The following is a 144,179-nucleotide window of genomic DNA, read 5'->3' as shown; positions in this document are numbered from 1 at the left end:
ACAAGAGATTCACACAGAATTCCCTTTGCACAAGAAGTAGGATCCCAATACTCTTCTTCTCTAGAACCCTAGCCTCACAAACAAGAGTCTCTCTCAAAATACGGCCAATACCATAACCCTAGGGCTCTCATGAGTCCTATATATAGTCTCAAGACCTTCAGATGATCATAGCCGTCGAAACGCCAACAAAACACCAAAAAGAAACTCATCCGTATGATTTCCCGCGAGCCCGAGTCGACTCGGCTGAAGTCCGAGTCGACTCTGGCACGTCTGAACAACTTCCAGTTTAACTGGCACGATCTCGAGTCGACTCCACTGTATCTCGAGTCGACTCGACGATGCTCCGAGTCGACTCGACTGTAGTTCGAGTCGACTCTGACAGTCCAGACAGAAACATGGTTTTTGCGGCTTTTCTCTTCTCGGGTCGACTCGACAGACCTCGAGTCGACTCGACTGTTCCCGAGTCGACTCGACTGTAGCCCGAGTCGACTCTGACAGTCCGCCAGACGGAACTATGCAGAATTGATTCTCCTTCAATTCTCTTCATCACCAAAGGTCTCCACATACCCCAACACCCAGCTTCATCCTCCCAGCGATCGCGTCCGGCTCCTCCCACCAGCCCGCCTCTCAACCGTGGTCCAAAGAAGGAATCCCGAGCCGGAATCCCAGCGTCCCACGCCTGCTCCATCGATCACGGCTGACGCCAGCTCTTCCGCGATCAAGACTGCAGCTCCTCCGCCTCAGCCAACGTCCCAGCCGTTCGTGAAGCACACCATCCCGTGATCCACTCCTTCCGACTGCAAGCATCCCATCCCTCCGTGGCCCAAAGAACAAAATCCGGCTCCTTCCGTCCGTGATCCAAGCAACCCGGACGATCGCCTCCTCCCAGCGATCCCGTGTCCGTTACCTCCTTGCGCCTGTCCGCCCTCTCCTTCCTTACGTCTGCCATCATTCACATCCGAGTCATCAGGATCCATCACCGGCTGCAAGGGGTGGGGGCGGGAGGAGGGTCGCCGGCGGGTCCAAAGAAGAAGAAGAAGGAAGGAGAGAGCTCGGTGGGGAAGAGAAGAACAGAGCAATCCTCTGTTTTTGGGGAAGAAAAGAGTAAAAAAAAATATTTTATGTTCTAACGGGAGGAAGAGGCTTTTTGTTTTATTTTTTTTATGTTATTTGCAAAAGAGAAGAAACATTAGGTTTTCAATCTCCACTTTTATTTGTAATGAATTTTCTTTTTAGTAAAACTATCATTTCTCTTTCATGCAATCCTTGTTCTAGGCTTAGTTAAATTTCTGTTTTCTTTATGCAACCGTTTATTTTTTCTTTTTATGCAACACATCTAATTTTTCTTTATGCAATTTATGTTCTAGGCTTTCAATCTTACTAAGCACTGTTTTCATCCATGCCAAAGTTTTTCTTTGAATAGTTAAATATTTTATTAAATTTATAAATGCTCCTCGATTCCAAGTATCTGTCTTTTAGTTAATTTCAATTAAAAAAATATTCTCCGGTAGACTAGATCATCCATCAACATGTTGGGAATCCGCCCATGCCGCAGAAAATTCAAAAAAATTCAGATGCAGCGGAAGAGGCATGCACGGGATCAACCGTTCATCGCATGAACGTTGTTTAAAAACCGTTCGTAGATAGATAAGGATTAAAAACTTTTAAATAACATTAGAAGATCAGATCTTCACCTTGTGCGGGTAGATGATCACCGCAAACTGATGATCGTAGTTTTTGGATGAAGGTTCGCTTGAAGCCGTTCAAGTGCCCGGCCTCTACGGGTATCCACACGAAGCAGAAACCGATCCAAACGTTCCAATCTCTCCGGGGTGCTAGCTCCCTTGCAGAGATATATTTTTGATGGCTGATCACCTCCCTTTCAATCAACTCTTGATTGTGCTTGGGAGGAGGAAGAAGAAGGAGGGATCTTGAAGAAGAATCAAAGCACCTTGCAGCCCTTTTCTTTCCCCTGCGTTGGATGAAGCAAAGGAGGAGGGAGGAGGCTGCCGCCAAGCTTTCTTCTTCTCACCTTTTTGCTGATGGCGGCTGAAACCAAGAGGAGAGAAGGGTGGCCACGAGTTGGAGAGGAGGAGGGCTTCACCTATCATTAGGGCACCTCCTTTCAAAGCCTTTTAAAGGCATCTAGGGCTCCTATTTGGTTTAGTCCAAATCATGAATCAATTGGGTTCAATCTATGCTAGTCCTAATCCAATTAGAACTTGAATGAACCATGACTCAATTGAACTCTTCAATCCTAATCTAATTAGGAGTCATCTTGATTCATTGGATTAATAATTAATTGGGACTTAAGAAATCCTAATCCAATTAGGACTTGTTTAATTCTAGTCCTAATCCAATTAGGACTCTAATTTGAATTCGAAGTCCTAATCCGATTAGGACTCTAGGAATCCTACTCCAAGTAGGAATCCAAATTTAATTCAAAACTCCTAATCTAATTAGGATTATAGGAATCCTACTCCAAGTAGGAATCCTAGTCCTACTCCAAATAGGATTCCCAGTCCAAGTAGGAATCCCAGTCCAAGTAGGATTCCTAGTCCTAATCCAATTAGGACTCTACGAATCCTACTCCAAGTAGGACTCTTGTTTTAAGTCCAATTAATCAATTTCCTTTGTTCCTTCTTCAACTTATTATCAATTAAATTGATTACTTGTGATTCCTAATCACGATTCAACCATCGGATCGGTCAATGCCTCTAGTGTGTGTGACCCCATAGGTTCTACTTTGACTGGTAGTGAGATATATTGTGATCTCTATCACAATATCATTGAAAACTCCTTTCAATGGGTTGGAACGATTCCAACTCTACTCATTAGGGTTTATCGATCATCAAGATAATCCCTATGTGTCCCACCATCCACTAGTGACACCTAGCAGTATGTAGTGGCTACCCAGCAGAATAGAATGATGAACCTCTAGGTGCAGTTATCATGTGATACAGTCCTTCTATCATGGATCCCTACAGGACAGAGGTCATGGATAACTCGTCAAACCCCTTCGTCTGTCATATGTCAAGATTTATTCGACTTAAGTTCGAGAGTGGAAAACTCTTTCTCCACTATGCAATCTGCCCCGGCCGAGGTCTTACGAACTCCGTCTTATAAATCACATAGGATCTCTCCTTATCTATCAAGGTCGATAGATTCCTTGTAGATGCATACCCTACTCCTACAGTGAACTTACTGCAGCCAATCTACACTGCATGGACCCATATGGCTAGAGACCATGTATTTGTGCAGTCAAACTACAATAACATCACTGTGAGTAGCCGAAGCATCGCAGGTCAAAGGACCAGTCATACTACTGCAACATCAAGCAAGTCACTGACGAGTGGATAGACATCCAAGTGACTTCTTGTGTTGGTCACGCTCAGTACCCTTGTTCTCTAACAAGCACCTGCACTATTACTTCAGTGTCGCCATACTGTGGACTCGAGTCTCGTCCATCCATAGGGAAAGTAATGTGTGCACTGATCTCATCGGATCGATCACCGTCCTCGTGATGATCCATCGATCAGGAGCGTTTAGAAATTAACCATCAATGATACATGGCTCAAATTCTTAACTCTTAAGAATATGTATCATCATCTTATTAATTCCTTGGACGATTCATAGACACATAAACAATATGAATGAAAAAGATGCCTTTTATTTATTCAATAATGAACAGTCAAGTACAAAATTATGTCCCTAGAATTAATAATGTGTCAGCCAAAATTGGCTTCTAGGGCATACATCTAACACAACATCCTCAAAATAATGTTTTTCTTTTATCATTCAAAAATCAATTTCAAATCCGAGTGAACGTTCTAATTTTTATGCAACTCCAATCTCCTCCCTATGGATCGACCTCTTACAACCACTATTCTTCGAGTAGAAAAGGTAAGAGTAAAATTTATTTAAATTTTGTTTGTCGGTTCTAACAACGATCTGTTTAGCATATTTTTAGGTAAACAGGAATCGGACGAACAGAATTTTGGCGCCGTTGCCGGGAAGGCAAATCAAGAAGCAAGAAGATCACGAAGATCAAATTGAATTTTGGATGCCCGGAGTGAACGCACTCTGGTAGTAAGTTTTTATTTTTATTATTTTAATTATTTTCAGTTAATAATTTCGTAGTTATTAAATTTTGAAATTTGAAATTCAAAAAAAAAATTCAAAAAAAAATTGAAAAAAAATATATATATTTCAAAATTCAAAAATTCAAAAATTTAAATTCAAAATTTGAATTATGAAATTCGAAATTTGAAATTTAAATTTAAAAAAAAATAAAAAATAAAAATAAAAATAAAATAAAATAAAAAATTCAAAAAAAATAAAAAAGAAAAATAAAAAAAAAATCTATATTATTTTTGCTAGTAATTGATAAGGTGCAATCCCCCGAGGTTATCATACCTTTATTGGGGCTCCTCACGGAGTAATCTCCAGAGCTTAGTCAACGGGCATTCGGAGATTGACTGACGCATAAGGATTGTGTTTAGTTTACATTCAAGTTATTGTTAAAAAAAAATAAAAAAAAAATAAAAATAAAAAAAATAAAAAAAAAGTAAAAAAAAATTACTTGCTCATTTAATCAATACAACCTAATGACATTGCATAAACTTTGAAAAAAAACATTGATTATTTGTTGCATTTAGTATTAAGCACTTGCATAAAATAATTTAAGGGCAAAACCCATTAAAAAGATAAGGTCGGGAAGTCATTACCTGTCCTTAGCCCAAAAATCACCACCTTGCATACTTATCCTAAGCCAAATTAAATTAAAATCAAATTAGACGTTGGCCTTAGGATTTTCGAGCTCAATTAGGCTCTTGGAAAGAAGCGGTTGAAAGCCACTCCAGTGAGAATTTAGTAATTGGTGATGTCTAGGAAAGTTTTACAACAGTGAGAACTGTTACGGGTATTGTGGTATCGGTGTATCCCTTCTGGCACCACCACACACCCCGGGACTTTCCTGGTCACTGGTTACTGGATCACTTAACTGGTAAGCTCAAGCTTAATCTGAAAGGAAGATTAGGAGCTGTCTAATCTAGAGAGAATTTCAGGAACTTTTTTAACCTGATAAGTCTCTGTGCAACTAGATTTAAGAAGCTACTAAACCTCACTTAGTTCTAAGACTAATAGGATCAAATTGTTGTGTGGTGTTGGTTGTGGTCAGCTGTGTCTAGCCCTTCTTTTCTTTTAGGATTTCGTTTAGGAATCGAGTCTAATTAAGTTGTGAATAATATATGCATGGTAGAAAATCATTAAGGGGTAAGTTAACACCATTTAACCCAGAGGTTGGAAAAAAGTATCGTCACATCCGACGAATTATTGATCAACCACCAATCTCTACAATGGGTGATCATATTAAAACCCTGAATGAGTTATTCGCTCCTGCATCCGCTAGTCCACCTACAGTGTTGCCAATAAATAACGCAGCCCAATTTAAAATTCGGGCTGCGACAATAAATAAGCTACCCAAATTCCATGGGTTTGAAAGGGAGGCAACCCAACATGTAAATATTATATAAAAATAAAAAAAATTAATAATAATAAAAAATAATAAATTACTAACATGCAGGTTTGGAGGTTTTTGGCCCCAATTGTCACTTTATCCACCCATATCAGGTAACTTCTTCTATGTCCTATTACTGCTTTAAATCTTCTTTAACATTGAGGACAATGTTAGATTTAGGTATGGGGGTGGGAATATTTTTGAAATTTATTTTATGCAAAAAAAAAGGGATTTCAAATTTTTAACTCAAACTCTAATCTTTTTGGCTGTACAAACTAAGAATTGCTTTGACAATAGCTTTGAGTAAGGAATATGATAGCAGCTCTAGTTTGAGTTTTCGTTCCACCTGTCTCCTGCTAACATGATAGAAGATGATTTAGCACCTACACGTAAGCACATGAATAGTGGGGTATGTATATTTGCAACTAATATGAATACTTTTAATCTTGGGGATAATTTAAAGTTATATGTGGATGAACACCCTAATCAAAAAAAAATAAAAAAATAAAAAAAAGAAAAAAAAATAATAATGAGTTTATTTTAAGTCTTCTCACTGAGTAACCGGGCCTCTTGCCTGGCAAGCAGCGAGTGTTCGCGTAAAAAGGTGAGAATGACTGAGATTAAACTCTGAATGACTAATTTGGCCTTGAAGCCTAGTTAACTTGAGTTATTAAGCCTGTTAGGGTGTCTCTACAGCTAGTGCCCTAAGCCATCTGGATCGGGAGTCATTGGTCTAACACTCGCTATATGGGTTAGCTAGAAAGCTTAATAAGGCTAGATATTGCACAAGTCATTCTTCTTAGCATTCAGTCTAAAAAAAAAATATATACAAAATAAATAAATAAATAAATTTGGGGTGTTTATCATCATTTAACTCTAGAAAGTCTTGAAAATTGAGTGATCATATTGGAAGTAAGTGAAAGCCACTCATTTATATGATAATATCTTGCACCTCAGTACATTCTTGACTTATTAGCGGACAGATGGAGAGTAATGGAACTTGAGTTAGAGTCTGCTTAAATATGATAGCAATAAGTCTTTATTGTCCTTGCAATCCTAAGTTCATACAATAATACTTGTTCGAATTTTGAGTTAAACATTAGAAATCCCTGACTAATGAAGTTTGTGGGTAACTTCACTGCAAACCCTCACGAGACAACACTCGTCCACTAGGGTAACCTATGGGTTTAAAGGCTTGTTGCACATGCTAAGTGCAATCGTAATGCTCTACGAAAGTGAGTATTTATCTTAGTTCATGTATATATAATAATTAATACTTTTGCACTCTCATTTCTGCACTAAATTGCTAGAGACTAGCAATAAGCTGGTTGGGGGGTGTGATGAGAGCACAAAAGTGCAATCGTCAGACCATTTTAATTAGTATTATAATTAATCATTAATAATAAAATTAACTAATTAACGTTGTATTTGTGTTTGAGTGCAAGTAATCCAAGAGACCCAATAACATTGGGTTTGAGTCCAATGTCCGACAGCCCAAGCTCAACAAATTCTTCAGCTGCCATACAAGCATGAAATCCTGCGCCATCCATCAGGTCACCTACCAAATCAGTCCCGCATCAAGGCCCCGTGATCATCTCCTTCTCGGCCATCTGCCCAGCCAATCATCAACATCTCAAATAAATCCACTCCGTCCGCATCGTCAACGAGTCCCCCTAGCATCTCACGGATCACGCCATCATCACAGCCGTCCATCTCGTGATCAGATCAAGCTCCCACACATGTGAAGCATCAGCGCCAAACCGCGCCCAGCTTCATCCTCCCAGCGATCGCGTCCGGCTCCTCCCACCAGCCCGCCTCTCAACCGTGGTCCAAAGAAGGAATCCCGAGCCGGAATCCCAGCGTCCCACGCCTGCTCCATCGATCACGGCTGACCCCAGCTCTTCCGCGATCAAGACTGCAGCTCCTCCACCTCAGCCAACGTCCCAGCCGTTCGTGAAGCACACCATCCCGTGATCCACTCCTTCCGACTGCAAGCATCCCATCCCTCCGTGGCCCAAAGAACAAAATCTGGCTCCTTCCGTCCGTGATCCAAGCAACCCGGACGATCGCCTCCTCCCAGCGATCCCATGTCCGTTACCTCCTTCGCGCCCGTCCGCCCTCTCCTTCCTTGCGTCTGCCATCATTCACGTCCGAGTCATCAGGATCCATCACCGGCTGCAAGGGGTGGGGGCGATCTATAAAAGAGGAGAGGAGGCTCGGGGGAGGGGGGTGGCCGGCGGGTCCAAGGAAGAAGAAGAAGGAAGGAGAGAGCTCGGTGGGGAAGAGAAGAACAAAGCAATCCTCAATTTTTGGGGAAGAAAAGAGTAAAAAAAAATATATTTTATGTTCTAACGGGAGGAAGAGGCTTTTTGTTTTATTTTTTTTATGTTATTTGCAAAAGAGAAGAAACATTAGGTTTCCAATCTCTACTTTTATTTGTAATGAATTTTCTTTTTAGTAAATCTATCATTTCTCTTTCATGCAATCCTTGTTCTAAGCTTAGTTAAATTTTTGTTTTCTTTATGCAACCGTTTATTTTTTCTTTTTATGCAACACATCTAATTTTCCTTTATGCAATTTATGTTCTAGGCTTTCAATCTTCCTAAGCACTGTTTTCATCCATGCCAAAGTTTTTCTTTGAATAGTTAAATATTTTATTAAATTTATAAATGCTCCTCGATTCCAAGTATCTGTCTTTTAGTTAATTTCAATTAAAAAAATATTCTCCGGTAGACTAGATCATCCATCAACATCCTCAAAATAATGTTTTCCTTTTATCATTCAAAAATCAATTTCAAATTCGAGTGAACGTTCTAATTTTTATGCAACTCCAATCGCCTCCCTGTGGATCGACCTCTTACAACCACTATTCTTCGAGTAGAAAAGGTAAGAGTAAAATTTATTTAAACTTTGTTTGTCGGTTCTAACAACGATCTGTTTAGCATATTTTTAGGTAAATAGGAATCGGACGAACACTCTGCACCTCGACATATTTTTTCTCAACATAGTCGCGTATGAGGTAGAAGCGCCGCTCTATATGCTTGGACTTCTGATGAGACCTTGGCTCCTTAGCAAGAGCTATGGCGCCATTATTATTGCAGTAGAGTGTTATGGCATCTGATGACATTACATCCAATTTCGCAATGAATTTCTTGAACCAGAAGCCTTCCTTAGCAACTTCAGAAGCGGCGATATATTCAGCTTCCATAGTAGAATCAGCAATGATCGGTTGTTTAGAACTTTTCCAATTCACCGTACCACCATTGCACAAGAACACATATCCAGATGTAGACTTTCTATCATCGATATCAGTCATGAAGTCTGAATCTATGCACCCTTCTACCTTTAACTCTGATGTTCCTCCAAAGATCAAGAATAAATCTTTAGTTCTTCTTAAGTACTTAAGAATATTCTTCACAGCTGTCCAGTGCTCTTCACTTGGATTCGACTGATATCTGCTAGTGACACTCACAGCAAGGGCTATATCAGGTCGTGTACGCAGCATGGCATACATGAGGCTCCCTATTGCTGATGCATAAGGGAGCTTGCTCATGCGTTGAATCTCTTCAGATGTGTTGGGGCTCATCTTCTTGGAGAGATGAATTCCATGCCTAAGGGGTAAGAGACCGCTTTTGGAGTTTTCCATGCTGAACCTTTTCAGCACTTCCTCTATGTATATTTTCGGTGATAGGCCAAGTATCCTTTTAGATCTATCTCTATAGACCTTTATTCCCAAAATATAGGATGCTTCCCCAAGGTCTTTCATGGAGAACTCTTTTGATAACCAGACCTTGACCGAGGTTAGTATGGGAATATCATTCCCTATCAAGAGAATGTCGTCCACGTACAATACGAGAAACACGACAACACTCCCACTAACCTTCTTGTAAACACACGGTTCCTCTTCGTTCTTGATGAAATCGAACATTTTGATTGCATCATTGAAACGAGTGTTCCAACTCCGAGATGCTTGCTTTAGTCCATAAATGGACCTTTGCAGCTTGCAGACCTTATGATCTCCATCACTGGAAGTGAAACCCAAAGGCTGCTCCATATAGATATCTTCATCAAGATATCCATTCAGGAAAGCAGTTTTCACATCCATCTGCCAAATTTCATAATCATGAAATGCTACAATGGCAAGCAATATTCGGATGGATTTCAGCATGGCTACAGGTGAAAAAGTCTCCTGATAGTCAATGCCTTCGCGTTGACTATACCCTTTCGCTACTAGCCTTGCCTTATAGGTCTCTATCTTTCCATCCGAACCTATCTTCTTTTTGTAGATCTATTTGCATCCAATAGGTACAATACCTTCTGGTGGATCCACTAAAGTCCAGACTTGGTTGGAATGCATGGAGTCTAACTCTGACTTCATAGCTTCCAGCCATTTCTCGGAATCAATATCTGATATAGCCTCGTCGTAGGTTTTGGGATCTTGTATATGTTCCCTATCTCCCATGAGGAACATTTCCTTAGTATCCTCTTCAAGCATACCTAAGTATCTATCAGGAGGATGGAAAAACCTACTAGATCTGCGAGGTGGAGGAACAACGTGTACTGGCTCTCTATGAACGGGTTCTATAGGATCCATGACTCGTTGCTTTTCAGAGACTTTCTCTTCAAGCTCAATTTTCCTCCCACTGCCTCTATCAAGGATAAACTGTTTTTCCAAGAAGATGGCATGTCGGCTCACAAACACATTGTGATCCTCTGAGACGTAAAAATTATATCCTAATGACTCTTTAGGATATCCTATAAAATGAGAACTTATGGTCCTAGCCTCTAGCTTGTCCGCCTGTAGTCGCTTGACATGGGCCGGACATCCCCAAATCTTGAGATGATCAAGACTTGGTTTCTTACCATGCCATATCTCATACGGTGTGGTAGGAACGGATTTAGAGGAAACTCTATTCAGTAGATAAATTGCGGTAAGTAAGGCATCTCTCCAAAGAAACATAGGTAAATCAGTGAAGCTCATCATGGATCGGACCATATCTAATAGAGTCTGATTTCTCCTCTCTGATACCCCGTTGAGTTGAGGTGTACCCGGAGGAGTCTATTGTGAGACTATGCCATTCTCCTTGAGATAGTTCCGGAATTCTCCACTAAGGTATTCTCCTCCTCGATCTGATCGAAGAGCCTTAAGGGGTCTTTCAGTTTGTTTTTCTACTTCATTTCTAAACTCCTTGAACTTTTCAAAAAATTCAGATTTATGTCTCATTGATACATATATCCATACCGTGAATAATCATCGGTAAAGGTAATGAAGTACGAATAACGTCCCCTAGCTAGCACATCAAATGGGCCACACACATCTGTGTGTACCAGGGTAAGTATTTCAGTGGTCCTCTCCCCATATCCTACAAAGGGCAATCTAGCCATTTTTTCTTAAAGATAGGACTCGCAAACTGGATATGACTCGGAAGTCAATGAGCCGAGAAGCCTATCTTTATCCATTTTGTTCATTCTATCCTCTGCAATATGGCCAAGCCTGAGGTGCCACAAATACTTTTGGTTTATCTCATCCCTGGATCTCTTGGATCCTTTGGCACTCACTTCTTGCTCAAACACATTTACAAACACATCCATATGCAAATGGTAGAGACTATCAATCATAAAACCACGTGCGACTATTTTATTTCTGAAATAAATAGAACAGCAGTCTTTGTCAAATGTAAAAACATGACCTTTCTGTGCTAGACATGAAACAGAAATCAAATTTCTGCTAGCAGCAGGTATATAATAACAGTCTCTAAGTAATAAACTAAAATCAGATGGTAGTCGCAGAGGGTAGGTGCCCACAGCCACAGCAGCAACTTTTACCCCGTTGCCAACTCGAAGGGTTACCGCACCTTCTGCCAGCCTTCTACTTTCCTTTAGACCCTGCATAGTAGTGCACAAATGAGCACTAGAACCAGAATCTATAATCCAACTAGAAGTAGAGGAAACCATAAGGTTAGTTTCAATTACGAGCAAGTCTACCATACCTTCTGAAGGTGTGTCTGCCTTCTTGTTCTTCAGGCTCTCGAGGTATGAAGGACAGTTCCTCTTCCAGTGGCCATCGACATTACAGTGGAAACATTTTCCTTTGTCATTAGCCTTTTTCTTTTGAACTTCCTTCTTTGGCTTCTTGTCTTTCTTCTGCTTCTTCGCAGGTTTCTTTTTCTTCCAAGTAGACTTTCTCTTGGAACCAGAAGTCAACTCAGCAGCAAGGACATTGCCCCTTGAACCTTTCAAGGCTCCCTCAGCAGTTACCAACATGTTTAACAGTTCAGTCTTAGTGCATTCAATCTTATTCATGTGGTAGTTTACTATAAACTGTCCAAATAAATCAGGAAGGGATTGCAGGATCAGATCTACTTGCAATTCCTTGTGCATGTTCATATCGAGCTTCTCAAGCTCCTCTAAGTCCTTGATCATAGTCAAACCGTGATCATGGACAGACTGCCCCTCGCGCATCTTTGCCTTGAAGAGTCTCTTGGACATTTCAAAACGAGCTGTGCGACTCTGCTCACCATACAACTCTTGCAGGTGTGCCAGTATGTCCCTAGCAGTCTTCATATTCTCATGTTGGCATTGGAGTTCATTGGACATAGATGCCATGATGTAGCACTTAACCTTAATGTCATCGTCTGTCCACTTTTCATGCGTCGCACGCTGATCAGCAATCGGACGTGCTGGTAATGTGGGGATATCATTGTCGAGCACATAGTCTATTTTTTCGCAATTCAGAATAATTTTGAGATTACTAAGCCAGTCTCTGTAATTGGTACCGATCAGTCGGTTGGTCTCAAGAATACGGGTCAAAGGGTTTGAGGTTGACATTGTGACCTGCAGAGAGTAAAGATTCTAGTTAGATTTTGTACTTGATCCTAATTTGTTCTAGGGTCTTTTAGAACAAATGTACCTCCCACTATTTTCTCGAATTCCTCACACTCCCCTAGTAGGACAACGAAAATCCTACGCGACTAGGGTTTCTAGTGGATACTGCGGTCCCATCGATTTACATGCCACCTCACCTAACAGTTATTGGTGACACATAAATGGATGAGTGTACAACTCTTGTACAATGCTTCTTAAGCATGTTGCAGTGCTTCTTGGTCTCTAAGTCATGAAGACCTCACCTAACAGTTATTGGTCTTATTCCTTAGTTAAGTCAGACCCACCTTATAACCGTAGAAATAAAGTTGCCATTGGGTCCTCACCTAACAGTTATTGGTGCCCAACCCCATCTTTATCCCTACAACATTACATGTCTATAGAGAGGTCCAGGCCCCCGATGCAACTTGCCCACTGTGTTCGGCCGAGACAAGTCAACACCAGAAAGACCTTAGCAGCTCTACTATGGTGGAAGACCTATGGACTTAATATTGGTTAATTATGTCTTAGTGTTTGCAACTTGAGCTCTTCATAAGAGGTAATCGAACAATTGGTCAGGTAAGCAGGTGGGAGGCTCCTCTTACTCAGAGAGTAAGGTCCTAATTAAGTAATCACCTGTCATGCTTTCCTAGACACCAATTAGATCAATTAATCTAATATGACTTGCTCATGTTGGTTCACTCTCGACTTGATGGAAGAAGTTTTAGTTTAGGTCTCATTGGAATTGGTCTACTAGATTGCATCATATGTAAATCTATCTACCCCGCTCACATTCACATCACATGCAAACGGCACATCGCAAGCAGTTATAATTGCAGCAATAAATAAAAACTGAATTTAGATAGGTGATGATCATAGATTCTAATTAGGTCATATTACAAGCACATGCACGTCAATCGATCAACTTGTCTTCAACTCTTGAATTGGTCCCGAGCCTCCTTGATTCGATCCCTGATCAACTCTTGATCCAATTGCCATCAACCGCTCATCTCATGTACTGTCTTCGACTTGATCGTTGACGTACATTACATCACAGGAATACAACCAGATATATAATAATAAATTACATCCCTTTTAGGAGGCACGCAGGCCTCTCAAAACATCAAATAAGATGCATGCAAGCATCTGAAAAATTACATGACATTACAGATCACATCGCAGGTCTTTACATTTGATACCAAAAGGGTTTGAATCCTATGATCATCACCATATGCAGCAATTATAATTTTCAGATCCGAAATCTAATTGATTATGTCATGACATGGGTTGCTGATCATGCTAGACATGATTCTAAACTTTGTAATCCCTATTAACAATGCAATAGAATCATCAACTTATCTCATAAAAATCAGCATGCAAAAATCAGCAATCCCTGAAAATCTGCATGCAGAAAATTTTCAGCATGCACATCCTTTTAAATTTTAGATCTAACGTGCCTTTTAATAATTCATCCTTACCTTAATCTACGAAGCCTGGGCTCTGATACCACTGTTGGGAATCCGCCCATGCCGCAGAAAATTAAAAAAATTTCAGATGCAACGAAATTGGCATAAGCGGGATCGACGTTCATCTCATGAACGTTGTTCAAAAACCGTTCGTAGATAGATTAGGATTAAAATTTTTTTAAAAATATTAGGAAGATTAGATCTTCACCTTGTGCAGGTAGATGATCTCCGCAAACTGAAGTTCGTGGTTTAGAAAGAAGGCTCGCTTGAAGCCGCACACATGTCCGACCTCTACGGGTATCCACACGAAGCAGAGGACCAATCCAAACGCTCCAATCTCCCCGAAGTGCTAGCTCTCTTGCAGAGATATATTTTGATGGCTGATCACCTCCCTTTGAATCAACCCTTGATTGTGCTTGGAAGGAGGAAGAAGAAGGATGAAACTTGAAGAAGAATCAAAGTACCTTGCAGCCCTTTTCTTTCCCTTGCGTTGGATGAAGGAAGGGAAGAGGGAGGAGGCCGCCAAGACCTTTCTTCCTTTTCTTTTGCTTGCGGCTGAAGACCAAGGGGAGGAAGAGGGGGAGTACGGCCACAAGGAGGAGGGCTTCAATCCTTTCCCTAGGAGCTGCCCACATCCCCTTTTAAAAGCATGTGGAGCTCCTATAAATTAGGAGCTCCTTGATAACATTCCAAGAGGGGCGCCGGCCCCTCTTGTTTTGCCGCACCAAGGAGGAAAAGGAGGAGGGGCGTACGCCCCTCCTTCTAGGTTAACCTAATCCTCCTCTAAGGAGGATTAAGAAGGCCACTTATGGTTAGGTCCTAATCTAATTAGGCTTAGACCAAGGGTGAACCAATTTTGGGTTTAATTAATGCTAGTCCTAATCCAATTAGAACTTGAATGAACCATGACTCAATTGAACTCTTCAATCCTAACCCAATTAGGAATCATGTTAATTCATTAGATTAATAATTAATTGGGACTTAAGAAATTCTAATCCAATTAGGACTTATTTAATTTAAGTCCTAATCCAATTAGGACTTGACTTTGAATCCGAAGTCCTAATCTAATTAGGACTTCTAGGAATCCTATTCTAAGTAGGAATCCATATTGTATTCAAAATTCTAATCTAATTAGGATTGTAGGGATCCTACTCCAAGTAAGACTCCCAGTCCTAGTCCAAGTAGGATTTCCAGTCCTAATCCAATTAGGACTCCAGGAATCCTACTCCAAGTAGGATTTGTGTTTTAAGTCTAATTAATCAATTCACATTGTTCCTTCTTCAACTGATTATCAATCGAATTGATTTCTCGTGATTCATAATCACATTTCAACCATCAGATCGGTCAATACCTCTAGTGTGTGTGACCCCATAGGTTCTATTCTGACTGGTAGTGAGATATATCGCGATCTCTATCACAATATCATTGAAAACTTCTTTCAATGGGTTGGAACGATTCCAACTCTACTCATTAGAATTTATCGACCATCGAGATATTCCCTGTGAGTCTCACCATCCACCAGTGACACCTAGCAGCATGTAGTGGCTACCCAGCAGAATGGAATGATGAACCTCTAGGTGTAGTTATCGTATGATACAGTCCTTCTATCGTATATCCTTACAGGACGGAGGTCATGGACAACTCATCAAACTCCATCGTATGTCATATGTCAAGATTTATTCGACTTAAGTTCGAGGCGAACAGAGCTGCAGACTGGGTCGCTTCTTATGCTGTGCAGCACTCTAAAGAGATATGTTGGCCACATCAGGGGCTCCCCTTGCATTTGTGTCAGATTGTAGCCCTTGATTCTACTGGCTGCTCCTACACAAGAGTAAGATGAGCAGCCGTTGTACCAAAAAAAAAGAAAAGAAAAGAAATATAAAACATCAAAATCAAAATAGAGTAGGATAAGAATTGAAATGATCATTTGATTCGTATTTGAAATCAAAATCAAAATTCAAAAAAAAAATCAATACTATAGAAGGGTCAAAATCAAGTTTTGAAAAATTAGAGCAATTTCATTCTTTCTAAAATAGAAAAAAAATAAAAATTCTTCTAACCAAATGGCAGGAGTAGGAGTCACTTATTTTCATCACCCCAACCAAACATACCCTAAATATTTTCTCACGATTGCTAATAGTAAATAAATATTTTAATAATATTTGAAAATAAGGAGTCTAAGAGTTCCAAGATCTACTCTTTATATTATATTGAAAATTCTAAGAGTTGAATATATTTATAAAAAGTGAGGTCTTCGTATACCTTGTTTAATTAAAGGAAAAGTTTAATGATAGAGTACGTGTCCTATGCCCTTTCTTCTCCTGTATTTCCCTTTGCCACGTTTCTCAAAAGTCACATGCATGGCAAGTATAGTATACCAAGATGATATAATTGCACCAAGGAAAAAGATTAGATGAAGAAACTTGGCTTGCGCACCCAAAAAAAAAAAAACCTTGGCTTGACTTGATTTGGTCCGGCCCTAATTAAAACCTAATAGGTATAAGTCTTGTTGATATTTCAAGTTAGATTTGTCAAAAGTGAAACAATCATGCATCTCCCGTTTGTGGCATGCCCCCGACCTGAGATCGCAAGCCAAGAGTCGTAATAATCGTCGCATACTTATAGAGAACTCTCTCCATAAACATGCAAATCATCTTAATATAATATCATATACAAGCAACAAAATAAATTTAAATAATCAACATTCAAATACTAGTTTAAATAACAAAATTAAAAGTCTTATAAAACTAATAATATTTCAAAATCTTGCATCAACTCTAAAATAAAATATAGTCTAAATTAAGATGAAAAATTTTTGTCTTTAATCGCTCTCTCATAATAAATCTTCGAGTCAAATTAATTCTTCAAATCTGTAAAAATAGTAAAAAATTGTATAATAAGCTAGACAATCTAGTAAATAATGAATATCTTAACTAGATAATTCATGTAATAACATATAATATAATAGTAAAACACAAATGATCATGAATCAATGTAAAGACATAACTAATTCTGCTTCGAAACATAAATCCATTAAGATTCATATCTTTCAAATATTTATATACATAATCATAAATCTGATTTGAAACAAATCATATTAACAGCTTTAACTATGACCACACTTATACCCTATGGCTAGGCCAAAAATAGAATCACACTTATGCCCTACAGAGTGGGCTAGAATACCGCATTTATACTCTGTGGTAGAGCCAGAAGCAAAATCAATGAGCTCAATAATAATTGAAGTGCCAATACATAGGGGTGGCAAAATATGACCCGACCCGCCAACCCGACCCATGTTCGGCCCGCCATAAACAGGTTCAGATCGTAAACAGGTTACCCGTTTAACTTGTTTATTAATTGGGTCAGATACATATTTTAGTTGTTTGACCTATTTAACCCGTTTATAATTTGATGCAAACAGTATTTTTTTTTCCTTCTTTTTCTTGTGGTCACTGTTCGCAAGCGTTTGTCAGCGATCAAGGTCCTGTGGAATTCCATCTACGGTTGAGTCAAGGTGATGGAATTGCAACTCCCCATCCTCTTTCGTTTCCCCATTTCCCCCTTCCTCTCTAGTCTCTACCCGAAGCTCCATGGCACCCTCCTCCTCCTCCTTAGTCAGCGATCAAGGTCCTAAGGACCCTTGGAAGGCTTGGAAGCCCCCCTCCATATCAGCTCCATGGGACCCTCCTCCTTCTCCTTAGTCAGCAATCAAGGACCCCAGGAAGGCTTGGAAGCTCCCCTCACCATCCTCGGCCCCGACGACCCTCGCAAAGCCCTTGGATGCCGCCGACCTGAAATCGAATGGCGGGGAGGACGCCGGAGATGAAGGGTACCGGGAGTTCGAGTCATTTGACGACCTCCGGGAGGGGGGGGGGAATCCGAGAGCACGAGGGCGGCAGCGGGGGCAAGGGTTAGGGTTTCATGCCCTCCCCTCTCTCCATTCTCCTTCTTCAGTCCTCAAGACCCCGAGCTAGAGATTGTCGTCGTCGAGCCAGAGATCGTCGTCATCGAGCCAGAGATCGTCGCCTTCTTCCAACCGAGAGAGTAGGGCCGGAAATCGTTTTCCAACCGAGAGAGTAGGGCCGGCAGATTTGCGGGTTTGCGGAAGCATGGGAGGAAGAGACTGTAGGGCCGATGGATTAAACGGGTGGAGAAGAAGAATGAGTTCAGTGTTTAATAAATAGGTTGGGTTTAGGTTTATGATTTTTTGACCCGGCCTGTATCTGATCCGACTCGTTTATGTCCGACCTAATTCGATTGCCACCCCTACCAATACATAATCCCCAATTGGTAGGATCTCAAACATAGTTAGACTAAGAGTTCAAATTTGATACATATCAAAGTACTATTACAATATATATATATATATATATATATATATATATATATATATATATATATATATATATATAATCCAATCAAAATATACACACATGATGTAAGATCAGTAAATAATATAACAATAGTCTGAATATTATTACTCCAAATTACAAATTAATTTTTCATTCAAAACACCATATCATAAAATTCTTAAATCATATATAAATCGTTTAACAATTTACTCAACATAAAAATAATAGTATATAAATTAAAAATCTAGAAAAGACAGATTATTACTTACTTTGTGAGCAAAACCAAACTACAGATTCAAATAATTTCAAAAACATCTCTCAGAACCTAAGACTTCAGCGAGCGCTCAACTAAAACCTTCGGTGAGCATAGTGAGCCCAGATCGTTGGAAGGAATTAACAGTAGTCTAGCTGTGGTGATCGGAAAAATCTGTCAGCAGTGAGGCGAAAGGAGGTGTATGGGTCTTTAAATAGAGGCTAGTTTTTCTAGTTTTTGTAGAAAATCAAGATGGAGGAGGAATCTGTTGAAAGTTATTCCTAGGTTCTTCGGTGTTTAGCATGCTGAATTTTTTTTTTTTTGAAAACCATGGCTGAACCTGATCGGGTTGCCTACGTACCCCTTCACAAGGGGAATCAAGCCACACGTAGTTCTTTTAAAGTTTCAAAAATACAACGGAAAAATGAATCAAACAATTTAATTCATGCATGCTTACAAGATCAAATCTAGAAATCTGCACATTAAGAACACATAGGATTATGCAGGAATCGTTTAAACAATTATCCTAAAACTTTTATGCATGATTAACTATCAGATCTGAAACTTAAGAACTCTATTCCAATTAATCTCCGAATATCCATCGAATGGATTCTGGAGATATCTCCGTGAGGAGCCCCAAAAGAGGGTAAAACCTCGGGGAATCGGACCTAAACCTTGACACCATAATAAATGATTAATGCTAGATTAATACCTTTTATGATGGATGAAAGTTGTGAATCTGATTCTTGACTTCGCAGCCACACACACGAATGGCCTCTACGAGAAGTACACGCGAAGTCCTGAAGGATCTTCTTCCGCAACAGTGCTAGCAGCTGCAGAACACTTGAAAGTTGAAATCTGCCCGCCGGGATTCAATCAACTCTTGATCAATCGTCTTGAAGCAGATAGAGATGAGGTTTGTAAGAAAAGTAGAGGACTCAGATCTGATCTTGAATCTTCTAGATATTCACCCTGAAAACCCTATCTAAAATGGAGAAGAAGAGGAGGAGGAGGCGGGTGAGGAAGAAGGCTGCAATGGATATGTTTTCGATGCCCATGTTTGATCCCTTTTAATGGCCTCCGAATTTTTATTCAAAATTCAAAATTTATTTTTAGAAAACCTCCTATAGTTGGCGCATGCAAAGGAATAGGAACAACCCAAATTAGATCTCAACCAAATCTGATTTAAATTCAAATTTAAACACATGTGCAAGAGGGGAGGAATTTGAAATCCATGCAGCAGAATTTTCCTACCTCTTGTCGCATATATTTCATTTGAAATTTGAATTTAAATGATTCAGAGGTTCACACGCCAGCTAGAGAAGTTATTTGATGTATGAAATCATTTAATATATTGCTTAATATTTGAATTCAAATTCAAACAACAAACAATGTTGCCATGTGTCAAGCAATGGGTCCATGCGCCATGCAATAATTTTGATTTATTTAAAATTCATGAAATCCAATTCCATGTCACCACTAATTGCCACATCATCTGAGCCTAATCCTTGGGTTGCACCTAATCAAATTTGGTCAAACCCGGATTAAAACAAAGCAATTTGGTTGAACCCAATCTAATCAGGTCAGACCCTGATTGAGCTCAAATTGAATCCAATTCAATTTTTGGCTCATCCATACTCAATCAAATTGAATTAATTACTTTGTGTTGGACCTAATCTAATTAGGTCAATCCCCAATTAAGAACAAATTAATTTAAAATTAATTTGATCAACTTAAGTCCTTTTTGGTTCTGACCTAATCCAATCAGGTCAAAACCCTGATTGAGTCCAAACTTGAATCCAATTCAATTTGGCTCATCCTTAGCACAATTACTCAATCAAATTGAGTTTATTAGTAATTTAATTACTAATTAATCCTTCAATAATTACTTTAATTATTTTATAAGATAATTTGCCAATCAAAATGACCAAATTACCCCTAAATGATTCTTAATCATTCATCAGCTTTCTTGATCAATCAGGAATCTTCTATGCGTGTGACCTCATAGGTTCGAACCTAAGCCGGTAGTATAGGAACAATTTCCTACACTAATCGATGTGACCATCTAGCAATGGTACCCGATGTCCGGATAGGCCGAATATATGCGAAGCAAATATTCTGGAATCCTGAACTATGGTTACTATATAATTCAATCCCTTTGACTCCTAATGCTAGGATGACTTAGAGCTCACTGTCAACCCTATAATTAGTACATCTATTATGTGATTAACTTTAGATATCCCGTGACTCCTCACTGGGATTACCCTGGCCAAGGTTTTGCTAAATTAATCACAAGACATTATCTCCTGTTTTCAGGAGGGGTCAATTCCATCTTGACTCATAACTGACTACGCAAGTACTTGACTGCACCCAGTGACCTTCCGTCACTGAATTAGAAATTCAGGTAGTCCGGTACCAAAGTACAGTGAGTTGCTTGCTAGTCACACGTTGCGGTCTCAGGTCAGAGGGCCAAACTTATATCCATATCCACTCGAAACATCTCTCGACAGTAGAGCGTTCCGGAATTGGTCACGTTCAGTAAAATGTACTCCTACACTTCACCTGTGTGGCATACCAGTGTCTCCACACTCCTTGGTTAAGAGGACAACCAACGTATATGTCACACAACGATCTAATCTCGATAATGCTGTCGTCCTAGTAACAACATATCATTTGGTCGCGAACAAGTTTAAGGACTCAAAGATAAATTCTCCTTTATCATAACATAAGTCCTAAGGACTTCATCATATAAGAGTTCATTTGAAGATGAAATGATGAATAATGCCAAATAACACTTTATTAATTTGTCAATTCATTTACAAAATTCAATCATCAATATGCTGACAATTGACATTTAGGATACAAATTCCAACAACTCCCACTTAGCCTAATGCCAATCGGCACAGTATCTAATACCCATCTTCGACTTATGTTCGTCGAACTCTTTGATGCCGAGGACTTTGGTAAATGGGTCAGCCAGATTTTTTTGTGTCAATCTTCTGAAGATCAATATCACCTCGATCGATGATCTCTCGAATCAGGTGGTAGCGACATAGAATATGCTTGGTCCGCTGATGTGCTTTGGGTTCTCTTGCTTGAGCTATGGCCCCAGTATTGTCCCAAAATACAGGCACTGGACCATCAATGGAGGGTGTCACTTCAAGCTCGGTGATGAACTTCCGCAACCATACAGCTTCCTTGGCGGCATCAGATGCTGCGATATATTCTGCTTCACATGTAGAATCTGCCACTGTATGCTGCTTGGAACTCTTCCAGCAGATGGCCCTACCCTTAAGAGTGAAGATATATCCTGACACGCTCTTGCTATCATCTTGATCTGACTGAAAACTTGAATCAGTATATCCCTCAAGTTTTAAGTCAAAATCACCATAGACAAGCCACTGATCTTTAGTATTTCTCAAATACTTAAGGATGGTTTTTACAACCTTCTAGGGGTTGCTACCTGGATCAGACTGGTATCTGCTCACTACTCCTAGTGAGTATGCCACGTCTAGTCTAGTACATGTCATGGCATACATTATAGATCCCACTGCCGAAGCATATGGAATTCTATCCATACTCTCTCTTTCTTGAGGGGTTGTCGGACAATCCCTTTTAGAGATGTTAATTTCATGGCCCATCGGAAAATAGCCTTTCTTGGAATTAATCATACTGAACCTCTTCAGTATAGTATCAATGTATATGGATTGGGATAATCCAAGCAATCTTCTAGATCTGTCTCTATAGATCTTCATCCCTAGGATGTAAGATGCTTCTTCCAAATCCTTCATGGCAAATTGAGATGATAGCCAAACCTTTATTCCTTGTAATGCAGGAATGTCATTTCCGATTAAAAGAATGTCATCCACATACAAAATAAGGAATATAATAACTGAACCATTTGCCCATTTATAAATGCAAGGTTCCTCTTCATTCTTAATGAACCCATATGTTTTGATTACCTTATCAAAATGTATATTCCAACTCCGTGAAGCTTGCTTTAATCCATAAATGGATTTTTGAAGCTTGCACACTTTAGACTCATCTGCAGATGTAAAACCTTCAGGTTGTATCATATACACTTCCTCTTCTAAATCTCCATTTAGAAATGCGGTCTTTACATCCATTTGCCAGATTTCATAGTCTAAATGTGCTGCTATCGCAAGCACAATCCGAATGGACTTGAGCATTGCCACAGAAAAAAACGTCTCGTCATAGTCAATACCATAACGTTGACGATAACCCTTGGCAACCAAATGGGCTTTATAGGTCTCTACCTTTCCGTCTGCGCCCCGTTTCCTTTTGAATATCCACTTACACCCTATGGATTTAATTCCTTCGGGTGGGTCAACTAATGTCCAAATATCATTAACCTTCATGGATTCCATTTCGGATTGCATGGCTCCAAGCCATTTATCAGAGTCATACCTCTGCATTGCATCCATATATGTGATTGGATCCTCATCGTTTTCATCAAGTTCGATAGGATCCCCATCCCGGACCAAGAAACCGTAGTATCTGTCCGGCTGACGTGGTACTCTACCCGATCGCCTTAATGGTGCATCTAATATGGGTTCTGGATCTGATCTAATCAAATCCGACTCAACTGGTTCAGTAGATGGTGTCGAATCCTCTACATATTGAACTTCTCTAAGCTCAACATTAGAGCTATTTGTTCCTTCACCAAGAAATTCCTTTTCTAAGAAAATTGCTCTATTCCTTACGAACAACTTTTGTTCTTCAGCAAAGTAGAAGTAATATCCTTTAGTTTCTTTAGGGTAACCAACAAAGAAACATTTGTCAGACTTGGGTTCAAGTTTGTCTGTCTTCAAACGTTTGACGTACGCCGGACACCCCCAAATTCTAAGGTGAGAGAGCATCGGTTTGCGTCCAGTCCACATCTCATGTGGTGTTTTATTTACAGACTTACTTGGAACCTTATTTAGAATATAGCAGGCTGACTCAAGAGCATATCTTCAAAAGGATATGGGCAGATTAGCAAACCTCATCATGGATCGAACCATGTCTAACAGAGTTCGATTTCTCTTTTCTGACATACCATTATATTGTGGTGTACCAGGAGGAGTCCATTGGGAGAGAATCCCATTTTCTTCTAGATATGTCAAAAATTCACTGGAGAGGTATTCACCTCCTCGATCTGATCGAAGAGTTTTAATACTCTTTCCAGTTTGTTTTTCTACTTCATTATGATATAATTTGAACATTTCAAATGATTCAGATTTATGTCTCATTAAATAGACATAACCATACCTAGAAAGGTCGTCTGTAAACGAATGAAATATGAATACCCACCTCTAGATCTGTGCTCATTGGCCCACATACATCAGAATGTACAAGGGTCAATAAATCACTAGCTCGTTCACCTTTTTCGGTAAAAGATGATTTGGTCATTTTACCAAGAAGACATGATTCACAGGTTGTCAATGATTCACAATCATTAACATCAAGGATTCCCTCTTTACTTAACCTATTCATCCTGTTCTTGTTAATATGACCTAGCCTATGATGCCAAAGGTAGATATCCGTGACATTATCTATTCTAGGACGCTTATTGGATTTATACATTACATGAACAGGCTGTGACAAAATGTAAATGCCATTACTTAGAATTCCATTCATTACAACAACACCATTCCAAATGACATTACAATAATCCTTTTTTATTGATATTTCATAACCATTTTTGGCCAAAAGGCCTACAGAAATGATATTCAATAGAAAACTTGGACAATAGTGACAATCACTAAGCACATTTACATAAGAGCTGAATTTAAGTTTAAGAATTCTTAAAGCTAGAACTGGAACTGGTCTTCCATCTCCAACATTCAGGAACCTTTCTCCTTCTTCAAACCTCTTACTGACTTGTAGCCCCTGCAACGAATTGCAAATATTAAAAGGACTACCGGTATCCAATACCCAGGTCGAATTATCACAAATAGAAAAATTGCAAGGTGTTATCATATAAGTACCTTGATTGGCAACTGATTGCCCACTTTTCTTAGGCCGGTTCGGATGGAGGGATGCAATGTAAAGAGGACAGTTCCTCTTCCAATGTCCTTGCTTCTTGCAGAAGAAGCACTCCGCCTTGCTCTGATCAGCCTTTTTATTCTTTTTCTGACTAGGCTGAGCATGGTGCACCTGTTTCTTTTGGATTTTATTTTTTTTTTCCCTTTCTTAAAGGAGCGACCCTTGGATGAACCTCCCACTAAGTTCACCGTCTTCTTAAGAAGTTGGTGATCATTCTCAAACATCTATAGTAACCCCAACAATAAGTGATAATTCACTACAGGTTTCGTCATACGAAAATGAGTGAGAAAAGGATGGTATGATCCAGGCAATGAGTTTAGTATGGCATCCTTCCCCAATTGATCATGAAGGGGAAAGCCAAGAGAGCTTAGACGCTCGATCAACTCAATCATGTACAGTACATGATCAGTTACGGAGGTCCCATCTTTCATTCGGGCGCTGAAGATGGCACAACTAGTTTTGTGCTTCTCAACGTCGTCAGAAACGCCGAATGATTCATTCAACACTTGAATGATATCTTCCGGCTGCGTATTCTCAAAACCCCTACTAAACTCATCACTCATTGCTGCCAACATGATGCATCGAACAGTGATCCGGTCACTGAGCCACTTCTGATAAGTATCTCTGGCCGATCTTGATGCATTAGCAGCGGGCTGCTCAGGTGCTGGATCCGTTATCACATAAAGGATCCTCTCATGCTCTAGCACTATTTTCAGTTTCCTATGCCAATTATTGAAATTTGGACCAGTCAACTTGTTATTGTCCAACAATGAGCGAAGTAACAAATTAGTGGTCATTTCTGCATAAAAAAAAAATTTGGCTATTAGTATATGAATTGACTAAACTCAATAGACTTGAACTTTAGTCTAAAGGTATTCCCACTATTTTATACAAATTGATAGCCTCTACCTCTAATTCGAAAAATTACTCCTAATTCTTTAGTGGGCACTAGAACCTAATAGATCACATATAGGCCCGAGTGTGGCTCGGCCAACCCATATGCACCTATTGGTAGGTTCTTAACCAATTGCTTCACCAAGCAACTTCTAGTGATGATTTTGCCCTAGGTTTTCCGGCAGGCGTGTGGCGCCTCTACCGAATACCCTAGTCAAGTCCAACCATTAAATGATAGGGTTAAGTCTAATCAACTAATAGACGACCAAGCCCGAGTGTGGCTCGGCTCACCTGATCGCCTATTGAAGGTACACTTAACTCATCATATATTGAATGACAATTCCAATGCTTGATAAGTACCAGGCGTGTGGCGCCTCCAATAATTATCAAAATATTGGACCCATTATCACCCAACTTAATGGGAGGCTATGACCTGGTTATCCCCATAACCATTTCATTTTAAGGACCTAATAATTTTAGAGGATTTCATAATTAGGATAGATGAGAAGATCCGGTTAGTCTAATTTCTCCCACTGACTTCACCAAATCAGATTAAACTCAAACCGGTTAAGGAGACACCTAAATCAGTCATACTGATTTTTCTTAAGGTATGGGCTAACTCGAATCATTAAGTGATCCAATCAAAATGTGATTGATCATGTCGGCCAGGTAAGTGAGATCGGTGGAAGGGATATGCCATTAACTCGACAAAGATAAATCAGTGCGAGTAGCTCCCAATTAAAAACCACCGGTCAAAACTGCCAAACTTACCTTAGACACCGACTGATTAATCAATTTTGATTTGATTACTCAAATGACTTGGGCTACACCTCTGAGCCTAAATCAAGTTCCATCTTGGTCTAATCAAAGACATGGAATTGATCAATCTACAACTATTGTATTTAACCTAGAGTTTCCTTGACCTAATCTAGTTACTACTTAATTAGATTTGATCAATTAACTCTAATTAGACCATGTTTGATTCTAACCTTAGGTCTAACCCAATTCTAAGAACTTGATTCAAGCTAACCCATATGCCCAAAGAATTATGCAATGTCAATTAATTGAGTTACAATTCTATTTCATAACACTTAATTCTCAATTAAGTTTAGACTTATGAAAGTTTTGATCATTGCATATTTCCTTTTAATTACATATTAATTACAATCTTTCAGTTCTTAAAACACATTTTCAGATCTGAGTTTTTGTAATTAATCACATGTAATCAGATTTAATTCATGTTTAAGTCATTATGTTTTATGTTCATGCATCACATATACATAACAACATGAATTAATACAAACAACATACATCTTATGTATTTATTTTTTTACTTTTATTTTCAGATCTGATTTGTTCATTAAAATCAGAGATCATATGAATCATAAACTTTATTTAGATTTAATCTAAACAATATTATGATTTCAGATTTATTCATGTTACTAATCCTAACACAAACATGCATCATATGCATCCAAAATTTCAGATCTACTTAATCATGCATAATCAGCAATTAAATCAATCATAAAAAGCACTTTAGATCTAATCTAAACATGTTAATGATTTCAGATTTAATTACAAGAATTAAAACATAAAAGTTTAAACATAAACCTGCCTCTGATACCACTGAAAGTTATTCCTAAGTTCTTCGGTGTTTAGCATGCTGAATTATTTTTTTTTTTTAAAACCATGGCTGAACCTGATCGGGTTGCCTACGTACCCTTTCACAAGGGGAATCAAGCCACACGTAGTTCTTTTAAAGTTTCAAAAATATAGCGGAAAAATGAATCAAACAATTTAATTCATGCATGCTTACAAGATCAAATCTAGAAATCAGCACATTAAGAACACATAGGATTATGCCAGAATCGTTTAAACAATTATGCTAAAACTTTTATGCATGATTAACTATCAGATCTGAAATTTAAGAACTCTATTCCAATTAATCTCCGAATATCCATCGAATGGATTCTGGAGATATCTCCGTGAGGAGCCCCAAAAGAGGGTAAAACCTCGGAGAATCAGACCTAGACCTTGACACCATAATAAATAATTAATGCTAGATTAATACCTTTTATGATGGATGAAAGTTATGAATCTGATTCTTGACTTCGCAGCCACACACACGAATGGCCTCTACGAGAAGTACACGCGAAGTCCTGAAGGATCTTCTTCCGCAACAGTGCTAGCAGCTGCAGAACACTTGAAAGCTGAAATCTGCCCGCCGGGATTCAATCAACTCTTGATCAATCGTCTTGAAGCAGATAGAGATGAGGTTTGTAAGGAAAGTAGAGGACTCAGATCTGATCTTGAATCTTCTACATATTCACCCTAAAAACCCTATCTAAAATGGAGAAGAAGAGGAGGAGGAGGCGGGTGAGGAAGAAGGCTGCAATGGATATGTTTTCGGTGCCCATGTTTGACCCCTTTTAATGACCTCCGAATTTTCATTCAAAATTCGAAATTTATTTTCAGAAAACCTTCTATAGTTGGCGCATGTAAAGGAATAGGAACAACCCAAATCAGATCTCAACCAAATCTGATTTAAATTCAAATTTTAAACACATATGCAAGAGGGGAGGAATTTGAAATCCATGCAGCAGAATTTTTCTACCTCTTGTCGCATATATTTCATTTGAAATTTGAATTTTAATGATTCAGAGGTTCACACGCCAGCTAGGGAAGTTATTTGATGTATGAAATCATTTAATATATTGCTTAATGTTTGAATTCAAATTCAAACAACAAACAATGTTGCCATATGTCAAGCAATGGGTCCATGCGCCATGCAATAATTTTGGTTTATTTAAAATTCATGAAATCCAATTCCATGTCACCACTAATTGCCACATCATCTGAGCCTAATCCTCTTGGGTTGCACCTAATCAAATTTGGTCAAACCCGGATTAAAACAAAGCAATTTGGTTGAACCCAATCTAATCAGGTCAGACCCTGATTGAGCTCAAATTGAATCCAATTCAATTTTTCGCTCATCCAAACTCAATCAAATTAAATTAATTACTTTGTGTTGGACCTAATCCAATTAGATCAATCCCCAATTAAGAACAAATTAATTTAAAATTAATTTGATCAGCTTAAGTCCTTTTTGGTTCTGACCTAATCCAATCAGGTCAAAATCCTGATTGAGCCCAAACTTGAATCCAATTCAATTTGGCTCATCCTTAGCACAATTACTCAATCAAATTGAGTTTATTAGTAATTTAATTACTAATTAATCCTTCAATAATTACTTTAATTATTTTATAAGATAATTTGCCAATCAAATTGACCAAATTACCCCTGAATGATTCTTAATCATTCATCAGCTTTCTTGATCAATCAGGAATCTTCTATGCGTGTGACCTCATAGGTTCGAACCTAAGCCGGTAGTATAGGAACAATTTCCTACACTAATCGATGTGACCATCTAGCAATGGTACCCGACATCCGGATAGGTCGAATATATGCGAAGCAAATATTCTGGAATCCTGAACTATGGTTACTATATAATTCAATCCCTTTGACTCCTAATGCCAGGATGACTTAGAGCTCACTGTCAACCCTATAATTAGTACATCTATTATGTGATTAACTTTAGATATCCCGTGACTCCTCACTGGAATTACCCTGGCCAAGGTTTTGCTAAATTAATCACAAGACATTATCTCCTATTTTCAGGAGGGGTCAATTCCATCTTGACTCACAACTGACTACGCAAGTACTTGACTGCACCCAGTGACCTTCCGTCACTGAATTAGAAATTCAGGTAGTCCGGTACCAAAGTACAGTGAGTTGCTTGCTAGTCACACGTTGCGGTCTCAGGTCAGAGGGCCAAACTTATATCCATATCCACTCGAAACATCTCTCGACAGTAGAGCGTTCCAGAATTGGTCACGTTCAGTAAAATGTACTCCTACACTTCACCTGTGTGGCATACCAGTATCTCCACACTCCTTGGTTAAGAGGACAACCAACGTATATGTCACACAACGACCTAATCTCGATAATGCTGTCGTCCTAGTAACAACATATCATTTGGTCGCAAACAAGTTTAAGGACTCAAAGATAAATCCTCCTTTATCATAACATAAGTCCTAAGGACTTCATCATATAAGAGTTCATTTGAAGATGAAATGATGAATAATGCCAAATAACACTTTATTAATTTGTCAATTCATTTACAAAATTCAATCATTAATATGCTGACAATTGACATTTAGGATACAAATTCCAACATCTGTCTCCTACTTCAAGTCAAATAGGGCTTTATCCTTTTTTTTCATGTCCTACTCCACATCAAACAGGCCTCTATCTCCTTTTTTCGGTCTCCTACTCCAAGTCGAACAGGGCTCTATCCTTTTCTATCTACTACTCCAACTCTTACATCTGGATTGGTCAAACGGACTACGCCAAGTTCTTTATTAGCTGAGCTGGGTGTTATATTTTTCCTTCCTTAAAAGCAATTTGGTCCTTGAATTTTCTTTTACCCGAGTCGTCAAAGAGTTGAAGATGCTTCTCCCATATCAAGTCATAACACTTCTCAAATCAAAGTTAACATATTTGATGAGTTTCAAAATAATTCAATTCACCATGCTTTTGTTGTGCAACTCTAATTTAAACCATCAATATTCTCTGGATTTACTAAATATCTTTAAATGAAAAGACCTAAAAGTATCAAATAGATAGTGTACAATTTTTTTTCTTTATTTAGAAATTCTCGAATAAGATATCTGAATTCTTCAAATAATTTATTATGTAATCAACATGGATTTATATCCCAATATCCCTAGTGTCTACCTATTCACACTCATACTATGTCAAATTTCTTGTCTTAGAATTTATCCACTTATGCTCTAATGCCATTATAATTGTCACGCCCCTGACCCACGATCACAAGCTAGGGATCGCGACAACCACCACATACTCATAGAAAACTCTTCTTACAAGCATGCAAGGCATTTTAACATAATATTTTATACAAGCAGGAGAATAAATATAAATAATTAACATTCAAATTTTAATTTAAATAACCAAATTAAAAGTCTTACAAAATCAATAATATTTCAAACTTTTGTATCAACTCTAAAATAAAATCTAGTCTAAATAAAGATGTTAAAATCTTGTCTCTAATCATTCTCCCATGTTAAATGTCCGAGTCAAACTAATTTTTCAGAACTGTAAAAAAAATAAGAAATTGTGTAATAGGCTAGACAACTCAGTAAGTAATGAATACCTTAACTCGATCATTTATGTAATAACATATGACACAATAGTAAAACACAACTTACCATGAATCAGTGTAAAGACATAACCAATTCTATTTTAAAACAAAAATCTATTAAGATCCATACTTTCAAATATTCATATACGTAATCATAAATCCAATTTAAAGCAAATCATATTCAACTCAATAGCTTTTAACTATAGCCGCACTTATACCTGCAGCGAGGCCAGAAATAGAACCACACTTATACCATGCGAAGTGGGCTAGAATATTATACTTATACTCTATAGATTGGTCGAGAATACCATATTTATATCTTGTGGCAGAGCCAGAAGCAGAATCAATGAGCTCAATAATAATCGAAGTGCCAATGTATAACCCCTAATTGGCAAGGTCTAGAACATTGTCACGATGAGAGCTCAAATCTAATACCTACCAAAAATTCTTTTACAAAATACCTATTGTTGTGGTTCAAATTTGGCCCGAGGGTGACCACGCCGATGGAGTCGAGAGGGGCCGCCGGTAGTCAGAAGGAGAAGACGGGAGCCACCTCCTATGCGACGGCTGTGAACCTGCACAAAGCCTCACTGGTGTTTCCGGTGAGGGCCCTCCGACGATCAAGTTAGAGTAGGGTAAATTTTGTCCACCCAAAAGTCCTTTAGAAGTTATCTGACCGAGCTATTTATAGTCCCGGTGGAGAGGCCCAGGTAGAAGAGGCACTGTCAGCCCTCATAATAAGGGGGCATGGCTTTGAGCCGGATGGCGCGCAGCTTACGCTGGTTGGTGGCATGTAGTACTGCCCGTTCTTGAAAACGGTAGGGTGTTGACAGTCACAGCAAGGTATGGCCGAAGTAGTCAAGGTGCCGTCTAACTATTGAAGACTGGTTATGGAGATGTGGCACGGTAGTTTTGTAATGTACGACCACGTAGGTGGGCGTAGGCACGCACATGGGTGTAGTCGTTGGCGAGGCCGAGCTCGTTGGAAGGTCGCATCATGCGTTTGACGAGGTCGGCTTGACGGGTGCTGAGAGTAGCTTGGCTTTCCGCATTCCGAGGTATGCTCGGTGGAGCATCCCGAGCTCGAAGGTCAGGGGGTACTGCTGAGGTAGGTGATGCAAAAATAAAATTGTTCTCCCAAGTGCAGGAGAATCGCACAAGTAGTAAAATCTCGGGAGTCCGAGGTCGAATCCTCAGGGAACGATCTATAGATTATTAGCGTAATTTTTAGACATAATTTTCAGTTGAATAAATATGTGGATTAAGATTATGTTTTGATTTTCAGAAATTAAAATCGGAGAACAATATAGCAATAAACAAAGTTTAATAAAATAAAGATGGTAGGGATCTGGAATCCCCCTTGACGATATTGCATCCAAGAAATAAACTCTATGGTTCTTGATTAAAAATGAATGGTAGGATAGATCTAATCATGGTATATGTTTCATGAACATATGAACTCAATTTCTAAGCATTCATCGTGCTTTCTACGTCTACGACGAATCAAATACTAAAGCAATCCATATATCAATAATCATAATCCATTAAAAAGCTATCTACGAAATAACTATGCATGGATCAAGAACATATCAATAAATATAAGTCATTCAAAGCAAAAGTTTAGAGTTTACTTCAAAGAGTAATACATCAAAGGTTCCTCCATCTCCCTCCCTAAGAAATCAGCCCTCCATAAAAGACATTAGCCACTTTTCTTATTTTTTTTTCTTTTTTTTCTTTTCGGAAACAGGGTTACAGGGCCTCCCCTGTTTCTTCAATGGGACTCTCCTCTCTGTTTTTTTTCTTTGAACCCGAGAGAGCCGCCTCCTTCTCACCCAGCCGAGAGGTATATTAAGCTCCTTCCAGCCCTCCTTCTTCGCACGCGGTGAAGATCCGTCGGCTGAGAACGCGGGAGAATCGCCACGGATCCTTGGGGCGGACGTGGCGTGGCAGGCTCGGCTGAAGATCCTCGCGGACGGCTGGATGATCGCTGATGCTGAAATCACGGGATGGGAAGATGGATCTTTGCTGGGATGAGGTGCGGACGTGGCGTGCGCTCGTGAGGAACTCGGACGTGGACGCTGCGATGAAGTCGGATGGAGCTGGGACGTGCTGTGAACGTGGAAGCCGAGAATGCTGGGAGATGCTTCACGGACGGTTGGAAGGCGCGTATGGATGAACTCGGAAGCAAACGGATGGGGATACTCTCGAACGGAAGGAGGATTGGAACCGACAGCTGCTAAATCAATGGGAGAAAAACTCGGAAGCTAATCCACACGCGGAAGGCACTCGATCTGATCCGCGGATGTGGGGGGAAACTGCAACTCGGATGCTCTATGGAAGCTGGAACACGTGAGAATGGGGCACGGACGCTGGTGATGATCATGAACGGGAGGAAACGTGGGGTTGCAACGTGAAGGGATGCTGAGATGCGTGGGAGAACTCCAGGGACGGTGGAAGCTGCGGATGCGGCAGATGATGCGGTGGTGACGGCTGGGATGTATGCTCTGGCTTGCGGGAGAGGCGGAAGGAAGCTGAGATCTGGGAGATTCACATGCGGACGGCTGAAGGAGCTGATAGCATGGCCTTGGACGCTTTGGATCACTCACGGGAGAGGAGGATGGGCTGCACGTGGGCTCCATCGGGCTGAGATGCACGGGCTGCTGGGAATTGTTGCAGTGAACTGGATGGCTGAACTTAGACTCCTTCTAGTGTGCAACTGGGGTTGAAACATGCGGTTGCCTGATCACCTGCGGTGATGTTTGGACCCAATGCGCATCTTAGCTTTGATTTATAATCACCTGCACCTCACAAAAATATAATATTAATGCGGCAATTTTATCATTATTTGTTAGCAATAATACTAATTTAAGTGATGTATAGATCGCACTTTTGTGCTCTCATCAGTAGGCGCCCCGAGCTTGGTCGGGACGGGTCGGTGAATACTGGAGGCGCCCTGAGCTTGTTTGAGGGAGTCGGCGATTATCTGAAGTTGGTGGAGCTTTTGGCGGAGTCCCAAAGTCGGACTGGCTCGGGGCCGAAGTGAGAATTCAGCCGATTGGCGTTGATGTTTATTGGGCCGAAACTGGGCGGCCTTTTAGTTGTGGGTTGCACTATCCATTTTGTCCCCCATCATTTGCCCCCCCACTTTCGAGGTCGAGCTGCCCTGCAGCTTGGGCGATGGAAGTAGGCAGACTCCTGATCATACAGTGCTTCAATCACGTAGGCAAAAAAGGATTGCATATCGAGCTGGGTATATCTCGGCGCATTTCATAGCTGGAAGCTCGACGTCAGGCTTAGAAGGTTTGAGCTGCCAGATTTTTCTGAGTAAGGTCTGCCGTAGGAATTTTTCAGTGTTTCACATGGGCATTCCTTTTTGGGGGGTTGCTAGAGTAGGTCGAGGAAGGTTTCGACTATTAATTCCCCATCTCCCGAAGCATTCCGTCCGGCAGAGTGCAAGAAGCCAGCCATTAATGTTACCTTCTTCGAAACATCTCATCTGGCAGAATGCAAGAGGCCAGCCATTAACGTTTCGAGCTCCGGAGTGCCCTCCATAATGATCAGCATTTAGTGGAATGATTCGGGAGGATTTGTTGAGGCCGTCTCATGGCCCGCCATGTGACAAATCCCGGATCGTCGGATCATTTAGGCTACTTGATTGGGACGATGCAGTGGCCTATATAAAGCCTGAAAAGGGGTCCTAGGATCATTGCTTGACCTTCTCTCGTTCCTTGTTCTCTTCCTTCAGTCGCCATTACCGTGGTATCGGAGCTTTCTTCCGGGCATTCTGGGAGCTTTCAGTCAGCTGCTTTATCCTCCCGGTGGGCATTCTCCTTCTCTGTCTGTCCAGCCTTTCTGGCGAGCTTTCGGGTAGGCATTTTATCTCTCCTTTCGGTCGCTCGGAGAGTCTTTCGTCTTCCCCCCTTTCTATAATCTTAAGACCAAAGCAATGGACTCGTCGACAAGGGCATCGATATTTGATGTAGGTTCATTGTGAGCTCAGGCCTCTTCTGAGGTGGGAGAGGTTGAACTCGAGGTGGGCCCGAGTGTTGGGAATTGTGTTCCAAAGCTAATTTTTTAATTGTAAGAAATTGGTATATATATATATATGTTTATTAAAATAAATAAAAATTTATTCTGGCATTTTTCTATTCATCACAAGTGTTACATCTTCAAATTGAACTCCTATATATTATGATGAAGTTCTTAGGACTAATTTAGAGGATAAAGGAGGTTTTATCATTTAGTCCTTAAACCAGTTCGCAACCAAATGATGAGCTGTCAATTGGACGATAGCTATGTCAAGTATAGGTCGTTGTATGCCATTTAGTTGGTTGTCCTCTTAAACCAAGGAGTGTAGAGACACTGTATGGCATACATGTGAGATGTAGGAGTACATCGTCACTGAACAGTGACTCACCTACGTAGCACTCCACTGTCGGGAGTTAGCTAGCAAAGCGTATGGGTATAAGTACCCCTTAGACCTGAGACTGTCACGGTGACTTGCAAGCAACTCACTGTACTTAGGCACTAGATGACCTGAATTTCTAATTCAGGGATCGGAAGGATGCTGGGTGCAGTCAAGTACTCGCGAAGTCTATGTATGAGTCAAGATGGGATTGACTGCTCCAGATTATAGAAGTTGATGTCTCGCTGTATTTCAATTCAGTAAAACTTTGGCCAGGGTAAATCAAGTGATAGGTCACTTGATTTGATTATTTAAAATACACTATGGATGACCGGATCCAGAGTTCGACAATCCACTCTGAGGTCATCTTGAGCATCGATGGTCATAGGGATGAATTATGCAATAACCATACGTCTAGGTTCTTGAATGTTGCTTTGCATATTTGACCTATCCGGACGTCGGGTATCATTGCTAGATGGTTACTTTGATTAGTGCATAGAGTAGGCCATGTACTACCGGCTTAGTGTTCGAACCTATCGGAGTCACGCATATTAGTCAAGCTAAGTAGGAAGGTCTTGACCCAATTTAATTAAGAATTAAATTGTGGGGCATTTGGAATTTGGTTCTGTCTATGTTCAGCTAGCACTGAACATGAGGTACATGCTAAATTTCATGGATGAACAACTAATTAAGTCTGTATTCAGGGTCAATCAAGTTTCATTTAATGTAATTGAACTTCATCAGGACTCAATTGTTGAGATTGAGTTTGATTGGGTCTCAATTAGAGTAATTGGGCTCGATCATGATTTAATTGGGATTTAATTTCGTATTTGTTTTGATCTAAGTTGGACTTGGATCGAGCCGAGACTGGACCCAATTGAACCTTCTATGAGTCGGACTTATGTGGAATTTTTTTTTGGTCAAAAATCATTCAATTGGGCCATCAATTTGGTTTAGAACCAAGTAGGCTAACCCAATTGATTAAACTACTGACCCAATCCCAATTTAAATAACCCATGGACCCGTGGACCGTTAAGCTCCCATAAAGTCATGGACCCTTAAGAAGTGTCTGTGAGCCGCGATGAGAGAAAGCCAGGGAGAAAACAAAGGACTTTCCACCGATGCTTCAAAGCCACGCCTTGTCTCCATCCAGACTCCATTTGGATTGCTGTTTGGACTGGAATGTCCGGTTTTGAACCGACTACATTCCAGTTCAATTTGATTTTTGAAATACGGCAGTTATCGGCATTAATCGCTGTTTTTTCCCCATGGTTGTTTTTGAAACAAACGTTATGAAATTCATTCATATTAGATAACGAATGAATACAATAACGCTCGGCCATTTACGCCTCTTAACTCCTCTCAGCATTGGCCTATTTGTAGGCCACCGTTTCCTCAAAGAAGGACAAGAAGAGAGAATTTTTTTCTTGGGAAGAAAACGTCAAACAGAGAGAGGTAGTCTTGATTCAGTGAAGAAGAAGAAGAGAGAGGAAGAAGTTCTCTCTCTTTGGTGGTACGGAGTCTGGCTCAGATCTGGCGTTCTCTCCTGCCTTCCCTCTTCCTTTGTGATCGGGATCAAACTCAGGCGTCACTGCTCTCGGGCGTGCCGTGAAGAAACGCAAGACAAAAAAAAACAGTGATTTGCTGTTAGGGAAAAGGAAAAGAAAGAGAAGAAAAGAAAAAAGGGAATTTCTTTTCTTCTAGGGTCCCTTTTGCAAAAGATGTTTTGCACGAATATCAAAGTCATCCTACCTTCCTACGAAGCTCGACGTGCGTGCGAAGTAGAGGGCCTGCAGATCCAGGCCTCGCAGAGCTACCTTCAGGGATCCAGATCCAGATCCAAATCCCGCATACCTCATCCAACTTCCGTTGCAGGATCGAGGTATGTTTTACATTTTAGTATGTTTAATATTTATAATTGTTATAAATAATAAACTTTAGTTTATCTAACCTAAATCTTGGTTAATTTAGCTCACATTCTAGTCTATTTGACCTTAACCCTAGTTTATCCAGCCCGAGCTTAGTCCATCTAACCTAAATCTTAATCAATTCAGTCTAAACTCTACCCTATCCAATCGGACATGATCCACACAAAATCGACCATATCTTTTTCAAATGTATCCAATTCAACCCTAGAACATACACAATATTGATCGATCAATATGATCATATCTAATCATGAGCAATCATGCCTAAACATACTCAATCATACTTGATCAAATCCCATCCCACCTGATCCGACCTTTTCTTAAGTCTATATCATGCATTCTACCTTAATTCACCCCTTTTTGAGGGCCAAACATAACACAAGCCTAATTTGCCCCTAATCTTATACTTGTACCAAAATTGAGCTTAATATGAATCCAATATAGGATTGCGTTAAGCTTACATCTTATTAGATTCCTTAATATCCTCATCCCAATATCCATACCTTCTTATCATGTGTGTACTAGAATAAGAAAATATTCGTACTTATAGGGTATGATAAAACAACTCTTAACCTACTATCCCTTTCTTCTTTTAGGACCACTGTCCAAGTGTTATCCCAAAAGATTTCCGCCTCAATGTTCTCCTAAATAACTTGATTCTTTCTTTACTCTTCTTTTTTCAAGTGTCCACCTTCACAAAATCCTCTCGCGCTCCCTTCCTTCCACCTAATTGTAGCTCCCCTAAATATTAAGTTAAGATTCTTTTTCTTTATAACCGACCTTATCAATAGGATGTCAAATTATTAACATACATTAGTTTAATTTTGATGCCTCATATTTGACTCTCATATCTTCCCTAAAGGCCTAAATAACTCTAAATGTTCTCTCTAAATCAAATGATATTCACACCAATGCCATCATTAATCTAAATTACTGGATTCTTTTTTTTCTTCTCCTACAATATCCTAACCATTTATTCACCCTTCATACCACCTATTTCTATAAGGAGAGGAAGATCCAATCAAATTGCTCTTTCCAGCTCTCCTCCTGACTCTTAGGTTAAACTTTTTTTCTAATTTTAACCTTTCTTCATCTCCTCTAATCTTGGCCTTCCAAAAAAAAATATAACCAAATAAACACGCACCCCTTAAATATCCACCATTCACCTCCTTAATCCTCTTCATTTTCTCTCCAGCCAATAGAATCTTGCCATCTCAAATCCATCATAACCAGTAAGTTCTTTTAAGATTTAATCATGACCAACATAACAAACCCCCTCCTTTCTATGCAATCCCACCTCTCTAAAAAAATTCATTCCAAACAAATATACCCTCCTTAAATCTCTACCATCCACCTCCTCAATTCTCCCTACTTGCCTCCAACTAATGAAACCATACCATCTCAAATCTATCATGACCCTTAGATCCCTTAAGATTTAATCATGACCATCAAATCAAACCCCTTACTCTTTTTGCACTCCTAGTTCTCTAAAGAAACATAATCTAAACAAACACACCCTCCTTGAATCTCTACTACACACCTCATTAATCCTCTCTTCTTCCTCTCTAACAAGTTAAACTATGTGTAGATGCCCCTAGTCGTAGAAGAAATAATTTTCTCACATGATGATGGTAAATCTTAATCCAATATAAATTGTGCTCTATTAATATTAGCTGAAACCTAGATCATCTAACCTAAATCCTAGTCCACCTAATCTAAATCCTAATCCACCCAATTTTAACCACAATCCATCTTGAAAAAATCCTAGTAAATAAGAAATTCTAGTAGTGGAACCTAAATCTTGGATCATTTGATCCGAACCCTGGTCTGTCGAGCCTAAACCTAGATCATCTAACCTAAATCCTATCCAAAACAAACTAACACTATCCTATCCAAATGCAAACCAATTTAAACCCCTAATATATCCAATCTTGACCAATCAAGTATGGTCGTGTCCATTCATAACCGATCATGTCAAAATATACACTCAATCATAGTTTATTGAATCTAATCCAGACTAATTCAACTATTTCTTAGACCTATATCATTCATAATATCCTAATTTATCTCTTTTTGAAGGCAAAATATAGCATATAAGCCTAGTTAATACCTAAGTTTTATACTTGCACTAAAATTAAGCTTGACAGAAACCCATATAGGATAGGATTAAGCTTAATGCCATTGGATCCCTTAATATCCTCATGCCGTGACCCATACCCCTTATCATGATTGCATTTGAAGAAAAGTATTATTTTCTTACTTATGGGGATGCGCTATGATAAAATTACTCCTATTTTAACCTACCATCCCTTTCTTCCTTGGGACCACTTGTCAAGTGGCATCCTAAGAGACTTCCACATTGGCCTTCTCTCTATATAATTTGGTCCTTTCTTTGCTCTTCTTTTGTTGTGTCTAATCTCATAAAATTCTCACAAAATGCTCTCATACTCCCTCTTTCACATCTAATCTTAGCTTTGCTGAATGACAAACTTAAGGAATAAGGAATGCCATTAGTGCGACATCTTGAAATACTATCAATATACATCCCTCACCCATAAAAATCAATGGGACACGTTTCTTTACTATGGGCCCAACTTATGAGATATGATTTATTTTATACTATCAAGAAGGGCAAAAGTTCCACTAATGCATATGGTGGACACAAACATAAATGCCCCACTAGAATGAGCCATTCTAGTAAGAGTGGGAATTTTGAAGAATTTTTTTTATATTTTTTGTTAAAAAATATATATTATTTCTGTGCACGACATGTGTGGAATGCTAATCCTGAAAACTATATAAGCACAGGAATAACTATGTGAAAACTTTGATTATTCTCAAAATGCTCTATTCTGCAATACCTCTATAACATAATATTTGAAACTCTTAACTATTCTTAGCATACCTTTTAGTTTTGGAAAATTAATTTTTCTAGAAAGATGGACTCTACTTAACCATACCCAATTCTCTCTAGATGTTCATAATGCCCTTGTTCGAAACATCTGAAGCCTCAATATCATCATGTGGAAACATTTAATTTTCTAAAATAATCCTATTTTCGAAATATCTTGCATTAGATTTCTTAGGGTCTGTTTGGGAGAAACATCCGCTGGATCTAGAGGGCTCGATTGGAGAAGAAAGAGATGACATCGTGGAGAGCCTAAAAGGGTTGCTGTCAGGCCCACCAAGCATGATTCCCTTAGGATAAAAAAGTATTTCTAGAGATATTTTTCTTTCTTTTTTTAATCCCATGGGGCCCCACAATAACCCTCGCTGGCTTTTGTAGGCACCTATTTCATCTTTGGCTTTGCTTCCCCTACCGATCCTACTAGATTCAGTAGGGTTTCTCCCAAATAAGTCCTTAAATTTATCATTTCTCCAATATCTCCCAGTCTCAAAATAATCTCATATAAATGACTTATGAGAGACAATCTGGTCTATCTAAAGTACCTCCTTGGACTTGATCAATTTAGTTGTAAAGTTTTGATTTTTCTACATGGATAGTCTCTCTGATGACCTTAACTAACTCAATTCTCTCTGAACCATTCCAATGCTCTTGCTAATAGTATCTAATCAAGTATGTTCCAATGCTTAGCCCTTTGATTCGACAATCTCTTTTGGCCTCTAGGGAATTAAAACATCGGTTTGAAGATTCTTAAATTTTTTAGATTTACATGGTTCAACATTTTGGGCAAGCTTCTTTTAGGATCCAAGATATGTAAAAAGAGAGGTGGTATTTGAGCTTTTTCTAGCTAGGAGTGTAATTAAGCTGAGGTGAGTCGAGTAGCTAAAGGCTCGAGCTCGACTTAATTTTGACTTGAGATCGATCGAGCCTTAATATTCAAGTTCGAATTTGACTCGATCAAATATAAGCAATACTCGAGATTGATATGACCTATATTCTAGTTATGAAATATATTGATTTCTAAATATCATCACTTGAATCAAAACCAATCCAAAATGATGCTAAACAAATATATAATTTTTTTCTTAATTTTTTAATTTTATAAAATATATTTTTTAATTTTCTTCCATCAGCTACTAGATCTGGTACTTCTAAATGGGATCAGCCCTCCAATCGAACAAAATATGTGCACAGCGCGTGCCGGGACCCTGTAGTTCGGGAACCCTCGACGGTCGGCACTAAACGTATCCAGGCCATCGGGCGACCAGTCCAACTTTAACTCCTGGGACCGTGAAGTCGCTGGCGTCGATGCCGGCGATCGACACGGAGAACTGGAAGTGGGAGAACGCCGCTGCCGGGGCCGTCGCCGGCTTCGCCACCGTTGCAGCCCTCCATCCTCTCGACGTCGTTCGTACGAGGTTCCAAGGTCTCTCTCTCTCAATTTCTCTCGTTTGTTTACTGCTCGAGCTTCAGAAATTTCATTCATTTTTCCGTTCTCAGTAACCGATGGGCGAGTCACTAATTTGCCACTCTACAAGAACACGGCCCACGCCATTTACACCATTGCGCGAACGGAGGTTGGTTTCTCTGCTCCTCCCTTTCTTTTTCTCCTTTCAATTCTTGTATTCAATCACAAATTTAGTTAGCTCCAAGAGCATCTCAAAATAAAACCTTTATTGGTTATTGGCATTTTTTGTTAAAAATTTTTCCTTCAAATTACTAATCTGATAGTCCAGAGAATGATCAGCCGCACGGAAGATAAGGAAGCTGCTATCTGGAAGCCGGATGATTTGATTTGTTTTTCGTCATCCTCTCTGTTTGACTTGTGGTTTTCAATAGCAGCTTGATGATAAATAAGTAAATGAACTATAAACCATTCAAGTCTCATGTGGATGCTCAAGTCTCATGTCTAGTCATGCTAGGGAAAATCCTAATCCAAGCAACTTGTCAATGATAGGCTTCACTGTTGGAATTTGACACTGTATGGAAGGTTAAGTTGGATTAACAACCATATGCTTTTACACCATTTTGTCACCCTAGTAAAAATTAAAAAGGCTGTTTTTCGTACATTAAGATCATTTTGTTGTAGTCTGCACATGTTAAAAAAATATTATTCAGAGGTTCTCTATTGTAATGACTTTTACCTTCATACTTTAATTGACGTGGAATTTTCTGTTGCCAGTGATTTTTGGACCCTTTTTTGGGGTAAAACGGAACTATTATACCATGTGTGCATAGATACATCCACGGAAATCAGAAAATAAAATATTCAAAAATTAAGCCGGAAGATTAGTAACAAAATCCCATAATGTAGTCCCAATATGGTTGGCCACATAAGCCGCCATTCAGTCTGCAGCATTATTAGCTTCTCTACAAATATGTGGTGCATATAGTTCTCCTGCAATCGTGTACAAAAGGATGAGATCTAGCATCTGCTGAAGGCATGCCAGAAAGCCATCGGATAACTTTTTTTTTTTGACCCATTTAAAGATGCTTAGTTTAATGCCAGTTGCATCCAGTGGGCTTTCTTAAATTGCTGCCTCCACAATCATTGGGCTTAGTTACTTGATCCCAAGTAAATGGTTGAATCCTTTGTATTTTTGTGCTTGCCATTGAAATTTTGTCATATGCAATCAGCCTTCTTAAATACATACTTTCAATTTTTGAAGCTTCTATGACATGAACAGGTATAGCTTTATTATTGGATTCATAAATGTCATCTTGCTTCAGATAAGAGGCTTGACTCCCATTTGACTATTTCTTATCTTTCCTTTCCGAGACATAGGTGAAGTTTTTTCTTGTGATGCAGCCATATATAATATAGATAACATGATAACATCACTTTTAGTAGTTTTTTTTTTTATTTTGATGAAGAATAAATTTTACAATTTCATCAACATGCAAAAATAATTTTTTTAAAGATGAAGATGACTATACTGGTCTTTGGCTGATAAAAATCGAAAAATGGACATACAAAAATTTGAGTTTTTGTTGGGATTCAAGAAAGACTTTTAGATGTTTACATTATTCTTGAAGCTTAGATGATAATTAATTTGTGAAACTTCTTTAATACCAAACTTATGGTTCTAATACATTACATTGAATTTATTTTAACATTATACACCCTTGTCTTGAATTTAGTGATAGGGGCTAATCAAGTCTGTTTAGCTTTGATAAAGTAAGTAGGCCGCATCAACTCCAAATTGAAATGTCTATGAACCCAAAACATAGAATTTCAGCCATTCACGACATGCCAAACCTACTCTTTATTTGGTTAGATCAAATTTAAGTTGAGCTGATGATTGATTATCAACCTGGTTGACTGCAATTTTGGCAGAAAATGATCCAAGCTTGATCTTTATGTGAATTAGATCTAAAATCTTAGTTCAAAGTCTAATGCACTTCCATTGGTTTGAACTTTGAACGGCAGATTTGCAGGTTTCTTTTTTAATTCATCAGACCTTTTGATTAGAACCAGGTCTAATGCACTTTTATTTGGTTTGAGCTGGGGTTGATGTTTATACTTGTTGACTAGGTCAATGGGACAAGAAGAAGCCAACTCCTAGCAGATAAGAGTCTAGGGAAGGTCTATAATATTGGATAGAATTGTTTTCATTCCTACTTAAAGATGTTTATTTTTTTTATTGTAAATGGAAAATGTCATTATATATTTACTGCATGCAAAAAAAGGACGAATTTTGGAACTATATTAAAAGTGTTATAGTCAAAGAATATATGATCCCAAGCAAAACTTTAGATACTGGACATAGATATTACAATACTTATACATTGTCAGTGCAGTATTTACAAGTGAAAATTAGCAAGGTTGGATAAACACAAACTTTGAGAAGAACAAAGGTGGGGAAGGACTGAGATAGATTTCTTAAAAATTGACATGTATAACTTTTAACTGTAAATTTAGCAGTTTTAAAAATATTTTTTTTTGTTTCTAATGACCTTTTAAATCAATAATCTATTAAATTGCTTTCTTTGCTATATAAGAGTGTCCGTTGGTTGAATTAAATCCATTTTGTGTTAAGCATTACTTGGATGATAAAATATACAGCCATGATCAGATTCAATTCTGGAATCTTTGATCCATATATACCCATGAGTCAATCCCTATGTGTGGGATTTACAAGGTTTACTTCAGTTTACCGCAAGTCCATGAGTAATTCTCAACTTTGCTAGTTAGATTTTTTCCTCATTTTATTTTATATTTGGTTGTTTGTTGTATTATCTACACTTGTTGATTTACCCCCAAAGTACCCAGACCAAACACTTAAACATGGTATGGGTGTATCGGTTGTGTAAGGATCTGAAAGTCATCTGTTCTCTTTCCCTTTAAGAAGATGGTGCAAAAAGTTTCAAGATTAAATTTTCAGAAATCAGATGAACCACATGGCATCATGCCCTTGAGGACAGGTTTCCCAAAAACAAAAGTTAATCTATTCTTTATAAGAGTGAGGATGAACAAGTAGATTCTCATAATTATTAGTTGGAAGACATTGATGCTAGTTGTGAACCTTGACAATCAGCTTGTAGATATTTTGCTAAAATATCTAAGCTGTTATAGATATAATGGCACGCAGAGATAATGGCACGGAGAGGAGGACTTGGTCAACGACCTCTCTCCCTTTCTTGTGATTAGGTTAGGGATTTCAGCGGAATTTGAAACTAAGAATTGTTATAGATATTATATCTGATGTCTAATATATACTTTTAAATGTTTGAACTAAGCCTGGAGCCTACTAGCCTAGCACAGCTCAATTCCTAATTAGGCATTGAGATCTAGGCCTGACTCAACTTGCGGGACTAAAGTCCTTAAATAGACCCACCCACAACAGGGTTGGCAGATCATGCCTGAAATGCATGAGCCTACAGTATTGAACGAAGAGTTATATCCATGATGCTGGCTAATATGCCAGTGCTTAGAACATCGCGATGCTAGTGTAAGAAGTGTTGGTAGGGCATGAAAGACATGATATGTACCAGTACCACACTGGTTCGAGGGCAGTGTGGCACCGGCATATGAAACTTTAATTCTTGTCGTAACTAGTGGCTGGTTATGCATGCCCTTGTAGGCCATACAAGGGGTCCATCAATTGTCTCTGCCTAGGATTTTTAACAACCATTTGGATTATTTTGGATGTGTTACTTGACACCCATAGGTCATATCACATGTTTGAGTCTCACTCTTTCCTAAAATAGACTGGGCACCTTTTTAATTTTTGTTCATGTGCAAAGATTTTGACTTGTACATTCTGCAATACTTCTTGGAGGATTTAGAATTGTACTAGCCCACAGTAACAATGTATCTAGAAATGTAATAGGGATAAAGAAGGGGCCTTATAACGATAAACATTAGGATTTGGCCTTGTAGTGATTCTTGACTTCATAAACTCTCTAGCGTACATTCCAAAGAATCCATCACTATTTTTTTTCTCACTTATTCATCTTTCACTATAAATAGTATATTGGTTTTGTTTTATTTGTACAGCAACCTGGTTATTACAAATTTTTGTCTTTACTTTAAAGTGTTGGGGCAATAATTCTTGAAGTATAGTGACCCATGAACTCGGTAACTGATAGTCAACTTTAAAGACCACGCAATAGCACGTATCTGGTAGGATAGTGATTGCGGATATCGATCCACAGGGATTGGGGTACAGTTGTTTTCTTAAAAATATTTGAAAAAGGAAATTTGTAAAGACTATTAAACTAGGTAATTTAATAAGAAATGCAATTAAAATGATATCAGTTTGGGAGAACCTAGGGCAAGGAATTCACCACTAACATCAGAACAAGGATTAATTGTATTTTAATTTATTCTTGGATTAACATGCAAATTGGCTACAAGCCTAATAAGCATTTAAATAAAAATTTCACAAAAGTAATTTAGGAACATCCATCTTCGGTTGGCATGAAATGTCTACCCTAAACTAATGTGGCAGGACACTGCATCTTCCCTAAGCATGGGTGATCTTCTATTAACTTAGTGATCATGAAGAACAGTTGTATAAACATCATATTTAAAATCACAGAAATTAAATATGAGATAAAAGAGGATATCCATTAAAAACAATAAGTTCATACAACTCCAAGAATATAAAATTAAATACATAAAACCCGTATCCCTTTGTTAGGGCTGCATCCGGCCCTAGTGCAGAGCTCAGCCTTCCATGGTATGGGGGGTAGCAGCAGCGATGTAGAAAGCCTTCATCACGACTGGGTTCTCCCTCTTTTCTCCCATCGGCTTCCACTCCCTTTTGAACTTCATTATTTTTTTTCTTTGGGAAATCATTCCCAAAATACCCAAACTACTATCTCTCCTTTTATTTCTTCTTCTTCCCGTGGGATTTGGCCTGAGAGAGATGATTCCAAGGAAGAGATGCTTCCTCCTTTTATAGGCTGCAAACTCCTCATCCTCTTTCCTACTTCATGTTGAGATAAGGATGGATCATAGCGGAATGAAGCTTGATCTCTGGACGCTAGGATTTGTTGGATTTGGTTCTGATGCTGGAATGTATTGGATTCGGCCGGGATGGTTCCGAAACAAAGGAATCCGTGAAGCTCGGTATGCTGTGATTGAAATTTATCCCATGGATGTTGGCAGCTGCGAACGGGAGGATAGTTGGATTGAATCAGAAGAGGATATCCAGAAGATAATCTATGGAATAAATCTAGAAACGCTGGGAGGAAAGCTGGAACTCATTGGGTTCATCTCGGTTGGCTGGAATGAACGTGGACTGTTAGCATTCTGTTCTGAAGCAGGGGAATCCGGAAGAAAATTTGATGGCTGGGAGCTTATCCGTGGAGGGGGAAGCGGTTGTTTTGATTCTTGATGAAGAGGAGATGATTTAGGAGTAGGGGATGTGAAGGAATCGGCTAATTAGTTGCCATTTGTTGGGAGTTTTGCTTTTCACGGCTGAAACAGGGGATTTGGTTTGAAGAGAAGATTACGAATGGGATGAGGGCTGGTTGCTTGATCTGCAGACGTGGAAGAAGTTTAGATGAATCTGGAACTTAATTCCGAAGCAAAGAAAGATGTGGAGGACTTTGTTCCGTTTGGGAGGATCTCGGAGGAAGGGGATCACGGAGAAGATGGGAGGAAGTTGGGACTCGTTGGATTTATCAGGCTCTGTTCCTTGGGATAAGGTTGCAAACTGGAACAGGGGAAGAATGAATCACGGACGCGGGGAAGATGAGCTGGGGCGTGATCCACGGAATGGGGAGATGAAGATGAACCGCGGGCTGGGATGCAGGGGATTCGGATAAGATGAAGCTGGCTTCATGCGGATGAAGGATGAGATGAAGATGAATCTATTGGATGCAGGGGATGCCGTGAAATCTGGGACTTGGTTCCGAACGGGAGGATGAGACGGAATGGTTGAATGCGAGTGGATGTGGCTTGGATCAAACGTGGACGTGGAGGGAGCTTGGATGCGGCTAAATGCTGGAATTTGAGGTTGATACGGGACTGTGAACGGCATGCAAACGGGATGGAGATAAGACTTGATTTTTGGAGAAGATATACTCTGGGAATCCGGAAGAAAAGAACATTGTGAGAATCTCGGTTTGGGATGCATGGGATGGCGTTGGAGAAGACTGGGAGAACGTTGGGTTCGGTTGAGGACGTGGAAGTTGAAACAGGGGAGAGAACTCATCCGTGGATGGAGTTGAACCCAGAAGAAGCGGGATGCTGGGGAGCTGAAAGATGAAGCTTGGCTTAGGGAAAGCTGGAAGAGGATAGAACGCGAGCTTATCCCGTGGATCCTGCAGAGGCTCTGTTTGGAATCCGGAAGAAGAGATTCTCGTGGCTGACTCTGTTCTGCTGGAATGGGGTGCACGTAAACAGGAAGATGAGACTTTCGGGAGATGATCTAATCCGTGGGTTCATGGGATTTGGGTTCAGGAATTATCCCAAATGAGTTCGAATCGACCTGCATACATTAGGCTCAATTAATAAATAACTAAATCAAACTCGAATTAATTTATTAAACTGCAATGATGAGGGTAACACATTTTTTAGTTGAATTTACAAAATATGTGAATTAAAATAATGATAAGTGCTATGAATAAGATATTAATTTATGCATTATTTAGCACTTATCAGTAACCTTTTAATCACTAATGATATCGATGACCATAAAATCGGTATATTTGGTACTGAAGTTATCCAGATGCTGGATTCTATTATTTTTCATACTTTCTGGCTGTTTCTTTTTTTCTAATTTTACAGTACTCATTTTCACAGCTTAAGACTGAATGATCTGACTTCAACTATTGTACTTACATTTTTCAAGGGTTTGAGAGGGCTCTATGCAGGATTCTATCCTGCAGTTTTTGGATCTACTCTTTCATGGGGACTGTACTTCTTCTTGTAAGTGATATTAGATCTCATGTTGGATCTTATTTTTCTATATACAAGATGCATCAGATAGGTACACTAAATGCTCATCCACTATATATGACAAACAAATTTTTCATGCTTCAAAAAATTATCGATTGTTACAAGTTAGTCTTTAAACATATAAAATTTGTCATTCACATGTTAAGTTCAAGCTTTGTGGCTTCCCCTTTTTTTATCATCTTATCTCACATTCTGGTCCTATTTTTCTTGTTGAGAATCGACAGTTTTTTTATTTAATTTGGGTTCTGTGTTGGTTTTCTTTCAAATTTTCACCTAACCTGGTTCTTAAGTGTTATTGGTTGATCAAACATGACATTGGGCAACTAATATTGGGGTAGAGAACTAAAGTATGAACTATGAAGAACAAAGTTTAAAATCTGGGATAACTACTCTCTTGGGCCAGAAATTGGATAATCATGATTAGGCCAGACAAAACATCTCCCCAGCCACTTCCAATAGCATAAGCCCAAGTTTTGGCCTAAGTCCATATTGATGTGGTTGTAATTCATGACATCCAGCTTTACAAAATAAAGGCCAACTTGAAGTGGCTTGATGTAATCACTTGATGATGAACCATATGAATCAAGGTTTATATACCATGGGCCTGAGCTGTCTTGGTTTTTCCATGGAATGGGAAGTCCTGCATATTGACATCCGGGGTAGTGGATGTCTTGTCCCGCCCGGTCCATGTCTCGACCTATCCCATCCCAACTGTCATGTTCAAGATCCCAATTTACTCGAAATCCAACATGTGACCACCAAAATCAAACAAATTAAGGTTGAATCATAATCATCCTCAATAAATGCTGATCAAAATAACATGAATATTTAACATCCTTGATAGTACCCACATATTCAAATAAATCCAACGAAAAACCTATTTACAACCTCAAACCTATCATACATAATATTATACCTTCTAGGTACATACTGAGACATCGCTGACATCACTCCAATGATCATTAGATCTAAATGTTAAGTTCAAAATATCAAATCCAGTTCCTCTGATAAGTCCAGTAAAGTTCTCACCAACCACTCTGAAAAATTGCGTCATAAATAAAGTGAGCTACAAAGCTCATCAAGCAACTACCATGATCAAAGAACTTAAAGGTCCAAAGGAAACATGACTTGGAAAAGACATGTGATACAAACATCACTGGAATGTTCGAGTGAAAATTCAATGACATTATTTTGTCGCAAAATGCAACTTTAAAAGAGTCCAAAAGCTTGCATAAAATCAGAAGTTCATTATATATTCAAAATCAGATGGGTGATCATAATCTATTTGCAAAAGCTTTTATATTCTGCATAGTTTCATATTTTTGCACATAGTTTCATTTATGCCTCGTGGCCACATAATTCGTTGCTGTGGACGAGGCCACATAAAATCCCCTCCAGTGGATTGGACGAGGCCACATAAATCCTCATCGATCAACCAGTAAACTGCATGAGGCCACAAAATCTTCCTTGCTAATGTAGATGAGGCCACAAAATTCTTGTGCGCACGTATACTGCTTGGCCAAAGGTCCACATGTCTTCATCGATAATTCAAATGGGGCTGAATACTACCTAGAGATAAAGGGTCCAAACTCCAAAGAAATCCCCACTATAATTCATTTGGGGCCGATAGACCACCTGGCAACTAAAGGTCCAAAGAAATTGGTAATTCAAATGAGGCTACACGTACCAATTAGCCGGTAGTTCAAAGAAATCCTAATCTGTATTTTGAATGAGGCAGATATATCACTTGGCTAGGAGGCCAAATATATCTTTTATGTTTCTTACATTTTTAAGTTACAAAATTTTATATATTCCTTGGAAAACACTAATGTTATACTCCAATGAAACAAATTGTTGTAGAAATTCAAAAGTAGAATTAAGTTTTGCAGTATAACACATGAACATATGTTTCCAAAATATCAATTTGAAATTCTATAAAATCTAGAGTTTCCATACTAAAATCAGAGCACAACTTTGGGTTAATATAGTACCAGATTCATAAGAAAGAATAAGTCAACACCTTCGCAACAACTTATAGGTTTGAATGCCAAAACAACTTTAAAGTGAAAGCCAATTGAAGAATCCAAAATATCGAAGGAAAGACTTAATCTTGATGTTTAGAAGCCTTGAAACAACACACAAACTTCAAATTGATTCAAAATTCAGAAAATAGAAGGTAAATGCTAATCTTTTAGAGTTGACTAGGGTTTTATAGTTTAAAAATGTTACTTAGTTTCGAAGTTAAAATATTTTATTAAGAGACCTAGGCTTTCGAAATAAGAGAAAGCATAACTTGGATTGAAAATACAAAAAGGTTACTTATAAAGGAAGTCATAGCTTTTGAATTAGATCATATAACTTAAAACATTTTGAAGTCCATATATAAGCTTAAAACTGTCTATGGGATCAAACACTAGTTAAATCACAATAGGTTCAAAGACATGTAAAGATTTGCTTAATGTGCTTCTTGCAAGTTCTCATATTTAAATGGTGATCTCCTATTTCCTGCTTTTGGTAGATTTTAATAGCTAGTTCTAGCTTTCTGATAACATGTTGTATCTTGCAGTCACTTTATAACATGTTAATTATGAGTAAGCCAAGTTTACTTGGAAGCCACTATATAGTAATTAGTCAAATGGAGTCTGCCATATAATCAAGCTACCTTTTTAATTTTTTTTACCTTTCTACTTGAATCCCCATAAGTAAATAGGAAAATTTAGATTATTGAAACAAAAATGCTATACTATGAAACTTAGTTCGCCGAACCATGTCGAACTGGCCGGTTCAGGACGTACCGAATTAGACTGGTCAGAGACTAGCATGGTTCAACCTCTCCAATCGAGATGGAGCTAGTTTGGCTATTAAAATTGCTAACCCGATTGGCCCACTTGCTAATTGTATTAAAACACCCCCCTCTCATTTTGTCCACTCGGGAGAATGTTCAAGACAGCGAGAGTGCCCCCAAGACCCCCCCCTCCGGCCGCTCACAATAGTCCAAAAGTGCCGCCGGTACCCCCACTACCCTTGTTCGATGGTTTTCGATAAGTCCCTCCCTCCTTCCCTTGCTCTCTCTCGGGGGAGGGTTAGGGTTTCTCTCCCTCGCTCTCCCTCTTCCTCTCTCCATCCTTCCTTCCTCTCCCTCCCTCTCCCTTCTTTTGGATGGATGACGAGGGCTTTCAAACCTTCTCTCTCGGCCTCTATCTCTTCCCCTCCCTCTCCCTCCATTCCTCCCCCCTCTCTCTCTCCCCCTCTCCCCACTCCCTCCAAAGGACGACAAGGCCTTTTGAGCCCTCTCTCTCTCCCCCTCCGGCTCCGGTTCTCCTTGTTTTGGTACACCTTGAAATGACATGGCATGGATCTGGGTTGCGCCGAACCATCGCCGGCTGGTATGCCTTCTAATACTGGTTCGACGAACGTTGCTATGAAATGCTTAATCAAACCCTTACTTTAAACTGGTTGAAGTTTGAACTTAATAACAACCTCCTAGGCTTGGTTGAACCCAGTGTCTGCTGAACCAACCTGTACCGGTCGGTTCAGCCCGTATCGGACCGGTACAGGGGTAGAAAATGGTTCCGACCCAATTTGGGTCGGAACCGTTCGGTATATGGTTCGTACTGGTGCGAATCGGCTCGGTTCGCACGTACGAGCTCGAACCGGTGCGAATCGAGCCGGTTCGCACTGGTTCGAGGTTTAAAATGAGTGCCTGAAAGTGCCACAGCGTTGGCCAGAGGCACTTTGAAATTGCCACAGCGCTGGCACTTTCAAAAGTGCCACACTGGGGCACTTCAAAAGTGCCGCGCTGTGGCAAAACGTGGCACTTTTCAAAGTGCCACAGTGTCTCAACGGTTGGCTATAAAAGTCGAATAAATGCTAAAGCCAAATCCGTCAGCTTAGGTGAAGGAAAGGCAGAGAGAAATGAGGAGGAAAAGAAGAGAAAGGCAAAGACAAAGGCGTGAAAAAAATTTAAAAGGGTTGGAGAGCGTCGTTTTTCTTGAAGAAAAATTCAGCAAAAACTAAATAAGGTAAAATTTCTTTCCACTACATTGTTTTTTTAATATTTTATTTAAATTGCTTAAAAAAATTAAGTCAAAAATTGCCGAAAAATAGAAAATGATTCAATGATTCCATTTCGTCTTGAATTTTTTATATATTGTCGATATATGAATGATGTTAATGGTGATATTAACTTTTGTTTTTACAGAATTTATATAATTTATAATTTAATTAAAAAATTAAAAAAATTAATTTTTCATTACAAAAAATTAGAAATTGAAAAAAATTAATGTGGTTGTAGGAATGGAGCCATCAAGGAGAGGGCAACCCCAAGAGCGTAATATTGGCTGGGAGCATGGGAAGATGCTCCATGAACGACATCAGTTTCAGTGCAATTATTGCCACAAGTGCTTTAAGGGAGGAGGGGTAACCAGATTAAAGCAGCACTTAGCCGGTAATTCTCGTGAGATATCTGCGTGCTCGGAGTGCCCATCGAACATTCGTCAGCTGATGAGAAAAAACCTCGCTGAGAACAAAGCAACCAAGGAGGGCTGCCAAGCAGAAAGCGGAGGTGGAATGCCAAGCTGTAGAATCACCTTCCTATCACTTGATGGAGTCACAGGAGGTCGAGGGTACAGATGAGGAGGAGGCACAGATCCAGGCTGCCATGTGGGCGAGTCTGGATGATCGGTGGCAGCAGGAGGAGGTGGCGAGGCATCGGGCTCGATTTGGGCCCTCGTTTTTCAAGTCAGGCGCCGGTTCTGGTGAAAGCAGACAAGATCCAGAGTTTCAAAGAACAACCTCAGTTAGAGAGGGTGAGGGCAGAGGACGTAGCCGGATTGCATCTATCCTGGGTGGTTTTGGTGGCCGAAAGAAGTCTTCCGGAGAGATTCCACTAGGTGCGTCAATCCATAATTCTTTTGCTGGTTTACATTCTTAAGGTTTTGTCGACCCTTTAGGACCGCAGCTCGTTGCTACACGATCAGTCAAGCTAAGCGAAGAGAGAAAAGCGGCAGTCCTTCCAATCAAACAAGCGACCAACCAATTCCGCATGCCTTTCCCAGAAGAGATTCGAAGTAGCAAAGGGTAGACACAATATGGAAAAAGGAGAAGAAGAAGGATATATGGCGAGCTATTGGATCCTGGTTCCACTTCAGCCACATTCCAGCGAATGCTGCAGAAAATACATACTACAAGTCTGCCATTTCTGCCATACAATCTGCCGGTCCTGGTGTCGATCCTTCAGGCCCGAAGGACATCTATGGTGAGCTTCTTGACAACAATAAGGAGGAGCTACAGAATTGGATTGGCTCATATAAGAGCAAGTGGCCTACATATGGGCTCACTCTGATGTGAGATGGTTGGACCGGTCCGACAAAGCGGGCCATCATCAACTTTCTGACATACTGTGATACGAAGACCTTCTTCCACAAGTCAGTTGATGCTTCGGATAAGGTGCACAACGCCTCATACATCCTCAGACTTATGGAGGAGGTGATTGATCAGATTGGAGAGGAGAATATCGTGCAGGTCGTCACTGATAACGGGCCACAATATAAGTTGGCCGGGCAGGTCTTGATGGAGCGGCGACCACAAATTTTCTGAACCCCATGTGCTGCACATTGCATCGACCTCATCCTAATGGACATTGGAAAGATCCGTAGGGTGCAACAGATGGTGGAAATAGCCCAACGCATCACCAGGTATATTTATAGCCATACTTGGGTTCTTTCATTAATGAGAAAGTATACAGGGGGATAAATTCTTAGACCAGGAGTTACATGGTTTGCTACGAATTACATTGCACTTGATAGCCTTATCGAGAAAAAAGGAGCCCTACGTCAGATGTTTGTCAGTTCCGAGTGGCAGGAAAGTAGATATGCCCAGGCCGGCACTGAAGGAAGCAGGATGGAAGACTTGATAAGCAGGAAGTCATTCTGGCAGTGGGCCAATGCGATAGTCAAGGCTATCAAACTATTATATGAAGTGCTGTGGGCCGTGGATAGCGAGAGGTACCCGCAGATGGGCTTTTTGTATCACATGATGGAGAAGGCAAAGGCTCAGATCATAAAGGCAGATGTAGCCCATGCCCAGGAGTACATCGACATCATTGAGAGGCGGTGGGGAGCCCAAATGGGTAAGGAACAGGTAAGCGATAATATTGATAATTATACTGATTGATATATTTGTATAATTATACTAAGATGGTGTCATCTATGTGCAACATACTACCTGAATCCCCGATTTCAGTACGAGAGTGGAATTGGTATGGATAATGAACTTCTTCATACTCTGCGTAATGTTATTTATAAGATGGAGCCTGATCTAGAAGTCGCCGCGTCATGTATAGAAGAGGTAACTATGATTTAGTAGCATATGTAAATATATCGGATCTTATATTATTGACATATTACAACAAGCTTTTTTTCACAGACCAAATTATTTAGAGAGGGCAGCCACAGCTTTGGACAGCGACCAGCTGTCGTGAGCAAGACAACTATGAATCCAGGTACAATACAAATCTGCAAGATATTTTTGCAGCTGAATTATCTTCAACTATGAGGCCATCATATATGTAAAATGTAATTATCTTCAATATTTTTGCAGCTGAATGGTGGATTCATTTTGACGGATCCACAAAAAATCTTAAGCGGATAGCTATCCGGATCCTCTCTCAAACGGTCTCCTCGAGTGGCTGTGAGCGCAACTGGTCCACCTGCGCCCTCATCCACAGCAAACAGAGGAACTGTTTGATACAAAATAGCCTCAACGATCTAGTTTATTTGCACTACAATCTACGATTGAGGCTAAAATGTATTCAGGAGGAAGTGGAGCTCAAGTATGTAGATCCCATCTATAGGACTTTTACAGATGATGATGATAATCCTATGCTCGACTGGCTTGCGGCCCCGTAGCAGGAGCCCGAGCTTGATGAGCCAGGATCGTCTCGACGACCAGCCAGCATCATAGCCACCGAGGCTATGGTCGATCCACAACAATGGGCTGAGCGCAACATTCCACGCACTCCTACAGCTGATAGGATGTGGCTAGAGGGGAGTCAGTCACCGCATGACTGGTATGACGCTCCCGTTCAGAGAGATGATCCTCTCATGCGAGGACGAGGACGCTCTAGTACCCAGTCGAGTCGATCAGGAGGGCGTCAATCCCAGCAAACGAGAAAAGGAAAGGAAAGGGCCCCAATGGAGAGTGTCGAGGAGACTTGGACCAGCAGCGATGAAGGATCTGGTGGTGATGGATCTACTAGCCATGGAGGAAGTGGAGGACAGTATGGTACTACTTATGAGACACAGCCGGAGGGAGGTTTTCGATACACCGGTGAGTCTCAGTTTACACATGCTACACAAAATACGGATCATGGTAGGCCGTCTGATATAGGCCGGTCGGATACCATTGCATATCGAAGAAGAGCTCCTCGAGGTCGTTCATGAGGCCAGGATGCAACTGCATATGACCTCCCATGTGGAGTCAGATTCATTGATGTATCAAGTTACGAGTCTTCCTATTATCCGTGACCTCAACCACTCTATGGATATGGTGCATCGGAGTTATCTTCCGGTGGCTACTATCCTGCGCAGCCCAGAGTGTCTTACGGGTCGGATTTTGGTGCCGGCATATTCGGATGGGCCCCTTCACAGCTATATTATCAAGACACCTCTCAGAGCCAGAGCTTCAGCGAGAGATCCGAGAGTTCTTATGACCCGACGCGCATTCCTCGAGGATTGAGCATAAAGACTACAACGCTGCTTGGTTAGAGGGATGGGTTGATCTGCCTCCATATTATGTTGATGATCCAGATATTGACGAGAAGCATCGCCACTCGACCCGATTTTAGATATCCGAGAGTGCTTAAATGTATGTAATTGATTGTATCTTAATTTGAAGATATTTTATGTTCTTCATCTTATTATTTGAATCATTTGGAAGTAATAAGTTACATCATCTAGTTTTAACCTTCAACCTAAACATAAAAACATCAAAAAAAAATTCAAAAGTGAAGGAACTCCAAAAAAAAAAAAAAAAAACGACGATGGGGTCAAAACCAGGCCGAATGTGTCCTATCGGTACAGTATCGGTTCGGCTCAGTTCGGCACCGGTACCGTACCGTTACCAGAGCCGATCGGTACATCGGTACGCTCGGTATCGCAAACCTTGGTTGAACCGATGAATCTCAAAAAAACGCTTCCAATGTAGGGAGTTTTTTATTGACTTTGAATAGATCCAAACATTATGTGAACTCTTGGTCTTGACCTTTTTCATGGTGGGTGCAAGGTGCTTCATACATCAATTTCTGACTTGTGAGAAGCCTGATCATACATTAAATACTTCTGATTACATGCAACCATGGTTTTAAATATAGGTACTGAACCCCGTATCTATGTCCATTGGAGCAATACAATATTGATATGGTACTGATATCGACTATATGCACCAAAGCTAACATATTTCGAAAAAATTAAAAATTATTGGTACTGACCAAGGTTCACCGAACCGGTACCGAGAGCTGTACCGATCAACGCCGGGTACTGTTTGGTACCAGTTTGGTACTGTACCAAACCGGTACAGATAGGGCATACCAGTTCACAAACTGGCACACTCAATTTTTTGGAGTATTTAAGAATATTTAATTGGCAATCACTCTTTTTGAACATTTTCAATTATTTTAAGTCTAATTTGATATTTTGTTAATATTTTTTTGATATTTTTTGATGCTTTTTGATGTTTCTATGATTCCAGTTTAATTTAGATGATGCATCTTATTGCTTTAAAATGATATAAATTATGAAATGAACAATATAAAATATCCTCAAATCAAGTAGTGATGTAAAAATTTTAAAAAATAATACAATCAATTACATACATTTAAAGTCCAACATGCATACTGATATCTAAAATCAGGTCAAGTGGCGATGCCTCTCGTAGATATTCTGATCATCAGCATAGTCAAATGGCACATCAGTCTACTCTTCTAATCAAGCAGCATTGTAGTCTACTCTCAGATCTCTCACTGAAGCTTTGACTCTAAGAGGTGTCCTTTAGCTGATAATAGGACTATGGAGGGATCCATCCGAATATGCTGACAGCAAAATCCGACTTGTAACATACTCCGGGTAGCATAGGATAGTAGCCATCATAAGATGCCTCAGACGCACCATATCCATATTTGTATCTGTATGGGTCATAAGCTACTTGTGGCTGTGGGTAATAAGATTTAATATACAACTCAGAATCTGATACGTCTATGGCTCTTACTTCACGTGTGAGGTCATCTGTAGTTGCATCGTGTCCTCCTAAATGACCTCGAGGAGTCCGTCTCTTATATGCAATCATATCTTTGCGTGCTCTATCAGATCGTGCACTGTGGTCAATATTCTATATAGCATGCGTAAACTGAGACTCATCGGTGAATCAAAGACCATCCTGCGGCTGTCTCATACACAGTGGTCTTCTGTTCTGGTTGGCAGATTCAGGACCACCAGAATTATTATCGTTTTTGCTCTTAGTTTTTGAATCTGAGTGTACTGACTTTGTGAAATCCCGTGGATTGGGCCTGATCCACTTGATTGGCCCAGCCACATTTGGGCCATAGCACGTGCGACACACGTGAGAGCAGTGGGAGGAAGACTCCGGCTGGAGTCTTCTTCCTCCCCGATTGCGATGAGCTAGGGAGTTCATCGCGATTCGGAGACTGGCCGGATAGGGCCGGGGATCAGCTATTTAAGATCCCCTTTCCTTCCCTTCGAATCCACCGAAGTTTGAGCTGCCAATCCCAAGCTTTTTCTCCGACATTCTTCCTCGTTTTGTCGCTAGAAGGGCTGCCAGAACCCTCACCGGACCGAGGTAAGCACTCCCTTCTTCTCCTCTCTCTCCTGATGTTGTAGGATGTTTGGCCTTGAATTGGGACGGCGACTCGCTGGAAAAACGCCGAAATAGAGTGTTTCGGTTTGTTTTCTCTTGCTGCCAGCCCTTGTTCGCCGCCACGGCTGCCGAGGTTGGCCGAGCTTGCCTCGCTGCCTCCTGTCGCCATTGGGGTTAGCCACCATGGCTGCCCTTGGATCCTATCGAGGAAGGGAGAGATGGTTTCCCTTATTTTGGAGAAGAGAGAGTCTTTCTTCTTTCTCTCTTCTCTTTTTCTCTCTCCTTTCTCTCTTGCTTTTCTCTCTCTTGTTTCTCTCTCTTTTCCACTTTCTCTTCTTGACTCGTGGACCGGATATACTGATGATCCAGAATGGCGGTGTTATCGACGGCCAAACCTAGACCCCTGGTTGAACCCGAGCTGAGATTCTCTCTCCTTTCCCTCTTTCTTTCTTTAGAAAGGCTTAGGGATCCTAGTGTAAGTTTTGCTCTCCTTGTTGCTCGGATCCAAGACCCAGTTTGGAGATCCTGAGCTGCCCCGGTATCCGGACGGTAGACCGGCTCATTACTTCAGCCCCGGCTAGATCTTTCAAAATTTGGGCCACTATTGACTTTTACTAGGCTAGTTGAATTCTCCTTGCTTGGACCCACTTGGGCAGTCGTGAACTGCCACCTAACCGACCTGATTTGGACATGAGGCTGTATCCCCAATAGTATTTTGATTTTTTACTTTGCTTGACTTTTAAGATATTGATAAAAGTTAATTATATTTTAATGATATTAAAGCAGGCGAATCTGACCCGTCTAATTGAAGTGGGATTTTGAAATGATAGGAGGTAAGTAACCTAATGTTTCAAAGTGTATTTTTCCGAATTTTTGGTAAAAAAATAAATAATTAATTAAATTTAATTATGATATATTTTTATACGTACTTAAACGGATCAGGCATGTTAATGTTATGATATTTTAAAATATGTTATGTGCTATGTTATGAAATCTGGAAAATGTGACTGGGCAATTCATGAAAAATCTGTTTTATAAGTATGCATTTTCAGCACGACTATGATCTGATTTGGCTACGCCAATGGAGATTATTGATTGGCCTTGTCGATTTATAATTTGTGAGAAACTGATTTGTACACCGCACCATCGATGACTAGAATGGTGGTATTTGGGACATCGTGCCTCCGATGGTTAATAATAGTAGTTTTTGGCACTTTGTGCATCTGACCCATGCCACTGAGTTATGTGGCCATAGCCTGATATCTGGTTTCTGGTATTTCTTGTAAAACCTATAGTATACTTCAACAAAAAAATATGCATTATTCGAAAAATGATTTATTTTTCAGACAATATTTTATGCTTTTAACTAATTATTTGGCATGCTTTGACTCTATTTGGGCTATTATATTGCTTACTGGGTTAGTGTAGCTTATTATTATGTTTTCTCTATTTTTCAGATCTAGATGCATAATTGCTAGGGACTTGGGGAGTGCGCTAGTTCTTTTGAAAATACTTTCAGTCATTGGAGTTTTAGTGAGACTAGTTAGAACACTTTATTTAATTTATGTTAATAGTTAGCAAATGTTGATTTATGTCCCTTTGGAACTATTGTAAAAACCATTTGGATAAATTCTTGATTAAATAATTTTTTTAGAAATTATTATTGCTTTGATATGATCTGTAGCTTTGCATGCTTGTATGGTCCGCTATACAGGTATGCGACATTTGTTACGCTTTGGGTTCGAGGCGTGACAGATTCCTAAAGCGTAACAGATTTAGTGCTATCAGAGCTTAGGTTTTAGGATCTTTAGGATTCGTCGAAAAAGTTGAGAGATGGGTAGGAACTAGACAAGGAGATAATATTAATTGCTTTTGTTAATAACCTTGTGTTATTTTGTTTGAATGTTATTTTTCTTTTTTGGTGTGCTGGGCAGCTGTCTTCTTACCTTTCGTGCCTTCTTTGCCTAACTATGCTGGAAGGATGTAAATCGCCTTTCTGATCGAGTCGACCGGATAGTATAGTGGCCTCGTCTAAGCGTCTCTTGATCATATCTCTAAAAGGATGTCTCGGATAAGGAGTCATGTGGTGACTAGTTCTCTTGTGGCTATGATTGATCAATTGAAAGAATACGTGAAATATTGCGCTCAGCCCATTGCTCTGCATCGATCCTAGCCTTGCTGGCTACGAACTGGTCAGTCGTGGAGGCGATCCTCGCTCATCAAGCTCCGGCTTTTGCTGCTGGCACACAAGCCATCTGATCATGGGATCATCCTCATCATCAAGGAAAGCACTATGAATCGGATTCATATACTTAAGCTCCACTTCCTTCTGAATGCACTACAACCTCAACCTCAAATTGTAATGAACATATACAAAGTCGTTAAGGCGCTTCTATGTCAAACAGTTACTCTGCTTGTTGTGGATGCGGGCGAAGGTGAACCAATTGTGCTCATAGCCACTCGAGGAGACCGTCTGGAAGAGCATCCGGATAGTTAGCCGCTTAAGATTTTTTGCGGACAACCCAAAATGAATTAACCATTCAGCTGTATAACACCTTGAAGAAAATTATATATAAGATAGTACCATATTAGTAGCCATCTAAGGCTAGGTAAATGTCTTTCTGATGTGTAACATTCCTGGATTCATACTTTTTTTACTTGCGACATCTATTGAGACTCCAAAGCTATCACTACCCTCTCTAAATATTTTGGTCTGTAAAAAAAAGCCTTGTATTATGTTAATAATAGAAGATACCAATTAACTTACACATGTCACTTAAGTTAACTTACCTCTTCTAGACATAGGGTCACAACTTCTGGATCTTGCTCCATCTTGTAAATCATATTATAGAGAGCGGCTAGAAGTTCGTCATCAATATCGATTCTAGTTACACTTTACTAGACTGAGGGTTTAGGTAGTATGCTGCACATAGTGTTAGTTATTGTTAGTAAAATTATACAAGTATAGGAGCAGTCTAATTTTCAATGTTTTTGCTTATGTGCTAGATACAAGTTCCTACCTATTTGGTAGTCCCATCGTCGCTCAATGATGTCAATGTACTCCTAGGCATGCATCGAATCTGCCTCAATGTTCTGCGTCCTTGCCCTCTTTATCATATGATACAGGAAGCCTATTTGGAGATATCTCTTGCTGTCCATAGCCCAAAGCATTTCATACAATGGTATAATAGCCTTCACTATCGTAGAACTAGGATCCAATGGCTCGCCATATATACTTCTTATCCTTCTTCAGCATTGAGTCAACCCTCTGCTGCTTCAAAACTCTACTGAAAAAAGCATGTGGATCTAAATCATTGATTGTTGCTGTTGGTGGAATCTCTCTAGATGACTTCTTTCTGCTACGAAAAGTCTCCAATATAGATGCAATCCGGCTACCGCCTCAGCTGACGACCTCCTTGACTTAGGTGGTCCTTTTGAACTCTGGATCTGTCTTGTTGCTCGCAGAACCGTAGCACGACTCATAGTACGAGGGCTCAAATCGAGCCCTATGTTTGGCTACTTCATCCTGCTGCCACTGATCATTCAGGCTCGCTTGCATGGTAGTCTGGATTTGTGCCTCTTCGTCATCTGAAGCGGATGCCTCCTATGACTTCCTGGAGTGATAGGAAGATGGCTTTGCCACTCGACGGTCCACCTCTGCCTTCTTTTTGACAACTCTATTTTTCGCTGCTCTGAAATCAGTGAAGTGCTTCTTTAGCTGCCAAATCTCCTATGGGCATATCTGACAGATACATTGGGGTAACGACCACTTAAGTGCCGCTTCAACCTAGTTACCCCTTTCTTGAACTCTGTGTTGCACCAGTTGCACTTTTAATAGTGCCGGCCCGAAAGCATTTGCCCATGATCCTAGCCAATATCACGCTCTGGGTCCTTTTTCTTTGATGGCTCCATTCCTGCAGATTTATCAAGTATGTCAGTTTATTAATTATTTAAAGATTGCAAAATTAATTTATGATGAAGTTAATTTTTTTCTCTTAAAAAATATATTAGATTTGTTTAATACATAACCCTAATTTATTTATTTATATATTTTTAATAATTTTTAAATCTAAAAATATGTTTAAATATCATAAATTCAGAAAAATATGATTTCTATCTCAGAAATTACTTTTGAATTATGTAATACGTACCAAAAATTAATTTCAGCTTAAATTTGTGTTGAAGCCAACAATTGATGCTACATATATTTTTCTAGACCCTCGGGCATGCATCAAAGGCTACTGATTTCTCAATTTTTTTCAAATTTAGGCCTAGGCCACTGTGCGCATGATTGTATCAAAACTTGAATAAATGGACACCACAATTCTCGGCTAAAGCCCTTTCTTAAGGCAGTTCAGTCGCTTTGAGATGAGCCCACAATGCCAATAGACACCAAATTTTTATGGAGAGTAGCTCGCCGACCTTGCCTGCTGGAGGTATGATTCCGATCTTTGTGAATCGAATTTGATCTTTTGTCTTCAAGTGAGGGCGGTGGTTGGGGAAGGAAGCTTACGATTTTTTAGTGTGTGAGGTGGCCCCGAGAGCTGAACCAAAGCCGGCCGTTGCGAGACCAGATGCCTATTCACCAACTGAAAGACAGTCGTTGGGCGCCGTTATAGCGTGATTTCGTCTAACAAGTTATACCTTAAAATGACACCTTTTGTCATTACAGCGCATAGAAGAATTTTTTATGGAAGAAGAACAAGTTATTTTATATTTTTAATATTTATTTATTTTTTAAAAAGTTATTTTTTATTCAAAAATATATTTTTAATTTTTAAAAATTATATATAATCTAAAATTTTTAAATTTTTATGCCAGCGTATAGATCGTCCATAGATCTACAATATATAAAAAAATAAGTCAAATCGAAAATTTTGGCTCGATGCCTTTTATTTTGCCATTTTTGAGCTATTTTTTGAAGTCCTTCCAAAAAAGGAAGAATGAGATAGGAGAGAGGAAGCACACCTTTTATATTCTTAGATCTTTCTTTTGATAGCCTAAATCGGTGTTGTTTTTGCTGTATTTGAAAAGCGAAAGTGGCAGAGAGACTCGCCACTTTCAAAATATTGTTAGGAAGGCCAAAGGCTTTCCCAACAGACATCTGCAGTCCACAGTGTCAACTCGGTTCGGAACCGGTTTGACTTGGTGCGAATCGGCTGGTTCACACCGAGTCTGTACTGAGCTGACCGGTTTCGGCCGGTTCGGACACTTACTAGCCGGTTCTGGTCGGTAAAGGATCGGTTCCAGTAGGCTCAGTAGAGGTTCCGGTTGGTACGGGGCCGGAACCGAATGTATTAGGCAAACCAACCCGATTTCGCACTAGGTTAGTTTGGCCTGGTTCGGCAGATTGGGTACCGACCGATATGGTTGGTGTGGTACCACTAGTACACCAGTGAACCAATACAATAGGTACATATTGCTACAGTTGTTTCTGTATCATATCGGTGTTGATTTCATGCTGGAATGGCATATTACTAGTTGTACCATCTATTTCAGTGGTTTTTGAAATCATGCATGCAACAGTATTATATAATTGCTAATTGATCACCAAAGACATGACTAATCTACCTTGTAAGGAGTAATTTTCATATAATTGTTAATCTTGAAATAACATATTGGTCTCTTGACATTTCAGGCCATTTTGATGTGTAATTGATCTAGCATAAGCAAGGTTCGCCATACCGGTACCGATAGGCGGACCGGTTCCCGTAGGCGGACCGGTACAGTTCCGGTTCCCGTAGGCGGACCGGTACGGTTCCAGTTTCCGTAGGCGGACCGGTACGGTTCCGGTTCATACACGAACCAGCCGGTACGAACCGGCCAGCTCTTTCCTGCCGGAGCCGGAAAAGAAGGGAATGAGAGCGCGTGAAAGAGAGGGAGGAAGGAGACTTGTGGCCGCCATCAAAGAGCCGCGGAGGGGCGACGGAGGCCGAGGGGGCACGGCGGAGCCAGCGGGGGGGCTAGGAAACCTGCGGGGGCGCGACGGAGCCCGACTCCGCTGCCGTGTCCCCTGTTTCAAAAGAAACATAGGATGCGGCCGTGGCATCGGGCTCCACCGCCTAAGGTCCGCCGTACCGGTACCGGTCGGCGTACCGGTGGCGTCCCGGACCGGTACGAAATCGGTTCCATACCGGTCTGTACCGGTGGCGTACCGGTCCGTACCGGTGCGTACCGGTCCGAATCGGTGGCGTACCGGTCCGAATCGATGGCGTACCGGTCCGAACCGGTCCCGTATCAGTCTCGTACCGGTTCTTCAACAATAAATTATCGGTACCGGATTTCACGCTGATCCGGTACCGGTCCCAGGCCGGACCGGTACGTACCGGCCCATACCGGCCGGTACGGACCGGTACGGCAGACCATGCCACCGCCCCTCTGTGGCTCTTCGATGGCGGCGACAGGTCTCTTCCCTTCCTCTCTTTCACTGCTTCGCCGTACCGGTAGCTGGCCGGACCGGTCCAATACAGCCGGAATCGGCCGGTACGGCGAACCATGATCACAAGCAATAAGAGTCTTCATGCTGGTGATGAAGTAGGATAGGCATTTTGATTAGAAAAAAGAAATTGAGCTCTTACAATATAGAAGCCAGTATACTCTATCCTAAGCATAATCTTAAAATCTGAGCTTAATCTAAAGCCAGAAAAGTTGATACACGATTCTATACCGAATCGGACGGTATGATGCATATGGTACCTTACTGGTTCAGTACCGGTATGCGATACAGGAGGATTACTGATACTCGATACACTGAGCCGGCCTCTGTACCGAGCGTACCGAAATAGTGACAAGGTGGCACCAATACGGGGCTCTGTACCGAGATGACGTACCTTGCAGAAAACAAATATGTACGAAAGAATCTGATACCTTTCTAAACTTGTTTCGGTACATCTTGCGGTGATTTTCTATTTAAGTTGCAATGGTATCTTTCTTTTGCAATCTTTCTCTTCTTTTGGGTGTCACTAATATGTGGGTCTTCTAACTTCTTGCTAATTATCATGTTCTTGATTCCAAACACAATTTTATTTTGATCTCTTCTTAAGGTACCATTCTTTTATTTTATTCTTACAATAAAAATCTGATGCCAAAACGCATGCCTGTCAAACTGTTCAACTTAGATGTTTAACTTCATTTCTTATAAATTGCTGTCTGTTTGTTAGTTTGTTTTGTGCATTGAACAACTAACTGGACTTGAAGGGTTGTCTATTTTATAGCTATAGCAGAGCAAAGCATAGGTACTGCAAGGGGAATGATAGGCAGCTCAGCCCTGGATATCATCTTGTTTCAGCTGCAGAAGCTGGTGCTTTGGTTAGTACTTGATCTGCTCCTTTGTGATCCTTTATTTTCTGATGTCTTGCAAGATGTGTGTAGTATGATTATCAATTAGTCCTTCAATTAGTTCTGTGTCTCAAACATTATATACTTTTGATATTTACAGGTTTGATATGTCTAATGCCAGAGTAACTAATGTATTCCATCTTGTTTCTTCTTTCTATTATTGAATTTTCTGTTATTACTGCTGAATCTTCACATCATGTGTCTCTTGGCAGCTTAGCAACAACTCATTTATGAAACTGTAAGGTCTTGAAACCAAGGTCTGTCGTACCGGTACCGGTGGCGGCCCGGACCAGTACGTATCGGTCCGGTCCGGTCTTGTACCGTCTCGGTTGAATGGCCGGGTTTTGAGTTCTGGTGTTTTTTTTGCTTGAAGTTCTGTCTCTGTTGGATCTCATTTTGTGAAATTAAGTGAAGTTTAATGTTTTTTTATTTTTTTATGATTTTTGATGTTTCTATGTTTAAGTTTAGGGTTGAAGATAAATGATGCATCTTTTTACTTCCTTCCGTTTCAAATGTTACAAAATTACAAATGATAAAATGATACACAAATTATTTTCAAATTAAGATACAATCATTTACATACATTTAAAGTACTCTCGGATATCTAAAATCGGGACGAGTGCCGATGACTCTCGTAGATATCCGGATCATAAATATAGTCCGAAGAAAGCAGATCAACCCAATCAGAAGGAACGCGCGCCAGGTTATAAGAACTGTCGGATCTCTCGCTCATGCTCTAGGTCTGAGAAGTGTCTTTTGCTTGTGTAGGGGCCCATCCAAATATGGCGGAAGCAAAATCCGATGCACCATATCCATTTTCGTATGCCTGAGGCTCTAGATAATAGAATCCGTATCCGTATGCAAGCTCATCTGCAGCTATATCCTGTCTTCCGGATCCACCTCGAGGAGCCCGTCTTCTATATCCAATGATATCCTCGTGGACTCTATCAGATGGTCGACTGTGGTCCGTATCCTGTATAGCATGGATAAATTAGGACTCACTGGTGAAATGAAGACCATCCTTCGGCTGTCTCATAAGTATCATATTGTCCTCCGCTTCCTCAATGGCTAGAAGATCCATCACCACCAGAACCTTCATCGCTGCTAGTCGTAATCTCCTCCTCGATACTCTCCATTGGGATCCTTTGTTTTCCTTTTCTGCCCCTCTCTGCTTGACTATGTTGCCCTCCTTTGCTAAGCATCTCTCGATCAGCTCTCTGAGAGGGTATCTCGTACCAATCATGTGGTGACTGGCTCCTCTGTGCCTGTGGTTGTTCAGCTCTGGGAGTGTGTGGAATATTGCGCTCTGCCCATTGCTTTGGATCGATCCTAGCCTCGGTGGCTATGAAGCTGGCTGGTCGTAGAGGCGATCTTGGCTCATCAAACTCGGGCTCCTGTTGCTGGCCCACAAGCTAGTTGAGTAGTGGATCATCGTCATCATCGGTGAAGGTCCCATAGATCAGATCTGCATACTTGAGCTCCACTTTCTCCTAAATGCTCTTTAGCCTCAATTGCAGATTGTAATGCACATAAATAAGGTCGTTGAGGTGCTTTTGTGTCAAATAGTTCCTCTGTTTGCTGTGGATGAGGACGAAAGTGGACCAGTTGCGCTCACAGCCACTAGAGAAGACCGTTTGTGAGAGGATCCGAATAGTTATCCGCTTTAGATTTCTCGCGGATCCACCAAAATGCACCCACCATTCAGCTGCAAAAATATTTATGAAAATTACATATATGATTGTGCCATATTAGTAACCAAGTAACACCAAGTGAATGTCTTTCTGATGTGTGACGTACCTGAATTCATAGTCTGTTTGCTGACTACAGTCGCTTATCCAAAATTGAGCTGCCCTGTCTAAATATTTTGCTCTGTGAAAAAGAAGCGTGTTCTTCGATGTTAATCGTTGAAAATGTCGGTATATTTACACATGTTGCTAATTACTAAATCATAGTTACCTCTTCAAGACATAGGGCCGCGGTTTCTGGATCATGCTCCATCTTGTAAATAACATTACGCAAAGCCTCCAGAAGTGTGTCATCCATACCAATTCTATCTATGTTGTACTGAAACCGGGGGTTTAGGTTATATGCTGCACATATATAAGACTATCTTAGCATAATTATACAAGTACATCCATCACTATAATTGTCAACGATCTTGCTTACCTGCTAGATGCAATTTCGTACCCATTTGTGCTCCCCACCATCGCTCAATGATGTTGATGTATAACTGGTCATAGGCTGGATCTGCCTTCATAATCTGAGCCTTTGCCTTGACCATCATGTGATATCGAAACCCCATCTGGAGGTAGTCTCGCTATCCACGGCCCGCAGCACTTCATACAATGATTTGATAGCATTGACTATTGAAGTAGCCCACTGTCAGAGTGACTGTCTCGTCACTAAGTCTTCTATCTTGCTCCCTTCACTGCTAGCATAAGAAAATCTGCTATCATGCCACTCAGAATTGACAAACATCTAACGTAAGGTTCCTTTCTTCTTGAGAATGCTATCAAGTGCAATGAAGTTGGTAGCAAACCGTATGATTCCTGATCTCAGAATCTCTCCCCCTGCATACTGATTCATCAGTGAAAGGACCTAGGTATGGTTATAAATATACTTGGTGATGCGTTGGGCTGTCTCCATCGTTTGCTGCATCCTACGGATCTTTTCAATATCCATTAGCATGAGATTGATACAATGTGCAGTACATGGGGTCCAGAAAATATGTGGCCCTCGCTCCATCAAGATCTTTCCGGCGGTCTTATATTGCGGCTCATTATCAGTGACGACCTGTACGATATTTTCCTCTCCTACCAGATCAATCATATCCTCCATAAGTTTCAGGATGTACGAGGTATTGTGCACCTGAGCCGAAGCATCAACCGACTTGTGGATGCCTTTATGTTTAAGCAGAGGACTTCATAGAAGTGGTGTTTGATTGAAAAAGGTCGCTCTAGGTCCATCTGTTTTTATGTAACATAGTTTGAAGTCAGCAAGAAAGTGGGAAACATCCAACAGCTTGGTTAACCACTGAAAACCAACAACCTATGTATTCCATTTACATGCTACTCTTATCCTCCATGAAGTGACCTTGCAAAAGAATCAAATTTCACTTATGATGGCATAGGAGATACACCATTCACCGTACTTTCCTAGCCCACTTTGCTTGACCACTCAGCTCCAATAAGATATGCAAATTAATTGATTGTTATGTAGTACAAGACTTCTAGGTCAAGGAAAAGAATATTCAAAGAAGACTTTTAAGAGTTCTCTTCTACTGTGTGTAAAACTTGCAAATGGATGACACCAAGAAACTTTCGAGAATGGTTTACTGTACTTACCTATATTGGATGAACCATACTTTTGCAGTAAGGTATCTTTTAAGATATGGAGGCTCGGAATTGTATTGTACCGATACATTGTACAACTGTTGTCTAACATCCAGCAGCACACCGTGTGTCCGGTTGGCGTTATACCATGCCAACTTGTACAATACTGATGAGGCACTGGTACGATGCCCAATATCGGCAGAACCAACCTTCCTTTCATGGAACCCACTTCTGTTATTTCTTGAAATTGCACTAAAACAGAGAGACCCTCAATGTGCAACAATTCCTTTGTCAGTGCTCTTTTAACATGTTCTCTGGGCAAGGTGGGTGACCTTTAATTTTCATGATCTTGCAGTTCTATAGCATTGCCTGAAGGTTGCTTTCTGTTTGGGATACCCAAAATAAAAGGACTTAACTTTTGCTACTGACATATAAATTGAGCTTGATTTTCTTCATTTTCTTTTTAATTAAGTCACAAATTGGTGCTAGAAGATTGATTTAATAAAAAAATCCATATTGATTTTGCTTAGTTGCTAGACTCGACAAAAGATTTAGGTGCATAAGCATGACAGTGGAGCTCTCAAAGAAAAAAAGGAGGGGGGAGGGGGCGGGGAGATCCAGAAGAACCTATAAAAGCAATGTAAAATATCCATTTTTCATAATATTGTTGAATTTCAAGGAAATCCTAAAGACATCCTGATGTAGCCAACGTTTCACTGCATCGTACTAACCATTTATGTGATGCCATGCCAAAACTTGGCATGCAGTGGCACAATATGCACCATGCTATGTTGCTGAAAAAAACATTACATTTGTGAATGGATAAGATCCTTTCTTTTATTTTGTGACAGATCAAAAATATTTGAACAAAGAGGCTTGAAAACCTTAGGAATTGCCCACTAGGGCAAGATATTGAAGAGGCTGTGGTACCTTGGAAATTCGAAGGTTTAGATCATTTGGGTCTTTGTGCTTTTCTAGAAATCTATGGAAAAAGGAAACATAGTAAGAGCTTTTTCTTGGAATAGGAGAAATTTAGTCTGTGTTCATGGTTTGTCAGCAAAGGAAATTTCTCTCTGTTTTCTGGAACCAAGGAAAAGGTACTAGAGAATAACTTTCCTTCATTTGCTGTTTGGGTTGCGAAAACTTTGATCCTCAAGAATGCTTCCTTGTTTCTTGTCCTTCTATTTATGGTGGTTAATTTGCTCTGTAGCAGCCTAATATAGTGATGATTTTTCTCACCTCTGTCATTTATCTGACCATATATTTCCAGGGTTATTCTATAGCATATAATAAGACAATTTTTCTTGACCTTGATAGGTATGCTTGTGTACGAATCCTATTTGGCTTGTGAAAACAAGATTGCAGCTTCAAACATCCCAGCATTATCAACCATATTCTGGGTTTTCTGGTACGTCTTTTATTTTTATTTTATTATTTTTGGCATACAACTTAGGATCATTGAATGTCAAGCTACCTATGATTTTCTTGGAATGATTGTCACCACTGCATATCTTTTCAGTGTGCTACCAAGTTTGCTAATAACTTGGCACATCCCTTATTTTGGTTAAAATCTTGATTTTGGCATTTCTAACAGTCTTGAAGGGAAACTATTTACAGATATCATAATGAGGCTGATGTCTTATATATCACATGAAGGTCTATAATTGAATTAAACTATGTAAGATCAATTGTCATAGGTGAAACTGGTGTACATTATTGGCTACCTAGTCAGCCATTCATGATTTGATTCATAATCTAATTTACATTTTTTTTAGTTTAGCATAACTATTAAATCTAAAATTGGAGAAATTGGGTAAAGCTCGTTGATGGCAAATTTCTGGTCATTTTATGGAGGGTGATGTGGACGTGACCTATTTCTCAGTTTAGTATGTAAGCTGAGCACTTGTTTAGTATTCTTACTGGTTTCATGTGAATAAGAAGTTGTTTATGAATAGGTAGGTTGACGGTTTTGCTGTATTTTTTTTTATTAAGGTATGGGGATGCCTTGGCTCAAACTAATGCTGCACTGGCCTCAACTAATGATTTCTTGGTCTTTGATTGAAACTCAATGCATTTTCTGGCCCTATACGTCACCAAATGTTGACGTATGTTGTATAGTATGGTGCCATTCCATGCCATTGCTTGGTACGCGCTAACGCAACAATGTGCCAAGTATTGGATGTGCTTGTATTGTTCTAGTGCCTTGTTGGTAAGGCATCGGCTTTATGCACATTCTGCTGTGCCGTGTCGGCCAGAACTTGAATCCATGACTTAAATGACTACTATCTATTAAAAAATGTTTGGAAAGTTTTATAGGATTTTTTCCCCCAAGGTAATAAACTGAAGTATGCATAGAGCAACCCTGTTGTTGTTGGATATAGCCGCCTTAACTGCAGCTATAGGGTGGTTGCTGCCTACCTTTGAATGTTGAGGTTGAACTCTCCTTTGAATCATGTTTATTTGGCTGCTGGTGGACATGAAGATGCTTGACAGACTAGTGAAGGGATGAGTAATTTGTTTCTCGTAAGTGTAGAACTGGCTGAGGGGTTTCGTTTTATTTTTGAGGGTTGCGACTTTAGGGTCGATCATTTGTGCTGCTGGTAGACATGAAGGTGTTTGGCAGATTAGTGAAGGGATGAGTCGTTTGTTTCTCTAAGAGATGTGCTGAGGGGTTTGGTTTTATTTTTGAGGGCTGAGACTTTATGGTGGATATCATTTATCTTGCACCTAGAATGCCACTTCGCCTTTCAGTTGACCATGGGATTTCTTGGATCTTCTCTAAATGTGTTATCCCCATGGTCGGAGTAGATATTACCTTTGCCTCCTGGATGAGTAGATCCTTTCCTTGATATTACTTTAAGTCCTTGCAGGTCTTTTTCTTGAGGCAGATTTTTGGTGATGGGTGGAGATGTGGGAGGGTCTAGAATTAAATCTTACACATATACAATCAACTATAGCAGAGAGTATGAATGGGGATAAGTCACTAATTCATAATTTGATTGGTAACTTAAATGATATATCTTTGGTGTTATTAACTTTAGCACAACTTTAAGTTTTAAAATTCAATAAGGCATTATAGAAAAAACTAATTCTCGATGTTTATACTAATGTTTTGTTAATTACATGGCTTTGAACATGTTATGTCACGTCCCCGATCTGAGATAAACTAACGTCTCATTGTCTCTAGTGTCTACCCACCTGCACTCATGTCTGATTCTATAACTTATGATTCATCCGCTTATGCTCAATACCATTATAATTGTCACGCCCCTGACCTAAGATCACAAGTTAGGGGTCACGGAAACCACCACATACTAATAAAAAACTCTCCCCACAAGCATGCAAGGCATCTCGACATGATATTATATACAAGCAGCGGAATAAATTTAAATAATTAAAATTTAAATTCTAATTTAAATAAGAAATTAAAAGGCTTACAAAACCATTAATATTCCAAAATCTTACATCAACTCTAAGATAAAATCTAGTCTAAATAAAGATGTCAAAATTTTGTTTTGCTCTCTAATGATAAATTTCTGAGTCAAGCTAATTTTTCGGATCTATAAAAATACTAAGAAATCATATAATGAGTTAGACAACCTAGTAAGTAATGAACACTTTAGCTAGATAAATCAGATAATAAATTAAATAATTATTTACAGACAATAAGTATGTGAAACTCATCAATTTAAAACCAAATTTAGATATGCGATATTATCGAAACATTACGCATTCCAAATTCAATTATTCTCAAAATCTGAATGTCGTTCATAAATCAATTTTTTTCAAATCATCAAATTCAATTCGATAGCCAAGAACTGCGACCATATCAAAGTGCCATTGCATAACCCCCACTGGTAGGATATCGAAGTACCAACGTACAACCCCCACTGGCAGAGTATCGAAGTACCAACGTACAACCCCCACTGGTAGGGTATTGAAGTACCAACGCATAACTCTTACTTGCAGGGTATTGAAATGCCAAAGTACAACTCCTACTGATAGGGTATCAAAACATTGTCTGGCTATAAGTCCAAATCTGTTTTGAATCAAAACTCTTTTTCTCAAAGCATATTCAGTATTCTAAATCGTAAGATATATTAAAATTTTACAACATCAAAATCAATCAAGCATGGTCAATACGTTCGATCAAGAATCATAATATTTTAAAAGAGACATATATAATAATAAAATACTATGCATCGATTCATAAATCAAGTATATTTGATTCAAAAACTATTTATCGTTACAAGCAGGGTATGCTGAATCGGTACCGGAAGCTGTACCGGTCGGCAACCGGACCGGTTCAACTCGTTCGGTACTGGCTCGGTACCGGGCCCGTACCGGAAGAGCCCAGCTGGAGCTGGAGCTGGAGGAGAGGAGAAATAGCGAGTGGGAGGGAGGAGAGGCCGCGGGGGCGCGGCGAAGGTCGAGGCTGCGGCCGCATCTCTTGTTTCGAAAGAAACAAAGGATGCGGCCGTGGAGAAGAATTTGGAGATTTTTAAGTGAAGACAAAGGATTTGCCGACTTCATTATTAAAAATCTCGAAATTAAAAAATTAAAAATTTTTAAGTAAAGTCGGCAAGTGATTTGCCGACTTCACTTAAAAATCTCCAAATTAAAAATTTTTAAGTAAAATCGGCAAGTGAAGACAAAGGCTTGCTGTTTCTCCCTTTCTTCTCTAGCTCCGGTGCGTATCAGTTTTCATGGTGGAATCGTACCGGTAGGCCACCGGACCGGTCCAGTAAGGGCTGAACCGGTTGGTACGACCCAGTTTAGCATACCATGATTACAAGTTAACATCTCTTCGGATTTCAGGACTTTAGATACATTCTAGATATGGGGATCCCAAAGCAGCCAAACTCTACCTCGAGGGCAAATTTTCTTAAAATTTGCCGATAAATTTAGAATAATGGTTACATTATTTACCTTGCGAGCGCAATCTAATTTCAGGTCCAATTAATTTTGAAAGTTCCTCTCAGAGCCTAATATTCAAAAATTATATTTTTCATTAAAATTTTATCATAATTATTTGAAAAAGAAAAAACCTAAATTTCAACACCCTCTTCGGACTAGCATACATATAGTTCAACAGAGATCGGAGGTGACCAAATCTAAAGCGTTTGGCAAGAGCCGGGTTGGGCTGGTACACCGCCCGACGACCCTGGATTTAGGACCCTTCACCTGAGTCAGTCTAAAAATCACGGAGGGGCATCCTTACGGAGTAGAGAGAGTAGAGAGAGTTCGGGTAGAGAAATAAGAAAAAGGATTGGGAAGAAAGAGAGGGAACAAGGCCTCTCTCTAGCAAAGAAGAGGCCGCCCAATAGGTAGCCGGCGGTGATTGGTGGTCGGCGGCACAAAAATAGATAAAAAAATGGGGAGCGGGCTCTACAGCAGAAATTAGGCCCGATGGCTATGCCCAGGCCCGGCCCGGCCCGACTGTCAGGCTTAAATTTTTGTCCAGGCCCGACCCGACTTTATAAATATGGTCCCAGGCCCGACTGTCGGCCCAACCCCACAGGCCCGATTTTTTTTTGTTTGGAATCTGAAAATGGGTCAGAATGGCCTAACAGCTTAATGGGCTCTCTAAAACTGGATGTATTTTTCTACCTTTATTTTGTTTCTCCAATGGTTAATTTGGTTCAACACATGACTTGTGGTGCCAACTTTTTGAGACAAACATCTTGATTAATGCTAAGGATATAACTAGCCTATTTCAAATAGATAGTGTTGGTGGTGGTTTCAAACTTTGCAATTTGGATATATCTACAAACATTTAAAAAAAAAAATTCGCAGCTTCAAGCCAATAAAAATAAAATAAAATGTATGAAACATTGTTGTCCAGCTGAAAATTACAACCCAACAATAAAAACTACAAACGTAGACAATTACATATTTAGATAAAATACAAATTACATTGTCCCATTAACATTATAACAAACATGCATCTTTGTGCATTCAAAAGTAAATGTAACCATAATTCTTGAGGCCACTTCCATGATAGAAACTGTAGAAGAACATCATTGCAACTTCTAACTCTCAAAACCTACCAACACAAAATTGAAACATTAGCAATTGTTAATGATTGAACATGAATAATTGTTAGAGTTATTAATAGAATATCTAAATGACTGAACCATGTAATCCCTCTTCCATCTTTTCCTCGTCATCTTCATCCTCACTGGATTCTTCCATGTTAGCTCCTAAGACACCCGATTGTCCTAAAAAAATGTAAAAACAAATAAATATGAAACAATAGAAAATTAGTTTTTATTCAAATATATATTAGAGAAAAAAATAGAACAACAAGCAAAGATTTAAAGAATTACCTAATGAGAAGCCCTTTGCTCGCAACCAATCCTCATAACATGCAATAGCTTGAATTGTCTTTGGTAAAAGTGAGCTTCGCCAAGGATTTATCAACTTTTTACCCATACTGAAGGCAGACTCTGAAGGGACTGTTGATATGGAATGGCCAAAATATCACGAGCCATCGATGCAAGCTCGGGAAAACGACCTGAGGCATCTCTCCAATACACTAAAATATTTAAATTGATATGCAGCCCAAGATTTTGCTCCTCCAAGTAAACATCTAATTGTGACTTCCCATGATCAGGCTTTCGTTTTTTACTCAAAAATAATTCATAATCTTCAAAACTATCTGCGTCACTCTTACCAACATCACTCCCACTAGAAGTTCCAATCTTGGGAGAAGAGACTGAAGTTGAACGCGGCATATACTCCTCAAATAAATCATACAAAGTATTCTTAATATTCTGAACCATCTCCCTTGCACTAATCTCCCCATAAAGTTTAGAATAACAATATTCAACTAACTCTAACTTGCAACGGGGATCCAAAACTGTAGCATAAGATAAGATTAAACTATACTCAGACCAATACTTGTTAAATTTAACTTGCATCTCTCTAACCATATCAACCATAAAATCATATGGGCCATTAGTGGTTTCTATCAATTTTCTATGAATCTCCCACACCCCCCTAAAATAAATGTTCGCTGTTGGATGCTTATTAGCAGAAAACTGATTAGTCACATCATAAAACACTTTCAAACTTATGAAGAATGGCTACTTTTTTCCACTCTTCTTCAGAAAGTGCAAAGATTCTAAATTCTCTATCACGCTGTCCCCAGTGATCTAAAATTGCCTTGAAATAGACAGCACGGTCCAGCATTAAAAAAGTAGAATTCCATCTAACACAACAATCAGAACGCAATCTTTTTCTAGTATTCAAATGAAAACTTTTTTCAGCAATTTCATAAATTCTTCTTCTTTGGAATTGAATTTTTCAAATGCTTGGCCACATTTCTAATTTTACAAACAACACCATCAATGAGATTCAGACAAGCTTGCACAATAAGATTTATAATATGGCAGCAACAACGAATTTGAAAAAATCACCACCATGCAAGAGAGATTTATTTGCAAGAAGACGAATCTTGAGAGAAGTAGCCATGGTATTATTATAAGATGCATTATCCAATGTCAAGGTAAAAACCTTACTATCAATTTTCCATTGAGCCAAGCATAAAGCAACCTCATTAGCAATAGAAAGCCCATCAAGGGGGGGGGGGCGGGTTAAGGCTGCAAATCTAATTATTCTTTTTTGCAACTTCCAACTATTGTCAATCCAATGTGTTGTGATGCAAATATATTCATCTTGTGTGTTATCATTTTTCCAATTATCAGAAGTCAAACAGATTCTCCCTAGTGCTTGTGCTAACTCCTCCTTCACAACGTTCATTTCATCCATGTAATATTTCAATGCATCTCTCCTAATAGTATGCCTACTCATGGTTTTGTATTGAGGACACATAACAGATACCATATATTTAAAACCAGGTTCCTCACAAGTTGTAAAAGGATGTGCACCAGTAACAATAAACATACAAATAGCTCTACGAACTTCTTCCGGATCAAAGTTAGGATTTTTCAAATGCAAAGATGTGCTTCCAGAAGTTGTGGTTTCAATTGAAATAGTGTAATTCCTTATGTCATGATGAAAACATTTAGAACTATCTTTTTAAGTGGTGCCATATATGAGACGTACCATTCTTAGAAGTAGCTGAAAAAATCTCCTTGCAATACTTGCATCGTGCTTTCAATATGTCCTCATCTTCGGTTGGAAGCTTGACCATGTGCATCCACACCTTTGATTTTGCTTTACTATCCTTGACATAACAATCCTCGTGCTCATTATGCGCCATAAAAATGGAATTCTTCTGAGATCTGTCAACCATGCTAGTTTCATACATTCTGAGGAATGGATGTAGTCATGTTAATGAAGGATGTTGGGATTTTGGTTGACTTTTGCATGTTTTTGAACCTTCATTTCTCTTTGCATGTTCCTTTTTTTTCAGTTGGATGGGGCTTTATTTTTATTATGATAAATACTACTATCCCAAGTATTGAAGGGATGGTTTGTTGATAGGATAATTCTTATGAACTGAATTTTTTGTATAATTAGTTGTATAATTTTTTGATAGGCTTATGTCAATGGCAAGCGAAAGTTCACCTACACATCAATACATGCACAAACAGAAGAAATAAGCTGCAAAGCACTCTGATCTAGTCCTCAAACAAAGCACAATTCTTTCCACTACTATGTCATACATTTTCAAAGTATAAAACACAATCATTTCTGTAGCCAATCAACCCCCAATTTGTTTCCTGCAGCTTATTCTGTATAATATTTCTCCGAAAGTGTTGTGCAGATTTTTTTAATTAGTAATCTGATATTTGTAAATTTTGGGTTCAATTCTCAAGCCAACTTCTATTGTCATTAATATTTTAGCGCAGTTTCCTATACTTGCTTTGATAAATTCTAGAGGATTTGATACGATTCTATTTCTCTGAAACCCTAACCCTATCATGGAGTTTCCAAGCCTTGGAGAGGATTTGATACGATACTATGGAGTATGGAGTTTCCAAGCCTTGGAGAGGAAGAGGAGTGAAAGCCTCTATTTCCGAGCTCGGGCGAAATCCATCCAGGATCGAGCTCGAAGAGGAGGAGAAAAAGCTCCAATAAACTGAAAAAAATAAAAACCAAGACTTACCTGTGAGTAGGTGACCGAAGCCGCGGAGAGTTGCCGGCCGGTGGAGAAAGACGCGAAGAGCCGCCGGTCGGTCGTTGAAGAGGTGACGGCACCGAGAGGAGGCGGCGGCTATAGGAAAACTGGCGGAAAGGGGAGCGGCTCTCAGTATGGAGTTTCCAAGCCTTGGAGAGGAAGAGGAGTGAAAGCCTCTATTTTTGTGCTTGGGCGAAATCCATCCGGGACCGAGCTCGAAGAGGAGGATAGAGAGCCCCAATAATCTGAAAAAAATAAAAACCAAGACTTACCGGCAATGTCTGCTGAACCGACCAGTATCGGTCGGTTCAGCCCATACCGGACCGGTACCGACTGGCACTGGTCCGGTACGGGGGTGGAAATCGGTTCTGACCCAATTTGGGTCCGAACTGATCAGTTTTTGGCTCGTACCGGCTCGGTTCGCACCGGTACATGCTCGAACTCGGTTCGCACCGGTAGGGGGTGTGGGGGACAGCGCGTGGCCGTAGCCACGCACTAAGTGCCCGCACTGTGGCACTTTGAAAGTGCCACAGTGCCAAAATGTGGCACTTTTGAAAGTACCATGCGCTGTGGCACTTTCAAAAGTGCCACTATCATTCTGGGTGGTTTTTTCGGATGATTTCCACCCTGCCATGCACTGTGGCACCTTCAAAAGTGCCATAGCGAAGAGTAAATGGCAACACTCATCCGTGCCACAGTGCTGGCCGAAAGAAGAGGGCAGGGCCGGTAGGCGCTGTGGCACATACGGTGGTGCCACAGCGTCCAGCGTGGTTGTCTTTGCATTTGTTCGGCTATAAAAGCCGAACGATTCATCAGCCAAAGCCAGAAATAAGGTGAAAGGAAAGGCAGAGACGAAGGAGGAAAAGAAGAGAAAGGCAAAGACAAAGGCGTGCAAAAAATTTAGAAGGGTCAGAGAGCATCGTTTTTCTTCAAGAAAAATCCAGCAAAAACTAAATAAGGTAAAATTTCTTTCTCCTATATTCTTTTTTTAATATTTCATTTATATTGCTTAAAAAAATAAGTCAAAAATTGCCAAAAAATAGGAAATGATTAAATGATTCCATTTTGTCTTGAATTTTTTATATATTGTCGATATATGAATGATGTTAATGGTGACATTAACTTTTGTTTTTACAGAATTTATATAGTTTATAATTTAATAAAAAAATTTAAAATTTAATTTTTAATTAAAAATTTGAAATTTAAAAAAAATTAATGTGGTCTTAGGAATGGAGCCATTAAGGAGAGGGCAACCCCAAGAATGTAATATTGGCTGGGAGCATGCGAAGATTCTTAGTGAATGGCACCAGTTTCAGTGCAATTTTTATCACAAGTGCTTCAAAGGAGGAGGGGTAACCAGGTTAAAGCAGCACTTAGCCGGTAATTCTCGTGAGATATCTGCGTGCTCGGAGTGCCCACCAGACATCCGTCAGCTGATGAGGAAAAACCTTGCTGAGATCAAAGCAACCAATGAGAGGGCTGCAAAGTAGAAAGCGGAGGTGGAACGCCAAGCTGCAGAAGCACCTTCTTATCACTTCATGGAGTCACAAGAGGTCGAGGGTCCAGATGAGGAGGAGGTGTTGGAATCCCACGCACGTCGCAGAAAAAATCAGAACGCAACGGAAGGGGCATGTGCGAGATCCCGTTCATCGCATGAACATATTTTAAAAACTGTCGTTCGTAGATAGATTAGGATTAAAAACTTTTTACATGATTAGGAAGATCAGATCTTCACTTTGTGCGGGTAGATCACTGCAAATCTGATGATCGTGGATTTGTTGAAGGTTCGCTTGAAGCCGCACACGCGTCCGACCTTTACGGGTATTCACACGAGGTAGAGGACCGATCAAAGCTCTCGAATCTGTCCGGGGTGCTAACTCTCTTGCAGAGAATAGTTTTGATGGATGAATCTCTTTCTCCTTGCAGCAACCAAACCTTTGATTGCTCTCCCTTGAAGAAGAAGGATTGGAGAAGGAAGAATAAAAAGGAAGCACACTTTGCAGCCTTTTTATTTTGGTGGAAGAAGGAAGGATCAAAGAGCCACACGTCTTCCTTTTTTTTTTTCTTTTCTTTTGCTTGCGGCTCAAAGAGGAAGAGGAGAGGGCCTATATACGGCTGCAAGAGGAGAGGACTTCTTCACGTATTCTCTAGGGATTTTTTTTTCAAAAGGGGGCCGCATAACCTCCTTTATTTATCCCTATGCATGAGCTCCTAAAATTTGGGAGCTCATGTTTATCTTTAAGAAAAGAGAGGAGGGGCGTAGCCCCTCCTTTCTTTGTTCACGTAAAACCAAGGGAGGGGCGCACGCCTCTTCCTCTTATCCTCTTGTAATTCACGCCCCCACTTAATCAAATTAAGTGGGGGTTGGGGGTTTGGGGCCAATTTCAAGGTGGGTCTAATCCTCTTCCAAAGAGGATTAGGTGAACCCAATGCCTTCCCTCCAAATTCTAATCTAATTAGGATTCAATTGAACCATGACTCAATTGAACTCTTCAATCCTAATCCAATTAGGAGTCATTTTAATTTATTAGATTAAAATTAATTAGGACTTAAGAAATTCTAATCCAATTAGGACTTATTTAATTTCAGTCCTAATCCAATTAGGACTTTAGAAATTCTACTCCAAGTAGGACTTTATTTTAATTTAAAATCCTAATCCAATTAGGATTCTAGGAATCCTACTCCAAGTAGGACTCGTGTTTAATATGATCAAGTCCAATTAATTAAATCCAATTGATTCAATTAAATTGCAATCTAATTGCAATTATTCCTTTTTCAACTCACTAACTTTTAGCGGGTTACACCAATTATCAATCAAATTGATAATTATGAATTATTTGTGATTCTAAATCACAATTCAACCATCGGATCGGTCAATACTTCTAATATGTGTGATCCCATAGGTTCCATTCTGTCTGGTAGTAAGATATATTGCGATCTCTATCATAATATCATTGAAAATTTCTTTCAATGGGTTGGAACAATTTCAACTCAACTCACCAGGGATCATCGATCATCAAGATAGTCCCTGTGAGTCTCACCATCTACCAGTGACACCTAGCAGCATGTAGTGGCAACCCAGTAGAATGGAATGATGAACCTCTAGGTGCAGTTATCGTATGATACAGTCCTATCATGGATCTCTATAGGACGGAGGTCATGGATAACTCGTCAAATCCCATCGTCTGTCATATGTCTAGATTTATTCGACTTAAGTTCGAGAATGGAAAACTTACTCCACTGTATATACTGTCCCGGCCGAGGTCTTACGAATTTAGTCTTATAAATCATATAGGATCACTCCTTATCTACCAAGGTCGATAGATTCCTTATAGGTGCATACCCTACTCCTACAGTGAACCTACTGCACACCACAAGGACCCATATGGCTAGAGACAATGTATACGTGCAGTCAAACTACAGCAACCTCACTGTGAATAGCCGAAGCACCGCAGGTCAAAGAACCAGTCACACTACTACAACATCAAGTAAGTCACTGATGAGTATATAGACATCCAAGTGACTTCTTGTCTTGGTCATGCTTAGTACCCTTGTTTTCTAACAATTATCTGCACTATCACTTCAGTGTTCCTACACTGTGGATTCGAGACTCGTCTATCCATAAGAAAAGTGATCTATGCACTGATCTCATCGGATCGATCACCTGATGATCCATCGATCAGGAACATTTATAAATTAATCACCAATAATACATGGCTCAAATTCTCAACTCTTGAGAATATGCATCATCTTATTAATTTTTTGGGCGATTTATAGACACATATATAATATGAATGAAAAAGATGCCCATTTATTAATCAATAATAATAAAGTCAAGTACAAAACTATGTTCCAGAATTAATAATGTGTCAGCCAGATTGGCTTCTAGGGCATAAATCTAACAGGAGGCACAGATCCAGGCTGGCATGCGGGCGAGTCTGGATGATCGGTGGCAGCAGGAGTAGGTGGCGAGGCATCGGGCTCGATTTGGGCCCTCGTTTTTCGAGTCGGGCGCCGGTTCTGGTGGAAGCAGATAAGATCCAAAGTTTCAAAGGACAACCTCAGTCAGGGAGGGCGAGGGCAGAGGACGTGGCCGGATTGTATCTATCCTGAGTGGTTTTGGTAGCTGAAAGAAGTCTTCTGGAGAGATTCCACCAAAAGCGTCAATCCACGATGTAGATCCGCATGCCTTCCCGAGGAGAGATTCGAAGCAGCAAAGGGTAGACACAATGTGGAAGGAGTAGAAGGTTATGTGGCGAGCTATTGGATCCTGATTCCACTTCAACCACATCCCAGTGAATGCTGCAGACAAGAGATACTACAAGTCTGCCATTTCCACCATACAGTCTGTCGGTCTCGGTGTCGATCCTCCAGGCCCGAAGGACATCTACGGTGAGCTTCTTGACAATAATGAGGAGCTACAGAATTGGATTAGCTCATATAAGAGCAAGTGGCCCACATATGGGCTTACTCTGATGTGTGATGGTTGGACCGGTCCGACAAAGCGGGACATCAACTTTCTGACATACTGTGATACGAAGACCTTCCACAACTTTCCAATGGAGCGGCGACCATAAATTTTTTGGATCCCATGTGCTGCACATTGCATCGATCTTATCTTGATGGACATTGGAAAGCTCCGTAGGGTGCAACATATGGTAGAGATAGCCCAACGCATCACCAGGTATATTTATAGCCATACTTGGGTTCTTTCATGGATGAGAAAGTATACACGGAGGAGAGATTCTGAGACCAGAAGTCACACGGTTTGCTACGAACTACATTGCACTTGATAGCCTTATCGAGAAGAAAGGAGCCCTACGTCAGATGTTTGTCAGTCCCGAGAGGCAGAAAAGTAGATATGCCTAGGCCGACACTGAAGGAAGCAGGATGGAAGACTTGGTAAGCAGGCAGTCATTCTGGCAGCGGGCTAATGCGATAGTCAAGGCTATCAAACCATTATATGAAGTGCTGCGGGCCGTGGATAGCGAGAGGTACCCCAGATGGGCTTTTTATATCACATGATGGAGAAGGCAAATGCTCAAATCATGGAGGCAGATGTAGCCCATGCCCACGAGTACATCGACATCATTGAGCGGCGGTGGAGAGCCCAAATGGATAGAAAATTGCATCTAGCAGGTAAGCGATAATATTGATAATTATACTGATGGATATATTTGTATAATTATACTAAGATGGTGTCGTCTATGTGCAACACACTACCTGAATCCCCGGTTCCAGTACGAGAGTGGAATTGGTATGGATGATGAACTTCTTGATGCTCTGCGTAATGTTATTTATAAAATTGGAGCCTGATCCAGAAGTCGCCGCGTCATGTATAGAAGAGGTAACTATGATTTAGTAGCATATGTAAATATATCGGATCTTATATTATTAACATACTACAACAAGCTTCTTTTCACTTTCCAAATTATTTAGAGAGGGCAGCCACAGCTCTGGACAGCGACCAGCTGTCGTGAGCAAGACAACTATGAATTCAGGTACAATACAAATCTGCAAGACATTTTTGCAGCTGAGTTATCTTCAACTATGAGGCCATCATATATGTAAAATGTAATTATCTTCAATATTTTTGCAGCTGAATGGTGGATTCATTTTGGTGGATCCACAAAAAATCTTAAGCGGATAGCTATCCGGATGCTCTCCCAAACGGTCTCCTCGAGTGGCTATGAGCGCGACTAGTCCACCTTCGCCCTCATCCACAGCAAATAGAGGAACCGTTTGACACAAAAGCACCTCAACGACCTAGTTTATGTACACTACAATCTGCGGTTGAGGCTAAAATGCATTCAGAAGAAAGTGGAGCTCAATTATGTAGATCTCATCTATAGGACTTTTACAGATGATGATGATAATCCTATGCTCGACTGGCTTGTGGTCCAGCAGCAGGAGCCCGAGCTTGATGAGCCAGGATCGTCTCGACGACCAGCCAGCATCATAGCCACCGAGGCTATGGTCGATCCACAGCAATGGGCTGAGCGCAACATTCCACACACTCCTACAGCTGATAGGACGTGGCTAGAGGGGAGCCAGTCACCACATGACTGGTACGACGCTTTCGTTCAGAGAATGATCTTCTCATGCGAGGACGAGGACGCTCTAGTACCCAGTCTACTCGATCAGGAGGGCGTCAATCCCAGCAAACGAGAAAAGGAAAGGACCCCAATGGAGAGTGTCGAGGAGGAGACTTGGACCAGCAGCGATGAAGGTTTTGGTGGTGATGGATCTACTAGCTATGGAGGGAGTGGAGGACAGTATGATACTACTTATGAGACAGCCGGAGAAAGGTTTTCGATACACCGGTGAGTTCCAGTTTACACATGCTACACAAGATACGGATCATGGTAGGCCGTCTGATATAGGCCGGTCGGATATTATTGCATATCGAAAACGGGCTCCTCGAGGTCGTTCAAGAGGGCAGGATGCAGCTGCAGATGACCTCCCATGTGGAGTAGGATCCATTGATGTATCAAGTTCCGAGTCTTCCTATTATCCGCGGCCTCAGCCAGCCTATGGATATGGTACATCGGAGTCATCTTCCGGTGACTACTACTTTGTGCAGCCCGGAGGGTCTTACGTGTCGGATTTTGGTGCCGACATATTCGGATGGGCCCCTTCACAGCCATATTATCAAGACACCTCTCAGAGCCAGAGCTTCAGTGAGAGATCCGAGAGTTCTTATGACCGGACGCGCATTCCTCAGGGATTGAGCATACAAGACTACAATGCCGCTTGGTTAGAGGGATGGGTTGATTTGCCTCCATATTATGCTGATGATCCAGATATCGCCGAGAAACATCGCCACTCGACCCGATTTTAGATATCCGAGAGTACTTTAAATGCATGTAATTGATTGTATCTTAATTTGAAGATATTTTATATTCTTCATCTCATTATTTGAATCATTTGGAAGTAATAAGATGCATCATCTAGTTTAGACCTTAAACATCAAAAAAATATCCAAAAGTGAGAGAACTCCCCCTCCCCCCCAAAAAAAAACGACAACGGGGTCGAAACCAGGCCGAACCAGCCCCATCGGTACGGTATTGGTTCGACTCGATTCGGCACCGGTACCGTACCGGTACCGGAGTCGATCGGTACGTCGGTACACTCGGTACCGCGTACCTTGCTTACCAGTGAGTCGGTGACCGGAGCCGTGGAGAGTTGCCGGCCGATGGAGAAGGACGCGAAGAGCCGCCGGTCGGTCGTTGAAGAGGCGATGGCACCGAGAGGAGGCGATGACACCGAGAGGAGGCGGTGGCTACGCGGAAAGGGGAGCGGCTCTCAGCGAGTGAACGGGGGGTTTAGGGTTTCTTAAGTCTTAACTTTATATATATATTATCGGGCCGCTTTTCTTGCCCAGGTCGGACCCATAGGTCTTTTTTTAATGCCCAAGCCCGAAAAATTCCGGGCCGAGCTGGGCGGGCCAGAAGGCCCGTGATCAGCTCTAGTTCTAACCTCTTAAATCATGGAACAAAGGTATCCTTGTGGTTGGAACTGCGGAAAATCGGAGGGAGACCCCGACGACAAGCACCAGAGGCGGATACAACTAAAATCGAAAGGAAACAGGGTCGGTTTCCGAAAATAGGAAAAAACAGGGTGTTGCCTTTCTCGGCCAAATTCTGGCGATCACCAGCCGGAATCAAAGTTCTAAGGAATCCGAAAGAAAGAGAGGAAGGATAAATCAAGGGTGGCAGGGTCCTTACCGGTTTTCCGGAGGCTTTTATCCGCGGTGACAGTGTGAACGATGATCGACGCCCGGAGAGGAAAATCAAAGAGATCTCCGGCAAAGGGCTTCGATCAAGGCTGCAAACTCCGATGGGGTGGAAGAGGGACCGGGGAGGGTATCTAAATAACCTCGGTCGTGACCGGAATCCGACGTCGGATTCCGTCCGGTGATTTCAGGGAGGAGGAAGACTCCCATCGGGAGTCTCTTCGTAGCTCGCACGTGTGCAGCACGTGCATTTTTTTTCCTTTGTTTTTTTCATTTGGGCCAAAATGGCTGGGAAGGTCAAGTGGACCGGGCCAATCTACTGGGTTTTACATGTTATATGTATGATTTTAATTCAGATTCTTTTACAAATGACAGCCTACATGTCTCAATCCCCTTTTTTGTATTTTGTCTCTACCTATCCCGTGGATTAGTTTCTAGAAAAAGCATACAATAGAAATTTCTATAGCAGATGATAGAGAGACGGTCTCTCATCCTAATTTACTAATCACCTGAATTTTCTTGCCTGTAGTCATTGCTAAAATATGGTTTAAGGTTTTTCATCTTGCAATTACTCCATGCTCCATGCCTTCTTTTTCTTCATGAGTTGACACCATGTTCCATTTTTTCCCTAACTCTTATTTGGCTATTGGAGTGTCATTAATAGTCCAAGATAACTTGCGAACAAAGAAAAACAAAGGGAATGACTCTCCAAACATCTACATTATTCTGTTAGTTTTATGTTGGTTTCATTTGATTAATTTCACACTCCCATCTCTTGAAAGACCAAGGTACTTGTGGAAAGGGCAGTGTGAGGACCTATGCAGACGTGTGTTTAGTTTCTTATTGGTTATGTTTGGATAGATCTTAGGTACATATATAGGACTAAGAAACATAAATAATACCTTTTGGTTAGGCTTTTTGGACGAGACCCTGGATTGTTACAAATGGTATTTGAGCGGGCCCGACCTATGACCCATGTGGACTAAGGGACACTACAACATAGGCTTATTTGAGGTTGACTGTAGGCTGATCATAGTTCTATGATTGGGTTTGATGGGATTTAGACCCTTAGCCTGGTGAAGATGCCGGGGTTTAAATGAAAGGAGTGTAGGACCTACGCTGACATGTGTTCAGTCCCACATTAGTTATGTACTGGATAGATCTTGAGTACACATATAGGACCAAGGAACCCAAACAATACCTTCTAGCTAATCTTTTTGAGCGAGGTCTTGGTCATTATAGGCAGGCTCTTTATTTTCTCCAAATACTATTTCTTCATTTTCTAGGCTCTTATCCCCTCTAGATGAACTACCCATGCTTTTCATATGCATCTTATGCCTGATGGTAGTTTAAGTTAATAGATCAGTTGTTGCCTTATTATTGATAGTAGATGTATTTCATAAGCGACATAAAATGTTAAAGAAGTCAAGGAATATGGAACTGGAGTGTGGAACAATTCTATGATTTTAAAAACTAGTGCAATGCGCATGCCATGCACGTGAAGTATTCTCCAATCTACACGTGTAGTGCACATGCCATGCATGTGAAGAATTCTACTATCTGTACCTTTCAATAAAGACAATCAAATTACAATAAATATTAGCTGTGCCAATCAATTTCTATGGAGCAATTAGATTTCTCTTTAAAATGACTTTTAGCTATTCACCATGATTTTAAGACCATGGTCTGCCGTACCGGTCCGTACGGGCCGGTACGGGCCGGTACGTACCGGTCCGGCCTGGGACCGGTACCGGATCAGCGTGGAATCCGGTACCTGTAGTTTACTGTTGAAGAACCGGTACGGGACTGGTACGGGACCGGTTCGGACCGGTACGGGACCGGTCCGGGCCGGCACGCCACCGGTCCGGGCCGCCACCGGTACGCCGACCGGTACCGGTACGCCGACCGGTACCGGTACGCCGGACCTTGTTTAAGACAATATCACATAGTTCTATCAAATAAGTATTTATTAATACTTTAAATGATATGAGAATCACTTCTGTAGTTAATAATTTTGAATAAAACAAAGGAAAAAAACCGAATATTTTAAACGATTTTATTGAAGGGGAAGAATGGTTAGAGGAATAGATGTAGGAAAGAGAGGAGGCATTTACTGGATTTCACAATTTCACATTATTCTAGATTAATTAAGGATATTATGAAAAATTATGTAGAGGATAATTTAGTCAAATACATTGGTACAACCAAATCTGGGTACAACCAAACCCTCCTACTATTTGCTTTTACGAGTACTATAGATTGAAATATGTTTATATTTTTAAAGATTTGAATTCCTAATTTTCTGTTTCTAAAATTAGAGAAAAAAAAAAGAGAAAGTGATGTAAAATGGCACCTTTATTTTTTTATTTTCTCATTCTCTTTATATAAATGTAGCTTGATGCAAAGATGGGGAGGCCTATCCCCAATTTCTTTTGCATCTATTCTATTCTATTGCTTTGATAGTAGCCCTACTGCTTTTGATGCTTTCTCACCAGCTTCTGTCAAAACTTTAATAGTCTTCCATGTCAGCAAAATATGTACAATGGATTTGAATAAATTCTTACCTACTTCTCATGAACCTATTGTGTATTATTTTCCTTTCTGGTTCTTTCAGTTCTTTTGGTCAAATAAACTTTTATACGCTTATATATGCTTGTGGCTGGTTTTGTTGGGGAATATTGAAAAATCTTCTGTTATTTCTTGAATGCTTCTATTTTTGCTTTTAAAATATTTAACGGTCATTTAATTGTTTACCCACATGCTATCTAAGGTCAGATGCTTTGAGAACCATTTTAAAAGAGGAAGGATGGCGTGCACTTTATAAAGGAATTGGACCTGGACTTTTGCTTGTATGTAGTACTATTCTTCTGTTTTAAATATTTAATTTTGTCTCAATTTTTTACATAAATTATTTTTCTATACCTATAACTGTACTTAAATTAACTTCATTTGTGACAATTAGGTTGGTGTACTGGATTTTAACTTGCCATTTGTTTCTATAAATGTGTAAGCACATTGCCAACATGTGCTTCCTTGAGATCTTTCTGAACTATTATATCATAGAGTAAGCTGCATATGTCAAATTTCGATCTGGGTCTGTCAAAATAAATTTTTTAGTGTTCTGCCATCATATCGGTACTACTGTGTAAACTATTTGTTCAATAGTAGACGACTGACACCATATTATTTATTCTATCCAGCTAGTAGTCATCTTAGAACCCAGGTACCAGAATATCTACAGGGAAGATAACAACATTTACGATGAATATATTATATTCATGCATCATAGAATAAGGTGCATTGTCAAATTTCCATCTAGGTATCTCAAAATAAATTTATTAATGATATTCTGCTTCAATATCAGTGCTATTATGTAAACTATTCGCTTGACAGTAGATGACTGATGCAATATTATTTATTCTATCCCTCTAGTAGTCATCTTAGAACACAAGTACCAGAATATCTGCAGGGAAGGTAACAAAACTAAAGACAAATATATTGAATATATTATATTGTTGCTAGCTCTAGGGATCATCTCTGCTATTTTTATGCATATTTCTGTACCTTCAACACCCAAGCCCCAAATTTGTAGTTGACAAAAACTCAGTTTTTTTTCATTTAGGAGAAAATACTAAAATTCAAATTATTTATCTGAATAAGAAGAGACATGTGGAGTTACAAATGCATTGTTAGCACATAGCAGCCTTCTGCAATAAGATGCTTGGATGGTAGGGTTTAAAAAAGTTTGATGGACTGAGGATTTTGTTGTTAGTAGAAACAGATCAGAAAGCTTTCATAATTCTGATCCCAAGTCAACAGGATGTGGTTTATCACTCATAGTGAAGACTGAAGATACAATCTATCTACTTCTCCTTTTGTCTCTTTTATTTGAGAATTTTGGCTTGGCATCATTGAATCTTTGAGAAAAAGCACCTCTCATTTTTAATGGTTTGTGTTATTGAGATTGTCTTTAAAAATAGAATATGTATCAATTAGTAAATATACTAATGACTGCATTTATTGACAATGAAAATAATGACTAGAAAAGTCATTAAATAACTTTTACTTTGGAATGCTTATTTCAAGATGTTAGATGTACAAAAATAATCTATTAATTTTGTTTTAATAGTTCCATAGAACATTTTTGTTTTTTCACTCTTATTGGGCAAAAAATTTCATTTCATATGCTATTCCATATTGCATAGACTGTAAAAATTATGTTACTTAGGAGCATGGCCTGTCGTACCACCCTGTACTGCCCACATAGTACCATACTGGGAGGAGACCAGTATAAAACTCAACTTCGAATTGATACACGCTCCGTACCGCCTCGTATCGAGGTGTGTATCGATCCTACCGAAGCATATCAACCTATATCGAGGCATACCGAGGTAAAAATTGAAAAAAAGGTTAAAGAGTTATTTTGATACAAGATGCGTACCGTATTGTACCACGCCAAACCGATAAGGTATTGATATGGTATCCGGTACCGAGATTTCAGACTTTGCTTAGAAATATTATAAGATGCAAATTGCTCAGTACAACTTGACATTGCCACAATTCAAATAGTGGACTATGCCAAGCAAGGTTCACCGTCTCGTTATCAGACCTCGTACCGATGCCACACTAGCACTGTGTTGATACGGTAGGTACGGGGCCTTTTCGGCGTATTGAGTGTCGGTACGCCATCTGTACCGGATACTGGTACCGAACCGGTTTGGTACAACCTATACCATCGGATTCGGGCCGGTATAGTGAACCATGATGCCAAGTCTAATTACATCCATCAACTATACAATGATGCTTTCAAGCCATGGAAGTACATTGCAATGTTAGATTCTAGCTGCATGACATTGTCATCAAAATTAATAATGAAGTTGGAGATTTGATATTTATGGATGGTCAGGTCTGTTTCAATATTCTATATTCTCAAAAACCTCTAAAATTCTAAATTGTTGTTCAGGCATGCAAAGCAACTCACACACATTTCACATCTTGATGATCCTCTGCCTATTATTCCTTATTACTTTTGTTTTTTATTGTTAAATAGTGGCAATATTATTTATATAACATGATTATTTATGCAAATATCACTTTATAAAAATATAAAACTTTGATAACTCGACATGTTATGCAAGATATAAACAAATGCTGATCAGTGGATAAGAGAAACTTAATGATTTTGCATTCAATTTTGGCCTAATTTTGGAAAAGAATATCTTAAAAATTTTGATGGAAACTTGTCAACAACATATCATAACCTCCTAGCATGCAAATGAAATAAAACCAGCATTTGTAATTAGACAACAAAATCTGAATATATCTCATTTGTAATGCATGAAATAAAATCTACTTTACCAAAAACAAGAGCTTCATTCAAAGTTTCAGACTATCTTAAGAGTTGAGAAAAGCGCACAAATTGGTTCTGTTTAGAAAGACCTCCACTTTTGGAATAGTTTTAGACACTTAATTGAATCCAAGGTTTGTCGTACCAGTCGATGTCATACTATACTAACCGTACCGTATTGAATTGATGCCGTACCATACTGAATCGGCACCATACCGTACAGGCACTCAATACACTAAACCTTACCATAGCTTACTGTGTACCAATGCTGTAATAGGATGGTACTGGTACGAGATCCGGTACCTAGACGGCGAACCTTGATTACATCTTTAATCAGTTTTTGAAAAATATTGGGTGATAAATTATCACAATTAACTGCAATTACTAAATGCTTGCAATGGAAACCAAAGATGAAAGAGTAAAAATGGATTTTGGTAGCAGAGGATGGTGAGGTATGTCCATCCTCTTCAAATGTGTGAGGAGCCTCTCATTATCATGGATTCTAGAAGTTCTTTTTTGAGAATACTTTTGTAACAAAAGGTTAAAGGACGTGCAAAGGGCCCTAGCATGATACTTTTGTGGATTCTAGTAGTTCTCTTTTGAGAATACTTTTGTAACAAAAAGTTGAAGGACATGCAATGGGCCCTGGCATGATACTTTCGCAGTGAAATATAACAAGAAGCATGGAATAGGATCGCTCTTTTTGATAGATTGCCATGAACATACAGACTACATGCATAATAAGAGAGCTATATACTTGTTAGAAGACACTTAGACCGTGAAAGGATGCGACCTCTCTGAGAAGTACTATCCTTTGCCACTTTAGTCCACATGTCTATTTATACTTTGCCTAGCTCTAACTCTCCAGCAATTGCAAGCCAACGTGATGCTCTGCTAGAAAAGCTTGTCTTACAATCCATCTTTTCTTCTCTCTCTATCTTTTGGAGAAGGAAAAATCTTAGCCCTATGGCTCTTTCTCTATGCGGTGTGTTAATTACTTGGAGAAACTCCTGGATGCCTCCTTTGCTTATAGAGGAGGGGAGGCGCCAAGGTGTCCTTAGGTAGCTCCTCAGAGTCCTTGTTGGACTCTATTAAGAGAGAGATAGGGATGAGGAGGTGGCATGCTTTTCAATGCTGCCTCCTAGGAGTCCTAGTTGGACTCCAGTTTGTGAGTATTAAGGGGTGCCGACCGCTAGGGGACACCTCTTTCTAGAAGTGCGCATGCTAAGCGCCTCTAGAAACCCTAGTAGATAGGGGGTGCTTTCCTTGGGGATGCCCCCTAGCTTCTACCTGCGTGTCAACTAGGAATGCCACAACTAGCTGGCAGTGGAAGCTGTCGCATTCTTTGGTTGGTTATCCCCACTTGGATCCTATCCAAGTGGCCGAAGGTTGACCTAAGTCTAATCTTACTCGATCGACCTAGTCTAATCCCTACACCCGGATTATTTTTTAGCCCAATTTCTTCTCCAATGAAATCCAAATCTTCTTTGATCCAGTTAGTGATAGATTAATCAACTAGAATCTTATTCTTATTGACTTGGAGACAAACGGTACATGCTAGATTGGTTGCTGGGATAGGTGGCCTTAGGTTCTTGCTTACCAAAGATCTTTCATTTCAGGTCTTCTTAGTTACACATTAGCTACATGGCCCAGCATAAGGATATGGAGCTCATATCGCATTACTGAACCTCTTGGCGAATAGGATGAAACCAGTTGGTCACAAGCTACGTCCTATGAATTTAGTCCCCTATCAATTCTATATCCCAATATGACCATTAATACTACACCGTAACCCTTAGCCATATAGTTTTGTGACCCATTGGAACCTTGGGTTGTGTCAGATATTTTCTTATAAAATAGTTCACGAGTCCCTTTTGAAAATAATTAATTATTCAACACAATTATTTTCAAAATCTTTCAAGTTACTGGGTGGCTGAGTCTAATATGTTTGATCATGGTTCTGTTCTATGTGGTACGGCTTGACTCTCATTTGCATCTAGATCCAATAAACCACTATGCTTCCTATAAGGACATAGTTCAGGGCATCATGGTCGATACACGGTCATGGCCACACATTTCCTGCTACTAAGTTCAGGTCATCATAATATTTCTTTTTGTATCTTCAACTTTGACTAATAATACATTTATAGTTGCGCCCTAATTGCTCAACTAGGTTATCCTCTCACTATACATCTCCCTCTTGTTTATTCTTATTGATATTGGTTTTCTCCAAACCATGGATGTATATCCTTTAGTTTAGTTCGGATACTTGGTTCCTTCCCCAAATACTTCTGATAAAGTTTGATGGCTATGATTATTGGAATACCTTGGCCTCTTTTATTGTTTGGTCAGTCAGCTATGGATGTCATCTTCTGCTGAGAGGTTACTAAAGGTTCAAGTATGGATAGGGCCTGGAAATTATTCTAGTGTGTTTTTGTATATCAACCCAGTGCATAATCTTTTATTTGTCAATCTGATGGGGACATCAGCTAGGTCCCCATCTTATTTGCATATTTGTTTATGTTATTTCTGGACTCATTTGCATTTTAGGGCTTATTTGTGGGTTTTATTTTGTGTAAGGGGTTTTATTTTAATTGTTCTTATTGGGCCCTATTTATAGGGAACTTTTATGTTGATTAGGGTTAATGAAGAATTAAGAATTTCCTTCCCCCACGTTTTCCTCTCCTTTCTCCTCCTCCCTTCTCCTTCTTCTCTTCTTCTTCCTCCTCTTCCCCTCTTCTTCTGCTTCCATTTTAAATTTGGTTCGGCATCAACTTGGTATCAGAGCTTGGAGGGTTTTGCCCCTGCTGCCAAAGCCCCGATTCATCAGGGCCTTAGTTACTGTGGGCTGCCGTCAGGTTTTCCATCTTCCGGCTATTTCATCCAAACCGAGAGCAAAAAAAAAAAAAGAAAATATTCCCTCGCTCTCTCGGTTTCACAGGAAAGACAGAGGGGAACAACCCCTCGGTTTCAAAAAAAAAAAACACACGAGGAACAGGGTTGTCGTCCCCGTTCGTCCGTCCGCTGCTACCATCGTCGCGGTTCCTCCGACGTACCCTGCCCGAGCCGCCGCTGCCCCACCACCTGCAACCACCGTCAGCCGGTGTATGGCCGAGCGTCGCCGGATTCCCAGATTTCTGTGGCCGCACGAGTACTACGCCGTACCTCGACCACGGACGCCGGAGCGTGTCGAAGGGCCACGAGCGGTTCCCGCCGCCGGAAAGAAGAAGAGCGTCACCGCTCTCCTTGCAGCCTTGTCCCTCGAACCCGCAGTCGCCACTGCGTCGGCCGCCCCGCCTGCAGCCGCCGGTCCGCCCTCCGTTCCGCACGCAGTCGCCGCTACAACCGCCGCCGCGTCCCCCGCCCCGCATCCGGTCGCCGCCGACCACGGAGCTGCAGCCGCGAACACCGTCGCCACGACGTTCGGCCATTCCGCAACCGCTGCCGAAGCGTCCGGAGCTCTCTCCCGAATCGATCGGGAGATTGAAGAAGCCAGGTAACGGGTAAGTCCTAAACCCGTTACCCACAACCCGGTAACCCGGTTCAGCGATCCATTTAAAAAAAAAAAAATTCTTTTGCACGTGAATTGCACGTGCTGGGTTTCACGATTATCGGAACGGGTTCCAACTGAAACCCGGACCCGATAACCCGAATCCGTTAAGGTTCAAAAAAAAAAAAAAAAGGAAAAATACTTACCTCTGTTCTGCCGAGAGGAAACCCAGAGGGTTTCCGCCGCCGCCATTCGCCACCGCCTACGCCGCCGCCGTTGCCGATCCGTGTCACCTCCGTCCGGACGCCGCCTACGCCGAGCGCTCCTCCGACGCATCCACCCGAGCCGTTGCCGCCCGAAGAACCTCCTGCACTGTTTCCGGCCGTCACGCCTCCGAGTTGTTACAAATGGTATCAGAGCGGATCCGGCCCATAACCTATGTGGACTAGGGGACACTGCAGCACGGATCCATTAGGGCTGACCACGGGCCAATTGTGGTGTTTGTGATTAGATATGAACCCTTAGCCTGACGAGGACGTCAGGGCTTGAACGGGGGGAGTATGTGAGAACCCGTGCGGGCGTGTATTTAGTTCCACATCGGTTATTCGCTAGGTAGATCTTGGGTACTTATACAGGATTAAGGAACCCAAATAATATCTTCCGGCTAGCCATTTTGGGTGAGGTCCTGAGTTGTTACAAATGGTATCAGAGCCGAGGACGGCTCTTGTCCGATGGTGGGAAGGGTGTGAGGCCCAATAGTCCCACATCGGAAAGACTCGTTCTAGAGCCTGGGCATATGAGGCGGGTGTCTCCTAATCCTGCAGACGCGTTTTGGGTGGAAAACAAAATCGGGGAGGGGTGAAGGACGCTTGCATGAAGCCCCAGAATCGGACAATATCTGGCAGGGGAGTCCCGTGTTCCCCCCTCATGTGGCCCCCATGTGGGCACTAGGTGCTTCACGTGCCTCGCAGAGGCGGGGGCGTGACAAAAAGAGAGCGAGCAGGGGAGGGAGAGGGAAAGGTTGGAATGCTGGTGGAGGCTTGGTTTGCTACGGAGTTCGAAACAGGGGAACAAGCTCCGCCGGCGTCCGTCGCATCCTCTGCCGGCGTCCATCGCATCCTCCGCCAGCCTCCCTCCCTCTCCCTCCTCTCCCCCTTCTCTCTCTCTTTTTCTCTTTTCCACGGTACCGTGCCCTCCTCTGTCGGTATGGGCCCGGCACGGCCGTACCGACTCGTGCCGCTGGAGAACCGATACGGTGCCTGGTACTGATTCCTCCGATCTTGGTTGTGAGCAAGGTTCGCCATACCGATACCGGATTTTATATCGGTGCCACACTAGCATAGTATCGGTATGGCACGATACGGTACAAATTTTTTTTGGCATACCGAGGGTCAGTACGCCATCCGTATCAGAACCGATACAAAATTTTTTGGCATACCGAGGGTTAGTACGCTCGGTACCGTCCGGTATGGTACGGCGTACCATGGCTGGGAGTAAGTTGATTCTTTATGCTACTGAAATTATGAATGGGTGTGATGCGACTAAGGAGACCCAATATGCAACTGATATGTTGCTTACGTGCTTATAATTAAAAAGGTCAAGACACAGGCACCTAAAGTTATTGTGGACATTGTCCATTCAGAGAATGGGAATACAACTGCAGATTTTTGTTTATTGTTAGATTAGTGTGTCTACTTATCCCTGCTCACTATCTTAGTAGTTGCACTTCCTTTTACCATTTCTTTACTCTTTTCCACCTTGTACTGTGAAATAATAACAACTTGGGCAGGGTTTGGGGATTGTCCAACTACAAAAGTTTAAGTGCTTGAAATTCTTTAGATCATCGATAAAGAATTTATGACCTTCATGTTGACGCGTATACATTTTAAATAATTCTATCAGTTGGGCATGAGAATGCAAAAGTGGGTTTGTCACGTAAGTTCTGCAGGTGACATAATGGCCTTAAAATTATATGTTCTATGAAACACTTGTTGCTGAAATTCATATTACTCAAATGCTCGCCAAGATAAAAAATGAATGACATCTGAGTAACTTTGTTTTTTCAGAGATACGATTGCCTTATAGTGTTCTCATTAGACATCTTCAAATGCACACACAAATTCATCAAAATAGGGGGAAGTAGGGTACTTGAAGATCCATAGCTTGAACAATCAAAATAAAAATAAAAGAAGACAAAAAAAGAAGAAGAAAATTGTTTGACATTAAATTGTAGCAGCCGGAAAACAAACAGAATTTGAAGATTTGATTGTGAGAATTGTTAGAAATGTAGTAGCCTTATGTTTAAGTAGTAATCATGTAAAATTTTTCTAATATTTTCTATTTATTTTATTTTCTCTTTCTTTTGTGGCTTGGAGAGAGCAAAATGCAATTGAACAGTCAATGCCAAACAATCCTTCTGTTTTCGATGCCCTAAGCCTTTGAATCTATGTGAAGCTTTCATGTGCAATAGAGTATGCATTACTTTGTCAGGTTACTCATGGTGCAATACAGTTCACGGTTTATGAGGAACTCCGCAAATTTGCTGTGCACTTCAAGGTTAAAGAAGGAAGGACAAACCTCATTAATGGTGATAATTTATTGGTATTGTGATATAACCCATACAGAGATTTAATTATTATTTGTTGAATATTTATGGTTGCCAACTGAAGGTTTACTGGTTACATTTGTGCTTGACTTACAGCTGTACTCTTAAAAGCTTGACTTACACAAGTTCTGTAACCTATATAAAAAGTGCTAGTGGACCCAAACGTTGACTGTTTTAAATTTTGAAAGTATATGGCCAAAACCTTTTATCATTTTGGTTGTGGTGAAAAAACATTTTCTTAACTCAAATTAGTCTAAGTTGTAATCACACGTATATTTATGTTTGAACATGGGATCAGATCTTATGTTCTCTAAATGATGAGATAGATGTAATATTTTGTTGCATTATTTTGGCTTCTTAGTTCTTGCAATTAGTTTATATGTTTTTGTTACTCCAGCATGCAATTGTCTAATGTTCATGTGCTTTGGCATTTGATGTCTTCTAGTCAGCATATAATCGTACATTATGGGATTGTGAAAAAGCTGAGCTAGTTTTACATATTTGCTGCTGAGTTACATCCCGTTCGATGCGACGTTCACAGCGGAATTCGAACGGAACGTCGTTCATCGTATGAACGTGCCTCGGATCGTAAAATTCAAAAAATTTTCTGGATCCAAATCCAGAAGATCTTTGAACTCATTAGGGAGGGAAGAATAGGATCTGAGGAGGGTTGGTTAAGATTCATAAAAATGAAACAAAAATCAGAAGTTATAAATTTGAAGATCTCATCTTCAAAAATTCTACAGGTGTATAACACCGCAGTCTGATGATCTTTCTAGGCTCCTGGTTAAGCCGCTTATGTGTCCGGCCTCTACAGGTATCCACACGAGGATCTAATCATCTGAGATAGGGTTTTATCGGAGTGCTAGCTCCTTGCAAAGACCTCTCGTGACTATCATGATATTGGAAGAAAAATCAACAACATACCTCTTTGAAGAAGAACCCTTTCTTCTTCAACCTTGCTCGCAATGGAGGAAGATGAGGGATGAAGCTTTAAGCGTGGATCTTCCTTGCCTTGCTCCCGTGGATGAAGAGGAAGACGAGGTCCCCTTGCTGCCGTGGAGAAGGAAGAAGAGAGGGCTTGAGGCGTGAAGGAAGAACCCTTTCTTCCTTGGTGAGTTGATCTCTTCTCTTCCCTTGCTTCCTCTTTCTTTCAACACTTTGGAGAAGGAAGAGGAAGATAACCCTTGCTGCCGTGGGAAGGGAGAAGAAAAGAGAAAGGGAGGCGTGGAGAGGAAGAGGAGAGAATTACTACATGATGTCTCTCTTGCTACCCTTTTATAAATTGGGTTTAGGGCTTCTCCTAATCTTATTAGGAGTATGGGATAATAACTCGCCCTTGGATTAATGCCAAGTGTCCAATCCTTGTGCTCATGGCGCTATCAAATAGATGCATGACATGTGTCCGCTTAATCAATTTTCTAATCACATTAGGTCTTGATCAATTTCCTAGATAAGCCTAATTTCTAATCAAATTAGGACTTAAGCTAACTCCTAATCACATTAGGATAATTAATTTGGGAGCATGCATCCTACGACGCCATGTAGACTTTAAAGTCCGGATAGTGCGAACACGACTTAAGTCATATTCATCCTACGACGACATGTGGACTTTAAAATCCGCACAAATCCTGGTTTAATCAAATTGATCCAATCATGAATCCGAATCAATTTGGGTCGAACCCAATTTGATTTGGCTCATTAAATCAGTCCAATTGCAATTCAATTGCAATCAATTTCACTTAATTCTTCTTCCATTAACTCACTAACACTTAGTGGGTTAATTCAATCACCAATCATATTGATGATTGATTTTTATTGTGATTCCAAATCACAATTATGATAGTCTGACTAATTAAATTCTCTATGTGTGTGATCCCGTAGGTTCTATTCTAACTGGTAGTGAGACATATTGAGATCTCCATCTCAATATCACTGAAACTCCTTTCAGTGGACTGAAACGATTTCAGTTCTGCTCTTAGGGTTCACTGATCACCAAGTGAATACCTTCGAGTCTCACAATCCACTAGTGACACCTAGCAGTATGTGGTGGCAACCCAGCAAAATGGAATGTCTGAACCTCTAGGTGCAGTTAGTGTATGATACAGTCCCTCTATCATGGATCCCGACGTGACGGAGATTATGGATATCTCGTTAAATCCCATCGTCCATCATATGTCAAATTTATACGACTTCCAGTTCGAGATATGGAAAACTCTTTTTCCAAAATACCTGATCAGAAATTTATCAAACTCAGTCTCATAAATCACATAGGATCACTCCTAATCTATCAAGGTCGATAGATCCCATCTAGATGCAACCCTTCCAAAATGAATCTACTGTAGTCAATCCGCACTATAAGGATCCGAATGGCTAGGGCCCAAGTTCACATGCTCGTCAAACTACAGCAACCTCACAGTGAATACCTGAGGCATCGCAGATCAAAGGACCAGTTATACAACTGCAGCATAAATAGTCACTGACGAGCAGATAGACATCTATGTGACTAATATCTTTGGTCACGCTCAGTATCTTGTTCTCTTACAAGTACTTGCATAATTACTCCAGTGTCTCTACACCGTGGACTCGAGACTCGTCTATCTGACTAAGTGATATATGCACTAATCTCAACAGATCAATCACTGTCCCTCGTGATGGATCCATCGATCAGGATCATTTAGAAATTAATCCCTAATGACACATGCCTCAAATTCTCAACTCCTTGAGAATGTGTCATCATCTATTAATTTCTTGGACGATTCATGGACACATACAAACATGAATGAAAAAATAAATTGCCCAATCTTATTTATTGATAAGTATCAAATTACAAATTTATGCCCCAGATTACAAATATACGTTAGCCACGTTAGCTTCTAGGGCATACTTCTAACATTTGCATCATGTTCTGGTACATAAAATGCAAGACATGGATAAAGACTATTTAGCACAAAAAATAAGAAACTTTTTGAATTCATAAAACACCATGTTGTTGAAAATCTAGGTTGAAGATCCCTCTGTATAGTGAATCATGAACCAGCAGTTAGCAAGATTATTTACTATTATGGAGGTGCTAGTTTAATCTATTAACTCGCAAGGGTTTGCCGGTCACGGGTTTAGTATGGTACGGTAATTTACCATACCAAAAATATGGAGAGGGAGGGGGGGAGAGGAAGGAGGAGAGGGAGGTGAAGGAGAGGGATAGAGGGGAAGAGAGAGGGAGAGAGAGGGAGACATACCTCTTAGGCATTGGTGACCCTAGCCAATGAGTTGCCTTCATCATGGAACTAACTCTAGCCAATGTCGTCGTTGTGAAGTCATCGTTGTCGAGCATCAAGGGAGGGGAGAGGAGAGGGGAAGATTGGGAGAGGTGAATTGAGAGAGAGGGAGAGGAGAGAAGAATCGAAAGAGAGGGATAGGATCAGGATTTCAGGAGGGATTTATATATATATAAGAAAAACAGGTTCAGTCTGGAATCAAATCAACTGGCTAAATTGTCCTGTAATCGACCTGTCATGCCCCCTACCCATAATTGCTGGATAGGGATGTGGCAACTGTTGCATACTAATAGGACACTTTCCTACAAGCATGCAAAGCTTCCATTATGATATCATCAATAGCATGGTGGAATAAAATCTAAGCAGCTAAAATCCAAATTTTAATAATTAATAAATCCATAACACAAAATACCTAGAATTTTTTGTTCACAAGTCTTACATCAGCTATTCTCCAAACAGTAAATCAAAATAAGAAACCTATAAAAATGTTTGCAACATTAAACTATGAAAGCGATACTAATTCTAAGCTACATTGGTACTTTTTGCTCTCGCCTCTAACCACATGCCCATAGCAATACCCAGTTAGTGACTATTCTTTGAATCTTTAAGGAAAGAAGAGACCAGATAATGAGCTTAACAACCTAGTAGGTAATGAATACTTTAACTCGATAATTTCTATAGTAAATTAAATAAGTTTTCTTCCAATAATAAGAATATAACAAAATCATTATATTTTAACAAATCTAGAATATTTGGTATGCTCAAATATTCATTTTCATATTTGTAAGTTCAATTTAAAAATATTATGTTTCAACTAAGCAATCTTTTTGACTATGATCACATTAATCCAGTGACAGGGCCTAAAGTACTACATTTACCCCCTGTGGAGTAGGTCCATATTATCGCACTTAACCCCTGCTGAGTAAGTCTATCGTAATCAAATCTTGGAATGATCAAATGCCAATATGCAACCACTATGGGCGGAGTTTTAAAATATAGTCAAGCTAAGAGTCCAAATCCAAAACATGTCAAAGCTTTTTGCAAAGTCATATATGTTATATGCCGATCAAAATATGCATATTCCATATAATATTTATAAACAACATGCATAATTTTTGGGAGAGGAGAATCCAGAGAGGGAAAGAGGGAGAGAAGTATGGAGAGAGAGGGAGAGGATCGAGACTTCGGGAGAGATTTTTATAAAAAAATAGAAAAATTGGTTCGGTTCTAGAACCAGATCAACCAGCTAAACTGCCTTGATGATTGACCTGTCACATCCTCGACCCGAAATCACGAGACAGTGATGTGGCAACTACTGCATACTTATAGGACACTTTCCCACAAGCATGCAAGTCTTCCATCGTGATCTCATCAATAACACGGTGGGATAAAATCAAAGCAATTAAACTTCAAATTTAATAATTAATAAATCCCAACTAACAAGAAATATCAACAATTTCTTATTCACGGGAGTCTTACATCAACTATTCTTCAAACACTAAATCAAAATAAGAAAGCTATAGAAATGTTTGCAATATTAAACTATGAAAGCAGTACTAATTCTAAGCTACATTAGTACTTCTCTCACCTTTAATCATATGCTCGTACTAATATCCCATCAACAACTAATTTTCTAAATCTATAAGGAAAGAAGATATCAGATAATGAACTCATTAGCTTAGTAAGTAATGAATACCTTAACCAGATAATTAATATAGTAAATTAAATAATTTTTCTTTTGACAATAAGAATATAATAAAGTCATTATATTTTAACAAATATAGAATATTGCTTAAATATTCATTTTCATGTTCATAAGTTCAATTTAAAAATATCATGTTTTAACTCAAAAACTTTTTTGACTATGACCACATTATCCGGGCCCAAAGTACTGTATTTAATCCATGCGGAGTTGGTCCATTGAACCGCACGTAACCCTCGCGAACTAGTTGCATAGTGATGAAATCTCAAGATGATCAAATACCATTGTATAACACCACCATGGGTCGGGTCCAAAAAATAACCAAGCTAGAAGTTCAAATAAAAAATGTTTCAAAACTTTTTGCAAAGTCATATATATTATATTCCAATGAGAATATGCATATTCGATCTAAGATTTATAAACATCACGCATAATTTTTGTTAATAAAAGAATTTACTTCTGTTTTATAGATTTACTTTTGTCATAACACAGTTTCATAAAATTCATAAATAGCATATTAATCATGTTATAATTTATCTGATATCAAAATCTATTCATATTAATTTAATAAAGCAAATCTAGAGAAGATGAATCATTACTTACTTTGTGAGTACATAGACAAATCCAAATAAATTGTGAAAATTTTCCTATAGAGACCTCGATTGAAAGACTAGTGTAATACCCCCTTGTTGGACTTGTCCAGACAATTCCATCACTATATAGAATGAACAATAATTAGAAAAGATGGCAAGGGAAATACAAGCAATTGTAGAAAAATGGGAGATAGCGTTAAAGGAAAGGAATAGGGCTAGCCGAGTAGCGGCATCTGACGGGCCAGGTTGGTTTGATTTGGTAATCCAGCTGGTCAAATTATGAAATTAGAGTCACATCCTGGTAAAGATAAGACGATAGCACTATTCAAAGTGGGGCCCAATGGTGCCTAACGAAGGCCGAGGTGGGGGTCGACACAATGCGCAGTTGCTAGTGCTGTTCAGGACCTCTTTTCTAGGGTTGACAAAAGAACACATAGGAGGGAACCTCTGCTGGGGTCTGCCTAACACAAGAAACAGACTGAGAGAGAGAGAGCAAAAGGGAGGGCGAAGCAAGGTATCTCGAAGCATCTCTTGAGAAGAAAGAAGAAGGGAAGGGAGGCGAGCGACAGCATCCGGTGGTGGTACTGGGTGCAGGACTGGCGACAGATGGTGGTAGGTGATAGCAGATGGCCAGCGGATGACCAAAAAAATAAAAGAAAAGAGGGGACTGTAAAAATAAGGCTTGGCAGTGTGAAATGGAGCCTCAGCCCAGTCGTCGATGGCTAGAGCTTTGACATTGACCACAAGCCATCAAGTAGAGATGACCATAGAGGATTGAAGCTGGTGAATAGCAGAACAAGGTATGTTTCTTCGGTTTGATTTTCAGCAATCCCTTGTTGGAATCTGATCAACGACAACTCAGGAAGGGAAAGAGAGAGAGAGAGGGAGAAGAATGAGGCACTATAATCTTATCTTTGGTAAGGTTTGGTCGCGGGCACGATGTGCACAATCATGGGGGTTGACGTTGGAAAAACTCAAGAAAGAGAGAGAAGAAGAGAGGGAGAGAGCATGAGGTGCAGTGCACCATAGGGGAGAGTAAGGGATTTTATACCTAGAGGAGCTCCCCACTTCCTCGTCGGAGTTTGTGGAGGAGTGGAGTCTGCCTTCTCTAAGTTTGATTCGAACAAGGCTCTGCCTTGCTACAATTGGTGTAGGCCGTTCTAGGCCTCACTCTAGCTCTAGGTTGGGCCAAAGGGGCTAGGCATTGCCTAGGACAATCAATAGACCATGCTTGGCCTCACATAGGCTAGGCTGATCAATAGCCAGGCTGGGACTCACACGACCAGTTTGGTATAATTACACCTTGAACCATCCAGTTAAGGATACTTCTGTGGCCTGAGGTCTACCGAAAAAGTAAGAATAATTGTAATTTACCCCCTAGATCAAGATTCGCTATCTCGGTACCAAACCCCGTACTCGTACCATTTCTATTACAGTGTTGGTATATCTGGTTCGAGGGCCGGTTTGGCATATTGAGTGTCGGTAAGCCTCCTATATCGTGTACCGGTTAGTACCAGTATGGTATGATATGGTTGGTACGCATTGGCATCGATGGTTGGTACGTATTGGCATCGATCGGTTCAATAAACCTTGCCCTGGATTGATTATCTCACTCTATGTTTATTCCTTGTTGACCAAATACTTTTTACTAGGTCCTTAATTTTGATGGCCATTTTATGTTTCATTCATGGCGTTGTTTGTAAATGTGTACACCATTTTGTGTGTACAAAACAAAGATGACTATGCACAGAAACGGTCCTGTGTATAGGGACTAAACTTAAAATGATAAATTTGTGAGGCTAAACATCAAAGGATGATAAAACAAAGGATCGTGTGTTAAGATCCCTTAAAAGATATTAAATGGTTAGAGAGAGAAAATTTCGAACTATTAAGGAAACATATAGAATAGCAACAAGGATTTACTAGTATATATCGGTAATACCACATACTACTATAAGGTATCGGTATAGGTATTTTTTTGGGTACTATACCATACTAATATGTGGTACATCACCTCATTTGTCCTATCCTAGCATCAAGGGGCATATTCTGTGTTGGTACCATACCATATCATATCCGTCCATGTTGGTATAGGTATATGTACCAGGTATTAGTGAATAGTAATAGATAATTTTTTAAATAAATATTTATAATCTGATTTTGATCCGTTAGATTCTACTTTCATGTTCTGAGCTATTGTTGCAATTGGTAGGCTTGTTTTTTTGTCATGTTGGCCAATCTGATCATCAAAATCCAATATGCATTTTCATAATATTCTAGGCACCTTTAAGTTCCATAAACTTTTATGAAGCTTATAATCACTCCTTATGGTACATAAAATTAAGGTCTGCTGTACCGTTACCGAGCACCATACCAGTTGCCTGGCGGCACGAGTTGGTACGGATCCACGTCATGCCGTGTCGGGCCTATACTGACACAGGAGACTGTGGGAAAGAGAAAAAGAGAGCGAGCGGGGGAGGGAGAGAGAGGGATAGGGAGGGAGGCCGGTAGAGGACAACACTGGTGCGGGTGGCGGAGGCCACGGCCGAACCCCTATTTTGAACGCCCTCCACCACCCTCCGCCGGCCTCCCTCCCTCTCCCTCTCCCTTCCTCCCCCGCTCTCTTTTTCTTCTCTTTCATTCTCATTCTCTTCCTCTGGCGACGATGTTTCAATTTCTTTGCTGGAACCATCTTGGTAAGCCACCGGTATGGCTCGGGACGCTCTGAACCGGGCGGTTTAGGACGGTTCCGCCAACCTTGCATAAAATATTAAACAAGGAATTAAGATTTCTATGTGTACAATTGCATGATAGTGTGGTATTTATAATTTAAGTTGCTTAGGTCTACTGATTTTTTTTTCTTGCGGATGTGCTTTTTCATGATCGGGTATTGCTTATCTTCTCGACTTCTGGATTGAAAGCAATCGTCACTACCCCTACTTGAGCACGGAAAGTTTCTACTTTTCCGTAGTTTTACTGAAACAGTAGGATTAGTTTCTAGACTTTTTTTTTTTTTGAACAACATTGATCCCTGACTTGCAACAAACTTATATTTGAGTCCGTCATTGCCATTTGATTAATGACTGGCACATGGTGTTGTCAGAGCTGGTGGCTAGGCAAGCCAGATCACCTGAGCAGTGGCTTTCTAGGCATTAGTACAGATATATGTATCTCTTTTTCTATTTTCTACTTCCTTGCTTAACATTACTTTCACTCTTGTTGGAAATGATTTGGGAGTGAAAATGACAATTTATGTTATAATTTCCAACATCTCATCTGCTATCTTGCTCAACGTTTCTAGCACCTCCCTTTCCTAATGCCAGGGCAAGGAGCAAACTCCATAGCCCCACCCATTTGCCTATGCACCTCCAACTTCAGGCCCTTGGTGGCCCTTCAGTAGTCCTAGCTCTGTAACTTCGTTTTTTTTTTTCCTTTTTTTATTTTTCAGGACTAGTCAATTTGTACTTTCTAGCTGACTTCTAACATTTTCTTTTGTTACCATTTATTGGTCTTTATATTTGACTTGGCGATTGATCATGCCTTGGTTTTGATTTATTGGTACTCCAATTATGCTATACTGGTTTATTATATTATTTTATATATGATTTAGAAAAATAAAAACGTCAATTATGTATGTTTGTTTCTTATATTGTTTGTAGCTTTTTGTTTTTAAAGATGGATTGCTTGTGTCACTAGGCACTCTTCCACTGCCTAGGTACCTAGGCAGCGCCGAGGTGATTAGGAGTCCCTACTAGCTGGGAGTCTAGCCACCTGGACAGCCTATTTTGGCATAAAACGAATATTCCCCTCAGGTTACCTTTACTAATGGGAGTCTAGCCACCTGGACAGCCTATTTTGGCATAAAACGAATATTCCCCTCAGGTTACCTTTACTCATTTAGCATGACCATATCTTACTGTTCTTTTCTTTCACTGATTACAAACACTTATTCCCTCCTAAACCCAGACCAGCTGAAGATCTCCCTTGAACCATTGGACAATGGTTGAACCCTCAAACTAGATGGTCATTCTACCTTGTTTGGTTTTTGGACAAGCCCTCTGAATCAATTTTAGTTGCCTCAAAGTTGGTGGTTATTACATTGAATTCAGCTGCAGTGCTTCAAAATAGAGATCGATGGTATTCTTACAAGATTTATCACAATTCACCTAGATGTTTTTTCAGATGTTATGAAGAAAAGGAACCCTGTTAAAGAAGTTGAATAGCAAAAGAAAGGAAACAAAGAAAGGAAGGAGAAAACATTTAAAGCACGAGCAGGCGGTATTGCTTAATTGAATAACTTGTAGCTGCTGCTTAAACTTCCTAATAAGTATGTTAATAAGATATAGATGAAATTGACTTCTAGACAGTTTAAGTTGATAGAGTAAAGACCTTCTCATCATCTTCTTAAATATTCCAATCTTAACCCAAAAAAGAACTCTTATCATGTTGCCCAAGGTGACAAGCCAGGAGGGGGGGGATGAATTGGTTTCTCTTAATTTTTACTATCTTACTTCTGTCAATTGATGAGTGAGTGAAATTAGAACAATGCACAATACAAACACACAAGAAGTATAGTGGTTCGGTGCTCTCCTAAGCACCTACGTCCACTCCCCAAGCGACCCCTTGGGAATTTACTATAATCCCGCGGATTACAGTTGGATTGTTTTCCGGGCTCACAATCCAAAAACCATTACACTTTGGTTTTTCGGGATCACCAAGAACCTATGTTGGTTTTACGGGCTCACCAACGAACCTTCACAATTGGTTTTACGGGTTCACCAATAAACCTACACCGTTGGTTTTGCGGGCTCACCAACAAACCTTTACAAGGTGATTAATAAAAAGAAAGAAGAAAGTTGAAGCTCCTAGATGAGCAAATATAACATATATAAGCTACAAAGAAGAGTTTAGAGAATAGTTATCGCTTGATGAGACTTCTCTCTTCTTTGTCAAGAATGCTTCACTCTTCAAGAGTGGATGGAGCTCTTAATATCTCTTGGAATCTGCTCAACCACTTCCTTTTGACTCTTGAATGAAGCACTTGGATGAAGAAGATTAGGGCACTTGTCTTTCTTGTGTAAGCTTTGATATTTTGCAAAAGGATGTTTCCTCTGATGAATAGTGTCACTTTAAATAGTTTCCTTCATCCATTGGACAAGCCCCAATGGTTAGAATTCAAAAACTAGCCGTTACTCACTGTTGGGAGGTCTGAAAGTACTTCTGCAGAACTAGCCGTTATGCTTCTGCCCGTGCTTGGGTCGACTCAACTTTTACTGGGGTCGACCCAACTTTCACTTGGGTCGACTCAAGCATCATTGGGGTCGACCCTCTCAGAAACCACAGAACCTTGTATTTCAGCCTTCCTTCACTTGGGTCGACTCAACACTTTTTGGGTCGACTCAAGGTTCAGTTGGGTCGACTCAACTTCCACTTGGGTCGACTCTCTCAGGGTTTCCAGAGAACCTATTTTTGAATGTCATTGCCTTTGGGTCGACTCATGTTAACTTGGGGTCGACTCAAGTTTGGGCCGACTCAAGTTTCATTTGGGTCGACCCTCTCAGGGTTTCCAGAGAACTGTTTTCTTGAGGCTTGAGGATTGGGTCGACTCATCCTTTGCTTGGGTCGACCCAAGTACTGTTCATCTGTGCCATTTTTGCAGAAGTGTGCCAGATGGTTTCTTGATGTGCCGGGGTCGACTCAATTCACACTTTGCTGCAACTTAAGGTTAGATTCATCCATATAATCAATGAAATAACCTTTAAACAATTTTGAATATATGTCATGGTAGTGCTACATACTCCAAACAATGAAAATTACTATTGTCCACTTAAGAGTATGTTTCACTTGAAACTTTGCCGAATTAGAATTTAGAATTTACTATCCCTTTCCTATCACAAATTTTATCTCATTAATAATCATTGAAATACATCTTAATCTCATTATACTAATGTATCGAGAGTGACAGACTTATTAATGATGTATCGAATTAACTTGTAACATACTCTTAATCATTGTATTAATCATCAAAATACCACTATCATCCTCAATCTTTTCCTTTTTGATGATTACAAAATATTGAGTATGGGCCTATTGATACTTATCTTAGAATTAGTTTTAGAAGGGCTCAAGTTGCTAAATTTTAGCTTTTCAAATTTGAGAGTGAAGTCTCCCCCTATTTCATCCAAATGTTTCCAATTTGACCTTTTGAATTACTCCCCCTTTCTTTTATATTTCATTAAAGATGAAACTTCAAAAATTTGAGATAAAGCATGAGTTTCAGATTATGTATCGAGGTGTGAAAGGTATGTGCCAAATTCTGAAATTCTATGTGCCAAATTCTGAAATTCGATTTAAATCTTAGACTTTAACATTTTCATTGTTACAAATTGCTCCCCCTTAAATGTATACCCTTTCCTATTATAATTTTCAACTTGTTTGTCAACTTATTTCTCTTTCCTTGCTTCTCCCCCTTTTTGTTATCATCAAATAGGTGCATGGGAATAGATAAGTAGACACAATAATTAACAAACATTTCAGTTTCATTGATCAAAATGGAACATTGTAGTACAATAATGCCAAAACAAAACAAATACAATGTTCCTCAATCAAAGTACAAAGTACATGATCAACACAAAATACATATGAGAACTAGATACATATCCTAGGCTCTAATCATAATGCTAATATCAGCCTAGGGGGTATCTAATGGCTGTGATCTAGTCCTCATCCTCCTAGCATAAGTGGCGAGGGGAGATCGAGCCTGATGGGACTGAGTCTGGCGTGGAGCTCGGTGAGCTGGATGACTCTGTGCCGAAATCTCTGACTCAGCTGCCTGGGGCACAGATGGTCCATGAACCTCTCTCTCTCTGTAGAGCTCCTATCTGCTCTCTAAGATCGCTAATCTCAGCAGTCATAATATCCAATCTGCTCGTCAGTCCATCAGTGATAGTCCTCGCCTGAGCTGACATAAGCTCAGTCATCCTACTCCAAAATTCATCTGTGTATCCTGCAGGAACAGATGACGAAGGTCCAGCCTCTGAAGGTGCTGTAGGATGATCCGTAGGCTCCTCATCCTCAGGGATGGGGTCTCCAATCTCTGGTGCATCACCCTGAATCCCAGCTCCTGCACGTACCCACTGCTCGTTCACCTTCTCATAACCCATGCGAATAGGGGATTGTGCAGTGTATGTGTCAGTGAATAGTAGATGCCTGGAGATCTCTCCCTCTACTGATATATCATGCTGTCGGAAGATCAGGGTGAGTATCATACCATAAGGCAGGGAGACTCTTGAATTACATATGACCTTTCTCATCTGCCTGAGTATCATAGCTGGGAGGTTCAGGGGAATGCCCTGAATAATGTGCTCCATGACGACCAGGTCTCGCTCAGAAATGAGATCAAATCTCCCGCTTTTCGAAAACAAAATCCGACCTATGAAGTTGTGCAACAACCTCATTTCAGCTGAAAGAGAGCTTGCTATTACATTTTCTGAATAATCAAAGTCTTCATTCTCAAGAATCAACTGCAAGGCTCTCAACTTATTTTCGGGCTTTTCTAGAGTTGCTCCTTCGCAGGGGAGATGAAGCAACTCACTCAAACTCTCTTCTGAAATCCTAACCCTTACCCCTCGGACTTCAGATATAAGCCCTCCCATTCCAGTTTTCAGGAAGGCATAGAACTCACGAACCAATCCTGGGTAGATCACCACATCTAGGGAGCAAAGATACTCCTATCCTTGCCTTTGGATCCATTCCCCCAAATGGAACCCTTCTTGATCCAAAAACTCGGAGTGGATCCTTCTCCCCGTGGTAACCGGTCTCCCCGCAAATTTCGCAAGTTGGACTGAAGGGGGGGGAGGAGGAGGCTCTACACGTGTCTCACCTTGTGGAGGCACTGTAGAAGGCTCTGTAGCAGCTCTATCCGCACGGGTGGTCCGTGAAACCCTCCCGGATCGCTTGGCTACGGCTCTCTTGGGTCCCATTTCTTCAAGATCTTGATCTAATCTACTGTTTGGAGATGATTGGAAGAGATTTGAGAGTGGGGAATAGGGTTTTCGGAAGAGGACAAAGAGAATACAGTGCCCTAGATAGCTCACGGGTCCCCCTTTTAACAGTGGGGTCCCGTCGTTGGGTCGACCCTAGATTTTTCTTGGGTCGACTCAACGTTGGGTCGACCCCATTCTGGGTTGGGTCGACCCTAGTTCAGAAATTTTTCTTTCTCTTCCTTTTCCCTTTTTAAAAATTTTTCTTTCTTCCAATTCTTACAAATTCTTACTGGGACAATGATACATGAGTTAGAAATCTATAGATGACTAGTTTGACTAATGTTTCATGGGTTTTTAGAAATGGGAGGAGAGTATCATGATACAGCTTTCTCCTTTTTATATCTCCTCAATCAAAATCTATCTTCACTCAAAGGTTTTGTGAATATGTCAGCTAATTGTTTCTCAGTACATATATGCTCAATACAAATGTTTCCATTTTGCACATGATCTCTAATAAAATGATATCTTATTTCAATGTGTTTGGCTTTAGAGTGCTGAACCGGATTTTTAGTAAGGTTGATGGCACTAGTATTATCACACTTTATAGGAATGTTATCTAGTTTAATTCCATAGTCCTCTAGTTGTTGCTTAAGCCATAATACTTAAGCACAGCAACTGCCGGCGGCTATATATTCGGCTTCAGCCGTTGACAGTGCTACTGAATTCTGCTTTTTGCTAAACCATGATACCAAATTATTTCCTAAAAATTGACATGTTCCACTAGTGCTCTTCCTATCTAATTTGCATCCAGCAAAATCTGCATCAGAGTAGGCAAGCAATTCTAGACAGGAGTCTCTTGAGTACCATAATCCTATGTTTCTAGTCCCTCTCAAATATCTAAGGATTCTTTTAACAGCACTTAAATGTGACTCCTTAGGATCTGATTGGTATCTAGCACATATTCCCACACTAAACACTATGTCTGGTCTACTAGCAGTAAGGTAGAGCAAGGATCCAATTAATCCTCTATAAAGCTTCATATCAATACTTTTTCCTTTCTCATCTTTGTCTAGCTTACTAGTGGGATTCATTGGGGTGCCTACTCCCTTGTGATTTTCATTCCCAAACTTCTTTAATATTTCCTTTGTATACTTAGTTTGATGAATTAAGATACCTTCTTTAGTTTGTTTGATTTGTAACCCGAGAAAGAAATTTAGTTCTCCCATTAAACTCATCTCGAATTCTCCTTGCATTAAATTAGCAAACTCTTTGCAAAGATTGTCATCTGTGGCACCAAAAATTATGTCATCTACATATATTTGTACCACTAGCAGATTTTTGTCTTCTCTTTTAAGAAAAAGTGTTTTGTCTACATTTCCTCTACTGAAATCATTATTCAGTAGAAATTTGCTTAGTCGATCATACCAAGCCCTAGGTGCTTGTTTTAGTCCATATAATGCCTTATGTAGTCTAAACACATGATTTGGCAATTCATGATTTTCAAAATCAGGAGGTTGCTCTACATATACCTCTTCCTCTATAAAACCGTTTAAGAAGGCACTTTTTACATCCATTTGATACAACTTGAAATCCATGAAACATGCAAAAGCTAGAAGTAACCTAATAGCCTCTAATCTAGCCACGGGAGCAAATGTTTCCTCAAAGTCTATCCCTTCTTCTTGATTGTATCCCTTAGCTACAAGTCTAGCTTTATTTCTTATAACTACCCCATTTTCATCTAATTTATTTCTAAAGACCCATTTTGTTCCAATTACAGAGTTATGCTTTGGTCTCTCAGTTAATGTCCATACATTACTTCTTTTGAATTGATTTAATTCTTCTTGCATAGCATTTATCCAATTGGTGTCTTTTTCAGCTTCTTCATAAGTCTTAGGTTCTAACTGTGAAACAAAAGCAAGATAATCATTTAAATTTCTGAGAGAGGATCGAGTTCTTACCCCTTGAGATGGATCACCAATGATTAAGTCTTTAGGATGTCCATATGCATACCTCCATTCCTTTGGCAAGTCTTGAGATTGTGGTGGCACGCGATCATTTTCCTTATCTTGATTTGGCACGTCATCAAGATTCAATTTTTCAAAGTTAATAATTCCTGCATCATCATCAAGGATATTTTCTTTCCTAGCAGACTCACTATCAGACTCATTAAATATGATATTAACTGACTCTTCGACTACAAGAGTTCTTTTATTAAACACTCTGTATGCCCTGCTAGATGTGGAGTATCCTAAGAAGATACCTTCATCTGACTTGGCATCAAATTTACTTAGATCCTCCTTGCCATTGTTTAAAATGAAACATCTACATCCAAATACTCTTAAGATATTTAGCGGTTGGTTTCTTATTCTTCCAAAGTTCATAAGGAGTTTTCTTGGTTATAGGTCGTATTAAAATCCGATTTAGAATATGGCAAGCAGTGCTTATAGCTTCAGCCCAAAAGTACTTTGGAAGATTTGACTCGCACAACATCGTGCGTGCCATTTCTGCCAAGGTCCTATTTTTTCTTTCAACAACCCCATTTTGTTGAGGCGTTCTAGGTGCTGAAAATTGATGTGAGATACCATTTTCATTACAAAATTCTTCAAAGTGTTGATTTTCAAATTCAGTTCCATGATCACTTCGAATTGCTATTAAAGTGAGCTTCTTTTCATTTATGATATTATTATAATATTTCAAGAATGCTGAAAATGCTTCATTCTTATGTGCCAAAAATGAAACCCATGTATATCTTGAAAAATCATCTACTATAACTAGTCCATACTTCTTCCCTCGTAGACTCGCAGTTCTAGTGGGTCCAAATAGATCTATATGTATGAGTTCAAAAGGCCTAGTTGTTGATACTATATTCTTTGATTTGAAGGATGATTTTGTTTGTTTTCCTAATGAGCATGGTCCACAAATTTTGTCCTTTTCAAAGATCAATTTTGGCACATCTTTTATTAATTCCTTCTTGACTAGTTTTGATATTAAATCCATACTAGCATGTCCTAGTCTACGATGCCAAAGCCAACTTGTTTCATTTTTCTTTTCTTCATTAGTAATTAAACATAATACATTTTTCTTGCCTAATTCATGAAGATCTACCATGTAAATATTTCTTTGCCTTTGTCCTATAAGTACAATGCTATTATCTTTAGGATTTGTGATTATGCATACTGATGCTTCAAATGTGACTTTAAACCCTTTATCACAAAATTGACTTATGCTAAGTAGGTTATGTTTCAAACCATTAACTAATAAGACATTTTCTATGAAGGTAGATGGAGTAATGAAAATTTTATCCTTTCCAATGATATACCCTTTTTCATTGTCTCCATAGGTTACTACTCCACCCTTCTTAGACTCCAAGGTGACAAATTGGTCTACGTCACCGGTCATATGTCTTGAACAGCCGCTATCTAGATACCATCGTTTATCCACCTTATTAGCTGCAAGACACCCCTGCAATCAAGATCAAGAATGAGCTTTAGGTACCCAAACTATGTTGGGTCCTTTAGGGTTAGTACTTGATGTTCCTTTTGGAACCCAAACTTTCTTGGATTTAAGCTTATAATTGTTACTCAATTTGTTGTAGCTAGACTTTCTATAGTTACATTCATATGCTTTATGTCCTAATTTATTGCAACAATGACAAGTTATGTTTTCATTTTTAGCTTTTACAAATATGCTCTTTAAGTATTTTTGTTTCCTATTTGTTTTATATCCTAATCCAGCTTTATCATATACAGCTTTTTGACTATCAAGAATCATATTTAATTTGGTTGAGCTAAGTGTAAACTTGTCTACTAAGGATTTATATTTTTCAGTATCTTCTTTTAACTTGACATTTTCAGCAATTAGATTCTTGGTTTCATTTGTGAGTCTCCTATTTAATGTTTCATAATTATTAGATAGTTTCAGCTTATCTTTGATAAGAGATTGATTTTCTTCTTTTAGAACTTTATTTTTATTGATCAGTTTTTTGTGTTCTTCCATGAGTTCTAAAAATGCATCATGTAATTCATCAACAGTAAAATCACATTCAAGTTCAGAATCTACCTCATCGTCATTGGCCATATGGCAGATTTGGGCCGTCTCTTGATGATCTTCCTCTTCCGAACTTGACTCCTCACTTTCACTCCATTCAGCCATGAAGTTCTTCTTCTTAAGTTTTCTTGCCATCCACTTTAATTCCGGGCAATCTATCTTAAAATGCCCGGGCTTGTTACACTCATAACAAATTGGTGTTTCCTTTTCTTTCTCTTTGTCCTTACCCTTTTCTTTGCTTGAGCTACCTTTGAAGAAGGGTTTCTTTTTATGAAATCTTTTCTTACCTCTAATAAATTTCTGAATTTTCTTCCAAGCATAGACATTCCTTCTTCATCAAGTTCATCATCATCATCAGATTCTTTCGATTCAATTTCTTGTTTTGGAGTGGTAGACTTTAGGGCAATGGTCTTTCTTCTCTTGACCTCATCTTCTGAATTTTGCCTCATGGTCAACTCATGGGTCATGAGTGATCCTAGAAGTTCCTCCAATTGCAGTGTATTGAGGTCCTTTGCTTCCTGAATTGCGGTTACCTTGGCCTCCCAAACTCTTGGTAGAGATCTGAGAATTTTTCGCACCAATTCAGAGTTAGTATAAGACTTTCTATAGTCTCTTTAGCCTATTTATGATTTCCGTGAAACGAGTAAACATTTCAGTTATGGACTCAGTGGATTCCATTTTAAACAACTCATACTTATGTACTAATATGTTTATCTTTGACTCCTTAACTTGATTAGTTCCTTCATGTGTGACCTCAAGTTTATCCCAAATTTCTTTTGCGGAGATGCATGTAGATATTCTATTGAATTCACTTACATCTAGTGAGCAGTAAAGTACATTTATTGCTTTAGCATTTAATTGTGCTAGTCTTCTATCATTCTCATTCCAATCCATTTCTGGTTTGAGAATGATAGTGCCCTCTATACTAATTGTGGGTGTGTGAGGTCCTCTAATTATAATATACCACAATTCATAGTCTAGAGCTTGAATGAATATTCTCATCCTAGCTTTTCAGTATGTGTAATTAGTGCCATTAAATAGAGGAGGTCTATTTGTGGATTGCCCCTCACTCATAGAACATCCCACTTGGGTTGTCATGATCTTTGTCTCTTGATTGTGAGATCAACAAATACTATATGAGAACCTTGCTCTGATACCACTTGTTGCCCAAGGTGACAAGCCAAGAGGGGGGGTGAATTGGTTTCTCTTAATTTTTACTATCTTACTTCTGTCAATTGATGAGTGAGTGAAATTAGAACAATGCACAATACAAACACACAAGAAGTATAGTGGTTCGGTGCTCTCCTAAGCACCTACGTCCACTCCCCAAGCGACCCCTTAGAAATTCACTATAATCCCGCGGATTACAGTTGGATTGTTTTTCGGGCTCACAATCCAAAAACCTTTACACTTTGGTTTTCTGGGATCACCAAGAACCTATGTTGGTTTTACGGGCTCACCAACAAACCTTCACAATTGGTTTTACGGGTTCACCAGTAAACCTACACCGTTGGTTTTGCGGGCTCACCAACAAACCTTTACAAGATGATTAATAAAAAGAAAGAATAATATTGAAGCTCCTAGATGAGCAAATATAACATATATAAGCTACAAAGAAGAGTTTAGAGAATAGTTATCGCTTGATGAGACTTCTCTCTTCTTTGTCAAGAATGCTTCACTCTTCAAGGATGGATGGAGCTCTTAATATCTCTTGGAATCTGCTCAACCACTTCCTTTTGACTCTTGAATGAAGCACTTGGATGAAGAAGATTAGGGCACTTGTCTTTCTTGTGTAAGCTTTGATATTTTGCAAAAGGATGTTTCCTCTGATGAATAGTGTCACTTTAAATAGTTTTCTTCATCCATTGGACAAGCCCCAATGGTTAGAATTCAAAAACTAGCCGTTACTCACTGTTGGGAGGTCTGAAAGTACTTCTGCAGAACTAGCCGTTATGCTTCTGCCCGTGCTTGGGTCGACTCAACTTTTACTGGGGTCGACCCAACTTTCACTTGGGTCGACTCAAGCATCATTGGGGTCGACCCTCTCAGAAACCACAGAACCTTGTATTTCAGCCTTCCTTCACTTGGGTCGACTCAACACTTTTTGGGTCGACTCAAGGTTCAGTTGGGTCGACTCAACTTCCACTTGGGTCGACCTTCTCAGGGTTTCCAGAGAACCTATTTTTGAATGTCATTGCCTTTGGGTCGACTCATGTTAACTTGGGGTCGACTCAAGTTTGGGTCGACTAAAGTTTCATTTGGGTCGACCCTCTCAGGGTTTCCAGAGAACTGTTTTCTTGAGGCTTGAGGATTGGGTCGACTCATCCTTTGCTTGGGTCGACCCAAGTACTGTTCATCCGTGCCATTTTTGCAGAAGTGTGCCAGATGGTTTTTTGATGTGCCGGGGTCGACTCAATCAATCTTGGGGTCGACTCAATCAATCTTGGGGTCGACTCAATCCACACTTTGCTGCAACTTAAGGTTAGATTCATCCATATAATCAATGAAATAACCTTTAAACAATTTTGAATATATGTCATGGTAGTGCTACATACTCCAAACAATGAAAATTACTATTGTCCACTTAAGAGTATGTTTCACTTGAAACTTTGCCGAATTAGAATTTAGAATTCACTATCCCTTTCCTATCACAAATTTTATCTCATTAATAATCATTGAAATACATCTTAATCTCATTATACTAATGTATCGAGAGTGACAGACTTATTAATGATCTATCGAATTAACTTGTAACATACTCTTAATCATTGTATTAATCATCAAAATACCACTATCATCCTCATATCAGATACCTGCAGATGCTTTAGGATGATGGCAATAAAGCCTTAATCCTAGAAAAATAAATTTTGGAGTTTCAGGTCGAGCTTGACTCCCAAACTCTACGACCCTCAGCGGCTAGCTGTTAACATAAGAAAGAATAAAGCATCTTTTTCTTAGGGATGATCATTTGCTGAACAATATGAGTGGAAGTTGAAAAGCTATTGATGGGTTTGTTAAAGAAAACATATAAATGGGTAGAAGCTGAGTTGTGAATATAATAATAGTGTATCTTTTGCGTATGATCTTTTTTCTCCAGGCCACCTAGCTCTTCTCTCACCTCAACTTTTTGGAGGTTCATCACCATGCTTGGGCTAGAATCATTCATGCATGCTTCCATCACATTCTAAGGCAGCAAAAAAGGGTAAGAAGTGGAACAAAGGTCAAAAGTTGGGCATTAGGTGTCTGAAAGGTTGGGTCTTTATCAAGATTTACTATAAGTTCAAGCGTCCAGTGTCAGTAACATATGTAACACTTCTACCAAGGTTTGTTGGACCGGTGTTGGGGCACATACCGGCTGGTGACCCATTCGGTACTACGGTCCGTATCATACCGTACCAAGGCATGCTGAACAGGAAGAGGGAGGGGGAGAGGGACGAGCGGGAGGAAGAGAGAGATGAAGAGGGAGGAGGAAGGGATAAGGGGAGGGAGGAAGAGAGAGAGGGAGGGGGGCTCACGGAAAGGGGGAAGAGGGAGGAGGAAGAGAGGAGGGGGGAGAGAGGGAGGGCGGCTCACAGAGAGGGGGAAGAGGAAGAGAGGGAGGGAGGTAGGGGGAGAGAGAAAGAGGGAGAGACAGGGGGCTTACCTAGGAGCGATTGGTGTCAGTTGGTGTTGAAGAGTGCGAGACAGGCATGAGCAAGACGAGCAAGAGTGAGAGAAAACGAGAGAGAGTCTTGACATGAGAGCGAGAATGAACGAGCAAACTAGAGCAAGATCACCTCATAAGTTGTTTCGAGGAATCGAACCGTCCCGTTTAGGGACCGTTCCGATAAGGTACACCCTAAATTGATCTATTTGGGATGGTTCAGCGGTTCTAGACTTTAGCTATCGTTGCCGAACCCCTCACTCATGGAATGCCGTACCGGCCGGTACGGGCCGGTACGTACCGGTCCGGTCCTAGACCGGTAACGGAACGGCAAAAAAACCGGTATTTTCCGGTTTTTTATCCGAACCGGCCGGTTCGGGCCCGTACCGGCCGGTTCGGGCCCGTACCGGCCGGTTCGGGCCCGTACCGGCCGGTTCGGGCCCGTACCGGTGCGAACCGGCCGGTTCGCACCGGTACGATTTTTTTTTTTTAGAACCACAGCGCCGCGCGCTGTGATTTTTGAAACCACCGCGTACCGTATCGGTACCGGCCGGTACGTACCGGACCGGACCGGTATCGGCCGGTACGTACCGGACCGGACCGGTACCGTACCGGTCCGGACGGCCACCGGTACGCCGACCGGTGCCGGTACGGCGGACCTTGCCCTCACTTGCTCGGACCACTTTTTTCTGCTCATCTCCATTAAAGAGAGTTGTCTAGACATCCCAGCCCTTTCCTTCTGGCAATGTCGACTTTGCACGGCAGCTTTATGGATGTGGTGAAAGAATCCTTGAATGAATATTGTCTTATCCTCTTTCATTTCATCTTTTTCAAAAAGCTGAAATGGAAGGCATTCTCTGGCCATGGAATAGGGAGGGGTTTTGGTGACTTGTTTCAGAACATCAGGCAAGCTGAGGATGAGGTTTTGAAATCTCAAGTTGGGCTAGAACTATCTTGTACTTCTAACAAAAAGACTGCCCTTAGCAAATCAGAACCTAGATAAAGCTTTTCTTCAATGAACCAAGTACTCCTCTATCTTCAGGCATAGCCAAATTTTGATGTTAGGATAGTCTCAGATTTCAAGTTATACCACAAAGTCCAAGCCAAAGCCCCTCTTCTAGAGACAACATACACCCACTTCCATCTCTTCTATGGTTGTCCTATCTTCAGCCTAGACAAAGCAGCAAGCTATTGGTAGAAAAAATGGAGGATGGGAGTTAGATTTTTTTTTCCATTTCTATTTTTAGCTCACAACTGGAACTTATAAAAAGTGGAGGATGGTTTCTATACCAAGGCAACTTTCAAGCCAGAGGAAATAAGCAGATCAGCATGAAAATTATAGAAGGATTCTAGTGGGGTCAAGAGGTGTAGGGAGGACCAGGCAACTTTCTAAGAAGAGGAGACTAAAATGAAGAGAAGTCAGATGGCTTTTGACATCAGAATGTCTCTAGTAATATTGCAGTATGGTCATCTTGATACTTTGTTTATCAGAAGTAGGATATTGTTATGTTGCATTTTCATCCAATTTAACACATATATACCTTCCTACGCCAAATGAGCTGATACTTTTGTTTCCATTTGAGGTGACTATGTTCATGTTGATTAACCATAAATTTAAGAAGGTGGAAGAGAATTTACTGTGTTAGGGCGAGGGAAGGAGCTTTAGAAATTAGAAGAGAGAGAGAGAGAGAGAGAGAGAGAGAGAGAGAGAGAACCTGCAAGGGGATTGAGATGCTGAAGCAAAGGAAAACAGATAAGGTGTCAGAGATCAATGTTGTGCAGTCGGGAAAAGGAGACTTTGAAGATCACCAGTCATATTAAATGAATAATCAGTTGCTAAAATTAGAGAAAAGAAGCATGCTGATGGTTGAAAGAGACTATAGAGCAACTGGATGTACCCAGTAAACCTTAAAGTAGGTCAAATTTCATCATTCGAGGAGAATGTGGTTGGATTCACACAGAACCGTGTAATCATCCTTATGATATAATTTGGTTATATGAGGTGATAGGAGAGGTAAATGTTTGTGACTTAGCAGTGAATGCTGAATATTATAGCTGACTAGTGTATAAAATTGTGAGTTCCAATTTAGTTTCCCCCTTCTGTAGGGTAGTAAAAAATTGCATCAATCAGTTTATTAAGTGCTAAGTATGCAGTATCATCAGTTTTGAAAGTGTTCACAAATGTAAGTCTTACAAATGCCCAATCATGCTAGGCCTGATCCTGGCATAAGCTTGGGTTTCTTATTGGTTGAGCCAACCTCAAAATAATGCAATACTCTTCTTATGCTTTGACGTACTAAGGTCCTCATACTCGAGCCTTGTCACAGATTTCTGTAGGATTGGTCCTCAGTTTGTTCATGCAAACTCAATCCATTGACATCCCTAAATACGGATTCACATTATGAACTGATTTTGTGTAGTTCATCGTAAAACTATGTTTACATGTTAGCACATCGTAGGTGTTGCATATTTACTACTATTTTTAGGAAGGTCATATTAGTCATGTGCCACTGCTGTATTGCCTCACCCACTCCATGTACTCCACAACATTGGTTAGAGAACTAGACATGGAGCACAGTGCGGTCTTGAGTGCCACGAGTCATATCTACTATGGGGGATTTTAACAGTAAGTGGTGCTGTTATGCATATTCATTGGGTGTTTATTGGCTGTAGTGGTCTGAGACTATCTACCCTCGTTCTTTGAATCTTGTATGAACGAAGTAGCAAAAGTCGTTTATTCAAAAAACTATCAGATGATGGCAAAGATCTGCAGATCTTCCCTAATATTGTGGTTGATCATACCGATACTCCTGGTCTCTAGTGAGTCAATAAAGTCCCTTCCTAGAAGTCACTATCCTTTAGGATATATTTTAGGAGACTCGAGGGATTTGGACCTATTAACCGCTCATGCCATGTTTTGTTCGATGTCCATGGTTGAATTTTGAATGAACCCAAGCAAAACATTTTCCAAAGAATACTTAAAGAAAGGTCACCATTTTTGGAGCATTAGATGCCATGTATTATGGAGATTCTCATTAAAAAAAGAGTTCTTTAAATTCTCATAAAAAATAAATTGAAAGCCAAGAAATTCCATAGGAAAGGTTTTAAGTGTCCCAAACAGAAACAAGACCTTTCGAGATGATGTATTGTTCATTATCAAAGAAATATATACAGATACGCATTAATATACAGTGACAAAAGTACTCACAAGAGGCACAAAGGTATGCACCTCTATTGCATTGCCCATAACTTGATGAGGCAGGATATATTGTGAGACACAACATGTAGATTGACACCTGAGCCCTTTGGCTTTACTTTACACATCTCCATATTGAAAAATTTGGAGCACTTTAAACCATAGGTCTTAGATGCATTATATTAGATTCTATTTATACAATTAGCGCAAGTCGTTTCAACCTTGAATTTCATATTGTTTAAGTAGTTAAAACATTTGTTTTTTATTGAAATCTCCCTACGCCAATGCCATCTTCCTGCACCGCCTAGCCTTCTTCCAAGTCAAGGGAATTTTGGACTATTGCTCCATGGTTGAATGAAACTGAGATACATTTAATATGGTAGGTCTGTCTTCTTCACCAACTAGTCTTGCAGTAATTATTGAAGATCAGCTAGCACAGGATGCAACAATTGCAGAATCATTGCAGAATGCATCTAGATCACCGTTCAGATCAATACAGGGCTCAAATCATAATATTGTAACTGATCGCTGTATTTTTGGACCTCATACAGCTTCTAGAAGTGTCATTGCAGCATATTGAAGCTTCAGATGTGATAACTAGTTAAAGTTTGGTCCAGTAGAAGATGTTACTAGCTATCCAAGTTTTTGAGGAGAGCTTTTAGAGATGTTTTAATGATGTTAAGCAATTTTTGGGAGTTCGAACTCATAATATTCTTTTAGTTGTTGTTTGGAAAGTTTTGGATGTAGTAGAGTTGCAAGTTGATTAGCAATTATTCTTGGAGTCAGACTATGTTGACTAAGTCCCTGTACATAATGGTTTAGATGATAGTCTATTTTGAACAAGGAAATATTGCTTCCATGTTGTCAGCTCTCTTTAAACTGGGGTACATTTGTGGTGACGAAATTTCAAGAATTGTTCAAGCTATTTTGATTTTAAAAAGGTCTTGGCTAGGTCTGGCTGCTTCCTTTTCTTTATCTATTCTATTATTTTGCTCTTTCTTTTATCTTCTTTACACCTTTTTCATTATTATATATTTCCATATTGCTGCAATGGGTTACATTCCTGATGTTTCTTAGTTTCTATTTTCATTATAGAGGCCATAACCCGATTAAATGAACTACTGCACCTTCCCTCCTTCCATTTGTTCTTTCTCATTAATTATTCATTGACTATGCTGCCTTTGTTTATGTTTCCTTAGAAACCAGCCATTGACACCTCCGATATACTTTCTATGGGCTTTTTGGAATCCTGTAAAAATTTAACATCTACTTTCCTAGACATCCTTACGAAGGTTTTAAATACTATGTGATAGGGTTGTCCTAGTTTTGATGTGGAATGGGATGTCTCGCATCCCATCATTTGTGTTTGTTGTCGTGGAGTCTCTTTCACACTACCTAACGGAACGGGCATGCTAGAACTTTTTGGCATGAGCCGGGTGGTAGGGATATGATGTGTGCACGGGTGTGCCAGTGGTGTTAGATCAGCCAGAAAGATGATGATCGAAAGGAGGATAGAGAATAGTATGTGTGCACGGGTGTGCCAGTGGTGTTAGATCAGCCAGAAAGATGATGATCGAAAGGAGGATAGAGAATAGTATGAGTCCAAGTGTCTTGACCTTTAAGGACTTTCACCACCGTCACACCACCATTTGAAAAAGATGGATCTGAATAAGGGATATGGTTGTAGCACTAGGTTGCATTAGTAGACATTTCTAAGTTACAGCTACTCCTAGGGTAGAAACTATTGGTAGATTAAGAGCTAGGATAAGATAAAATGCATTGATTTGGATTATCGAAGGATCCCTCATACAGAGTATAAATCTGTTATTTATAAATGTGTTATTTATATTAAAGTGTAACAACTGTTCACTTTGATACTTACTACTCACGTCTGGCCTTCATCTCTAGCAATTCTAGTAACTAATGCTAGTCATCCTCCCAGTCCACACATTCATCAGAGCAATCTAACCTTGTACCATATGTCAGACCGATAGTTACGCTTAGTTGAAACTCTTGTCACATCTTCATGGCCTACTTTTTTGTATGTATCTAGCCTTTGGTATGATTCCTTGGTCAACTCCCATATGGCATCCATTTGGGCTCAGCTCTTGAGATATTTCTGAAATCCATTGTATATGTTCTCACTCTACCATGCAGCTAACTTGGCACGTGTCTCCCACATGTCACTTTGAGCATGGATGTGGTGTAAACAATTCAGGACGGTGAATGTTTCATTCTTGTCCTGATCCATTTCCCAATTCGTACTATCCTGACACTTGAGATAGTGTCCCGTCCCATCACTTAGGATGGTGGGACACTCTGCTATCCCACTGGTATTTAGAACCTTGTTATAAATCCTCATATCCGATTTCCAGTTTCCGGAACCACATTGGATTTTTTTTCTTCCCTGTTTTCCATAACAGGACAGAAAGGTGATCAGATCTCTTCATTATGAATTTGGTATTTTTCAGAGGCCTCCAGATTCTTAAGATGGCGGTTTGTTTTAACTGGCCATGATGGCCAATATTCTGAGATTCATCTAGGAAACTTTTAAGAGCTTCTGTTCAGTTTTGGAAATGCAAACTTTCTTCTTTATTTGCATTCATATCATTAATTCAGCTATATCTATAAAATGTTAATGTAAAACAAGAGAGAATATAATGTTAAAGCTTTGTCACTTAAGGATGTAGTCCACTGCATTGTTAACACATTTTAGATGTTTATATTTAGTTAGACAGCTGGATAAATATATTGGCAGTATGGAGGCATTTCTTGTATTGTATTATTAATGGTTGATTTTCTTTTTTTGGTCTTTTCCCTTCCAGAATTCTTTTGACTATGCTACACTTGGGGCTTCCTCTAAAATTGGTGCCATTTTACTCACATACCCCTATCAGGCAAGCTTGTAATCCAAACTGTATCTTATGCTTTTACATCATTTTTTGTTGAATTAGCTTGAATAACATTAGGGGCTTCAGTTTGGCTGACTCTTATGTTACTTGATATGGTTGATGCCCATTACTTTCAAACACATTTTAAGTGACCATAGTGATTCTCTTTTCAGGTCATTCGGGCCCGATTACAGGTAACAGATGTTCCATTTTTCTCCTTATTAATTTATTTATGCTTGTTAATATTTGTGGTCTGAGAATAAATAGCCTCAGCTTTTTGAGAACAGATGGCAAATTGGTGCTCATCTCCTTGTATAGTTTTTACAGTTTTCTTTCTTTTTCTAGCGTCAACTGACAGTTTTATTTCTCTGCAGCAAAGACCTGGTAGTGATGGAATCCCGAAATTTAGGGACAGTTGGCACGTGGTAAGGGAAACTGCAAGGTAAGCAACACTTCCATTTAGCTTTTCAAAATTCAGTTTTTTCTTGCCATCACTGGTTGTACTAAATAGTTATAGGCACAAATTCTGTTTTTTCTCTCAATATCTGATTGTTTGAACTTTAGTATGAAGAGCATAACTAGCTTAGGGACTATATATAATTTTATCGAGAATGATCTATATATTCTTTAAACTAGTAATGTATTTGCGTATGTGTGAACAAAGAGAAGTAACTTTTCTGTATCTCAAGAGCATCCTTAGTAGACAGAATAAATGAGACTGAATAGTTGTAGAGAAAGTTGCAGCATGTGTATAATCTCCATCCGGATTGGTGTCCAAAGTTCAAGCACTCAAGGCATTACTATACCAAGCAAGGTTTATTGTACCAATCGGTACTGTACCATACCAGTACTGAAATGCTAAGTGGTACCATATCGTACTGACACTCGGTATGCCGAACCTTACCATACCATACCACGTACCGATACTGTAATAGGATAGTATCAGTATGGGTCCTGTACCGAAACAACGAACCTTGATACTAAGTTTTTCCTCGTTGTGCAAAAGAGCAAAGTGACCATTCTTATTCTTTCACCTAGTTTGACCCCTGTTACTAAGTGTTGCTTATTTCAATTTCCATTCCCTCATGCTTGTGATTATTATAATTTATGTATGATTAGGTAGCAAAATAAGCAGAACATAGTGGGGCATCTCTCATCATCCTCCAGCATTGGTAAATCTGATCAATGCACAGGGTGGTTGTGAATGGGTGGGATGGAAGTGATCCTGCTCAGTACATGGTCAGCTCCAGGCAATCGATTCAGTAAAAGACTTTAACACCATGGTTTGTAATGGGAGTAGTATGGAAAAAAGCTCACTAGCCCTATGCACATTGCTGCCGTTTGGTTAGAAAATTTTGGTCTTTTGTTCCCCCTGGTGGGGTTCCTCACTCAGGGAGCGATGACATTGACATGATGTTTCCAGTTTTTAGATGGTTTGTTCATTGTATATAGTTTATATTATGAATACATTCTTCTCAGTCATTGTCTGTTTACTCTGCTTTTCTCTATGTTTCTTCCTCTCTTTTGGCTTGCTGCTTTGGGTTTCTATCCATCCTTCCCAACCAGCCACCTTGGTGAGCAAACAACATTGTGGCTCTTCTGAATTGATGGTGGTCTATCTGATTGATGGTTCTTTTCTGGAGGAAAGATTTTAGTCCACTGGTCTATGCTGGCCTAGTGAAAGATTTTAGTCCACAATGGTCATGTATGAGCGATGAGTCAGTCAAAATTGTTGTTGAATAATATATTTATCAACTAGTCGAAATCTGCTGTCTCTTAGAATAGGATCTAGCAAAGCACTTCGAAGCTCAATGTGGGGCATTACTTCCAGTGAATATGAAAGGAAAAAAAAAACAATTGATTCTGTCACAATGGGCTTATGTGAACTTCAGATCTTATGCAAGTGATATTGTTGCCTCTATTACATTTTCTTTTTCCTCTTGTTTTCTTGATTAGCTTGCTAGTCTGTCTTGAATATTCCTATGAATTCTAATGCAGTGGATTTAAATAATGCCTTTTTAGTTGTTGTCAAACCAACCAGGGTTGAATTGAAAGTGTAATGTATTGCTTAATAACTTGTTCTGCACCATCTATTGCCTATGGAAAAATAAATTGATTAAAAATTTGCAAAACTTGTGTTTCAGGTTTGAAGGCATTCGCGGGTTTTACAGGGGCATCACATCGAACCTTTTGAAAAATATTCCAGCTGCTTCCATAACATTTGTTGTGTACGAAAATGTACTCAAACTACTTAGGATAGCCTAGGGACAGAATTGAGTTTTATTTATTAACTGTGTTTCTTTCTATAATGTGTTTTTCTTTCAATTGATATTTGCATCATTATAAATTGTATACGAGATATGGATAGGGAATTTTTTCTTGGTGATATTACTGACTACATCAAGAAAATCTCAGGTGTTTCAACTACTTCAGCCGTGTATATTTAGTTGTGCTAGTTTAGTTCAGGTGATATCCATATTCTGACCTGCCTTTCTTCGCCATTTGCTCTCACCATCCTAGAGTGGTGGGATTGGTTGTAGGGGTAAAAGTGTATCAGGTAATATCCATTCAGATCTATTTTCGTATCCAAATTTATCCAAATATATTGTGCATACGACTAATATCCATATTTGTATCTATATCTATCAAAGCTTCAGCTAATATCATAGAGGCATTGGGTGAGATCTAGATTTGAAGGCTAGGATTGCTGTGAGACCCTGGAACTGGGCTCGGTCCACTTGACCGGCCCAGCCCTAAGTTTTTGGCCTCACGTGCGTCGCACGTGAGAGGGCGTGGAGAAGGGGAGATCCGAAGAAGCTGGGAACACCTGGTTTTTTTTTAGGGCTTCTTCCTCCTCCCTTGAAGCCATCCGAAGCAAAGCCGCCACGTCTGGTTGGGGGTTCTTTTTCCTTGGGCTGCCGGCTGAGAGAGAGAGGGAGAGAGCTATTAAAATCGGGATAGCTTTGGCACGGGTGGTCTTCCTCTTCCTCCATTGTCGTCGGACCTTCGTCGGGGCCGAGGTAAGGGCTCCTAGCTTTCCTCTCCTCCTCTTTGATGCTTATCCATGATTTATAAAGGTTTTGAGCTGGCCAAATGTCGGGATTGGATTCAAAAAAAAAAAAGGGGAGCTCTATTTTGGCCCGAGATCTCTTGCTGCCCGCATTGTGCGCCGCCGCCAGCCGCCGGGGGTGGTCGCACTTGCCTCGCCACCCCTTGCCGCCGACGGGGCTGGCTACCGCGGCTGCCCCTGAGTCCGACCGAGAAGGAAGGAAGCGGGGGTTTGGGTCCCCTGTTTCGCCAAAGAAGAGGGAAGTCGGGAGAAGAGGGAAAGGGAAGAAGAAAAAGAAAAGAAAGAAAGAAAAAAGGTAGGGGGGTGGTTTATGGGTATAAACCCGAATCCGAACCGAACCCAGGGTGCTGAATACTTCTGCAGGGTCGGTCCTGGGAGAATATTAAAATTTAAGTTTTATATATATTGTGATGAATTTTTAAAAAAAATGATTTTTGGATATTAGGTTCTGCGAGGAATTTGTGAGATTAATTGGATTTGTTGTGGATTGCGTTCGATGTAAGTAATGAACTACCTTTTCTAGACTCTTCATTTATATAATATTATTTTTGCATCGAATAAATTGTTAATTGAATTTATATGTGAATTATGAATTTTACGAGATGGTGATTTGAATGAAAAATAGATATGTGAATTGAAATAATATTTTTCAGACTATTGTTATATTTACTATTCTTCGTATATGCATATTTAAATTGGATTATGATATATCTATTGTGTTACAAAAAGAATTTTGATGTGCATCTGATTTGGAACTCTCAGCCTGACTATGTTCTAGATCCTGCCAATTGGGGGTTATGCATTGGTAATTCTGGCCCCACCACAGGGTATAAGTGTGGTATTTTGGCCCACTTCGCAGGATATAAGTGCGGTATTCTGGCCCACTCCGTAGAGTATAAATGTGGTATTCTGGCCACTTTGCAGGGTATAAGTGCGGTTCTATTTCTGGCCTAGCCACAGGGTATAAGTGGTCGTAGTTAAAGGCTGTTGAGTTGAATGTGATTTGTTTTAAATCGGATTTATGATTATGTATATGGATATTTGAAAGATACGGATTTCAATAGATTTGTGTTTGAAAAGAAATTGATTATGTCATTATGCTGATTCATCGTAATTTGTATTTATATTTTATGTTATTATATGTGATGACCCAAAGATTGATTCATAGATTGATTTTGATGATCACAAAACCTTGAAGTATAGATACTAATGTTTATGTTGCAAGGAGAAAGATATTTATTTTGCAAGAAACATAGCAAGTTGGAAGAACACAAGAAGGCCTCCAAAGCTCTCAAGTTGGAAGAAAGCTACAATTTATTGGCCCAAGTTTAAAGTTCAAAGGATTCAAATTGGAGGAGTAAAATCAAAAGAAAAATTCAAAAGAACAGTATCTGAGTCGACTCCAGTGGAATTCGAGTCGACTCCGTAGAAGTATGAGTCGACTCCTAGGAGTCACAGGCAGAAAAGTCAGAGAGCAGTTTTCGGGTCTGAGATTCGAGTCGACTCCAGTGGAACGCGAGTCGACTCCGATGGTTGGTAGGTCGACTCCAAAGAAAGCAAGAGTCGACTCTCAGCGGAACACAAGGAAAAAGTCAGAGAACATGTTTGGGACTCTGAGATTCGAGTCGACTCCCGCATTGCACGAGTCGACTCCGAGACTCCGCGACCATCAACAGACAGAAAACCAAGTTACTGCCTCTGAGATCCGAGTCGACTCCCAGACAGCTCGAGTCGACTCCAAGGCAGCGCTACACCAAGATGGCAGAAGGCTGTGTTTCGCAAACTGAGAGCCGAGTCGACTCCAAGGAAGTTCGAGTCGACTCCAAGACTGGGCGAGCCAAAAGACAGAGGATCGGGAGTTCGGGCTCTGAGATTCGAGTCGACTCCTAGGACAGTCGAGTCGACTCGAGAGGACAAAATTCAAAATTGGATCCACGGACTTCAGTGGATGAGCCGACTCCGAAATTGCCAAGTCAGCTCCAGAAGTTGGCGAGTCGACTCCGGGTTAAGACGAGTCGACTCCCAGTCGAGGATGCACCATAATTCAAATTTGGAACAGTGGCCGAGTCGTCTCCAGTAAAGCACGAGTCGACTCCTGCAACAGGCGAGTCGACTCCTGATCGCGCGAGTCGACTCCGATCCCAACGGTAATATTGTCAGGAGGTGCAGACTGTGTCCAACGGCTCTATTTTTGTCTCTAACGGCTATATTCTTGTTTCCACGACATCTAAAGCTATAAAAACAAGAAGAGAGCTAGGGGAGAACACATGGAGGTGGGAGAAAACATTTAGGGAAGAGATTCCAAGGGAAATCTCCCATAAGCACAAAAGGGCCATCAAAAGTGAAATAGAGAGAAGAAGAGCATCCAAGTGTATCCCGAAGCTTCTTCTCCATCTGTGCGCTGCCTCGGTGATCCTCTACTTCAAGCAAAATCAGAAGAGGGTCAAGTAAAGAAGAAGCCGAGCTCCTTCATCTTCAAAACGCGATTAAGGGCTTCTCTTTACTCTATTTGTCTATATTGCTATATTTGCTTGTTTAAGAAGCTTTGATTTGTTTTAAACTTTGTTTTTAATATCTTGTAACTTGATTCAATCAAGGGATTGAATCAAGAGGTTAAGGTTTGTTGGTAAGCCAAAGAGAAAACCAACGGTGAGAGGTTTGTTGGTGAGCCTAGGTCAAAACCAACGGTGTAAGGGTTTGATTGTGAGCCCGGAAAAACAATCGGGGTTGGTTCTAGTCGGTGAGCCTGTGAAAACCGACCGAGTTCGTTGTGATCTCGCAAAACAACAAGTTGGGTTGTGAGCTTGTAAAACAACCGACTGTAATCTAAGGGATTATAGTGAAATTCCCAAGAGGTCTTGGGGAGTGGATGTAGGTGCTGGGGTGCACCGAACCACTATACATCTTTGTGTTTGTGATGCTTTATCTCTTGTATTTCATGCCTTCCATTCATGCTTGATTGTGTAATATCTCTAGATTTGTTTCTATAGAGTTATAAGTGATTTGCTTAGCTTCCACTCCATTCTTATCATACACATAGATTAAAATTGATCATACAACTATAAGTTAATTTTAGATCAATTGCACCCTAAAGCCATAGTATAATTGCGCTAGCTTAATCTTCCACTGCTTTACTTGTAATTGCCTAGAGCTTAAGTAAATAACATCTTATTATTCTGCTCCATTCTATTCAAAGTAAAAATTAGGGAACATAATTTTTAGAAAACCCAATTCACCCCCCCCTCTTGGGTTGTCACCTTGGGCAACAAGTGGTATCAGAGCAGGTGCTCAAATATTATTTGTAGTCTTAACCGACTAGAGCCAAAGATCATGACAACTCAAATAGATAGTTTTCTAGGAGAAGGACAATCAATTGATACACCTCCACTATTTAATGGCATAAACTATGCACATTGGAAAATACGCATGCGCATCTTTATTCAATCACAGAACTATTATTTATGGAAAATTATAATAAATGACCCTCACACAATCTCTCAAACTTTTTATGAAAAGGACTTAGCACAATTGAACGCTAATGCTATGAACATATTGAACTGTGCTATTCAAAAAACAAAGTTTAATGAAATTTCTGCATGCTTATCTGCTAAGGAGATCTGGGATACTTTAGAAAATATTTATGATAAATCTCAGATTAGCTCTCATGTGCTTCAATCATATACTAACTATGAGACTGCAGAAAAGGGTGTTGAATCTCCCTCAGTCGAGTCGACTCCAAGTATCTCAGAGTCGACCCTCAAGTTAACCGAGTCGACTCCAATAAGGTCCGAGTCGACTCCGAGGCAAATTAGCTTCCTAAAGACAAAGAAGAAGAGGAAGCAAGAAGAAAGGAAGAAAGCGATAAAAAGGAGGAAAGCTTTGAGCAAGAAAGAGTCAAGCAAGAAAATAAAAGTTAGGAGCAACAATGATGATATTAGCTCCAAGGAACGACAAGAGGTAACTAATTTTTGCTTTATGGCACAAGAAGATAAGGTAGAGTCTCAATCTACTTTTACATCAAATAATTTTCAAGAAGAATTTTCTTATGATGAACTTTTAAATGCTTTTCATGATCTGTATGGTGAATGTAGAAAATTAGCTGTGAAGAATAAAAATCTCAAGAAACTAAATTTGAAAATTTCAAAAGAAAGAAATTCTAATGATGAAATACAAGATAAACTAAATTCTGAAAATGAAATCTTAAGGTCAAATTCAGAACAATTGATCCAGAAAAATCAGAATTTAATTAAAGAAAATCAAAACTTAAGTAAAGAAATTAATCAATTAAAATCTTTTATTAACAAATTCACCGTAAGTTCAGAACGATTAAAAATGATGTTTGAAAGCCAATATGCTGCTTGTGATAAATCAAAACTTGGCTTGACCCCTTTACTTAACTATAAATCTCTAGAGAAAAAGGTTATCAATTCATCAAGCAAACCATTAAATAAGATAACTTATTTCAAAAATGAAAAGAACAGGCATAACAACTTTACCTATCGTTCTAACACAATTAAATCAAATGGTAAAGTTATTACTATCAAACAGATTTGGGTTCCAAAAGGAACCATATGTCCTAACTCTCAAGGACCCAAGCAAGCTTGGGTACCGAAAATGAAAATATGAGGACGTAGACATAAATGTGCCAAGATACCCATGGATCAAATAGATTCGTACAAATGGGTGTTCTAGACACATTGAAACTTAAAACATATTTATGAAAAGTAATTTTTTAAATAAACATAATAATTATAATAATAAGGAAATTAATAATCCTTGCATCTCATCATTACTTTTGTTCTAGTATTTGATTAAAGTATGAATTGCATGTGTTGATTAATTTTGGGATATAGAAAATACTTTTAAAAAAAAAAATATATATAATCAAATCACTTCATTCTTTACTCACTATTGGATAAGTTGCTAAATGATTAATTAATTTATTAAAAATAACTCTATGAACTCTCTATATGCTTGATTAAGAATTATTATCCACGGCATTATTTTTATTGACCATAAACATGAGAATGTGTACTTGGTATGTTTTTGAATATATGTATCAAAGAATCCTTTTTGGCATGAAAACTTACCTTATGCTAGTATGGACCTAATTTTAAAAAGACCTTGTCATCGGTTTACTTAGATTATCTACTTAAAGGTCAAAGTTTTGCTATGCATGCTAGCTAAGGAAACAAACAAAAATCATTTCTAAATCTAAAGATGTTGTTTCCATCTCCAAGTTTTTCAAAAGCTTACATTGGATTTATTCTTGGAAAATAAAACTGAAGTATTTTTCTGTATTTACTAAATCTTGTAAAAGTGTTTTAAATGATAAAGGCTTTCAAACTGTGAAGATAAAGAGTATCATGGCACAGTGTTGAAAACCAAAATCCTGATAAAGGTTATACAGAAAATAATATTAAATCCAATGATTTCAGCACCAAGGACACCATAAGTAAAATAGAGTTAATAGAATTCTTGAAGAAATGAAAAAGGACAATTATGTATGATAGTCATCTACTCAAATAATTTTTAAAAAAGACTATCATCACTGCTTGTCATACATATGATTTCTATTAAATCTATTGTTGATGAAAATTTTGATCTTCTGGAAAATGGACCATTGCATATCTTTCATATTTTTCAGTCGTACATGTTTGATATGCTCTTATGAAAATAATGCCAAATCTGATAAAGATATTTCTATTCTTGGATATCGTTCATCAAGCAATGCATATAGAGTATTCAATGAAAAGTTTTTAGGTGCAAAAATATCAAGGTATTTTATTCTTTATGAGACTAATGATTTATTATCAAGATACTAAAATTAAATTATGTATGTATATGGTTAATCTTTTACATATAACAATCTGAAAAACTTGTTAATAATTAGAACCAACTTGGATTTTTCAGATATGCTCTTAATGAAGAAAAAGTGATGACTATTAAAAGACTAAATCAAGAAAAGATGAAATAGATCTTGATAAGATTCTTGCATAATTAGAAGTAAAGATCATCATTTGCTTGCTCTATGAGCTTTATATTCTAACAAATGAGTGCGTAGAATGGACTCCTATATGCTTACTTAAAGAAGATGTATGTTAAATTACCACCATATTTGAAAACACTCATTATGAATATGTTAAAGCAATATATAATTTGGAACGGGCATCAAAAGAATGATACAAAAGCTTAAGCAACCTTTTTGATAGAAACAACCGTTTAAGATAAGTTGACTAAAACTTAGCTAACATATCTTAGTGATAATTATCTTAAGCAAATAAAATTTAAACTAAAATGATTTTGGAAAGAAGAAATTGATTTGACCTTGATAAATCTTTTCATTGCCTCACATGCTTGTCCTTGAACCATCTTAGTTAATGAAACTATCTCTTTAGTTCAAGTGATATGTGCTTGCTTATATTTAGGCAATCTCTTGAGTAAAGTGACTCAACAAGCAACTATTGTCATATCTTATATTGAGTCATCTAGTTAAAAAATATGTTGGATGAATGTTTTGTATCTTGAAGAAACTAATGACTCTCTTTCAAGAAAGAAAAGGAGTTTGTTAATGATGCAGGATCCTTGAGCAAGAAAATGAGAGATCTCAACTTGAAGGATATCCCCATGTAAGATACAACAAACATTCACATGCAAACAAGAGAGAGGACCTTCTTCAGCCAAAAGTTCATACATAAGAAATCTAGTAGGTATTTGACTGAAGAATGCAGAATGAAATGGTAATTCTAGATACTTCTCTCATAAATTAATTGAGCCAAGTCAATAACTTAAATCTTATTATGGCATGATTAAGGTCTTTAATTATTAATTTTTGATATCATGTCTATAATTGATTGACTTATACTTTTAGAGATTGTTTCATGGTTCGCCAAAACTAGAATATATCTTTGCATATGTCATAACCATGAAATACACAAGTTTATGCTTAAAATTTTGATCTAAAATAACTTGTGTGAAATTATAAATCCATGAGCATAATGAAAATGTTGTTTGCATGATACACATATATATGATACACAAGATTAATTCTTTATTCTGCTCTTTCGTGTAAATTACTTGAGAATAATAAAAAGAGAGAGAGATAAAGAAAAGAAAATGGATATTATTCAAGAGAAGTAAAATCCAAGTAGAGGCAAACACTCCAATCTTAAGGAAAAGCAAAACAAGCATAATATATTCAGCACATTTGGAAGAGATAAAATTCGTAATTAATTACACTTAAACAGGGAGGATTTGAAGTAAACATTTTAACCTTTCTATATTGCTCATCATAGGGATGGTGCCAATGGGGAGGCTAGTGGTAGTACCCGGCACTATTTGACCCAACTATTCGGTGTAGGGCATATTAGGGACGGCACAAGAGGGAGGCTAGTGGTAGTACCTCGTGCCCCTTCCCAACTCCACCGGATAGGGAGCAAATAGAATATAGAGCATAAGAAAGTAAAAATGAAAGACAAAGTTAATGAAAGTATATAAGAAGAATCAAGTCAATTTTTCTAATCACTTGAAAACACACTTTAAGGATGAAATCAGTGCAAAAGTATATTTAAATAGGGGGAGTTTATTTGAAAAATATTGATTTGGATCCTTGACATGCTTGCTCTTAATATTTTAATGCATGATTTAACACATGATATATTTTGCATATGGTATGATGTCTTGATTTATGGCTTCTCAATATTTTGTAATGCTACATACTTGGACAATTTGATTGAATGGTTGAGTTACTACATAACATCTTTTGTTTGGTTCTATTGAAAAGAAATTTCAGATTTGTCATTCATAATCATCTCTAAAATCTGAAAGTCGAATAAAATTGTAGAAAGGAGAAGAAAAGGATATCTCTATTTAGGCAAAATGAATTGAATTTGTTTTATCCTTCAACTTGCTAGACTTTGATATATAATGTGCTAACTCATACCAAAACTCAACATAAATACAAAGATTCTGAAGGTGCTTTAATGGTATTGAAATATGTATTTTTCAATCGTAATAATTTAAGATGAGCCACAATGTGGAAGATACATGTCTCAAATTATGACTTAGAAAGCCTCTATTGAAAATCCTATGCAATTCAGGATCTGATTTTGTATAAAAGTTTAAACTCCATATGATTACTAAATAAAATGTTAATATAAGAAAAACAGAATTTATTTTGATTGCCCCGATACGCATCCGAAACATATCATTTCTTATCTTCAAAGTATACTAGTATTGATCCAAATGATATGTCTTACGATGATCTTGATTGCAAGTAAATATTTATAAAATATATGACCTTATTTTAATATTTAAAAAATTTATTGAGCTTCATGTATACATAGCTGAAAAACTGTGATTAAGAAATTGAATTCTATAAATATACATACCTCAATGATCATCTATATATTTTTCTCTCCTACATTATTAAAGACCTCCATTAATAGAGTGAATGATCTTAAAGCTAGAAATATTTAACCTCACTCAAATGAGTCTAAAAGAAAGAAAATGTAAATGCTTTTGAAAGAAACTGAGCTTCAAATGAATCATTTTGATTAATATTTCAGTACATTTTCTCAAAGTTTAAGAGGAAGCATACCTTGTTCTTAAAGGATTAGAAAGAGTAATTGTTACAAATTTTGAATAATACTAGATTACTCTACATTCTCGATATCATAGAATTTCAGTGTTATTAACGTTTATCACTAAAATCTGAAATTCAACCAAAGAAAAGAATGATTAAAGAAGAATGCATCTTTTGAGGGGGAGCTTTAGATATTCAGTATCTTATCCTAAAGAAACTTTAATTTGATGCATACCTTGATTTTTATGGATTGATTTTGATGAACCTCCTTATGTTGAAAGACATGCTTTAATTACCTTGAGATGAGTTCTATAAAGGTTGTCTTATCTCAAACCTTGAGTCTTATGAAAATAAGCTGAAATATATTTTTGAGATTGACAATCTTATTGAACATTATCTACAAATTCTAAACTCTTAAATGGAATAATCAATTGAGGGGGAGGAAGAAAATTTTAGAAGGAGAGGTCTCACGGAACTTAATTGCATAAATCTATAACTAAAGGAGAGAAAGAATACTAAATGAAAAGTGATCCTAATACTCTCCAATATGTATCATCTGAAACTTAAATCTGAAAATCTTTATGATACACCTTGAGGCGTGTTATTTGGTTAGTATATCTTATGCATCACTCATGAACCAAATTACAAATCTTGAGAGCCTCTAATTTAATGAAACAGGGGGAGAACAATGTATTAAATTTTCTTGAGTATCTCTTAGAAAATCTATTTTGAACCTCACTAATGAGTCCTAATTGGCTTGCTCTTTAGAACTTCAATTTTTGCCAATTCATTATTTTATGTATCAAATTGTGCTTATTTTCTAAAGGAATAAAAGAAAGTCTTTAAAAGAACTCAAAGATGTATCAAAAATTGCATAAACTCATATTTTGGTATTTGTGCCCCAATGCTCTTATTATCATAAAAGAACTTTGAAGTCATTAAGAATTAATGATCCAACATGATGATATGTTTTTCCAAATATATAAGTTTTGATCTTTTACTCTGAAAATTAATTAAATTGCTCTCATGTTGATAAAATACTTAATAGATTGGGCAAAAGGTCTTAAATGAACAAGCTTTCATACTTAGTGAAGAGAGGTTAGATTTCCACTCATATTTTGATACTTCTTGAATTAACCTAAGGAAGATTCCACCTACACTTGATTAGAAAACTATCTGTGGTATCAAATTAGAAAACCTCTTGAATTCACACTCGATGTGTTCTGCTCTGATCTTTGTGCTTAATGTTTCACTATCTTTTTGATGTTGTCAAAAAGGGGGAGAAATATCTAAGTATATGCTATATACTCATAATGCTTTATTACTTTGAATTGAATACAAATCAGCTTAAAATTTAAATATGTTGATTGTGTTAAGCTGATTAAATCTAAAGCATTATCATGAAGTATGTTTTTAAATATATATGTTTTCTACTTCATGCAACTTAGCTATGTATTACTTCTAGAAATCAATATCTTTTATATTGCATATACTCCAAGTTTTGTCATCATCAAAAAGGGGGAGATTGATGACCCAAAGATTGATTCATAGATTGATTTTGATGATCACAAAACCTTGAAGTATAGATACTAATGTTTATGTTGCAAGGAGAAAGATATTTATTTTGCAAGAAACATAGCAAGTTGGAAGAACACAAGAAGGCCTCCAAAGCTCTCAAGTTGGAAGAAAGCTACAATTTATTGGCCCAAGTTTAAAGTTCAAAGGATTCAAATTGGAGGAGTAAAATCAAAAGAAAAATTCAAAAGAACAGTATCCGAGTCGACTCCAGTGGAATTCGAGTCGACTCCGGAGAAGTATGAGTCGACTCCTAGGAGTCACAGGCAGAAAAGTCAGAGAGCAGTTTTCGGGTCTGAGATTCGAGTCGACTCCAGTGGAACGCGAGTCGACTCCGATGGTTGGTAGGTCGACTCCAAAGAAAGCAAGAGTCGACTCTCAGCGGAACACAAGGAAAAAGTCAGAGAACATGTTTGGGACTCTGAGATTCGAGTCGACTCCCGCATTGCACGAGTCGACTCCGAGACTCCGCGACCATCAACAGACAGAAAACCAAGTTACTGCCTCTGAGATCCGAGTCGACTCCCAGACAGCTCGAGTCGACTCCAAGGCAGCGCTACACCAAGATGGCAGAAGGCTGTGTTTCGCAAACTGAGAGCCGAGTCGACTCCAAGGAAGTTCGAGTCGACTCCAAGACTGGGCGAGCCAAAAGACAGAGGATCGGGAGTTCGGGCTCTGAGATTCGAGTCGACTCCTAGGACAGTCGAGTCGACTCGAGAGGACAAAATTCAAAATTGGATCCACGGACTTCAGTGGATGAGCCGACTCCGAAATTGCCAAGTCAGCTCCAGAAGTTGGCGAGTCGACTCCGGGTTAAGACGAGTCGACTCCCAGTCGAGGATGCACCATAATTCAAATTTGGAACAGTGGCCGAGTCGTCTCCAGTAAAGCACGAGTCGACTCCTGCAACAGGCGAGTCGACTCCTGATCGCGCGAGTCGACTCCGATCCCAACGGTAATATTGTCAGGAGGTGCAGACTGTGTCCAACGGCTCTATTTTTGTCTCTAACGGCTATATTCTTGTTTCCACGAAATCTAAAGCTGTAAAAACAAGAAGAGAGCTAGGGGAGAACGCATGGAGGTGGGAGAAAACATTTAGGGAAGAGATTCCAAGGGAAATCTCCCATAAGCACAAAAGGGCCATCAAAAGTGAAATAGAGAGAAGAAGAGCATCCAAGTGTATCCCGAAGCTTCTTCTCCATCTGTGCGCTGCCTCGGTGATCCTCTACTTCAAGCAAAATCAGAAGAGGGTCAAGTAAAGAAGAAGCCGAGCTCCTTCATCTTCAAAACGCGATTAAGGGCTTCTCTTTACTCTATTTGTCTATATTGCTATATTTGCTTGTTTAAGAAGCTTTGATTTGTTTTAAACTTTGTTTTTAATATCTTGTAACTTGATTCAATCAAGGGATTGAATCAAGAGGTTAAGGTTTGTTGGTAAGCCAAAGGGAAAACCAACGGTGAGAGGTTTGTTGGTGAGCCTAGGTCAAAACCAACGGTGTAAGGGTTTGATTGTGAGCCCGGGAAAACAATCGGGGTTGGTTCTAGTCGGTGAGCCTGTGAAAACCGACCGAGTTCGTTGTGATCTCGCAAAACAACAAGTTGGGTTGTGAGCTTGTAAAACAACCGACTGTAATCTAAGGGATTATAGTGAAATTCCCAAGAGGTCTTGGGGAGTGGATGTAGGTGCTGGGGTGCACCGAACCACTATACATCTTTGTGTTTGTGATGCTTTATCTCTTGTATTTCATGCCTTCCATTCATGCTTGATTGTATAATATCTCTAGATTTGTTTCTATAGAGTTATAAGTGATTTGCTTAGCTTCCACTCCATTCTTATCATACACATAGATTAAAATTGATCATACAACTATAAGTTAATTTTAGATCAATTGCACCCTAAAGCCATAGTATAATTGCGCTAGCTTAATCTTCCACTGCTTTACTTGTAATTGCCTAGAGCTTAAGTAAATAACATCTTATTATTCCGCTCCATTCTATTCAAAGTAAAAATTAGGGAACATAATTTTTAGAAAACCCAATTCACCCCCCCTCTTGGGTTGTCACCTTGGGCAACAATATGAATTGTCTAGTTAAGTTATTTATTACTTACTGGGCTGTCTAGCTCATTATACGATTTCTTACCGTTTTTATAGATCCGAAGAATTAGCTCGATCTGGGGTTTTACAATATGGAAGAGCGACTAGAAGAATTATGGCACAAGTTATCTTAGATTATGGTTTATTTAAATTGATGTTTTATCTTAGACTATTGTTAGAAGTGTGAGACATTGCAAGGTTTTGTTAGTTAAAGAAATAAATTTTTGCATGTTAGTAGTTTCTGGTTTCGCTGCATATTTAAGAATTGTGAAACTTTATAACTTGAGTTAGTCATTGAAATAAAATTGCATTTTTATTTAGTTGAATTATTTTAGATATATATATATTTGAGATATTTGGTTAAGATGCCTTGCATGCTCGTGGGGAGAGTTTTCTATGGGTGTGCGGCGGTTAGCGCGACCCCGGCTCGCGATCTCGGGTCGGAGGCGTGACAATTGCTATAAACACTTGGAGGAGGTAATGGTTTTGATTGTCCTGCCCTCCAACGATGGACCCTCCAATGATGGATCATTGGACTTGGTGATGCTGCTCGCAAAGTTGTTCCTTTGCCGTAGATAAATCTCATCAGCTCACAACCAATTTGCATCGAGAAGCACCATCCCCATTTGGCACGCAGCGCTTGATTGAATGCACCAAAGCTCCTCCTTGAGTTTGCATACCACATTCCACTGAGCAGGTAGCTGAAGGCGTTGAAGGGGGGAAAGTGTGGTCAACGGGAAAGTAATGAGATGCCTCTTGTTTGGTTGGAGTTTTCAAAGGAGAGAGAAGGGAAAGTTGTATTCCCATGGGAATGTGATTCCCACATTTCATGGGAAAGTCTTTCCCATGAGAAACATGGGAAAGTTACTTTCCTATGAGGTGGGAATTACTCCATTTTTACTTTTTCCCAAAAAGTCCCTTCAGCATTAAAGAAGCATTAAAGAGGTATTAAAAAACTAATTTTTATTAAGGGCATAACAGGAATTATATATAACTTTCCTAGGAAAGTGGATGGCCAACCAAACATAAGCACCTTGGAAATTTGTCACTTTCCCATGGTCAACCAAACATGCCAAAAGTACTTTCCTAGGCATCCTCTTCCTAGGAATTTGTTTCCCAGGAATCATATTCCTGGGAAGGAAAATGCTTCCCGCGAACCAAACGAGCCCAAAGACTATCACAGAAAGGATTTTACGACCAGTCTTAACAGATCATCGCACTCACTTGACATGGAGGGGGGCTTCTCTTATTTTTCAGAACATCATAGGAAAATGAAAAACAAAAACCAAAAGAGGAAGATAACAAGTCCCATGCACGTAATCTTAATCTAGTGAGGCTAGCTATTCTACGGACGGGCATGCATGAAATCATTAATCGTTTGCCTGCAATACTATATTAGATAGTTCTATTTCTAATAAATAATTACCTTTATTTTCTTGAGAAATAGCAGCACTAATTCTTTTGATGAATTCTCCTCATTCTGTAAGGCCAGAGAGCTGATTGAGAGGAGGCATATAGCAAGAGCTAAATTTCACTGATAATTGGTGGGGCAAGCCTTAGGAGGAGAATCTCCTGCCTAGGTTCTTCCATCCATCGATCAATCTAAAAATCCCACAAATCTAGATCACGAGGAATGCTGGTTCCGCAGGCCATCCTTAATAACCAGATTCTTTTTCTTTTTTTCTTTTTTTTGGTACATCGGCGACTCACACACAGCGAATGTGAGTGTTGCCCATAAAGTCAGAAAGTAAAAGAGACTACAGGGGAGATGGGATAGAAGCCCGGTCTATCCAGATAAATTCACCTGAATGATGAGCCGCATAGAATTCCACCCAATCTGCTACACTATTGACCTCTCTATAAACATGAGTAGCCCGATAGAAGATGCATTCACATAACAGACAGCGAATATCGTGGAGCAGTCACATCCCCCCATCAGCACTCCTAGGACCCTGATCCCCTCAATCACCATAGCGGGATCTCCCTCAAGGATAATGCAGTTTGCTCCCAACACCCGTCTTATATAGGAAACTCTTTCCCATGCTACTCTAATCTCGGTACTGTTGACAGACTGATCGAAGATACGCCGACCTCCGGACGCTACTAATTTGGCCTGTTAATCTCTGATGACAAAGCCGGCGCCGCAACATCTACCCTCCTAGGCATTGCCGTCGATGTTTATCTTGAGGAAACCATGGTGTGGGGGCTCCCAGGAGACGAAAACACATCTGGACACTACACGAGCGAAATGAGAGCTCCAGATTTTTCTAGCCAACCCAAGGGACGACGACACAATGATATCAAGGACCTTTGCTGCATAAAGTAAAATCCTGTCTACCACAACTCTCGGATGCGTATCGCTGTTCTTGAAGACTCGGGCATTCCTATTTAACCAACAGTAATAAGCTAGATAAGCTGCTCTAATCTCCAACTCTAGTAAGCCAGGCTTCCGAGAGACTCGGCCAGAAAGGTCAAAAAGTCTTCGGTTGACGTCCATTTCCGGCGCAAACTGGAGTAGGTCGAGGTGCACTCTCATATCAAAACCGCCCTCTAACAACTAAAAAGGATATAGAAGATAGTCTCATCCACCTCCTGACAGGCCCAGCAGCCTGGGGCGATGCTCATCCTCCGCCGAGCCAGCCTGGATTCTTTTGATAGGAGTGTCAAACTCTTGGCAAAGTCAAGGTGAAAGATTTTAGCCAAAAAAAAAAGTCAAGGTGAAAGACATAAGTGGGTGGAAGTTATGAAAGGGGGAAGACTAGATTCGAACAATTGTAAATGCTCCAACGTCCTCAAACAGTGATGTTTTGGATGGGATAACTACAAACGTTGCAGGGAGAAATTATACCCTACATCACGTGGTGCATCATGCCAATCACCTTGCTCAATTCTATGGGCTGCATTCATTCTGTCGCTCGCTTCTTAGATCTGCTCACCTCATCTCGGTTTATGCTTAAGGTGCATCACTGACGTAGTGCATCTAATTTCTCCATTGCACGGGTGTTGAAATCCCCCGATGTGTTTGTGGTAGGTTATACTTGGTTGTCCAAATCTCATGCCCAAATGGGAGAGTCAGATATTTTTTTGAATTTTTTTATGGTGTAAGTTGAAAAGGTGGAATGACTTGTTAGAATGTATTTAATACTATAGTATAAATGTTGAAGAATTATTGCAGCCAAAATAAAATATAAATATAATATTCTTGTACATTATAATTTAATATACTCTATAAAACATCTTAATTATAATCTTATTATATATGAAAAATATTAGTAAAATATTATTAGAGCAAATGTAGATATTATAATAAGATTTTTTTAGTACATACAAGGCAAATTGCAAATATGGATATTATAATTAAATTTTTCTTATTAAGTAAATAAGAATTAAATGTAATTTACGCTTATTCAAGGTAATAACTACCAGCTTCTAGCCAAAAATTGGATTAGGATTCATACTATTATGGGGTAAATTTTTGGCTCCCCCTCTTCCAATTTTTTTTTTTCTGAACCTGCATTGCATATATTCAATTGACAATGTGTCAGTAATATCATACTAGTGCTCCGGCTGTGCACATTGTTTAACTAAAAGGAAGTTCGAATGGGAACCATGCTATAAAAGAAAGAAGAAAGTTCTAGATGCAGAGACTGGAGGCAAATAAAATGTGGAGATGCATGGGTCCCACATTTGCTTGCTATGTATTACTCCATATAATATATTTAGCATAAATTTTAAACTATATATTATATTATATTTAAAATAATTAATATTATAAAAATTAAAAGCAAGGGCATGATTCCAAACAGGCATACGAAATTAGCATGAAGGAATGGGCATCAGGTGATTCCAAACTAGATACGGAATATCAATTCAAACAAAGATAAGCATGAGATGGTTTTACCTAACGTAGCTAATTCTTCTAGCTCCATGCTCTGTTTGTGAATGATGTTCCGCTAGTATAAGACCCAATATAGGGTCTTAATAGCCAATCTTCCATGGATCAGAAGGTTAATAAGGACAAATACGGGCTATTTTTTTGCACTAGTTCATCATAGACCTAAGTTGATGTCAAAAAGAAGAAGAAAAAAAATGTAAGTCTTTTTGTCATGACCCAAAACTAAAAATATTAGAGGTCCTCAGCAAGGATCGCCGAACCGATGCTAGATGCTATATTAGTCAGCCATAATCGGTAATGTACCAACGCACGATACATGCTAGCATACTAGTTATTTGATCGGTGCGTCATTTTTTTTATTTTCATTTTTTGCATTTTTTGCTTTCCACTTATTATTTTGATGATTATAGTTGTTTAACTTATAATTTTGATATTATTTTGATATCGTTTTAGTCGTTAAACTATTTAAAAGTGAATATATATATATACACACACACAAGACAACAAATAGAGTAGATTTAATAGATTTAAAGTACAAAATACATACTAACA

The 144,179-nt window shown here is 39.5% G+C and overlaps 1 protein-coding gene across 3 annotated transcripts; it reads left to right on the top strand.

The window, feature by feature from the left end:
• Nucleotides 1-41,012: 41,012 nt before the first annotated feature.
• FOLT1 (folate transporter 1) lies at nucleotides 41,013-126,834 on the top strand. Of its 3 annotated transcripts, none has more exons than XR_016413165.1 (11): nucleotides 41,013-41,280; nucleotides 41,355-41,431; nucleotides 48,161-48,237; nucleotides 65,352-65,445; nucleotides 70,125-70,215; nucleotides 88,406-88,479; nucleotides 96,958-97,068; nucleotides 124,342-124,413; nucleotides 124,581-124,601; nucleotides 124,787-124,849; nucleotides 126,552-126,638. XR_016413165.1 is itself a non-coding variant. In XM_008813971.5 (11 exons), exons 1-11 carry the CDS (start codon nucleotides 41,163-41,165, stop codon nucleotides 126,670-126,672), a joined length of 924 nt encoding a protein of 307 aa, XP_008812193.2. In that variant the 5' UTR covers nucleotides 41,015-41,162; the 3' UTR covers nucleotides 126,673-126,834. The 3 variants fall into 3 exon arrangements, 2 of the variants coding, with proteins under 2 accessions (XP_008812193.2, XP_008812194.2); XM_008813971.5 differs by having other exon boundaries at nucleotides 41,015-41,280; nucleotides 124,782-124,849; nucleotides 126,552-126,834; XM_008813972.5 differs by lacking the exon at nucleotides 96,958-97,068 and having other exon boundaries at nucleotides 41,016-41,280; nucleotides 124,782-124,849; nucleotides 126,552-126,834.
• Nucleotides 126,835-144,179: the final 17,345 nt, after the last annotated feature.

The sequence above is a fragment of the Phoenix dactylifera genome, chromosome 5, assembly GCF_051530095.1.
Source record: "Phoenix dactylifera cultivar Ajwa chromosome 5, Ajwa_hap1_PhDact_Kaust_v1.1, whole genome shotgun sequence".
NCBI classification, from domain to species: Eukaryota; Viridiplantae; Streptophyta; class Magnoliopsida; order Arecales; family Arecaceae; genus Phoenix; species Phoenix dactylifera.
This window is presented reverse-complemented; position numbering and strand designations above follow the sequence as displayed.

Excerpts from the sequence above, each read along its gene's own strand:
- FOLT1 (XM_008813971.5), top strand. The coding sequence starts at position 41,163 with ATGCCGGCGATCGACACGGAGAACTGGAAGTGGGAGAACGCCGCTGCC. Across the intron at positions 41,281-41,354 it reads CGTTCGTACGAGGTTCCAAG|TAACCGATGGGCGAGTCACT; the intron begins GTCTCTCTCTCT and ends TTCCGTTCTCAG. Across the intron at positions 41,432-48,160 it reads ACACCATTGCGCGAACGGAG|GGTTTGAGAGGGCTCTATGC; the intron begins GTTGGTTTCTCT and ends ACATTTTTCAAG.